Source organism: Hemitrygon akajei, unplaced genomic scaffold (assembly GCF_048418815.1).
Source record: "Hemitrygon akajei unplaced genomic scaffold, sHemAka1.3 Scf000053, whole genome shotgun sequence".
NCBI lineage: Eukaryota > Metazoa > Chordata > Chondrichthyes > Myliobatiformes > Dasyatidae > Hemitrygon > Hemitrygon akajei.
The window spans coordinates 5,790,605-5,925,703 of record NW_027331939.1 but is presented as its reverse complement, the minus strand read 5'-3'; the positions used below and the strand labels follow the sequence as shown (position 1 = coordinate 5,925,703).

The following is a 135,099-nucleotide window of genomic DNA, read 5'->3' as shown; positions in this document are numbered from 1 at the left end:
TCGATGTGGGATGTATTAACTCTGTAAGGTGTTTGACCGGGCTAGGCATGGTAGGCACGTTCAGAAAGTTAGACGGTATTCCATCTAGGGAAACCTGGTTTTGTAGACTCAGAATTAGCAAATTGGCAGATTAGATAGTAATGGGAGGGAATTCTGCCTGGAGGGCAGGGACCAGCGATGTTCCGCAAGAGGGTATAAAGTTTAGTACAGTTTACTAGTTTATCTCGACTCTGTTGTTACAGTGCTCTGAGAGGCAGACTGTAATCTGACCATCCTGCAGCACTTGGATAATTTACTGATGTCAGCAAAATGGTGAATTTCAGGATGGAACCGCACGTTATACTGTATAATCTGCACACCCGTTACATAGAACAGGGCGGATGCTACAATAACATCGAAACAACCTTTTCCAATGGAGGCCCCAAAGTCGACATTTAGCAGCATCTTGTGGTGCTATCCAAATATATCGGATGATACAGTATAACGTGCAGTTGCATTCTGAGATTCAGCGTTTATCTAAGTGCTGCAGGATGGTCAAATTAAAGTCTGACCAGGCAAGTGAACCAGCATTCCAACATGCCAAAATCAAATTCCTAATTCGAGTACAAATGCATTTATCCTAATACCAATTTCCCTTTGAATACTGGGTTTATCATACATGGATACCTTTTTACCACGATTCTACCTGGCCGGTGTGAAATCGGCGACTCCCTCTGAAATCAATAACAAGGTAGACAAGTAAAAGAACACAATATAAATACACAGGTACATGCAAAACAAAGTCCAAGCATGCACTTTTCTACGTTCAAAACCGTTGTAGATTACTGGCGCATACAGAATAAACAGTTAAATACCAGAGTGTAATCCCTTATCAGATATTCCAAGGACCAGAGGAAAGAAAGATCGGGGTGGTTGCGGCCCACATACACTAACACTTCATGTAATTTCGGAAAGACCCTCTCTCTGAAATTCAGCTCAGTACCTGGAAATGCATTTCACTCAACGAACCAGACTTTTACAGACAGTCATATCCTGTGATGAAACAGAGGATTAATTCAAACATCCTCTCAATACAAACCTAACAAAGACACGACTGCTTTCCGTTCATTTACGACCGAATTACCTCTCCTTGTTTTTCAAGGGAACCCGCAAACGTCCTGTCCTCGTGCAATATTTTACAATCTCAATGCATTCACATTATAAACTTTTGCAGAACACGTCGTACTATTAAGTGTTGAACAGTTTACAACTAAGCAATAATTAGAATCATTCAAACATTTAAGAAATCCTTCCGAGTTTCAAGCATATGGACGCTGGAGGCTATGTATCGTCTCAAGTTGATACTCAACAATTTAAAACATGCAGTCATCGCGTCACCGAATCCCCAGCGGCTTCCACGTTTTCTGGCCTCTAAATTCCGCTCAAACATAGGATGTAATTTAAATGAAAGTTTTGCTGTATAGAATCATGTTTAGTAATCCCCATAACCACCGCTGAATGAATAGATATTTAACAGGGTACTGGTCTCGGCTGAAACGTCGACAGCGCTTCTCCCTATAGATGCTGCATGGCCTGCCGCGTTCCACCAGCATTTTGTGTGTGTTACTGGGAACATTTGCCTACCAAATGCTGTCCGGAACTATCGCCTTTATCACCTAATTAAAGGTATATTACTTTAGTGTGTGTCCTCCCTCATATACTCACGCCTGCACTTACTTATTCACACGCGAACACTTTGTACTGAGTCTCCATGCTGAATACTCCATACTCCATACTGAGTCTCCACTCCGTGGGTGTAATGACAGACCGATGAAACATTACCATGGATTTTCTATGTTGTCAGTGCTGCGACACACTAAAGTTCTGAACGAAATTTATGTGACTTCTCGCTCCAAAATGTCTCGATGTAATGTTGATTAATTAAGCGCTTGGAACACCATTCATGGATCTGACGTAAATGTGGTCAGGTGCTTGGCGCTTGTCTGGTTTGCACGTCTAGCGGTATCCTCTGTTAATACCTAGAAGTAACTTAACGGATTATTTAATTCTTCACTTGCTCACCTATCCATGTATTTTCGCACAGTCCAGTGTGGAGAATGTAATTCTGAGACTTTAAAAGGCAGCTAAGTCTTCCGGCACAAAAGCTTCTGGGTGAGGCAGAAAGGATGCAGTGCATGGTATATTCTGCTTTCAGATTCCTGCCTCTGTCTCCTTCCGTTGCGACTTTCTCACTGGTCGCATGTGGGGAAGGGGATGGAAGAAGGTAGCATAGCCCTGTTTGGGTACTGGCAGGAGATGTTTGGAAGTGGGCTGCCTATCATAGTCATAACCATGAGGAATTGCACCACTCCTGATTTAAATCAGTATACATTGCACTCAATCCTTCCACATCGCTACAAGCTGATCTGCCTCTTATCACTCACTCTTCTTTCACAAACCATCAAAGACTGACTCAAATGCATTATTTTCTCGCTCCTCGCACCCGCCCTCCTCGTAAATATGTTGCCCTCTCCTTAGTGTGGACAGCTTCTCTTCAAGAAGAGTCTCCACATCATGGAAAACATTATTGCTTCTTATAATCGGTCCCGCTGCACTTCAGTTTGCTGCCGCCATTCTACCCAATTCTCAATTAAGCATCCTTTCTCTCTGGTTTCGTTTACCCTCCTTGCCTCACATTGTCCCATAGGTAATCATCCAAATTTTTATCACATCTTCTTTATTTTCCTGCATTCACCATGACCAGTGGAGTCTCCACTCTGAGACTTTGCGTTACCCTCTTCTCAATTACAAAACAGGCAAGTTCTGAGTTTGATGTTATAGGTACAGGGGACTTTTATTTCCCAAGTATTGAGTGAGAGAACCAAGTGGCTAATGGATTACAGGGAAGTGAGTTCATTATGTTATTGAATTGCTGTTTTTTTGACGTGGTATATTAATGCACCGATAAGAGGGGAGGTCTTTTTAGATTTGAAATTCTGTAACAATTCAGGATAGAATTTTGAGTGCAGAAGTTGATAAACCTTTCCAATCTCTGGAAACTTTCGCCTCAGTAGAGAATTCCTGGGTTATATGTCATAGGGGTCTGTCAAGTGTATTTAAAATTTGAGAGGAATGTCCAATAATGAATGAGGATGGAGAGAGGTGAGCAAGACAGTTCGTTGGTCAACTTGGTTGAAACTGGTTCAAGCGACAATCAGACACTGAGGTCAATCGACCTGTCGTAGAAAGTGCTTGGACTAAGTGGAACAATCGAGACAAAGTAGACGGCGAGAAAGAATGTATAGTAGAGACACCAATTAATAATTTTCGCCGGTATTCATATTCGAAAAGGGGTTTGCAGTGGCGGATTCAAAAAGGCAAGGTAAAATTCTGCTGCGACTCACCAGAAATGTAGCCGATATCCTAATGGAATTAAATGAGAATAACTGCGGGGCTGAGTGAGGCTTGTGGACTGAAAGAGGAGAGAATACTTGGTCCAAGGTTATGACATTTTGGGGGACAATTCTGGATGCTAGATGATAACAGGTGCTGCAGAAGAGGCCCCAGCACTGAACAAGAACAGAACACTGTGGCTCAGAGAGACACGAATATCAGCCAAAGATAGGCAGCCATTTTTTGCAGGAAAGGCTATGGTCTAAATTAGTTTTCCCGACGTGTTATTATGAAGAGCACCGTGATCGGGTGGGAAATGTGTATTTACCCCTCAGAGGGAGAGGGGTCAGAGATCGGAAACAAGATCCACGGATGTGGAGGCAGAGTTAAGATGCCACTAAACGACTCCTTTGCACGCATCTTCGGAAACAGCTCTCCTACCATCTGTCATGTTTTCATTTTTCCTTTTCAGGGTTCTTTCGAAGACCTTGACCTGGAGTTACTGGCTGACTTCGGTTCTTTGCGGGAATGGGACTGGAGTGTCAGAACTGTCCGGTATCCGATATGCCAAGGGTTCGGCCTGAAAGTCTCGGCCGCACTTGGAAGCCTGAGATCTCGGGGCTCTGGAGATGGCCGGGTCGAGGGTCGGTGTCACGGCAGGAGACCCGTGTGTCACCGGTGAGGCCGGAAACACTTTTACTGTGGGCCAGAAGACCTGAGAGCTTTACTGTCTTCGGGCACGGATCTCGGTTGCTGTTATGTCTCCCACTCGCCGTGAAAATGGGAGAGAGCTCGCTCTCCCTTATTAGGGGGAGAGAAAACCTCTGGTTTGTCGAATGCCGGATGTAACGAGAAGTCTTTGGGGTAACTGCAAGTCTGTGTCTTTGCTGTTGCCTTCCTCACATTTGTGCTCGGTGGTGGTTTTGACGCATTTTGCCGGGATTGTTGCTCGCTGCCGCACTCGGGGAGAGGGGAGCTGGGGAGGGGGTATTTGGAGTTCTCACGTTTAACCATCATTCACTCTTTGAGGCACTTCTCTGTTTTCGTGGATGTTTGAGAAGGAAATACGTTTCAGGATGTATATTGCATACAATTCTTTGAATTGAATTGGACCTTTCAACCTATAAACCTTTCAGCACCTAGCGAAGCTAAGCAGCCTCACAGTATGTCACAAGTATCTGGATAGGGAGACAACGACCAATCCTGATCAAATTCTGGTAAACGAATTCAGATTACCTCAAAAAAAGCTGCCCCACTACTTTGTAACTGTCATGGTCCGGTCCGTGAAATTCGCGTTCCGGCTCACAGCACGGTCCGTGGACTCCAGACTCCGCATCTTCCGGCTGTCCCTTGTCTCATTTGGGCTTAATCATAGGCACCTGATTCTCGTCTTGTAGCCGGGAATTTAAGTGGCCCTGGGTTCGAGGCTGGTGGATGTTTCTTCTTGTCAGTATCCTGTCCTTTTCTCTGTGGGGTTTCTGTCGTCAGTATCCTGTCCTTGCCTCTGTGTGGGTTTCATGCCGTCGATATCCTGTCCTCGCCTCCGTGGGGTAAGTCAGGCCGTCCTTGCCGTTACCCTGAGGCTGGACTGTTCCCTTCCTTCCCTAGGCTTGAAGCCCTGCCCTGCAAACTGTGCCTGGAGCCTTGCTTCGCCTCGCTTTGTCTTGCCTTAATAATATGATTATTAAGGGATTGGACACGCTGGAGGCAGGAAGCATGTTCCCGCTGATGGGTGAGTCCAGAACTAGAGGCCACAGTTTAAGAATAAGGGGTAGCCATTTTGAACTGAGAGGTGGAAAAACTTTTTCACCCAGAGAGTGGTGGATATGTGGAATGCTCTGCTCCAGAAGGCAATGGAGGCCAAGTCTCTGGATACATTCAAGAGAGAGTTAGATAGAGCTCTTATAGATAGCGGGGTCAAGGGACATGGGGAGAGGGCAGGAACGGGGTACTGATTGAGTATGATCAGCCATGATCACAGTGAATGGTGGTGCTGGCTAGAAGGGTCGAATGGCCCGCACCTATTGTCTATTGCCTCTGCCTGGAGCCTTTCCACGCTTAGCCTTGCCTCTGCCTGGAACTTTGCCTCGCCTTGCCTGTGTCTGGAGCCCCGCCCTGTTTGGAACTGTCTCATTAAGTCCACGCCTCCGCTAGGTAGGTCCGGCCATTTCGCCGCTACCTAGCGTTGGGACCTGTTTCGTTGTTTTCTGTGTTCTGTGTAATGTGTCCCGGCCCTAATGTGTACCCAAGGAGGGGTCCCGGCTTGGTGTTCCATGTTCCTGTCTCCCCTTCGGCTCAGTGTTCTGCGTTCCTGTTCTTCCCTGATCAAGGCTCTGCGTTCCTGTCTCGCGCTCGACCCAGGCTCTGCGTTCCTGTCTCTCCCTCGACCCAGGCTCTGCGCTCCTGTCTCTCCCTCGGCCCAGGCTCTGCGTTCCTGTCTCTCCCTCGACCAAGTCAAGGCTTCGGAGTCTCGTCCAGTCCCAGTCACGTCCAAGATCCTTGTCCTGTCCAAGCCACAGCTTTGTATTCTCGTCTTGTCCATGTGCCTCGCCCAGCCCAGGAGTACCTTGCCCAGCCCGGTGCTGGGGTTCCCTCGTCCTGTGCTGGGGTTCCCTCGTCCTGTTCATGAGTCTCACGTCCAGTCCTGTTGCCTCTCCTCGTCCTGTATAACCTCGTCTTGTCCTCGCCTGGTTCTGTAGTCCGAGCCCGAGTCAAGACCCAGGTTCTGGGTCCTTGTCCAGTCTCTGGCTCGGAGACCAAGCCCAGGCTCCTGGTTCCCAGTTCTATGTCCTGGTTCCGCTATCCTCGTTATTCCTAGCCCAAAGTAGCAGAGTGTGTAGAAAGTGAAACCCCGTTAACCCTAACCCACGTGATTGAGTCAAGGGTGCAAGTGTGCCAATTTTCAACATGGAGATGACATGGCGGTGAAAGATCAATTAGACCATGGAACTTTATGAGAAATACTGGCCGTTATTTAAGATTATATGGTACCGGGGCAGGAAGGGGTCATGGGCATCATCAGAGTAACAACGAAAGATAATTCAGCCGGAATAAGAGAAAAACAGCAGTGTGTTCCCTATCGTTGTGACGTGTCTAGTTGGAAGATGAGATGCCGTTCTCCTCATTTGTGTTATGCCTACGATGGCAGTGGAGAAGGCCCCAGACAGAGGAAAGAAGTCCGAATACCAGTGGATTAAGCATTAAATTGTGATGAGCTCAGAAACAACCATGCTCGCAGTCCGAGCAAATCCAGGTTGTGTTTTATTTTCCAATGTAGTGGAGACATCATTGTGAACCCTGAAAGTGCAGTAGGCTCGGTCGGCAGGGCACAGCCCTAACAAGCTAATTAAGGTCTGAGACCTTGGTCAAAGTTATCTCAGCGCTCAAATCTCTTGCGGTGCCCAAACTTTTGAATGGTGCTCCTTTCCTATTTTTCACTGTAAAATTGTACAAAACAAAAATAATATACTAAACTTGCTTAAAATGTTGAAAAAAAAAGTTTCATCTTTAACTTTATGACTTCTGGAGATCATTTCAACTTCTCTTCACTTAAATATTCACAGTAACATAAATTTTGACCAGTGGTGCCCCAGACGTTTGTAAGCCACTGTATGTCGTTAATATTGGTTTAGCTTCTGTGTGTAACACCCCCTGGTCCTCCGCTTCAAGGAGAGAATGACAGATTCTCCGCTGATATCGGAAATGTTCTGTTCGGCAATTTCCTGGTGAAACACTTGTGCAGCGGCTCCACAGCAATCACGTCCATCACTCACGGGGAGCAGAAAATCAGACTACTATTATATATTATTGCATCATGACTTTTCCCGTCCGTGACGGCATCTGTTCAGAACGTGTTGGATGCCCCATTGTAAATCTGCTTCCATACCTTTATTGATGTTTGGACTTCCATTTCTTTCTTCGTGTCCACATCAGCACTCCCGAGAGCCCCGTCACTCTTTGTGAATTTCCCAATCATACTCACCCATGGAAGGTAAACTCGTACATCAATATTGACCCCTGTCTGCCCTTCGCTGACTAGCTGACAAAATGACAAATTTAATCCCACAACCGACGACCCATTGGATATTTATTGGAACGGGTATCTAGAGAGAGTGAAGGACTCTACTCATGAGCCATTCTGTTCAGACCATTCAATACATAAGTAAATCGAGGCGGCATATCAGGAGCATAAAAAACAGAATAAACAATGTTGTGTTGTGTTTACAATGGAAGTGTCAAATAGGCAAATGCCATTGTCTACAACACTATCAACAACGCTAGCAATTTAGCACATCTGCCAAACAATTATTGTTACAAATGTAATGAATGCAGGTGCTATGTCGGTTTAAACATATACACAGATTCGAGGGTCATGTGTACGGCGGTTGAATTACTTTGCTTCATATCGGTGCGAGCATTGGTGGCCGCTGGTTTACTACACGAAAGACTGCATGTATATCAATTGTATTCACATATAAAACGCTGAGGGTATCTCCGCAGGTCAGGCAGCATCTATATGGAAATGAACAAACAGACGACGTTTCGGGCCAAGACTCTTCATCAGGGGGTAGAAAGGAAGGAGGAAGATGGCAGAATAAGAACCTCTTGGGGAGAGGGAAGGACAAGCTAGAAGGGGATGGGTGAGGCCGAAGTGGGGAAAGGAAGGAGGGGAAAACACCGGAACTCAACGGAAATCGATGTTCTTGCCATGAGATTGCAGGCTACCTGGACGGAATTTGAGGTGTAGCACATCCGGCTTGAGAGTAGCCTCATTGTGGCACGAGAGGAAGCCACGGGTCGACATATCGGACCGTGAACGGGGATCGGAAAGAAAATGGTTTGCCACTGGGAAATCTCGCTTCTGTTGATGGAGGTGAGGAGCGACGAAGTGTTAATTAATTTGAAGAAAGGTCTTGGGCAGAAAGGTCAACAGATTAATCATTTCCAAAGATGCTGCCTAACCTGTTGAGTTCCTCCAGCGTTTTGTGCGTGTTGCAGTGAATTTGACTAAACGTTTACATGCATTCAATATCTCCGTGAGCCTGGATATGATATTAGTTTAAGGTTCTTCACTATGTCCAGGAACGTACAAATATCTTGTTCTTTATTTTATATTTCTATTGCAAGATCTATAACCGAGACAATTCCCAGAGTGAAACAGAGCAGCCCATTGAGAGTATAACATTGGTCTATGGTGACAAAGTCCATGGATCCTCGGAATGGACAAGATCAACAATAACAATCATAGAACCGAGAGGTGAGCCTGAGATTGTTTCACAATAACATTCACTGACTTCCCCAATCGTCATTTCTTCATCTTTGAGATGTTGCAATTTCGTGTCAACCTATCCATACCTCATCACAACTGGGATTTTTATTGAATGGCATCATCGTTATTTATTCCCCAGCTGTTGGAAGACACGTCAGCCTTGTGTAGAACTGAAGAGTCAGTGTGCTGCAGCGAGTATAAATGAATGACCGTGGAGATTCATCAGCTCAGAGTTTCTTGGGCGAGATCGCGGGCAGCTGGAAGACAGACTGAATCTCACGCAGCATGCTTGAAACGTTTTACCGTGTGAGAAAGATATATTACATGATCATCGCCATTATTGGTGTTTCTGGTAAGAACATAGGTGAACAAATGTTTGCAGTTCAGTGTGCGCGCTCTTTGAACTCCTTCAGTCAGTGACCGAGTTGTGAGGCCCGTTATCAGTGAGTGCGGTGCAGACATTGTGAAAAAACTCTGTGTTCGTTCAGAAATTCCCTTGCAGTTTAATCTGTGCCCTCGGATAAAATCCAACTGGCCGTTGCAATGGACGCAGAGTGGAAGATCTGGGAGATGGAATCATGGAAGGGAAGTTTCATTTATCAGCGTGAAGCCGCCGTCGAAGTTAACTCCGACAATCCTGCGCACTCGGCACCTTTACGGCCGACTTGCTGTTATCCGTATTAAAAGCGAAACTCGCTTTAAGTTCAAATTGGAGCGTATTGCGCTGTATTCTAAGGATTTGCTGAGAGTTGAAGGGGATGCGGGAAGCGGATCACCGGTGTGATTCAGGGGAGAACGGGAGAAATCACTTGTGAATTTGACTCCGTATCATCGTGAGGAGGTTCTAACATTAGAATAAGTGTCTGTCTGCATTTTAGTCAACCTGATTTGTTTTTCTCCGCGCCTTATTATTCATGAAGTGAAGAGGGGTTTCCTTTAGAGGTCAGTCTGGTTCAGGATATGCGATACTCCGCTCTGGAACCATACGCTTCGAAGCATTTAGAATAATGCTGCAGTAATTCGGAGTAACCCCTAAAAGTGGCAAATATTTTGAAGTGTCTATATTGTCTTTCCTTTGGAAGTCGGATGGCTTAAGCACGAACGTGTGAAATAGCTGAACACTCAGAGGGTCGGCAAAATCTTTCAAAGTGAAAATTGAAGTTTTCTGGTTGTGTGCCTTGCATTGCGTACAGGAAACAGTGGCCGAGAGTAGTTGGAGACTTTAGAAGAGAAAAGCCATGCTGGTCCCCTGTGGACGCTTGACCATCCAGAGTCGAGGAGGGGACAGACGGACAGACAGACAAACTTTGTTGATCCCGAGGGAAATAAGACTAAGTCATGCGAACGGGTGAAACACCTTTGTTTTGATATTTGTGAATTGACAGAGGAGGGGGGGAGCGCGGCCTCGCGGTATGGGGAGACTGACATAGCATAGGTGACGAGAACACAGCGATCTCCATCGTGACAAAGTTGCTGAGGCGTCCAGGCTTTGTATCTCATTCGAAACCGCGATGCTGGGAGATTTATATTGATTTCTCCAAACCGCCCTCACTGATCAGCTATTAAACACGGACAAACACTACTCCTCTCCCTGAAACGAATATCGGACCCTATCGCATAGAATGCACTCGACTGAGGCATTCGGGTCTCCTGCTCTACGACTCTGAATCCTCCAGAAATGAGTTACCTGCAAAGTTTCATTGTTCTCAGTTACCCGCTTATTTCTGCCCTGCGACATAGAGAGCGAGGAAACAGCTATTAACATTTTTTTTGCTGCTCCCCCAGTGAATTTAGTGGCAATCGTGATCCTGTCCCGGGGCAAATGCGGCATCTCCACCTGCACCACTCGCTACCTGGTGGCCATGGCAACGGCGGACCTTCTTACCATCATCTTTGAACTCATATTGTGGCGGGTCAGTTATTATTACTTCCCCGGAACTTTCCTGGACATCACCCCGGTGTGCAGTGCGATCTCCGCCCTGGGAGAGGCATCAACAGACTGTTCTGTCTGGTTCACCGTCACTTTCACCTTTGATCGTTTTGTCGCCATCTGTTGTCAGAAGCGGAAAGCAAAGTATTGCACCGGGAAAACTGCGGCTTTGGTTCTGACAATAACTGGAGTTCTGTTCTGTGTTAAAAATGTGCCCATCTTCTTCATATATCACTCTGTCAAAGTGATTGACAATATACCCTGGGACTGTATTATAAAGCCGGGCTACTATACGGATCCCGGGTGGGTGGGATATGACTGGCTTTCTACCGTTCTAACGCCATTACTCCCGTTCGTGTTAATATTACTGTTCAACGCTCTGACAGTCAGACACATTTTAGTGACGAGTCGCGTCCGTAAGGGGCTGAGGGGTCAGAGTAAGACGGAGAACCGCAGTGACCCGGAGATGGAGAGCAGGAGGAGGTCTGTGATCTTACTTCTCACCATCTCAGGGAGCTTCATCATCCTGTGGTCGGTGTATGTTGCCGAATTCCTTTATTACACGATTTCCGGATTGGATCAGAATAATTACAATGATTCAGAATATATATTTGGACACTCCGGAGATATGTTACTGGTGTTAAGTTGCTGCACAAACACGTTTATTTATGGGGTAACTCAGTCCAAGTTCAGAGAGCAGTTCATCAGCGCAGCGAAATATCCGCTCACGTCAGTTATTCAACTAATTAATAAACTAAATATTTGAGATCTTCTCAGAGGCTGTCGCAGTGTTTTCCATTTGGACACAACAGAAATGGCGGTCATCAGGAAACGTGGGTGAGGCGAGGATAAACTTGGTTTAGAGCCCGATAGAGACACAGCTCGGAAACAGATCCTTCAGCCCCCGCAGCCCGCGATCTCCATCTCCTTTCACCCTACCTTTCAATTGTTTACCTTCTCACGATATGCCCTCTCTCCTTTCCCCCACACCCCATTTCCACGATGAATCCCGCACTCTAGTGCGATTGTTCATTGGTCGGGTGACCTGAAAGCCGTTCCTTCTCAGTAACAGAGAGGAAACGGATTTCTTCGGGAAAATATTGCAATCACAAGGATAACTGGCGGAATTCACACTGAGTGCTCGGAGAGCTGGTTCTCCCTGGTTCCTGCTCGGTTTGAGTAGGCAGCGTTACAAGTTAATTTAGATGATTACAGCCAACATCGGCACTTTCTTCAATGCGCTATGAGCAGACTGCATTCACTTTTACAGACCTCTTAACTTCAACTCAAATGAGTTGGTATCAAATTTATGATAGTTTTGCCTGCAAAAGGAATATCTCCCCAAGGTCCAATTATTATCTGCAGAAAGTCTGTTTCTCAAGGTAGCTTCCACGACATAGAACATAGAATAGTACAGCACAATGCAAGCCCTTCGGCCAACAATGTTGTGCTGACCCTCAAACCCTGCCTCACATATAAACCCGCACCTTAAATTACTCCATATGCCTGTCTAGTAGTCTCTTAAACTTCACTAGTGTATCTGCCTCCACCACTGACACAGGCAGTGCATTCCACGCACCAACCACTCTCTGAGTGAAAAGCCTTCCTCTAAAATCCCCCTTGAACTTCCCTCCCCTTAACTTAAAGCCATGTCCTCTTATACTGAGCAGTGGTGCCCTGGGGAAGAGGCGCTGGCTGTCCACTCTGTCTATTCCTCTTAATATCTTGTACACCTCTATCATGTCTCCTGTCATCCTCCTTCTCTCCAAAGAGTAAAGCCCTAGCTCCCTCGTTGTGAGGTAGGCGCCGTAATTTCTCATTTCTTTGTTTTTTTGTAATATATATATAAAGGAGCTAACAAAGAATTTGAACGAACACCGACTCTAGATGCGGTCCGTAGCCACTTTAGTAATATTTTAGGCGAAGGCACATTTATGCACATCTTATGCACATTTAGCATGAGGTGACGATCAAATCGACAGTACACAGGAGCGGGATTCGGCACAACTTAGCTATCTCCTGGAATTTCGGTTCGATACTTTTTGATAAGGAAGGCACAAAGATCTCTTCCAATGTCGCAACATTCTGTGTTCTTCTTTCCCATAAAATTAACCTGCTCACTGTGCCAGAATCAGTGATGAAATCAGGACCCCCAGCGCTGTGTTTTCATCCCTGCACATTGTAACTTGTAACTCCGGTCTGATGGAGACAGAAACCCTGCCCCCTGCACATGTGATCACATAACCCCTGCTTCCGACATTTCAAACCGCCTCAATATGGGTTTCTGATTCTGCGTGGTTATGGTATATTAAGACCGCTCTCAGACCTGACAAACCATGTTTTCCCACATCGGGTTCCACCTGTTAGCGTGTCCTCTTTCCTCCACCTCCAGGGAAGCTGCATCTACACGCAAACTCCTCACTTGCAAAGGTTGCTTATACCCTTGACGCAGGAAACCACATCAACGTCACTTTCCCGATACCGTGTCCGAATTGCTCATCTCCGGGTATCTTCCCTGCCCACTCTCCTCCTCAACAATCCTCTCTTCACAGTAACGATCTGTGAGATTATAAATATAACAACCAAAACGATCTATTACACAGATTCCGTACCGCTCCACTACTGATCAGTAAAAACTCTCTGCCCTCAGACCCTTCACTTTTCCCAACTCCAAATCCAGTTTTCAGACCCAGATATGCCCGCAGATCCGAATCTACTGCATGCTCATTTAAGACCGTAAGACATAGGAACACAATAAGGCCATTTAGCCCATCGAGCCTACTCTGACATTCCATCGTGGCTGATCTAGGACCCCGCATACAGTTGACCTCCTCATATCACTTGGTGCCCTGACTGATCAGAAAGCAATCAGCTTCCACCTTAAATATAGACGCGGACTTGGCCTGCAACTCAGGAGCCCAGATGATTTTGCTCTATGGCTAAAATAAATCCTCCTTACCTCTATTCTAAAGGGGGTCTCCCCTCATTTCTGAGGCTTTGCCCTCTAGTTTTGGAAAAGTCCATCAGAGGGAAATCTTCCCCACATCCACCCTATCTAGTTCTTTCAACATCCGGTAGATTTTAATGATATCCCCACGCATTCTTCGAGATTTCAGTGAGTACGTGCCTATATCTGCCAGCTGCTCATCATATGTTAGCTCCTTCATTCCTCGGGAAGCTCGCCCTGACCCTCCCCATTGACAACACATCCTTTCTGAAATATGGTGACAAAAACGATTGACAATGCTCCACGTGCCTCCTAAATAGCGACTTCTAAATGCTCATCAATATTATGCTTTCTTTCATATTATGCTTGCTTTCATATTATGTACTCCTCGAAATAAATAGAACATTTGATTTGCCTTCCTTACCACAGACTCAACCTGTAAGTTTACCGTGTGGGAGTCTTGCTGGGTGGACGGGTCAGTCGTGCAGAGGAAGCCATGCGATTGCAGGAGGACTCATAAGTCCCGTTGCGCTTATGACGTTTGAACTTTCTCCCCATTTAGATAATAGTCTGCACTATTGTTCCTTTTACCAAAATGCATTCTCATATATTTCCCAACACTGTATTCCAACTGCCAATTGTTTGCCCATTCTTCCAATTTTTTAAAGTCCTTCTGCAATCGCATTGCACGACTTACCATTCCACATATCTTCATATCATCCGCAAACTTTACCACAAAGCCATCATCTTTGAAAAACAACCTGAATAACAGTGGTCCCAATGCTGACCCCCTGAAGAGCACCTCTACTTGCCGACAGACAACCAGAAAAGGCCCTTGTATTCTCACCAGCTGCCTCCTGCCTGTCACCTTTTCCGCTATCCACACCGGCACCTTTCCTGTAACACCATATCTTCTTCTTCTTCTTCTTCTTCTTCTTCTTCTTCTTCTTCTTCTTCTTCTTCTTCTTCTTCTTCTTCTTCTTCTTCTTCTTCTTCTTCTTCTTCTTCTTCTTCTTCTTCTTCTTCTTCTTCTTCTTCTCCCTCATCTGTGGCAGCTTATCAAACGCGTTGTGAAATGACATCCACTGCCTCTCCTTTGTCCACCCTGCTAGTTACTTCCTCGAAGAAGGCTAACAGTTTTCTCAGGCAAGATTTCCCATGAGAGAAACCATACTGCCTTTGACTTATTTTATCATTAGTCACCAAGTACCTCTAATCCTCATACTTAATAATAGATTCCAACAGTTTCCCCACCTTTGTGGCTCTCGAGCCAATAATTTCCTTTCTTTTGCCTTCCTCCCTTCTTAAAGAGTCGAGTGACATTTGCAATCTTCCAGTTGTCCGCAGCCGTGCCAGAATCAAGTGATTGTTCTAAGATCATGCTTCGGTTTGGTTTCCGGATTCAACCTATCAGCAACCTACCTCAGAACTCCGGAATGGAGGTCACCTGGCCCTGGTGTCTTATCTACATTCAAACCTTTGAGTTTGTCTCGCAGGTTCTCCTTTGTAATTGAAAAGCGCTCGCTCTTGCTTCCAGACGCTCGCGGAACTCTGGCACACTGCTAGTATATTCGACTGTGAAGACAGATGCAAAGTTCCCATTACGTTCATCTACCATTTCTCAGTCCCCTACTACCTCCTCACGAGGATCGTTTTCCACTACCAACTCTCACATCCCTTTTACTCTTTATATAACTGGAAAACCAGCTTGGTATCCTGCTTTATATTATTGACGAGTCTATCCTCATATGTCATCTTTACCTTTATTATAGCTTTTTAGTTGCCTTCTGTTGTATTTTAGAAGTTTCGAAATTATCCAGTTTCTTACTTTAGATGCGGTTTCTATGCACCCTTTAACTTTGTCAGACACGGTTGCCGGTCACCGCCTTTGAAAACCTCTTCTTCTGTTTGGTATATCTATCTTGAGCCTTGTGAACTATTCCCAGAAACTTCAGCCTCCTCTGCACTGACGTTATCCCTGCTGTTCCCTTTCAATCCACCTGAGTCGCAGCCTCGTCTCTCATGTCCCACAATGGCCTTTATTTCATTGGGATAGAGATGCATGTGCCTTATGCTGCTCCGTCTCAAATTGCAGTGTGACTTCAATCATATTATGATCCCTGCCTTCTAACGGTTCCTTTGCGTTAAGTTCCCTAATAACTATCGGGGTTATTACACAACACCCAATCTAAGACAGCCTTTCACTGAGTAGGCTCAAGCACAGGCTGCTCTAAAAAGCCATCCTGTATGTAATTAAAGATTTTACTCCCTGGCGATCCGACACCCACCTGATTTTCCCAGTCGCCCTGCATATTGAGATCCCCCGTTACAATTGTGTCATTACCCTATTGCCTGCCTTTTCGAGCAACCTCTGCAATCTCAACCCACACTTCGGCTACTATTCGGAGGCCTTATATGTTTTTCATGCTGTTTTTTTTTCTTTACCCTTGTAATTTCTTAACTCCACGCAATCGAAAGTTGAAAAATTCTCTCTCCCCATGTCACCTCTTTCTGAAGATGTAATTCCAACTCTTAACAACAGATTCACCCCACCGCCTATGCCTTGCTGATTGTTCTTTCCATACAGAGTATATCCTTTGATGTTAAGCTCTCAAATATGCCCTTCCATCAGCCTCGACTCATTGATGCCCACAATATCATACCCACCCATCCCTAATTGCGCTACGAGGTCGCCCACTTTATCTTGATTGCTACACGCATTTAAACAGAGCACCCACAGTCCTCCAGCCTTCGCTATTTTGAATTTTGTCTCTTCGGTACAATTTAACTCTTTGCTCTGACTGCATATGTAGCAAGTACTTGGTCTGTGCTTTCTTACATTCAGGTAACACCCATCATCTGGTTGCTAACCTTCTCTCTCATCCCCAGCTCGATCAGCCTGGTTCACACCCCCTGCCATATTAGTTTAAGCCACCCCATGCAGCTCTTGTAAATCTGCCTGCACGAATAATGCCCCCCTCTCAGATTCAAGTGCAACTCGTCCCTATGGAAGAGGTCCCACCTGCCCCAGAAATGTTCCCAATTATCCAGAAATCCGAATTCCTGCTCCCTACTTCAATTCTTCAGCCACGCATATATCTGCCACTTCATTCAATCCCATCCTTACTGTCGCAGTCACAGGCTGTAAACCCGAGATTACTACCCTTGAGGTTCTGCTTCGCAGCTTCTTTCCTAACTTCCTATATTCTATTTTTTTTCAGGACCACCACCGTTTTTCTTCCTATTTCGGTGGTTACAATATGTACCAGGATTTCTGTTTGCTCACATTCAATTTTCAGGACACGTCCAGAAATGCCCTGGATCCTGACACCTACGAGGCAAACTACAATCTTTGTTTCCTGTTTGCCAGAGGGCCAGACTCAGTGACAGAGTCAGGGCCAAACTTTTGCTTCCATCCGGTAGCTCATCCCCCCAGCAGTACTCAAAATGCGGTACTTACCGTTGAGAGGGACGGCCACAGTGACCTCCACACTCTGACGTGTCTCCCACCCCTCACTTGACAGTCAACCATTTATCTGTCTCCTGAACCATTGTTGTGACGGCTTCCTTGTAGTTCCTGTCTATCACTGCCTCACTTTCCCTCACAAGCCGATGGTGCTGCAAGGACATGGCTGGGGACGAACCCATGTGCAGGTCACGGGCGCGGAGGCCGAGTCGTGAGGCGTTAGCACTGTGGCGAACAGGGAACCGGTATCCAGGAGAGTCTTTACAGGGAGACAAGGTTTACGTAGACTATCCAGGGAATGATGTGGAGCTTAGAACTGACAGTCCTAAGGAATCAGGAAACGAGGTTTACTCACACTAGAGTCGACCAACGAACTGGAAACGCATGGCTGTGACGCCCGAGTTTTCTCCTAGGTTTGCTAATGGAAACCAGGTGCGCTGAAATTTATGGAATTGGGAACAATTGGGAATCAGCCGAGGGGATTAAGGCTCAGTCCAGGAGATAACAGCAAGATGGGGGGGGGAGGTGTTGCCAGACGGGGCCAGGACAGATGGGCATCGAGCTGGAGCTCCAGTCCCTAGCGCCCTCTCTGAAGAGCTGCATCTCGGTGCATCGGGCGCCGATATGGCATCCGGGACACTGGGAGTCTACGTAATATCCCACATCTGACGTCAGAACAAAACACTGGCTCTGCAGACATACTCGCTCAAGATCTGAATACTAAATAAGGGATGAACCTACCTACTTACCTTCCCTCCGGCTGTTCTCACCGCAGCCCTGCTGAGCCAATACTTTTACTACCCTGTCTCAGACTATTCAGAAGGCGGCCACTGCCAATCCAATGGCTAGACTGAGAGAGTGAACCAGGAGTTGGAGACAACCAGGCATTGTTTTGTCTCCTCCAAACCCCCGTCCTGGAGGTCACAATTGGTTTAAGCAGAGATCGCCCACAATAACCTCCAGTCGTCCTTTGAATCCCAGAAGAGGTTCCAGCCCCCGCTCTACCCTGAGCAACAGACTGATGCAGGAGTTCCTGCTGCTCAACAGTTGACCCAGCGCTACAAGCGCTCCTGGAGATGAGCCAGGGCTTCTCTGCTGCGCGCCCAGAAAGAACAAATCCGGCAGGCTGATCCGTTCCTTCAACAGGCAAGGCCATTCAAACCAGGAGCGGGATTTTGGATGCACCAAGGGATCTTCGCATGAAAGTTCGGAGCCGCAAATTGGCACCGCGCTATATGGGACCCGTTTGTCGTGGAAACGGCTTTTAACGAGGTGTCGTATAGATTATGTCTACCAGCATCACTGAAGATATACACAGTATACGATGTTATCAGCCTGGCCCGAGTCACCGCGCCCCACCCTCCTCCTCGCTTGATGGTTGGTTTCCTGGTCTATATGGTGCGGCGCCTCCTGACGAAGGACATCTTTGACAAGTCGCTCATCCAGGACTTCCAGCGGACACAGGTCTGTGACGCCTCAGCGGCTTGACCAAGGGAGGGCATTCCCTGTCCGAAACACAGTAACGGTAGCGCAGCAGTTACGGCAATTGGGCTAGTGAATATGCATTTATCAGCTAATTATTACTTTTCGTCGATACTTGAGCAAAGCACAGCAATGGTTTGCTGCCTGCTTGCATCCCGCATTGCCTGAGAAATTGGGCTGTCAAGTCCACTGGCTCTGAAGATGAGCTGTGTTCATTTTACATTTAATTATTCCTTTCAGCTCAGTGTTGGCTTCGTTTTCCACTATGAGCGTAATATTCAGTACCCTGTTTGGTTCAGAACTCTTGACCCACATCACAGTGGCTCTCTCTCTCGGCACTTCGATCATATCCGAACGGGGCAGACAACAGCTATCATACGAACATAGGGTAAGACAGTGTCCCATGTGTCGTTTAACCATTTTAGCTAACATGGCTTTTAAAGTCCTGCTCATCTCTTCAATAATCGCACTGCATTGTGGTCGATAGGGGATATGGAACCTCTCTTATACCCCAAACTGTTACATTAGATTTTGTATCACCTGTGTGGTGAAGTCGGGACTTTCATCTGATTCCAACGTCCTTGGCAATCCTTAACAGATAGAAAACTCTCTCGGACAAAATCCCTTCCGGATCGTCAGCCGTCTTCATTATCTTCACTATCTTGAGGATTTATTTCAGTCCGCCAGCGGATGGAGATAAAGATCCAATAACATAAACCTGCATATTAACACATGGTCCTACTACGGGAGTGCGTGTCCTGAAACTGCTTCGCCAGCCGATTTATGTGGATTATCACCGGGCAGAAATCAAACAATTCTTACGATAATGTTCTGTATCTCGTCGCAATTTTCGCCACCGGATAGATTCTTCATCTGCTCCATAGTTCTATCTTCTCCTTGATGCCAACAAATGTCATCGTGCCAATATATCACCTGGGTCGTGACTAAGTCTATATGTGTACAGTTTGGTGGTTTCTCTGTCAGCCCTGTCATCTGGATTCCATTTCACCACCCAACTTGATTCTAGTTTCCTTAACTCACCAGCCTCACCGCTGCTTTTCTGGGAAGTCCTAAACTGAGCATTCACCATTTTTAAATCCATAACTGTTTTATCTTGTCTTCGCAGATATTTACTTCACCAAGGGAACTGATGGTACAGGTTTGTCATCTGTTGAGTTATAACCTCCAGCCTCCCAAATGTGAAACTTGAGCTTTCCTCACATTCCTACTCACAATCTCTCAAAGTTGCACAAAACAAGGTAGTCAATATCATATTAATGAAAAATACAGATGGCGAAAAAACAGACACGTCATAAGTTGTTATAAGAAAATCGAAATTAATATTATATGATTTCTGAGTCGGACATCACTTGAATCATTTCATACTCTGGTGCACATTGAGGAATACGTGACAAAATCGGCAAAAATAACAGTGCAGAGATACACGGTGAATGGAGCAATTTAAAATGGCTGAGGGAATGTATTCATATAAATGCTGCTAGAATATGACTCGCGATGCATTTGTTTCGGTTAATTGATTAATTTACTTAATTAATCTTATTTATTTATTTATTTATTTATATGTTTAAATTAATGAGTTTATTTTATTTGTTTTTTTTTCATTCAAAAGTTGAAATGTTGAGTTGCGAAGCCACAGAAAGTTACAGATCAGGCGCTGCTCAATTGGCGCACACAATGACGCCGGGCCGAATGGTCCCTTTGCTATGTGAATATGTTACGCCGAATTTAGCAAGCAATACAACCGTCAACATTCATCAGTGCAGTTTCTATCTCAAAATTGTAACATTAATGTACTGCAGGAGACTCTTGTTCTAAAAATAACTCAGGGAATACAGTATCTATTTTAAGAGTATTTGCTAGATTTGAGGAACAGCGGCAAAGAAGGGAAAAAATAATCCCGCTCACACTGAATCAACGGCTCAGAGGTACAGGACTGAGACGACACACTTAAAGCTGGAGCAGAGACTGACAAATACAGCATGAAACCCACACTCTCACACTGTAACAGAGTCTGACAGATGCAAAATGAATCCCACATTCTCACAATGTAGCAGAGACAGACAGATACAGAATGAAACACACACTCTCACACAGTAACAGAGACTGACACATACAGAATGAAATCCACACTCTCACACTGTAACAGAGACTGACAGATACAGAATGAAACCCAGACTCTCACACTGTAACAGGGACTGGCAGATACAGAATGAAACTCACACTCTCACACGGCAACAGAGACTGACAGATAAAGAATGAAACCCAGACTCTCACACTGTAACAGAGACTGACAGATACGGAATGAACCCCACACTCTCACACTGCAGTGGAAACTGGTATATACAGTATGAATTGCACAGACGCACACTCTGCGGGAGAGAGAGGGTCTGTGTGTGAGTGTATATGTGTTTGAGTGTGAGAGAGTGAATCTGTGTGCGCGTTGTGTAAAAGAATGTTTGTGTGTATCAGGGTGTGTGTGTGTGTGTGTGTACGTGTGTTGATAATACTTTTCAATATAACTTTATTTGATGTCGTGGCTTTATTTCACGTTCCTGCGAAGGGCACTGTAAAGGAAATGCCAAAGTAATGGGAATCATTATGTTAAACCATGAGATCAAAACGGAATGGAATCTATACACGTCAGAAAGTATTTTGTTAAATCATGCCGGTATTTACACCATGGAGAAACGTGTTGTGGTTGTGCTTGTAACACCCAGGACAGTGAATGCTCTTATCCGCCCATTATATTCCTACAGCTAATTGAACGCCACAGTATTTCAGCATCAAACTGTTCCTCAGGTGGATTAACAGCGGCTTTGTCCGTCACTTTTCCGTTTCAAAATCCACAGCGCGAATAACAAATTTTATGCATGTACATTTTGTGATATATAAGAGTTGCCCACAAATATCCATACACATGCGCACACACAATAAAACACACACACACACACACACACATGCATACACACACACACGCACATCCACACACACACACACACACACACACACACACACACACACACACACACACACACACACACACACACACACACACACACATAAACATAGATACACACTGATTCTAAAGATGTGGAGAAGATAGCTTAAGAGATGGAGGGAACCGTGAACAGTTCCGGACTTATCGAAGGTGTCGAAAATAAACATTATACTGGGGAAAGTGATCAAAATGACGTAAACATCGATGTCGTCCAGGGCTGAAGGAGAACTGGACAGAGTGTCTGTGTACACAACGACTATGTTTTGTATATGGTGACACATAGTCGGACGGGGTGGGATGGGTTTGGTGTCTGATGGGGAACTGGACCGACTGTCTGTGTACACAACGACTATGTTTTGTATATGGTGACACACAGTCGGACGGGGTGGGATGGGTTAGTGTCTGATGGGGAACTGGACCGACTGTCTGTGTACACAACGACTATGTTTTGTATATGGTGACACATAGTCGGACGGGGTGGGATGGGTTAGTGTCTGATGGGGAACTGGACCGAGTGTCTGTGTACACAACGACTATGTTTTTTATATGGTGACACATAGTCGGACGGGGTGGGATGGGTTTGGTGTCTGATGGGGAACTGGACCGACTGTCTGTGTACACAACGACTATGTTTTGTATATGGTGACACACAGTCGGACGGGGTGGGATGGGTTAGTGTCTGATGGGGAACTGGACCGACTGTCTGTGTACACAACGACTATGTTTTTTATATGGTGACACATCGTCGGACGGGGTGGGATGAGTTTGGTGTCTGAAGGAGAACTGGACCGTGTGTCTGTGTACACAACGACTATATTTTGTATATGGTGACACATAGTCGGATGGGGTGGGATGGGTTTGGTGTCTAAGCAGCCAGAGTGGACAGCTGAATTAAAAAGTGAAAGATATTAAACTGAAGTCTGCAGGAGGAGACTGGGAGGGGTTTTCATGTGTCCCTGGATCCAGAGCACACTGAGGGGAAACCGGATCTATCTGTAGATGAAACAGCAGGCGTGACAGTGAAAATTGCTGAAAATGCTGGGGAAATCGATTCCGGAATGCTTGTGGAAAGAGAATCATGGTGAAATTTTCTGGTTGGAAAATGGGAATAGTAGTGACCGCTGCCAATACAACTGTGGAATGTTGTAAATGAAGCCGCTCATTGCTCACTTACTGGTCTCATTGCACATTTTGGTCGAATTACACAGAGGGATCTGAATGTGGTAATTCCAATGGTATTGACTTTTTAATGTCACATCCCCACAGAATTTACACCTGAGACACTACCGGTGATGTAATTTGTTTGTTCAATAACAATGGTCAGAGGTGGGACCTTGTCACTGGAGATCGATCCCCTGTATAAATCAGAGCCTGTTGCAGTACGTCAGCCCAGAGTGTCTTGCCGAGCTGTGGAATTCAGAGCAATCGCGTTCACTGCGTCACTCAAATGGAATATCCAGTAATCTGGCGGATAGAAGAGAGTTACTACCCTGTTATTTCAGCCGTTGGAATTCCCGGTAAGCCGCTGTCACATCTGCAAACGGCAGAAACTGAGAGTTAATTCCGATGTTCTGAAGTGTTTCTCTCGCTACTTGTTTCCACAGCCACCCGCCCAGTCCCGCATTTCAGTCATGGGCGGAAGGCGCTGTCAATATTAATCCCAATGCTTTCGCAGCAGGCAGCGCTCCATATTGCCCTGGCAAGTCAATAGTTTCTCTGCTTCTTTCCCTCCCTCTTGCAGTTAACCTGGTGGCGATTGTTATCCTGTCCCGAGGAAAGTGCGGTCTCTCCAAATGCATCACTCGCTACCTGCTGGGAATGGCGGCGGCCGATCTCCTGGTCGTTATCTCTGACCCTCTGTTGAACTGGACAGTTCTCATGTACTTTTGGTCTTCCTTCCTCTATTGGACTCCCGTTTGCAGAGTTGTTCGTTGCCTGCTCATAGGAAGCACCGGGGTCTCTGTCTGGCTGACAGTCGCGTTCACCTGTGACAGATTTGTGGCCATTTGTTGTGAAAAGCTGAAAACAAAATATTGCACCGAAAGAACGGCGTCTGTGGTTATCGGGGCAGTGAGTGTTCTGGGCTGTTTAGAAAGTATCCCTTTCTACTTTACATTGGAGCCTTTGATGATAATTGATGGAGTTTTCTATGGCTGTGTCAGCAAACAGAATTTCTATAGGTCCCCGTGGTGGGCCGCACTTCGTATGATTCATCGTATTTTCATGCCTTGTCTCCCGTTTGTTCTGATTTTGTTGTTCAATGCTCTGACAGTCAGACGGATTTTTACCGCCAATAAAGTCCGGATGGGGATCCGGGGTCGCAGTAACGGAAAGAATGACAAGGACCCGGAGATGGAGAACCGAAGGAAATCGGTCGTTTTACTATTCAGTATAACCGGTAGTTTTATATTTCTGTGGTTAACACTGCTGGTTTTTGATATTTACGTACTGATTGCAAACATCCCTCGTTACTCGGACACGGATCCGATTTATATCGCAGACTCCACGGCGACGATGCTGCAGATCCTCAGCTCCTGCACCAACACATGTATTTACGCCGTGACTCAGAGCAAGTTCAGAGAGGAGCTGAAGAACGCGGTGAAATACCCGCTAAAACTGTTAACCAAATTCGTTAAATCCTAGAGCGACTTGTTTCTTTCTGCCGGAGATTTCAGGCAAACACCATGTTTCCTCCGTAATCTATCCACTTGCCGATATGTAGAACCACGGGTAACAACTGAGCGCTCTGAAATGCGCATGCGTTTTGCGATGATATATTTCAATCGCTGTCTACCCCGTACAGGTGAAATGTGCCCTTCATCAAATATCTAATATGTAGCGGTCACTTCAGCTGTAATTCACCCCGATGGAGGGTCTATAGTCGGTCCCGCCCGTTTTATTTTAATAATCTCCATTATGTCTGACAGCGTTTTACTCTGGTTTGGTCCAGTTAGGCAGAATTGATTGTGTGTGTGTGTGTGTGTGTGTGTGTGTGTGTGTGTGTGTGTGTGTGTGTGTGTGTGTGTGTGTGTGTGTGTGTGTGTGTGTGTGTGTGTGTGTGTGTGTGTTTCTTTCCCTTTCCAACTCATATTTGTGTGTGTGTGTGTGTGTGTGTGTGTGTGTGTGTGTGTGTGTGTGTGTGTGTGTGTGTGTGTGTGTGTGTTTCTTTCCCTTTCCAACTCATATTCCATCTCCGGACTGCTCCGCTTTGTCCTTTCATATCTTCCTCTTTATCTCCGTTCAGCTCCTGAGGTCCCGTGAAAATCCGTTTCCTCTGTTCCCTTTTTCTCTCTGTCCACACGTCCGGTTCCGTTCGGAACAGGATTTAATCTCATTGCAGACGAGTGAGTTTCACCGTGAGGGAGACATGATCGGGCTGGAACATGGCGAGTGTGCGTTCTTTTCCTTCTTTTTCAACTCCATCTCCATCTCCGACCTGCTCCCTCGTTGTCCCCGCATCTCTCCGGCTTTATCTCTGTTCACATCCCGAGGCCCCGTGACGGTCTGTTTCTTTCCCTCTCCGTCTGTTCTCTGTTTCTCTCTGACCACACCTTTCGTTCGGTCGCATACTACATAAATCGCATTGCTGGAATATATATTTAAGTTGATAATAAATGCAGTTTGAAATTTAATGAACTTCCAGAGGAACAGGAAATAGTTATCCGTTCTTTCTCTCTCGAACTAGCTGAGCTCTACCTGGAAGGTTTATTTATTTTTTCTAAAATGAAAGAATGATACCGAAAATCCGAATTAAAAATTCCTTTAAAAGATGTAGCGCTCGCTGACGGAACATTACTCACTCTGTTGTATTTCTAGCTCCGTCTCACTAGTCTGCCCTGCAACCGATCAGCGTTGTAGAACACCGATGATTCTCCTCGTCGGGGTTGACGGAAGTTAGAGTCGACACGACAGATATCTTTCCGAGCGCAGAATAGATTTATGCATCTCGCGCCAGTTATTACCAACTCAACGCTTTATCATAAATAATGTTTCCAGTGATACTTAATGATTGTGTCCCATCTCCGGCCACCGTGAACACAAAAGCAGTGTGAATCCCAAGCAACTTCATTTTAGTCTTGTCCAATTTAATTCGCAAACAGATTGAGTGGCTTAAAGACTACAACAAAATTGCCTGGCAAGATTAAATGACAGACCATTGCATTCCGGAGTTGGTAATGAATTGAGGTTAATTTTGTCACGTGTCTGCAGCGCAGTTTCCAATGCTGTTGACTGTTGTCCAAGTCTAATCGCAAACTGGAGAACATCTGCAGACGCTGGAAATCAAAGTAATACCCACACAATCCTAAGGAGCTCAGCAAGCCGGGCAGAATCTATGCAAAAGAGTAAACAGTCAATGTTCCGGGCCGACACACTTCATCAGGGAGATCCCATTTAATAGGATCGGACGTTTCTACCATAATTATATGTATAAGGTGATGAACGGCATTGATCGTGTGGATAACCAGAGGCTTCTTTCCCCGGGACAAAGTGGCTAAAACGCGGGGTGTACTATTAAGGTGCTTGGGAATAGGTACCGAGGGAATGTCAGAGTTCAGTTTTCACACAGGGAGTGTTGGGTGCGTGGAAAACACTGCCGGCGGCGGTGATGGAAGCGAATACAATAGGGTCTTTAAGAGCCTCTCGGACAGGTACATGGAACTTTGAGAAGTAGAGGTCTATGCACTGGAGAAATCCAAGGCAGTTTCTAGAGTGGGTTTCATGGTGGGCACAATTTTGTGGGCCGAAGGGCCTGTAATGGGCTGTAGGTTTCTGTGTTCTATGTTTTTTTAATTGTAGTATCGGCGACAGATGTTAGACACCCAGACATGCCTCTTACAACTGCTGGTAATTGTGCAGAGCACTATGCACTGGGTTGTCTGCGGCCCCGTGTCGTTCGGTTAAACTGCCATCAGTAAACCCTTGGCATGCTCTCTTGCTAATCCCCCTTAAGTTTTGCAAACAAAAGTCACTCATTATCACGACCTGATTTCGGAACTGGTAAAATAAGAGAATTACCGGGACTGCAGGTTGGTACAAACCCTTCCTGATCGAATAGTGCTTTATGACAGGTTTCATGCTTTACATTGCCTCCAGTGACAAATCATATTGTCGTATAGAGGGTAGAATAGCATCGGTCTTCGTGCGGTGGGGCGGAATGTACAAGACCCTCGTGATGTTTGTGTATCACCCACCGAGAGGGAGGTGCCTGCGAAAGCCACGCGTGTACGACATACTCAGGCAAAGCGGGCAGAGCAAACAGGTCAGACTGTGTTTCAACGATGAAGAAGGAAATATTATACACCCAGCCTGAGCGGAATTAAGTTGTCGAGTAGCATTAGTATTAGGCAGAGTTATACACTGTGTGCGGTTCAACTCCTGTAAAGTCTGAAGCACGGGTCCGAGTAGTTCAGGAGTTGCAGGGGGTTTGATGGCTGTGGTGACATGAGGGGTTACGTTTGGCAGTTTAAATCGCTCATTCTGATATTCACTCAAAAACCCTTCTGTCGCTTTGTCCTTTGGACCATAATAGATGTGTTCAGTTACAGAAAGAGTTTCTGCTCTGTTACTCACGGAAAGGTGATTGCTCGGCTGAGATGTTTCAGTGTATCGGACGGTGCAGTGTAAATGCATCAGAGGTCGGCCTGTCAGGATAAGCTGTCGTTGGTTAACATCTTAGTCCAAGTGTATTTCCAATTCTGTGTACGGCAGCGCAGAGTTGTTCTGCCAGTCTACTCTATCATGTGTCAGGGAAACGGGACATGAAGTCAGTTATATTGTCTCCTGATATTTGTCTGCACCTGGTTCCCTCTCCAAAATCACCCTGCTGACGCTGCCCCACTCGGGCCGTCGAGCACGTTCCCCTTTAACCACGTCCCCATGGTAACGGAATATCCATCATTATCGTTTCCCCCTCCATTCCTCTGGGGAATTCAAACGCGCTTTGTACTGCAGGCCAAGTGGGTTCCGCACATAAGTTTTCAGAACATCTGAACATTTCCAGGCAAGGAGTTATAAATTTCACAAATTTGTCCCATAGCCCGGTCTTCATACGGGGTCTATAGCCCAATTACTGCGGTGGTGCCAATAATACTTTTTTTGGATATTATGTAACAGGATCGAGTTCTGAATTCGCTTCTTCTTTATTTCTCCCCGTTTCCTGTTCCAATACGCAAATTATAGACATGTCCTTTTTTTTGAGACCCCTCGCCCGTTCAGAAGCGACCTTAAAACTGGGCTCATCTTTCCTTGCATAGTTTTTTTGTCTTGCCATTTGTCCCCCTCCTGCTCCTCTGCTTCTTTTGACTGAGCTGTATCAGGCGGTGTCGGGGTGTTTGATTCTGTCGAATCGCTTCTGCTGACATGAAAACTTTGTCCAGACCTGATTCCGGCCTGGTCACAGGCTGTCTAGGTGAGGATATAAACATCGAGACGCCTCCACTTTCTTTTGTTTGGACATTGTTTGGTCAGTCAGTCTATTTTGTTGTTGTTGTTGTTGTTTCGGAGTTTGGTGTCTCTTAGATGACTCCAGCACTTATTCAACTCAAGTCCAGTTTATTGTCATTTAACTACGCACACGCACACCGACAAACGAGACAACGTTTCTCCGACCCAGGGTGTGAAGCACAGCAGCGCACACAGAACATACACAACACAGCAACACTTCTCAAAGCAAGGACAACATCCTCCGATGAGCCAGGCACCAATAAACAAAGTTATGTGCATAAGTCAAAGCACGTTTTTATATAATCATCCCACTCGGATCTCCGTCTCCGCTACCAGTTTCCTGTTGAAACTATTTGATATACTTGAACTAAAATGATCCCCGTAGAGCCACCGTCCTTTGGTCCAACTACACAAGCCACTAGTAAAAGGAATCACCTGGCTAGTATACCCACTTTCCAACCAGACCTCATCAGCCGGGAGACACCAGCGGATCTCCCAGTGGTTTCTTTCCTCGTTCAACCTTCGGATGCTTCTTTCTCGTTTTCTTCTTGAACTTTACAGAGAAAAATCTCCCCGCATTACACTCATCAATATTACTATCATTACTTATCATCTTCCTTCAATCTACTTACCTTGTTTTCATCTTTATCTTTACAGGGAATTCTCTCAACTCCTCCGCATTCCTGATCAACGTTACTGAACTACTTCCCATCCTACTTCAATCTACTTACCTGGTCCTGCAAAGGAAAGACAGTCAGTCGCAGGCACAAGCGCGAAAGTAATTTCGTTACATTCCTCTCTTCAAATCTTATTTATATCCATTGGTTTTATTTCCTAATTGGAGAACATCTTGGGTGGGACGAGGATCCGGTTCCGGATCTCCTTATTTCACACAACACTTCACATAATGCTGCGGTCTTTCCTACTTGGTTCCGCCGATCCCGTCCTTTCTACCCGATCATGGGCCAGGATCAGGGAGGCTCAAAGCTGAACACCCAACGGGGGGCGAACTCGAAATTGCCTCTGCGACTCTCAGTTACTCCATCGGTCCACCCCGTTTTGTCGGGATCCTGCGGGACTACAGCAATTTGTCAGAGATATTTCAAAATGAAATTCGGCACCAGATTTCAATTGGAGAATATTTTATTTTAGCAAGATATCACGGAGAGTCCACATGTCCGGAACTCTGAGGTACAAGTAAAAGGCTTGCCTTTAAATCTAGTAGTAGGGAAGCGTGCGAAACCTTTGAACAATAGAATCCGGTCATAGTGTTGTTTTCTTGATTTGTGGTTCATCCGTTTCCACCCATCTGACTTGTGCGGCCGCGTTATCGTTCCGAGGAGTATTGGTGAGGAGAGGATATTCTTCAGTGGAAAACGCAGAAGTCTTCAATTTCACAAACTAAAGCAACATCAGGTACTACATCGGGATAATGAATGATACAAAGTCCTGCACCGCTTGATTCAGAGAACATGTAAGGAAGCGAAAGAGAATTGGATGAATGAACAGTGCGGTGAAATTGAGCAGCATGAACGAAGTCATGATTATAGAGGCCTTCACCAACAGGTAAAGGATATGAGGAAATGAAGGAGGACTGTGCCATCAGCTGGGTGTATGGAAGACGGTAGTGGTAATCCATGCCATGATAATGAAGAGATCACGGACAGATGAGTTGAGTACCTCTCGGAATTATTTGAAGATAGCAGGATTGAGGATTTACCACAATCAAATCAAATGACTAATCAGCAGAAAAACAATTGATGTCAGAGATGGAAAGTGCGATTTGGAGTCTAAAAGTCAGAAAGGCGGCCGGTGAAGATAAGATTTCCACTCAAATTCTGAAATCACTTGGTCCGAAGGGAAAATCGAACCTTTCAGCGATACTAAACAACAGTTATACGACAGGAAATCTTCTGGAGGACTTTCTCAAATAGGTATTTATCGCCTTACCAAAAAAGCCAAGGACGATAAAATGTAACGAACACAGGACGATAAGCATAATGCCCCGTTGCGTCAAGTTACTGTTGAAAATAGTGTTCGGCAGAATGAAAGGTACAATCAGCGGTGAAACTGAAGAAACACAGTTTGGTTTTCGTAAAGGCTCAGGAACAAGGGAAGGAACATTTGCGATGATAAACTTCATGGACAGATGCACTGAGGCACAAAAGACCATCTACTTATGCTTTATTGACTATGAAAATGCTTTTGATAAAGAAAAACATGGGAAAGTAACAGAGACGCTGAACAAGTACGATCTGGGATGGGAGAATAAGGAAATTGTATTGGAAACAGAAAGCGGCGGTCAGGGCAGAAAATGGGCTATCAACATGGGCATGTATTAAACCAGGCATAAGGCTCTCCGGATTTGTTCAACCTCTATGGAGAATAGATACTTCGGGAATGAGACCATCAGGAGACAGGTATTCCAATCGGAGGCCGGAAGGTGGAAAACATCAGGTATGCGGACGACACCGTGTTGTCAGCTGACAGAACTGCAAATTATGCTGAATAAAGTGAATGAGAAAGGCCTTGAATACGGACTAAAATCAACCCTAAGAAAACAAATTCGATGGTGGGAAGCAAAGCAAACACTGAAGACTCACTCATGATGGTATCGTTACAAGTGAATGGACAAGACATTGATCAGGTGCGAAAGTTTGAGTATCTTGGCACTCTCTCACTCACTCTATCTATCCCATCTCTCCCCGGCTCTCTCTCCCCTGTCTTTCACCTCAATCTCGCCCTCCCACACACTCTTTCTACCCCAGTTACGCTCAGGTTTTATATATGTCATTAATTTAGATCACGTTTTAGAGATCTGTTTTCACTTTGACATGGAGAGATTTTTTTCCGTTTATAGGTGTTAAAAAAGTCAAAACTAAATCCGCTGTGATACAATGCTGTACAACAATAAAACGAAAACTTTCAAAGGGGTGAATACTTTTCATAGGCACTGTATGGGTATTTGAAAGAAAGGTTAAACTCTTAAAATTGTTTATTTATTGACACCTTGGCGGAAAAAAAAATAGAGATGTGGATCTGGTTTGATACGTTGCTGCTGCGAAGCAAAAATCGATTCGTTCTGGATTGGAAAGCTCTGGAGCGAGCCTGGGATTATCTCTTTGGAGGATGAGAGGTGACTTGATTGAGTTATGCACGATCGTAAGATGCATGGATAGACTCAACCGCTTGTATCTTTCTTCCAGGACGGAAATGACAAATAGGAGTGGGAAAATACGGCGGGAGGATGGTGATAGGTTTTCTGTACAAGAAGAGGTAGGGGCGTAGAAAGCGCTGATGATGATGATGGACGCTGACATATTGTGGCGATAAAACAGACATTGGCATTACAGGCTTTCAGTTTGATGTATGATTTCTGTGCTTCTGCTTTTCACAGTGACGTGGTGACGATTGTCATACCATCGCGGGGAAAGAGAGCAACCTCTAAAACTGTCATCCGCTATCTGTCGGCCATGTCAGCGGCAGAGCTGGCGGTCGTTTTTCTCGACGTTATATTGATGAAAATTTCAAAAACTTCAAAACAACCCAATAAATCTCACTCATAACATACAACTCGTCAGTGGGATAGTCACAAATCGGAACCATGAAACTGATAAATAAATTCAACTCTGTAGTCGTACAATTCTACTAATGTTTCATCCGATTAATGACCATCTCAGAATCACATCGTGAGAGCAATGACAGCTTGATGCTTCTGAGAGTAACTCGTTCCACATGTTTGTAGCCGCAAGGATGGAAAGCTCCTGGCCTTTAAAACGCTTTATCTGAGTACAGGTTTTCAGAGTCATTAATAACCTGAACAGTATGGGTCACCCAGTTTTTATTTCAGCTTCATTATTGAAATGCAGTGAGGCATCAACGGCTCGAAAGCATTGCAATAACGCATTTGAATTGCACCTTTCGTCACGGTGTCTCACAACAAAAATATTAAACACAGCACAAACAAACTACGAGATGAACTCCGCAGGTCAGTCAGCATCTTTGGGAATGAATAAACAGCCGAAGTGTCGGGCCGAGACCCTTCTCCAGGACCGGAAACGAAGTGGTGAGACGCCAGAATGAAAAGGTAGCGGAGGGGGAGATGGATAGGTGGACGGTGATAGATCAAGCCTAGTGAACAGGAAAACGAAAAGGATCGAGAGGAATAAATCTGATTAAACTGGAGAATGGACCCGAGGAGAAAGGGAAGCTGGTGAGGACGGACAAGGAGGTGATAGGCAGCTGAGAAGAGGTCAAAAGCCGGACTGGCGGATAGAACAAAAGGAAAAGGGTGATCATTCTGCTACTGAAAGGAGATTCGATATTTATGCCGTCAGGATGTTAGGCTACCCAGACAACATATAGGCTGTTGCTCCTCCACCCGGAGGGTGGTCTCATCATGAGCAAGAGGAAGCTGCGGAACGACATGTCCGAACAGAAACAGAAATCGGAATTAAAATGTTTGGCCTGCAGGAAGATCTGTTTTGGCGGATGGAGCTGAGCTGTTCGATGAAATACTCCCCCGATTAACGCTGGATCTCGCCAATGTAGAGAAAGCCGCTTCGGGAACAGTGGACTCACAGATTACCCCAATGCATTCGTAGGTAAATTGTTGCCTCGCCTGGAAGGGCTGCTTGGAGGTAAAGACCGCGGTGAGGTTGGAGGTGGATGGGCAGATGTAGCGCTGTGGCCGCTTGCAGGGGTAAGCGTCGGGAGGGAGATGAACGGTGAGGGACGGAAGAGAAACGGAATAACGGAGGAAGCGATCCCTGTGGAAAGCGAAGTGTGGTTGGGGGCGGGGGAGAGGGGTAAAAATAAGCTTGTTTTTACGATCTCTTTGGAGATGGTGGAAGTTGCAAAATACGATTTTTGGGTCCGGATCGTCATGTAGGTTACAGCAAGAGGAACTCCATCGCCGATAAACTGATGGAAGACTTGGTGAGCGCGGACGGGCTGATCCCACTTTTAAAGCGATGCTCCCAACAGAGATACCACCACCTTCCGTCCCCATCTCTCCGATCCCCGCTGTTTCATTCAGCCCTCCGCACCTATCTCCCTCACGGTGCATATCCCTGCAAGCACCCAAAGCGCTACACCCGCACATTCATCTCCTCCCTCACCATCAGTCCGGGCCCAAACAGTCTGCCAGGTAAGGCAACAATTCAGCTGCGAATCTGCTGTGATCGTCCATGGTGTCTGGTGCTCCAGGTGCGGCCTTCTCTACATTGGTGAGACCCGGGATAAACTGGGGTTGATTTCCTCGAGAACCACCGCTCCATCCGTGAAAAGCAGAGCTTCCCGGCGTCCAAACATTTTAATTCTGATTCCCATTCCCGATCCGACATGTTCAGCCCATCGCTTCCTCTTGTGCCACAGTGAGGCTGACCTCAAGAGGGAGGAGCGACAACTTATTTTCCGTCTAGGTGGCATCCAACCTGGCGTCATGAATGTCGATAAAAAGATCCCTCCCCCTCCCCTCTTCTTCTATTCACCATTCTGGTTCATGCCGATTCTCACCCGCCTATCACCTCACTCGGCGTCCCTAAATATTTTCGGTTTCCCTGTACTCCACTGTCCTCTCTTATCAGATTCCATCTGCTCCAACCAATCGCCTATCACCTGGATTCATCCATCACCTTTCCCCTCCTCACGCCATTTTATTCTGGCGTCTTCCCCCTTACTCTCCAGACCTGAAGAAAGATTTCTACCCGATACATCAACCGCTTATTCATTTCCATGCATGTGGTAAACTATGTGTATACCTGTCTGGACACGCCCCTCTGCTGACTGCTCCTGTGGCTCCTCCCACAGACCCATGTATAAAGGCGATTGGAGGCACTGCTCCTCCTTCAGTCTGCAAGATGTTGTGGTCACGTTTGCAGCTAATAAAAGCCTATCTTTTGCCTCCCGTCTCCGAGAGTTATTGATGGTGCATCAATTAATGCTGCCCGCCCAGCTGCATTCATCCCGCAATTCCCTGTGTGTGTGTGCGCGCGCGTGTGTGTTGCCTTGGATTTTCAGCATCTGCTGAATTAGTTGTGTAATAAAATTTGAAATGGATGAAGTCGCACACACGAGTGAATTATTCAGAAATAATTCACGCAATCATCTCTACTCACAATCTCTGCAGGAATAAAATTCAGCACAAAAATAAACAAAGGTGTATCGCGTGTTCTGCTCCTAACAGTGATGGATTTTATACGAACGACAAAATACCCTGTAATAACGCAATACCTCACAATGGAGGGGCACCTCAAAATAAAACAGAAGCTGTGACACTTTACCAGCCCAGGCTATTTCAGCTTACGGAGTGGTAAAGAAATATTGTAAGTAGTGTGCGAGGAAGCGGAGGCTAGGTGAGAGGGCAGGAGTCCGTACCAGGAAAAAAGTAAGCCCGAGCCAGCCGGCTCTCCCGTCCATTCCGCTCTCAAATGGACATTAAATTGACTACACCTGTGGCAACGAAATACTCCGCGGGAGTACAGAAACGGACGGAATCCGGGGCGCCGCCATTCAGCTGATTTTTCCGTTACAGATTTGCCCCCAAGCCATCCGACTACCAACCTACTGACCTCTGCTGTGCCTATTGTCTTGTTTATATTTATTGTAATGTCTGTACTGTTCTGTGTACTTTATGCTGTCCTGGGTAGGCCTGTAGTCTAGTGTAGTTTTTGTGTTTGCTTACGTACTTCAGTGTAGTTTTTGTATTGTTCATGTAGCACCATGGTCCTGAAAAACGTTGTACCGTTTTTACTATGCACTGTACCTGCAGTTATGGTCGAAACGACAATTAAAGAAAAACAACTTGAACTTGCAATCTACCAATTTGTAATCTCTGTCCCACAGAGCAGAGTCATCAGATCCGAATGCAAACAAGATCAAAGGCGAATCAGCAATACATCCCGGCAAAGAAACAGCGCCCAGATGGAGCAATGCGAAACATGATTTCAGCATCTTAGGCTCCAGCACCGCGGGCCGAGAAAGCATCTGTGGTTATGGAGCATTTGAGTCTGGCTTTAACCACGACAATAATAAAGCTTCACGGATGCGGAAACAAAAATGTGTTGTGTTGAAGTGTTTCTCATTCATCCCCGTGCCGCTGAGAACTTGGATCAGATTCCCACATGGCGGATGGTTCTCTCCCTGCCACTGGCGAGAATTCGGATTCTCTCAATTCGGATGGCCCATTTAGAAACTAAATCATTTCGAAAGTGATACCTGGAATATGCGGGATTGTGTTCCACAGCTAGAAGTTTCAGCCAATTTTCCAAGTAGAGTGCGGGGAAATATTTTATAAATTATGGGCAAATCTACCTGAGTTTCGCATGTACAAGTTAACATAATTTGCATTCGAGGTGAAAATTGCAAATCACTGGACTAGTAAATTGGGCAGAGAACCAACTGGATTGTAAACGGCATAAACCGTGTCACGAGTACAGTTAATTTAACCACTTCCGCTGTAACGACGACAGATACAAGAAACAAGAGGCAAATAGAGGGGTTGCATTGGAACCAGTTGGACACAAACATAATACCTCAATGGCCAGACCAAGGGGGCCGTATTTTCATTACTTTAAATCATATGTCAAACTCAAGGCCAAATTGGCCCGCGAGATAATATCTAATTACTATTAAAGCTGGCCCCAGTAATCGAAGCGCCTATGGCGTATGATATGGCTAATGCTGAGTTTATTCAGGTACCAGGTTTTCAGGGTTTTTAGTGTTTATTCGGCAGTCTTCTTCATAAGAAACGGAATTTGTAAAGTGAAACACTTTGTAGTTATAGCCCAGACTGAGACACATGAGAGCAGGCTGAAAAAACGGAGGCAACGAAAGCTGCGTTCGCACGCGTCCGACTGATCCGGCCCGCACGAAGCTGCATTTTGCTCAATCCGGCCCGTGAACTAAAATGAGTTTGACACCCCTGCTTTAAATAGTCAATCAGATATAGGTTTGAGTGGGAATCTCTTCACTGTGCCGCAGTAACGGGAGCACCATATTTCATACAGTATTCCTCACAAGGGTTCCAGAGATTTCTGTTTTACCCGATTAGTTGCGAGGGTGGAATTGTCCGCCTTCCAGACACCAATCACACTAGTTTCATCACGTGATGCCCGAACTCAGGCACCCGATTCAATCACTGAGCCACTCTCCATGCGGAAAAGCACGGAGTTAGTTGGTCGAAAGCAAAGTCGGTGCATCATACCGACTTCCCCCATGTCTACATTTCAGAAGGTCGGTTGTTCCTCTGTGGTTTTACATTACTTTCACATTCCGCAATCCCGTCTCCGAAAGTGACAGGATTTCCTGAACCACTGGATCTGCAGGTCGATTCCTTGTTTTCCTGGTCACAGCCTGTAATTCAGACAGTATCCTGGTAAAACACTCTTTCAAAAGCTGCCGCATACTCATTTCCCATAGGGGTAGAACCAGACAACTGCAGGCTGACAAATGTGATTCCTCTGTTCAGGAAATGGGGAGAAGATAGCACTGAGAATTACAGATCAGAGTCTTACTTCAGCGGTGGCTGAATTATTGGACGGACAGGATTTACTAGTATTTGGAGAAACATTGTCTGATTAAGGATTGTCAACATGGCTTTCTAAGGATCATGTCAAGAAACACGAACCTGACGAATTCTGTGATGATGTGAAGAAGCAAATTTTTTTATTATTTTTTTTAGATTATGAGGACACTCAGTCCTCTTTTATTGTCATTTAGAAATGCGTGCATGCATTATGAAATGATACAATGTTCCTCCAGAGTGATATGACAAAATAAAAAAAGGACAAACCAGGACTCACACATTGATGAAGGTAGAACAGTGCAGGTGGACTTTAGTAAGGTGTTTGATAGGGTTCTCCATTGTAGAGTCATCCATAAATTCTGGTGGCATACGAGCTGAAAATGTGGCTGTGTGAATACAGAATTAGCTTCCACAGAGAAGTCAGAGGATGGTAGTATTTGGCGAGTATTTCGCTTGGGGGTCTATGACCATTGGTGTCTTCAGGGGAATCTGTTCTGAAACCACTGTTGCTTGCGACTTTTAAAAATGGCTTGGTTGGGGTAGTGGGGGCGGGATTGAAAGTTATCAGACGATATGACAGTTGACTAAGTGGTCGTTAGAGTGGAGGAATTTCATTTAGTTGGACCGGAACATTGCTGATCGGTTCGAGCATCAACGGATATGGGGAGGAGTCAGGCGAATGGGGTTGAGTGGGATCTAGGATGAGCCATGATGGAATGGCAGAGTTCACGCAATGGGTTGAATGACTTGATTCTGCTCCCATGTCTTATGGTCTGTACGGGTTTGTTAGAGGCACGGTCGCTGTACAGAGAATGTGGGGTGCATGGACCGCTCCCATAGAGGCGGATACACTGGGGGCATTCACAACTCTTATTTAGGCACATTGGTGATATAAATAGCAGGCAGTGTTGTAGCGGATGGTTCGATTTATCTTAGGGTAGATTCAAAAGTCGGTACAACGTCGCCGGCCGTTGCGCCTGTGATGTGCTGTCATGGTCTATGTCCTATCCTCCAAGTAACTGTCATTGAATACAAAACTGTAACTGAAATCCTACTGAAGGTTTATATGAATTCCTGACTATTCCACTCACTCACCTTCCCACTGATAGCAAACATGCCACATGCGCTTATAACATCCGGCCAGCTTGCTGTCAGTGAGCTCGGTATTTCGGCGGACAGATTACTCTGTAAAGCAATAGTGGGCAATTCTGTTAACCGTCTGTCATTGATCGCATACCTTCACTTACAGTAGAACTCCAAGGACAGCTCCCGCACTTGCTTGGATTCAACTCCATCAGGCACGTCCAGAACTGATCTTTATTGTCTAAATACCAAGCAACTGGTTTAGCAATTTGTTACCCCTGTTCTCCCTCACACAACATTTATTAGCTAAGTTTGTCTTTCATTTCAGAAATATCTGCTGACCTTTATTTTTCAATCCATTGGACGTCATTCACATATTCTGTGCGCTCTCCGATATATATCAGCTCCCCGCTTCCATCAGTGATTACGAATGGAAGGGAGAGGCAGGCTGAACAGAAGAAGAGTGCACGAGCAGTGTGTCAAAAGGCGTCACACGCCTACGTTGGTGTTCATTTCAGTAATGACTGATCTTTGCCGGCATGCATAGTCTTTCGATGCCAGTTCCGAAAAGCTCGCTATAGCTCTAACTTCAGGTTTTTTTCCAATGTGTACGGGCTGTTTCTGACGATCTGCTTCTCAGCGAACGCGGTGTCAATGCAATTCAATTAAAAGCAGGTTTTAGTCATGATGAGGTCAAACTTCGGTTGGAGGAACAACACCTCATCTACCGTCTGGGTAGTCTCCAGCCCCTTGGTATGAACATCGAATTCTCTAACTTCCGGTAATACCCTCCTTATCCCTTCCACCATCCCACCTTCACTCTGTCTCCTCCTCTAGCTGCCTATCACCTCTCTCATGATTCTGCCTTCTTCTACTACCCATAGTGCTTTCCCCTTAGATTCCTCCTTCACCTCTTCTGCCTATCCCCTCCTTGCTTCCCCTCCCCCAGCCCTTGATCTTTCCTCTCATTGGTTTTTCACCTGGCACATTCCACCCTCCCCCCACCTTCTTTATAGGGCCCGTGACCCCTCCTTCTTTAGTCCTGACGGAGGGTTTCGGCCCGAAACGTTGACTGCTCCTTTCAACGGATACTGCCCGACCTGCTGAGTTCATCCAGCTTCTTTGTACGTCAGAGATTTTATTGACTTCATCTTGACAAATGTTCAAAGCTAAATTAAACAATGTGTGAGCTGCTGACGTGCGGGAATAAATAAGCTGCTCCCAATTCACTCACAGTCACACACAATTAACCGACCGGCGACAATGCATGACAGTTTGAATAATCAGTTCCGTTTCTCACCGTCACTCTGCATTGGGGAACCGATGATTATAAAATCACACTTCAGGGTCGTGCCCGAGATCGCTGCAGATCCAGGGTCACTGCCGAGGGATTTGTCAATTTAACATCATTAACATCATTATATTGGCCAGGATGTTCTCAAAGTGAGTAAAATGATTCTCTCCCAGGGACACTGGTTTCCCAGATCTAACCCGGCCCCCCGGGCTTTTCCTCTCTGTGTAATTCCCCGGCACGCCATTTGGAGCAGCTGTTGAATCCGGACACGCGCAGCTGGATAGGATGCGGAATTGCATCACTTTGGACGTCACAGAGTGTGCAATTGGAGCTAGTTCACCATTCAGATGTTCACAGATCAACTGTCAGTCCGGGTCTGGGTTCCTGCAGAGATCTCAGTTCCTTCCCCCCGGTCTGACTGAACTGATTCCTCCACAAGCTAAAACAGATGGAAGAATAAAGATAAAATAAACAGAATACACAACAGTGTCAGTAACAGTGGACTGGGGTTAACGTTTCAACAAAACTCACAGACAAATATCACCAGAAAACCCGCGGATCCGCTGATATTTTATAACATTGAACATTAACACAGATACTCACTCGATCAGCTTCAGACTCGGGAGGGCCAGTATGAGACGGCGGAGAGCGGGGTCAGATCGGTCCGTGAGCGAGTTGAATCCCAGCTCCAGCTCTGTCAGTGATGGGTTGGTACTGAGAGCAGAGGCAAGATCCTCCGCACCAGAATCTGTGAGACCGATATCCCTCAGTCTGGAGGTGAGGATGAAGGACACAGAGAGACAGGAGACTGTAACACAATTACTGATCACATTAATGTTCAGTGTCAGACACCCAGTGACTGTAAACACAATCACCCACAGTCTGGTACTTACCCCAGTTTCTCTATTCCACACTTGGGGTTTGTCAGAGCCACAGACACCAGCTTCACTCCTGAATCTCCCAGTTTATTATAACCCAGGCCCAGCTCCGTCAGTGATGGGTTTGTACTGAGAGCGGAGGTGAGATCCTCAGCACCAGAATATGTGAGACTGACATCCCAGAGCCTGGAGATGAGTGAGAGTGAGGATGAAGGACACAGAGAGACAGGAGATGGTACAAATCCCCAGTGTTTATTAGTAACACAATTACTGATCACATTAATGTTCAGTGTCAGACACCCAGTGACTGTAAACACAATCTCCCACAGTCTGGTACTTACCACAGTTTCTGTATTTTACACTCCGGGTTCCTCAGAGCCGCAGACACCAGTTTCACTCCTGAATCTCCCAGTTTATTCTGCCCAAGGCTAAACACAAACAGACAAATTGATGAACAAAGTGATTCAAACCGTGGGTCTGGGGGAATTTCTCTCACTCGGATATTTCAGGAAACATTCACCCCTTCAGCAAATCACTGATCGGAGTTCCCATCACTCTCAATGTCCCTCACTGCCCAGCTCCAGGGTATTCCCCGAATATCAGTAATGTAGTCTGTCGGTGTGACCCTGTAAACTCCACATATTCTGTCTCATTCCCCGATGGCTAGAAAAATGTTCCTGATGTAAGAGCGTTGGGAGGGGCAGGGGTGAAGGATGATAGAAAGTCCCACAGTGAGGATAATTTGTGAAAGGGAAAGTGTCGATGGGAGTTGGTGGAAGAGACCCCACCTGAGGAAAAGAGGTAGGAAGAGAAAACCTGTAGGAGAAAGAGAGGAAATAGGAAACATCCCATAGGAGGAATGAGGATGAGGATGAGAGATTCCGCAGGAGTAAGGGATATGGGGAAAAGAAGATCCCGAAGGGAAAAATGGGAATGGGGAAGAGATCCCACAGGGGGAAAGGGGATGGGGAATACAGATCCCTCAGGAGGATACCAAAGGGAAGAGATAACTGCAGAAGATTAGAGGATGCAGAAATAGATTTTACGGGATGGGTCTTTCTGAATTGAGGACAACAATCGGGAGGAGATGCCCAAATGATCTGATGAAGTCTCCAACAACTCTTCACAAGGAACCACAGAACCCCCCCCGTCTTTGGAGAATTACTGACCGATCCCCTGGGCATTTGTCACTATTTTTCACAATCTGATTTACGACTGTTTAACCCAAATTGTTTTACATTGAAACAACACAATGGGACAGTTTCACAGTTCAGAGTGAGAGATAAATCAAGTTACCTCAACTCCTGGCACTTGTGGAGCCCGGGTCCCAGCCGTTGGATTCCTTCACACTGAAGGTGACAGCCCTGCAGGTCGAGGTGTTTTATTGTATCACAGAGTCCGATGACATGAGACAGGACCGCGCAGTCAATCGGGGTCAGTGTCATTCCACTGAATGAGAGTTTTTTCACAGATCCCAGTGTACCTTGAGTCAGTCCACGATTCTGAGACTCAAACAGGTAGTGCAGTGTGTTCAAGAGGCTCCTTTTACCAGATGCAATCCTCGTGTTTCCACTCTGGCGTTTAACCTCCTCCTTCACCCAGTCAATCACCCGGCACGTTGTTTGATGAGGAAATGGACCCAGAAACTCCTCCAGGCCTCGAGCTGTCATTGGGGAGGAGAGACCAGCAACAAAACGGAGAAATACCTCAAATCGCCCATCTGTCATGTTGTGAGCTTCAGTGAGGAATTTCAGGATATCCTTGGGATGTAGGGTCAGGAATTGTGCGACTGCTGCTACAAACTCTTGGATGGTGAGGTGTGGGAATGTGTACACCACGCTCCGGGCCGAATCCTCTCTCTCCAAAAGCTCCATCAGGAACCCGGACAGGAACTGGGAAGGCTTAAGATTGTAGCTGATCAAATCTCCATATGTAAATACGATCTTCTTCTCAGACACTCCTCTGAAGGCCATCTGACCAACCCTGAGTAACACATCACGGGGGTTCTCAATCTCACGAACGTGGTTTTTCAGGATGTTGTAAATATAGTAGGAGTACAGTTGGGTGATGGTCTTGGGAACTCGCTGCGGGTCCCTGACTCTTTGTGTGAAGAAGGGGCCCAGTGCCAAAGCGAGGATCCAGCAGTAGGAGGGGTTGTAGCTCATGGTGTACAGGATCTCGTTCTCCTTCACGTGTTTGAAAATAGCTGCTGCCACCGATGGATCTTCAAAATACCTGATGAAATATTCCTTCCGTTCCTCACCAACAAATCCCAGGCTTTCAGCCCAGACGCTGATCTTGGCTTTATCCAATAAATGTAATGCAGTGGGACGGGTGGTCACCAGCACTGAACACCCTGGGAGCAGCTTGCCCTGGATTAAACTGTACAAAATGTCCGACACCTCACAACACCACTCGGGATCTGGGCACTGGTGCTTGGGTTCTGTATCTCTCCGACTGTCAGCAAAATCAATTCTGTGCTCGAATTCATCCAGACCATCAAATATAAACAGCAATCCCTCTGGGTTCTTCCAGACATCTCTCAGGATATTCCCAAAGTAAGGATACTGATCCTGAATTAGTTGCCTCAGGTTTTTTCTGCAGTTAATAGTGTTTAAATCCCGGAATTTGAAACTGAAGACAAACTGGAATTGTTGGTATATTTTCCCCATGGCCCAGTCATAAACAATCTTTTGTACCATTGTTGTTTTCCCGATCCCCGGGACTCCGGCCACTGCTGCCGAACTCCCAGATTTGGTTTTCCTCCGGGAAAAGCTGCTCTGGAACAACTGATCAGTCCGGATTTTTTCCAGCTTTCCGCGGAGATGTTTCTCTCTCCACTCCTCGTGGTCTCTGCCTCTTGCCAGCAGCTCATGTTCCACCAGTGTCCGATCTCGAAGAGTAGAAATGACCGTGAGCTCAGCGTATCGATCTGCCAGCTGGAAAACCTTCACCTTCTCCCTCATCAGGATCGTGTTCGCTCTCAGTTTTTCAGTTTGTGCCCGCAGAGTCTCCTTGTGTTTCTGTTGAACATCTTCCATGGGAACAGACAGTGGACAAACTGTTAGATGCTTCAACTCAGAACTCAGTATTTAAGTAGCCAAGGATTAGCTCAAAGGTTTTGCATTATTTGAACTCATCACTGGATTTTCTTACACTAAATTAAGTTTGATTAACAGACCCCAAAGTGGATGGAAAGGCATGGGCCAGATAATCATCAGATCATCACATTTCCACATTAATTGTTCAGTTAAGTTGAGTTTTCCCTGGTAGTTTACTGAGCCCCGACTAGACAAACTCCCACTACTGCCACTTCTATCATGGTTCTGTGGAAAAACTTTCAAATCCCAGTGTTGATGTGGTCTTTGGAGATTGAGAAAATGATAGTGGGCATTCTGTCAACGGAATAGGTCACGGGAATCACAGCTCCCCCTCCCCTCTCACCATCACGGATTCAAAATAAAGAGAAATACATTTGTGGATCTGTGGTGTGGTAGAAGATTGGAAACTTGGAAAACCAACAGCACAATACAAGTCCTTCGGCCCACAAAGCTGTGCCGAACATGTTCTTACCTTAGAATTTACCTGGGTTTACCCATAGTCCTCTATTTTTCTAAGCTCCATGTAGCCATCCAGAGGAGCCGTAAACAATCCTATTGTATCCTCATCCACCACCACCGCCGGCCGCCCATTCCATGTACTCACCACTCTCTGAGTAAAAAACAACTTACCCCTGACATCTCCTCTGTACCTGCTTCCAAGCAACATAAAACTATGCCCTCTGGTGCTAGCCATTTCAGCCCTGGGAAAAAGCCTCTGACTATCCACAAGATCAACGCCTCTCATCACTTTATACACCTCTATCAGGTCACCTCTCATCCTTCCTCGCTCCAAGGAGAAAAGGCTAGTTTCACTCAACCTATTCTCATAGGGCATGCACCCAATACAGGCAACATCCTTGTAAATCTCCACTGCACCCTTTCTATAGTTTCCATATCCTTCCTGTAGTGAGGTGACCAGAACTGAGCACAGTACTCCAAGTGGTGTCTGACCAGGGTCCTATATAACTACAACATTACCTCTCACCTCTTGAACTCAATCCCACGGTTGATGAGGGCCAATGTGCCGTATGCCTTCCTAACCACAGAGTCAAACTCCGCAGCAGCCTTGAGTGTCCTATGTCACCCTACTCTCCATGCCAGTATATTTCCTGTAACGCCATCAGATTTTATCTTGTTAAGTAGACTCATGAGGTAACTTATAATATGCCTTATGAAAACCTAAATGACATCCACTGCATCTCCTTTGTCCACACTGTTTGGAATTTCCTCAATGAACTCTAGCAGATCTATCAGGCAAGATTTCCCTTCATAGAAACTATGTTGACTTTGACTTATTTTATAATTAGACTGTAAATACCTCAGAACTCAATCTTAATAATACTCTCACACTTCCCCAACCACTGAGGTTGGGCAAACTGGTCTATAATTTTGCAATCAAGAGAGAATCTGTAGATGCTGAAAATGCAGCAACACACACAAAATGCTGGAGGAACTTGGAAGGCCAGACAGCATCTATGGAAAAAAAGTATAGTTGACGTTCCAGGCTTAAACACTTTGGTAGGTCTGGAAACAAAATGCTGGGGAGTAGAATTGAAAGGTGTGGCGGGGGGGTGGGGGGAGTAGAGGGGAGAGAGAATTGCCAGACGATGGGTGAAACTTGGAGGGGGAGGGTTGACGCAAAGGGTTGAAGTTGATTGGTTAAAGAGACAGAAGGCCATGGAAGAAAGAGAAAATAAAACAACTTTTTTTATCTTATTCCTTGGCTTTTACCCAGTCACTAACTGTCTCCTAAGGTTCCCTTTACATTAGGCTCCCTGATAAGATCTGGATCTCACAATGTATCTGAAACCTGCCAGGGGTATGTGGCTTCTCTTAGTTTGTCAGGACCCAATCAGGGTTGTGTGGGGTCTCACAGTGTGTCAGGACCCTGCTGGGAGTGTGTGGGGTCTCACAGTGTGTCAGGACCCTGTCAGGCGTGTGTGGGGTCTCACAGTGAGTCAGGACCCTGCTGGGAGTGTGTGGGGTCTCACATTGTGTCAGGACCCTGTCAGGCATGTGTGGGGTCTCACAGTGTGTCAGGACCCTGCTGGGAGTGTGTGGGGTCTCACAGTGTGTCAGGACCCTGCTGGGAGTGTGTGGGGTCTCACAGTGCGGCAGGACACTGTCAGGTACGTGTGGGGTCTCTATTCAATCTATTCAGCTGTGATAGGCAACGTAGGAAAACATTGATCTTGCACATATTTAATTTAGTGAATGTGACACTGGTAGAAATGATGTTGTTCAATAATCAGGGAGTGTATCTGTTTCCTATTCAGAAATGGGTGTGGGAATGACAATGTCGTGTCTGTTCCCTCTGTAAACCGGATGAAGGACAATGATGAACAAGCTTGTAGCGATTTACTAAACCCGTGTTCAGGGACACTGAGGGGTTTTATTGACCGGATGTGGACTGGAGCTGCATTAACAGAGGTGACAGAGACGTGAGTAGTTTGTAAACTTCCTGATTGATCTATCTCTGGTACCAAATTTAAATTATCATCTTTGGGATTTGGTCCTGTAGGTGAGAGAGACTGAACCAGGGTTCTGGCCGAGATTCCCTATATTTATTTTAAGAGCTTCGAATAATCAGATAAAACATGGGCTGATGCAATATTGATAAGTTCTGTGATATTTGTCTTTCCTACGCTCTCTCCTGTGTTAAATGTGGAGATGTTGAGTGATCCAACTAAGTCTGCGATGATGAAGCCTTACAATCTCTTCAGCCCATGCACTGCCCCGGGCTCCATTTTCACAGACATGATGGGCTTATAGATGTAGTGAGCTTCTCATCCAGACGGTCACAGTTTAACTAATTGCAATATTATTTATAGATATTTTCAGTCCTTTCCACATTCCTTGCAGCGATCCCACAACCCTCGGTTTCCCTGTCCTAATTCCCATCTCTTCACCTTCCACAGAGTCCAGCACACAAACCGGCACACATCAATTTCAGCTTCTGTGAACTGTGCTGAGGAATTTGTCTCCGATCTCACCCTCAGTAATACTGTCTCACTGCTAGAATTCCCAGGATTATTGAGTTGGAAATTAAACTGGATATCTTTATCAAAGTTTGCACTAAGGGAGCGCAGATGTGAAAAGAGCAGGGTTCATAAGCTGCTTTTTTGATTAAAGTGACGTTATTATTACTATTCTGTGAATAGAACTTCAATGGACGAGCAACTCGAAAAACAAAAATAACCTAAAGAAACTGAAGTCGTTTAGAAAATGGTTAAGGATGAGGCTATCCTGGAGCGGATAGTCGCTGGCAAGAGAAGGATTTGACTTTTTGATATGAAGAAATATCCTTTTTTTTTGTCATTCTCCAGATCCCCCCCTTCTCCACTCAGACTCTGGTGGGGATCTGTAGTTTCAGGCCCCAGAGCGGTGTGAGCACTTTCCTCAAACTCGCCAGCTCTCTGCCTCTTTCCTCAAAATGTCCTTTGAAAACTCTCCCTCTAGCAAACACGTTTCCCTGTGTGTCACTGTGTTCTCTGTCACAGTGCCAGTATTTACCTGGTCAGATCCTCGTGGCTCAATAACTGAACCGCCCGACGCAAATTACAAACGTTGGTGAAAACAGAGGTCAAGTTTCAACTTGATGAACTCTGCTTCAGTCTCATCTGGGCCACTGCGTACCGTTCCAATCGCCTCACTACCGGAGGGATGTTGAGGCTTTAGAGAGGGAGCAGAAGAGGTTTACCGGGATGCTGCCTGGTTTAAAGGGCATGTGTTATCATGAGAGGCTGGATAAAATTAGATTGTTTTCTCTGGATCATCGGAGGCCGAGGGGAGCTCTGACAAAGGTTTGCAACATTAAGAGAGGCATAAATAGAGTGAACAGAAAGAATCGGTTTCTGAATGTCTCAAAGGCTATTGAAGGTGAGAGGGTGTACAGTGAAGGGGGAAGTGTCATTGCTGTCTGGAAAGCACTGCCTGGTAAGGTGGTAGACGTAAATTTTTTGAAGCTTTTAAGAGACGTTTGGTTAGGTACATGGATTAAGGAAGATGGAGGCATATGGAGATGGTGTCGGAAGGGGAGATTAGAGTTTGGGTATGTTTGATTTACTTGTTAGCTGTTTCAGTACAATATTATTTGCCTAATGGCCTATTCCTCTGTTATACTCTTCAATTTTCAACGCATGTTCACTCACCTTTCAACTCACTGAGAAACTTGAGTAAACCTTGAGTGGGATTTGATCGATGGGATGGATCAGAACCTGTTTGAATTTAAACACATTAAGGGGATAATTTATGGAAAATTCTGAAGTGTAATGTTTTGCAACTCAAATTTGAATTAACCTCTGATATTATCTCACCATACATCTGTATATCCTTAAGTATTTTGTCCAAATTTGGGACTCCGATCCGCATTTTCACAAAGGTTTCCCACATCACCCTCCGGGCGCGGGAGCCTTTCCCCATCACCAGGCTCAGGAGGAGTTTAGAACTGTCCGCCCGCTCTCCCTTATCAGCGAGATCAGAGATTTTCTGTGAAGAGTAACGGTGAACATATTGGGGACTGACAGATTCACACAGAGAATGAGAAGTAAATGATGTGCTCTGAAACGGGATCACACAGAGCAGTCACCCAGACGGGTGCTGATCCTGTCTGGACATGGACTGTACATTCTGAGTGCAGAGCACACGGAGGGACATTCACCGTGAACCTGGTCCACCAGTCAATGAGATCCTGGCTGGTCTGTGACCGCTTCATTGACGTGGCTCCAAATCCATAAATAATTCCTCACCGGATTTAACAGCGTAAAACAGAAATCAGAAAATAACCATAACAGATGAAGAAAGAAGTCAGGAGGGTTTTTATAACAGAGTGAGCAGTCTTGGAGAAGTTGCAGAAAAGATGATGTGATTCATCTCCTCAGTCCGCCAGTGTCCAGCATGACAGCGGATTACCGGCTGACACCTGATTCCTTTCCTTTGCCTTTTCCAGTGTAGGTTTGTTCGGTGATTACACATTAGAACATGGCAGTATTCCCCAATTCACACTGTTTGCAGTTACAGATTGTAACACAATCATCTCCACTCAGAACAGAACACACTCGAGCTCCTGTGGCACCCACAGATGATGCCCCGGTTCTCATTGATATCCTGCTGTCAGACTGCACAATCTTCCCAAACCGAAACCTCCCGTCATATTTCCATTTAATACTGTAAGCCCACACAACTGTTACCTGCTCAACTCACTCTGAACATTGAGCAGCCACCCATCAGTCTGCAGGGTCTTTTCACCCCTTTCTGTCACTGCTTCAGATTCACATCTTTGAGATTGCATGTACAGTACTTATTTCCCAGTTGTTCTTTTATCTAATTTAATATCCAATGAGTCGGAGTTCCGACATCCATCAGTCCTGTGATGTGTGAAAATTCAAACTCATTCTCCCTCCCACTCACCCGATGTTCCTCTCCGCTGAACTGATTCTCGGCCGTTAATGCCAGGCTCACTCCGTGCACCCCTCCTTCCATCGCCTGCTCCAGCCTGTCCCGGTAGAAGTCCGTCAGCTGCAGCAGCTGGGAATCGTTGCAGCTTGCCAGGAGCTTGGTGATCACTGAACTCGGACCTATGAAGCACAATGGTGAAAATTAAAGAAATTACTGACCCCATATTCGGAGGCAACTTTCTCTCTGGAACCGTAAGATGGTGCACCAGGTCACCAAACACAGTCCAAGATATATATAAAGGGTGCGAGGGAGGAATAAGCGGGGTTGGTGAAATGAGCACAGGCTGGGTGGGGGTTCAGATCGAGCAGGGTTGTGGTGGGGCTTGGCTCCATCTGTTGAAAGCTGCCCTTTCTAGTCCCCAGGAATATACCTCTCTGTTTGGAAAGGACTCTGCTTATTCCTGAGAATATAGTAACCCATCACCATCACTCTCCTGGTACTGCCCATCACCACCGCTTTGCTCTGGGTTATGTCTGCCTGCCTGGTCAACCCCTTCCTCAGCAAATCTCTGGCATATCTCACAAAATGCTGGAGGTACTCAGCAGGTCAGGCAGCATCTATCGAGGAGAATAAACAGCCAACATTTAGGGTGCTTCATCAGACTGGAAATGAGGGGACAGAAATTCTAGATATTGCCACATTATTTTCTATATTTTGTGGTCCTGATCTGAAACATTAACTGTTTATTTCTCTCCATGGATGCTGAGTTCCGCCAATATTTTGTGTGTCTTTGTGTTGCTCAAAGCTTTCAGCATCTGCAGAATGTCTTGTGCTCTGGAACACCTCACTGTTTTATTGTGCATCACTGTCTGTTTGAAGAGCAAAAAGCAGACAATAATTGTGCTCCTTCCACGTGTGACTGCTAACTCTCAGTCTCATCTCTCTGCTCAGTTTTTACAAATATTTTGTGAATTGCTGATATTGGAATAAACTCAGACACAGTGTCAAGGAAATATTTAAAAATTAAAATAATTTGCTAACATACCCATGTCCTTTCCTGATCTTAACATCACTGGAACTTCTCTCCTACCCACTCCTTGAGCCATTTTGAGGACAGTTGTGCTCAGATTTTGATGCTCTGTAACAAACAAAATTAACAGTAGGGTCAGATATTAATTGAGGTGTAAAGCAGAACACTGTTTTGTTTTTCAACTGAGGCAAACATTTCCAAATATCTTGGACCTATCCACTAAAGGCTTGACACAGCCAGATCCACCCGCATCCATCCACCCACAGATCGATCTCCCCATGGATTGTGCACCATGCTGGGATTCTCTGGGGTATCTACTCACTATATTGCAGGCAAATCCCTATTAGGTAAAAATCTTGTGCCCTGGAGGGATGTGTCAATGGAATGGCGAATGTGGTCATCCTACCACAGTTTAACATTGCCTGGCATTGACACCTATGGCAATATATGATTTGACTCTATAGAGAAACAATCTGACATCCTGAACAATGCAGTCTCACCCACAGTATCATAATATCTTGTCCTGAACCACTATCATTTTTCCAGCAGGACTTTAAGATCATTATTAGCACTAAAACTCGGTTAAGATTTCTTTAAGCATATCACCTGGCTATTATCAGATAGTTAGTTATATGACACCCTGTCAGGTGTGTGGTCTGACAGTGTGTCAAGACTCTGCCAGGGTTATGTGGGTTCTCACAGTGCACAGTGTGTCAGGACCCTGTCAGGCGTGTGTGGGGTCTCACAGTGTGTCAGAACACTACCAGGGGTGTGTGAGGTCTCACAGTGTGTCTGGACCCTGTCAAGGGTCTGTGGGGTCTCATAGTGTGTCAGGACACTGCCAGGGGTGTGTGGGGTCTCGCAGTGTGTCAGGACCCTGTCAGGGGTGTGTGTGGGTTCTCACAGTGTGTTGGGACCCTGTCAAGGGTCTGTGGGGTCTCACAGTATGTCAGGACCCTGTCAGGGGTGTGTGGGGTTTCACAGTATGTCAGAACACTACCAGGGGTGTGTGAGGTCTCCCAGTGTGTCTGGACCCTGTCAAGGATCTGTGGGGTCTCATAGTGTGTCAGGACACTGCCAGGGGTGTGTGGGGTCTCGCAGTGTGTCAGGACCCTGTCAGGGGTGTGTGGGGTCCCGTAGTGTGTCAGGACCCGGTCATGTGTGTGTGGGCTCTCTCAGTGTGTCAGGTCCCTGTCAGGGGTGTGTGGGGTCTCACAGAGTGTCTGGACACTGTCAGGGGGTGAATGGTGCCTCACAGTTTGTCAGGATCCTGCCAGAGGAGTGTGGGGTCTCACAGTGTGTCAGGACCCTACCAGGGGTATGTGGAGTCTCACAGTGTGTTGGGACCCTGTCAGGGGTATGTGGAGTCTCACAGTGTGTCAGGTCCCAGTCAGGGGTGTGTGTGTTCTCACCGTGCGTCGGGACCCTACCAGGGTTATGTGGAGTCTGACAGTGTGTCAGGACCCTGTCAGGGGTGTGTGGGGTCTCACAGTGTGTCAGGACCCTGTCAGGGGTGTGTGAGGTCTCACAGTTTGTCATGACCCTACCAGGGCTATGTGGAGTCTCACAGTGTGTCAGGTCCCAGACAGGGGTGTGTGGTATCTCACAGTGTATCAGGACCCTGTCAGGGGTGTGTGGGTTCTCACAGTGTGTCAGGACCCTGTCAGGGGTGTGTGGAGTCTCACAGTGTGTCAGGACCCTGTCAGGGGGTGTGTGGGGTCTCACCGTGTGTCGGGACCCTGTCAGGGGTGTGTGGGGTCTTCTCACCGTGTGTCGGGACCCTGTCAGGGGTGTGTGGGGTCTCACAGTGTGTCAGGACCCTGTCAGGGGTGTGTGGGTTCTCACAGTGTGTCAGGACCCTGTCAGGGGTGTGTGGAGTCTCACAGTGTGTCAGGTCCCAGACAGGGGTGTGTGGGTTCTCACAATGTGTCGGCACCCTAGCATGGGAGTGCGGTGTCTCATGGCAGGTAAGGACCCTGTCAGGGAAGTGTCGGGTCTCACAGCGCATCAAGATCCCGCCAGGTTTGAGTGGGGCCTCACAATGTGCCAGCACACTTCCGGCAGGGGGGGGGGGGGGGGGCGGGCGGTTTGTGTTTTCACAGTGTGTCAGGACCCTGTCAGGGGTGTGTGGTGTCTCACAGTGTGTCAGGACCCTGTCAGGGGTGTGTGCGGTCTGTCACTGTGTCAGGACCCTGTCAGGGGTGTGTGCGGTCTCACAGTGTGTCAGGACCCTGTTAGGTGTGTGTGGGGTCTCACAGTGTGACAGGATCCTGCCAGGTGTGTGTGGGGTCTCACAGTGTGTCAGGACCCTGTCAGGGGTGTGTGGGTTCTCACAGTGTGTCAGGACCCTGTCAGGGGTGTGTGGGTTCTCACAGTGTGTCAGGACCCTGTCAGGGGTGTGTGGAGTCTCACAGTATGTCAGGACCCTGTCAGGGGTGTGTGGAGTCTCACAGTGTGTCAGGTCCCAGACAGGGGTGTGTGGGTTCTCACAATGTGTCGGCACCCTAGCATGGGAGTGCGGTGTCTCATGGCAGGTAAGGACCCTGTCAGGGAAGTGTCGGGTCTCACAGCGCATCAAGATCCCGCCAGGTTTGAGTGGGGTCTCACAATGTGCCAGCACACTTCCGGCAGGGGGGGGGGGGCGGTTTGTGTTTTCACAGTGTGTCAGGACCCTGTCAGGGGTGTGTGGGGTCTCACAGTGTGACAGGATCCTGCCAGGTGTGTGTGGGGTCTCACAGTGTGTCAGGACCCTGTCAGGGGTGTGTGGGGTCTCACAGTGTGACAGGATCCTGCCAGGTGTGTGTGGGGTCTCACAGTGTGTCAGGACCCTGTCAGGGGTGTGTGGGGGTCTCACAGTGTGACAGGATCCTGCCAGGTGTGTGTGGGGTCTCACAGTGTGTCAGGACCCTGTCAGGGGTGTGTGGGGTCTCACAGTGTGACAGGATCCTGCCAGGTGTGTGTGGGGTCTCACAGTGTGTCAGGACCCTGTCAGGGGTGTGTGGAGTCTCACAGTGTGTCAGGACCCTGTCAGGGGTGTGTGGGGTCTCACAGTGTGACAGGATCCTGCCAGGTGTGTGTGGGGTCTCACAGTGTGTCAGGACCCTGTCAGGGGTGTGTGGGGTCTCACAGTGTGACAGGATCCTGCCAGGTGTGTGTGGGGTCTCACAGTGTGTCAGGACCCTGTCAGGGGTGTGTGGAGTCTCACAGTGTGTCAGGACCCTGTCAGGGGTGTGTGGGGTCTCACAGTGTGTCAGGACCCTGCCAGGGGTGTGTGCGGTCTGTCAGTGTGTCAGGACCCTGTCATGTATGTGTGGGGTCTCACAGTGTGTCAGGACCCTGTCAGGGGTGTGTGGGGTCTCACAGTGTGTCAGGACCCGGTCAGGGGTGTGTGGGGTCTCACAGTGTGTCAGGAACCTGTCAGGGGTGTGTGCGGTCTCACAGTGTGTCAGGACCCTGTTAGGTGTGTGTGGGTTCTCACAGTGTGTCAGGACCCTGCCAGCAGTGTGTGGGTTCTCACAGTGTGTCAGGACCCTGCCAGCAGTGTGTGGGGTCTCACAGCGTGTCAGGACCCTGTCAGGGGTGTGTTGTTTCTCACAGTGTTTCAGGAACCTTCCGGGGTGGGGGGGGTATTGTGGTCTCGCAGTGTGTCAGGACCCTGTCAGGGGTGTGTGGGTTCTCACAGTGTGTCAGGACCCTGTCAGGGGTGTGTGGGTTCTCACAGTGTGTCAGGACCCTGTCAGGGGTGTGTGGAGTCTCACAGTATGTCCGGACCCTGTCAGGGGTGTGTGGAGTCTCACAGTGTGTCAGGTCCCAGTCAGGTGTGTGTGGGTTCTCACAATGTGTCGGCACCCTAGCATGGGAGTGCGGTGTCTCATGGCAGGTAAGGACCCTGTCAGGGAAGTGTCGGGTCTCACAGCGCATCAAGATCCCGCCAGGTTTGAGTGGGGTCTCACAATGTGCCAGCACACTTCCGGCAGGGGGGGGGGGGGCGGTTTGTGTTTTCACAGTGTGTCAGGACCCTGTCAGGGGTGTGTGGGGTCTCACAGTGTGACAGGATCCTGCCAGGTGTGTGTGGGGTCTCACAGTGTGTCAGGACCCTGTCAGGGGTGTGTGGGGTCTCACAGTGTGACAGGATCCTGCCAGGTGTGTGTGGGGTCTCACAGTGTGTCAGGACCCTGTCAGGGGTGTGTGGGGTCTCACAGTGTGTCAGGACCCTGTCAGGGGTGTGTGGGTTCTCACAGTGTGTCAGGACCCTGTCAGGGGTGTGTGGAGTCTCACAGTATGTCCGGACCCTGTCAGGGGTGTGTGGAGTCTCACAGTGTGTCAGGTCCCAGACAGGGGTGTGTGGGTTCTCACAATGTGTCGGCACCCTAGCATGGGAGTGCGGTGTCTCATGGCAGGTAAGGACCCTGTCAGGGAAGTGTCGGGTCTCACAGCGCATCAAGATCCCGCCAGGTTTGAGTGGGGTCTCACAATGTGCCAGCACACTTCCGGCAGGGGGGGGGGGGGGCGGTTTGTGTTTTCACAGTGTGTCAGGACCCTGTCAGGGGTGTGTGGGGTCTCACAGTGTGACAGGATCCTGCCAGGTGTGTGTGGGGTCTCACAGTGTGTCAGGACCCTGTCAGGGGTGTGTGGGGTCTCACAGTGTGACAGGATCCTGCCAGGTGTGTGTGGGGTCTCACAGTGTGTCAGGACCCTGTCAGGGGTGTGTGGGGTCTCACAGTGTGACAGGATCCTGCCAGGTGTGTGTGGGGTCTCACAGTGTGTCAGGACCCTGTCAGGGGTGTGTGGAGTCTCACAGTGTGTCAGGACCCTGTCAGGGGTGTGTGGGGTCTCACAGTGTGACAGGATCCTGCCAGGTGTGTGTGGGGTCTCACAGTGTGTCAGGACCCTGTCAGGGGTGTGTGGGGTCTCACAGTGTGACAGGATCCTGCCAGGTGTGTGTGGGGTCTCACAGTGTGTCAGGACCCTGTCAGGGGTGTGTGGAGTCTCACAGTGTGTCAGGACCCTGTCAGGGGTGTGTGGGGTCTCACAGTGTGTCAGGACCCTGCCAGGGGTGTGTGCGGTCTGTCAGTGTGTCAGGACCCTGTCATGTATGTGTGGGGTCTCACAGTGTGTCAGGACCCTGTCAGGGGTGTGTGGGGTCTCACAGTGTGTCAGGACCCTGTCAGGGGTGTGTGGGGTCTCACAGTGTGTCAGGAACCTGTCAGGGGTGTGTGCGGTCTCACAGTGTGTCAGGACCCTGTTAGGTGTGTGTGGGTTCTCACAGTGTGTCAGGACCCTGCCAGCAGTGTGTGGGTTCTCACAGTGTGTCAGGACCGTGCCAGCAGTGTGTGGGGTCTCACAGCGTGTCAGGACCCTGTCAGGGGTGTGTTGTTTCTCACAGTGTTTCAGGAACCTTCCGGGGTGGGGGGGGTATTGTGGTCTCGCAGTGTGTCAGGACCCTGTCAGGGGTGTGTGGGTTCTCACAGTGTGTCAGGACCCTGTCAGGGGTGTGTGGGTTCTCACAGTGTGTCAGGACCCTGTCAGGGGTGTGTGGAGTCTCACAGTATGACCGGACCCTGTCAGGGGTGTGTGGAGTCTCACAGTGTGTCAGGTCCCAGTCAGGTGTGTGTGGGTTCTCACAATGTGTCGGCACCCTAGCATGGGAGTGCGGTGTCTCATGGCAGGTAAGGACCCTGTCAGGGAAGTGTCGGGTCTCACAGCGCATCAAGATCCCGCCAGGTTTGAGTGGGGTCTCACAATGTGCCAGCACACTTCCGGCAGGGGGGGGGGGGGCGGTTTGTGTTTTCACAGTGTGTCAGGACCCTGTCAGGGGTGTGTGCGGTCTGTCAGTGTGTCAGGACCCTGTCATGTATGTGTGGGGTCTCACAGTGTGTCAGGACCCTGTCAGGGGTGTGTGGGGTCTCACAGTGTGTCAGGACCCTGTCAGGGGTGTGTGGGGTCTCACAGTGTGTCAGGACCCTGCCAGGGGTGTGTGCGGTCTGTCAGTGTGTCAGGACCCTGTCATGTATGTGTGGGGTCTCACAGTGTGTCAGGACCCTGTCAGGGGTGTGTGGGATCTCACAGTGTGTCAGGACCCTGTCAGGGGTGTGTGGGTTCTCACAGTGTGTCAGGACCCTGTCAGGGGTGTGTGGGGTCTCACAGTGTGTCAGGACCCTGTTAGGTGTGTGTGGGTTCTCACAGTGTGTCAGGACCCTGCCAGCAGTGTGTGGGGTCTCATAGTGTGTCAGGACCCTGTCAGGGGTGTGTTGTTTCTCACAGTGTTTCAGGAACCTTCCGGGGTGGGGGGGGTATTGTGGTCTTGCAGTGTGTCAGGACCTTGTCAGGGGTGTGTGGGTTCTCACCGTGTGTCTGGACACTGTCATGGGTGTGTGGGGTCTGACAGTGTGTCAGGACCCTGTTACAGGTTTGTGGGGTCTCACAGTGTGTCGGGACCCTGTCAGGGGTGTGTGGGGTCGCACAGTTTGTCTGGACCCTGTCAGGGGTGTGTGAGGTCTCACAGTGTGTCAGGACCCTGTCAGTGGTGTGTGGGGTCTCACTGTGTGTAAGGACCCTGTCAAGGGTGTGTGGGATCTTACAGTGCGTCAGGAAGCTATCAGGAGTGTGGAGGGTCTCACTTTGTGTTAGGAACCTGCCAGGTCTGTGAGTTGTCTCACAATTTGTCAGGACCTGTCAGGAAGTGTGTAGGCTCTCCAGACAATGTACTCGGGTGAAACAGGGAGCGTACGAAAACATTGATTGTTGAAATGTTTACTTTAGAGAATGTGACAGTGGGAGAAATAATTTTCTTCAATAATCAGGGAGAGGTCTGTTCTGTATTCAGAAATAGATGTGGGAACTTTACTGCTGTGACTGTTCCCTCAGCAAACAGCATGAAGAACAGTGAAGAATAAGTTTGCCAGGAAATTGTAGAAAATTACCAAATCCTTAGTGCAGGGGAACGGAGGGGTTTTATTGTCTGAATGTAGATGGGAAAAGCATTATCACAGGTGACAGAAACGTGAGCAGTTTGACAACTTCCTTTGGTGCCGTTTGAATATTAACATCTTTGGAATTTGTTCTTGGAAATGAGAGAGGCTGAATAAGGGTTGTGGTCTAGATTCTTTATATTTCTGTTCAAGGGCTTTGAGAAATCAGATAAAACATGGGCTACTTTAAGATTAATAATTTTTACGATATCTGTCTTCACCACGCTGTCTCCTCTGTTAAATGTGCAGTTGAGTAATCCAACTCAGTCTGTGATTATGAAGCCTTGCAATCTCTTTCGCCCATGCACTGCCCCGGGCTCCATTTTTACAGACACAATGTGCTTACAGATGTACAATAGTGAGTTTCTTATCCAGACGATCACAATTTAATCAATTACAATATTATTTATAGATATTTTCAGTCCTTTCACCTTTCTTGCCACAATCCCACAACGCTCGGTTTCTCTGTCCTAATTCCCATCTCTCACCCTTCCACAGTGTCCATCACACGACACATCAATTTCAGCTTCTGTGGACTGTGCTGAGGATTTTGTCCCCAATCACACCCTCACTGACACTGTCTCCTGATGGAATTCCCAGGATTATTCAGTGGGATATAAAACTGGATAACTTTAGCAGTGTTTGCAGTAAGGAGGCGCAGATGTGAATATAGTTGGTTTCATATGCTGCTTTGGGGTTGAACAGACGAGTTGGGATGCTACCTGCTTTTCTCATTAAATTATCATTGTTATTCGGTGCCGAGAACTTCAATGGACTCCCAGTTCAAAAATGATTTCCTGTAGGATCTGAGGGAATTAAGATGAGGGCTGTACCGGGGGTTGGGTGGTTATAGGGAAATGATTTCACCTTTTGGAGTAAGTCATTTCCCATAATTTCGGTCCTCAGATTGCCCTCTTCTCCATTCTGACTTGGGTGGAGGGATCCGTAGTTGCAGGACCCAGAGAGGAGTGATCCCTTTCAGTAAAGCCCCCATCTCTCTGCGTTGTTCCTCATGCTGTCCTGTGAAATCTCTCCCTCGAACAAAATATTTTTCCCCGTGTCTCACTGTACTCTGTATCATGGTGGAACATTTACCTGATCAAATCCCCGTGGCTCAGCAACGACATGGCCCTACATAATATCACCCTTCGGTGGAAACAGCGGTTTCTTCACTTACCTTTCAGCTCCCTGGGAATCTCCGGTACAGGTCGATGGACTGGAACACAACCTGTTAAGATTTAAACAATTTGACACATTTCAATTCCTCAAATTATGAGTATGTAATGACTGAATCCAAAATTAAATTAATCTCTGATACTCTCTCACCATGTTCCTGTATTTCTTTCAGTATTTTGTCCAATGTTGGGACACCAATCCGGATTTTCACGAAGGTTTCCCACATCACCCTCCGGGCGCGGGAGCCTTTCTCCATCACCAGGCTCAGGAGGAGTTTAGAACTGTCCGCCCGCTCTCCCTTATCAGCGAGATCAGAGATTTTCTGTGAAGAGTAACGGTGAACATATTGGGGACTGACAGATTCACACAGAGAATGAGAAGTAAATGATGTGCTCTGTAACGGGATCACACTGAGCAGTCACCCGGACGGGTGCTGATCCTGTCTGGACATGGACTGTACATTCTGAGTGCAGAGCACACGGAGGGACATTCACCGTGAACCTGGACCACCAGTCAATGAGATCCTGGCTGGTCTGTGACCGCTTCATTCACGTGGCTCCAAATTCATAAATAATTCCTCATCGGATTTGACCGTGTAAAACAGAAATCAGAAAATAACGATCACAGATGAAGAAAGAAGTCAGGAGGGTTTTTATAACAGAGTGAGCAGTCTCGGAGAAGTTGCAGAAAAGATTATGTGAGTCATCTCCTCAGTCCGCCAGTGTCCAACATGACAGCGGATTACCGGCTGACACCTGATGCCTTTCCTTTGCCTTTTCCAATGGAGGTTTGTTCGGTGATTACACATTAAAACGTAGCAATACTCCCCGATCCACACTGTTTGCAGTTACAGATTGTAACGCAATCATCTCCACCCAGAACAGAACACACTCGAGCTCCTGTGACATCCACTGATGATGCCCCGGTTCTCACTGACATCCTGTCGTCACGCCGCACGGTCTTCCCAAACCGAAACCTCCCGTCATATTTCCATTTAATACTGTAAGCCCACACAACCGCTACCTGCTCAACTCACTCTGAACATTGAGCAGCCACACACCAGTCCGCGGGGTCTTTTCACCCCTTTCTATCACTGGTTCAGATTCACATGTTTGTGATTGCAGGTACAGTATTTATTTCCCAGTTGTTCTTTTATCTAATTTAATATCCGATGACTGAGAGATCCAACACCCGTCAGTCCTGTAATGTGTGAAAATTCAAACCCATTCTCCCTCCCACTCACCCGATGTTCCTCTCCGCTGAACTGATTCTCGGCCGTTAACGCCAGGCTCACTCTGTGCACCCCTCCTTCCATCGCCTGCTCCAGCCTGTCCCGGTAGAAGTCCGTCAGCTGCAGCAGCTGGGAATCATTCCAGCTTGCCAGGAGCTCGGTGATCACTGAGCTCGGACCTGTGAAGGGAAAGGAGGAGCTTAAAGAATTTGCCGACCCCATGTTGGGCAGTAACTTTCTCTCTGGAACCTAAAGATGGTGGGGCAGGTCACCAAACACAGTGTAAAATAAGTATGGCAGGTGTAGAGAGGTCTGGAGACGGGAGTCAAATAGGGAGCGGTCAGAGATCCGGTGGTGGGGATGGGGGCGGGTGGTGAGCCAAAGGTGGGATAGAAAGAGGGTAGGGAGAGGGGGAGAGAGGTAGTGGAGGGGGAAGGGAGGGGTCCGAAAGACGGACAGGATAGGGGAAGGGAAGGAGGGGTGTGACGGAGAGGAGGGGGGAAGGGAGGAGGGAAGAGACGGAGAGGAGAGGGGGAACGGAGGGGTGGGAAGAGACGGAGAGGAGAAGGGGAAGGGAGGGGAGGGGAGAGATGGAGTGGAGAGGGGGTGGGTGGGGAGAAACAGGAGAGGGGGAAGGGAGGGGTGGGGAGTGACGGAGAGGGGAAAGGGATGGGTGGGGAGAGACAAGGAAGAGAGGGGGTAGGGATGTGTGGGGAGCGAGGGAGAGAAGAGGGGGAAGGGAGGGGTGGGGAGTGCTGGAGAGGAGAGGGGGAAAGGGAGCAGTGGGGAGAGATGGAGAGGGGATTTTACTCCTTCCACGTGTGACTGTTCCCTTAGGGATGTTAACTCTCTCATCTCTCTGCTGATTTCACAAATATTTTGTGAAGTGCAGACACTGCATTAAACCCAGATACAGAGTCAAGGCAATTGCTGACATACCCGTGACCTTTCCTGATGTTGACGTCACTGGAACTCCCCCATTCCCGGCCCGTACAGCCATGTTGAGGACAGTTGTGGTGAGATTTTGCTGCGTTGTATCAAACAGAATTAATAGTAGAGCATCAGGCATTAATTGAAATATAAAGGAGAACACTGTTTCGTTGTTAGGCAGAACGACACACTTCCAAACATCTTGGGCCTATCCACTGAAGACTTGATATGACCTAATGGACCTGCGCTCATCCACCCACAATCACAGAATACCCATTTCCCCTCTATCCCTAGATTGTTCACCTTTCTGGGATTCCCCGGAGTATCTACTCGCTGTATTGCAGGCAACTCCCTTTAAAGAACCAATCTTGTGTCCTCGACTGTGAGTGATTTATCAATGGAATGGCGAGGCAGATTGATCAGACAAAACCCTCTGCTTTGGTCCTCCTACCACTGGTGGCGCTCTGGTGAGTAATGGCTAGCTGTTACAGCAGTGTTACGTGAAGCATTTCTGCTGACCAATGGGACGTCTATTCCTCTCGTCACTGAATAATACAGATTTCTCAGTCACACCTGATTCTCACCGTCCCCTTTCAGTTTAACATCGCCTGGCATTGACACCTATGGCAATATATGTGGTTTGAGTCTACATAGAAATACTCTACATCCTGAACAATGCAGTCTATAGTCTTTTCTGGCATCTTGTCCAGAAACCACATTTTCTCCCCCAGGATTTTAAGATCATTATTAGCACCTAATCTCCGGTCAAGATTTATTTTCGCATTCATCTGGCTATTATCAGATAGTTACATGGCACCTTGTTCAACACAATGCAGACCCACCATACATCAAAAACTGCAAGCTGGCAAAAACAGATTGACAATAACTAAAACAAAATGCTGGAATTATTGAACAAGGCAGACGGTACGTTGATACTTCCGGTCGAAGACCGTGTAATCAAAGCTGAGCCTATCTGTATCAGCCATGTATCTGCTCTCTGTCTGCGTTGTATTCTATGTAGTGTATTTATTATTTTCTTATGCTGTGGGGTGGGGTAGGGTGGGGTAGGGAGGGGTAAAAGTGAAGGGAATCAATTAAATATCTGTGCTTTGTTCACAGCTGGGAACTGACGGATGTCATACCTTTGATTATTATCCACTCCAATACACTGAATTTACACTCGGGTGGACTTGAGTTCCATCACTACAAGATTGCATGTTAACTGATTTCTAATAAAGGATCGAATACACCAACCTTTACAATCACCAACTTTTACAATCGCTATTGGAGTTGAGGACACGTCATATAACCTTAACAAATCCTTGGGGGTCGCGAACAATGACAAATTTGTTTGGCTACACTCTCAACAAATGTTTCTCAATCTGATGATTATTTCAAATATAGGACCATAAGATATAGGAGCAGAGGTAGGTCATTCGGCCCATCCAGTCTGCTATGCCATTCAATCATAGACTGATCTAATTCTTCTAGTCATCCCCACTCCCCTGCTTTCACCCCATACCCTTTGATGTGCTGGTTAATCAAGAACCTGTATATCTCTGCGTTAAATACACCTAATGACTTAACCTCCACAGCCGTTCGTGGCAACAAATTCAATAGATTTACCACCCTTTGACTAAAGTAACTTCGCATCTCTGTTCTAAATGGATGTCCATCAATCCTGAAGTTGTGCCCTCTTGTCCTAGAATCCCCTGCCACGGGAAATAACTTTGCCATACCTAATCTTCTCAGGCCTTTTGACATTTGGATTTTTTCTATGAGATTCCCTCCCTCATTCTTCTGAACTCCAGGGAACACAGCCCAAGAGCAGCCACGTGTTCAATATACGGTAACCCGTTAATCACTGGAATCATTCTGGAGAACCTTCTTTGAACCCTCTCCAATGTCAGTATATCACTTCTAAAATAAGGAGCCCAAAACTGCACACAATATTCCAAGTGTGTCCCACGAGTATCTTATGGAGCCCCAACATCACATCCCTGCTCTCATATTCTATACCTCTAAAAATGAATGCTAACATTGTATTCGCCTGCTTCACCACGGACTCACCCTGGAGGTTAACCTTTTGGGGTATCCTGCACAAGGACTCCGAGTCACTTTGCATCGCTGCATTTTGAATTCTCTCCCCATCTAAATAACAGTCTGCCCATTGATTGCTTCCACCAAAGTGCCTGACCATACACTTTCCAACATTGTATTTCATTTGCCACTTCTTTGCCTATTCCCCTAAACTATCTAAGTCTATCTACAGACTCTCTTATTCCTCAACACTACCAGCTCCTCCACCTACATTAGTTTCATCGGCAAATTTAGCCAGTAATCCATTAATCCCATAGTCCATATCGACATACATCGTAAAAAGCAGTGGTCCCAACATCAACCCCTGAGGATCTCCACTGGTAACCGGCAGCCAGCCAGAATAGGATCCCTTCTTTCCCACTCTTTGTTTTCTGCCGATCAGCCTGCACACTCAAATTTCAATGTGAACTCGATCATATTGTGATTACTGTTCCCTAAGTGTTCCTTAACCTTAAGCTCCATTATCACTTCTGGATCATTGCACAACAGCCAATCCAGCACAGACGATTCCCAACTGGGCTCAACAACAAGCTGTTCTTAAAAAAAAAAAACATCCCTTTGACATTCTACCATTTCATTCTCTTGAGGTCCAGTACTAACCTGGTTTACCTAACTCACTTTCATGTTAAAATCCCCAACGATTATCATGATATTGCCCTTCTGACAGGCCTTTTCTATCTCCTGCTGTAAATTGTAATCCACATCGCGGCTGCTGTTTGGAGGCCTGTATAAAGCTGCCATTAGGGTCCTTATACACTTTCCATTTAACTCAACCCATATCGACTCTACACCTTCCAATGGTATGTCATCCCTTTCTAATGATTTAATATTAGTTCTTCTAGACAGGGCCATATCACTCCCATATCTGCCTACCAATCTATCTCTCCGATACACAGTGTATCCTTGGACATTCAGTTCCCAATGGCAGCCATTCTTTAGCCAAGATTCAGAGATGGACACTACGTCATAGTTGCCAATCTGCAGCTGAATTTCAAGATCGTCCATTTTATTCCTTATGCTGCGTGCATTCAAGTACAACACTCTCAGTCCAGCATTTGTTGCTTCTGTTTTAATTGCACCATGACTCTATTGCCTGTAACTCATGCCACTGGCTGTGATTAAGCCTCAGCTCCTGCCTGTCATTTCTATCATCTCTAATACAGGTTATCTACGATTTATTTCTGTTCTCCCCTTCCTCAGCCCAATCACTCCGGTTCCCACCCTCTGTTAAACCCTGCCTAACAGCACTATTAACCCTGCCTACTCAGATAATTTGACTTCAGGTGTAATCCGTCCTTTTTGTACAGGTGGTCCCTTCCCCAAAAGAGCCCCCGATGAATCAGGAACCTTAAACCCTGCCCCCTACACCAGTTTCTCAGCCACGCATTAATATGCCAGATCATGACATTGTCATGGTCCAGTCCATGAAATCGGCATTCCGGTTCACCATCCCGTCCAAGTTCCTTATTCCAGGTTTTCCGGTTTCCCCCAGCATCGGATTCTTGTTTGGGCTGGCTTTGTAAACAGCTTCAGGATTCAGCCTCTGGCGGCTGGATTATTCCTGCCCAAACCCCCTGCCCCTATCCCTTCCCTTCACTTTCCTCCTGGTGCCTCAACTTGCCTCGCTGTACCATGCCTGGAGCCTCATTAATTAGTGAATTAATAACACTATTAATAGTAAACATTAATAGGAGATTTTAGAACACTATTAGGACACGATGCTGTGCCCATTTCTATTTTTAAACTTTCAATGTACGATCGAGTAGGGACAAGTTTTCAAGACATTCCTGGACTCCTAAAATAACTTCGTAAACCACCAGATCTTACTGTTTTTAAAAGCAAACCTCATTGAAATTTGAACACCGCTTGCAAGTAGAATGATCTCAGAGAACAAATATATAATCGTCCCTCACACCGCAACATCTGGAGGTGATATCCTTCTGTTCACAGTAAAACCAGTATAATAAGGCTATTTGGTCCATCCAGTCTGATCCAACCTTATTCTCCTACGTTCTTCCTTAAATCCTCAATCTCCTTACAGTCATGAACATAGTAGTCTCAGCTGTATCACAATAACAGCCTCCAACACCCCATGATGAAACAATTTCCACAGATTAACCATTAGCCGAAGAAATTCCTCTCATCTCAGTTTTAAAGGGAAGTTTCTTTATTCTGAAGGTGCAACCTTGGATTTCAGACTCTCTGACCAATGGAAATATCCTCTCCACGTCCACTCAATTCAGGCTATTCAACATTCAGAGGTTTAAGTAGGATCGCACCCTGTCCCGTCGCTCTGAACTCCACTGAGCACAGGCCTTGTGAACATTGTTAGCAACACCTGTACTGAACACATTTTCAGGCAAATCGGTACCAGGAGAATTTACGGGAAACAAAAACAGTGATGATTTTATTGTTCTCGAAACATTACAAAAAGAGCACCTACGTACAATTATCAGGAGATTTAAATCATTCCAGAGTGAATGTAATTAAAAAAGTAATCTGCAATTATTTGAAACGGTCAGCAGGTAAGGAACAGCTGTGGGGAGAGGAACTAAGTAACAATTCAGGTTCCCAAACTTTCGGTAGAATGGCTTCAAACATTTTCCGCTTGTAGTGCGGATCTCCAGCGTCCCGACTTTCTCAAATCTAAATGTAACGCACACAAACTAGTGCAAGATCTTAGCAGGCCGTCCCAACCCCTAAAATGTTGACTGTTTACTGTTCTTCATAGATTCGACTGTACTTCCTTAGAAGGTTGGCGTCATTCAATGTCTGCAGTGAGATGCTGAAGATGTTCTATAGGTCAGTTGTTGAGAGCGCCCTCTTCTTTGTGGTGGCGTGTTGGGGAGGAAGCATTAAGAAGAAGGACGCCTCACGTCTTAATAAGCTGATAAGGAAGGCGGGCTCTGTCGTGGGCAAAGTACTGGAGAGTTTAACATCGGTAGCTGAGCGAAGGGCGCTGAGTAGGCTACGGTCAATTATGGAAAACCCTGAACATCCTCTACATAGCACCATCCAGAGACAGAGAAGCAGTTTCAGCGACAGGTTACTGTCGATGCAATGCTCCTCAGACAGGATGAAGAGGTCAATACTCCCCAATGCCATTAGGCTTTACAATTCAACTGCCAGGACTTAAGAACTTTTTTTTAAAGCTATTATTAATGCTTTTTGAGCTAGTGATTTAGATGCATATCATATTATTACTGAGTTAAGTATTGTATTGTATGTAATGAGTTTTTGCTACAACAAGTGTATGGGACATTGGAAAAAATGTTGAATTTCCCCATGGGGATGAATAAAGTATCTATCTATCTATCTATCTATCTATCTATTCTGCCTAGCCTGTTGAGTTCCTCCAGCATTTTGTGTGTGTTAACTTGAGTTTCTGTTTGATTTCCGCTGCCTGACAGACAGGTGACAGTGATGGGAAATTTCCACATACGGTTTGAACACTGGACCGTGTCTATTTCTACTGTTATAAACACAGAACAGCCCATTTAATCTCAGCATTTGGAACAGGAGCTTATCCTGTCTGCAGAAAAGCAGTCTTTGCTTCCAAAGGAACTTCAGAAACAAATATCTGAGCCCAGAAGAAAAACACCCGTTCAACTCCTTAAGAAAACTTGGTGGCCCGATCCTCGGCTCCGTTTTACCTTGGTCAAAAACTGTGGTATCAGGATCCAGATCTGCGGTAAAACAGGAGCGGGAGATGGGATCACGTGACCCATGAAGGGTCACCCACCTGAACCGGTAATTTTGCTTCTCACCCCACAAACACTACCTACCCACCGCTGCATTTTCCAAATTATTTCATATTTACACCAGTTACATTTTAATTAAAAAAAAATCCCTCTGTATCTTCCCCGATCCCTTCACTCCATCACCGGCTCACAGAGTTACCGGTTCGATTCACATCCCGGTCCGGCACACAATTCAGACCCAAACATATATGCAGATTTCATTTAAATCACTTCTATGGGTACAAACACTAATTTCTATTCACATTCCTCCGGCCTCACTGGAAAGGAACATTGAAACATCAAGTGAGAATCAGCAAGTGGTGGCCATTCAGCCCCTCTAACCATCAACAAGATGGCGGCTGCTCTCCCATCTCAGCTACATGTTTCTGTCCGATCCTTGTTTCTTCGATCCCTTCGGTCTCCACACATCTGCCGATCTCTGTTTTAAGTGAGGATGATCACTGAGTCTTCACTACCCTCTGTGGTGGGGAATTACAGACATTCAACACCCTCGGAGTGGAGACATTTCCCCTCAACTCAGTCTCAGACAGTCCACCCCTTTTTTCAGAGACTGGGATCCCTGGTTCAACTGGTAATGATGTTGTGCATTTCAATGTGTTCACCTCTCAGTCCTCGATTCTCTAAATGAAAGGGTTATCACATTTGATCTTTCTTCATATGATGATCCCACCATTCCAGGGATCCGTCAGGTAAATCCTCATTGCACTCCCTATAACAAATACTCTCTAACCTCTTTGTTAATCCTCTATGGAATTAATTTCAATCTTCTGCTGCCCCGTGTTTCCCCAACCACTCACCTCCCACCCCTGTCACTATTTCCACCTTCCCACCTCCCCCTCACCTGGATCCACCTCTCACTCCCCAGCTCTTGCCCCATCCCCATCCCTCACCTCTTTTCTCTGACTATTTCTCGTCCACTCTCAGTCCAGAGGGACGGTCTCGGCCCGAAATATTTACCTCCACAGATGCTGCCCGACCCACTGAGTTCCTCCGGCAGTTTGTTCTTTGGTTATGGGGAGCGGGATTTTACACCATATTCCAGGTACAATCTCAACAAAGCCCAAATAATTGTTAAAGTCATTTCACTCTGATATCCAATAACTTTTACGATAAATTCAATGTAGTTTTGACTTCCTTCCCCACCCACTGCACCTTAGTCCCTCACCATTTAAACCATTTAGTGTTTCTGTTTCTCCTACAGAAGTGGGTGATGTCACATTTCCCACATTGGACCAGCTGACCTGTTGTTCCCACTCACTCCTTTTGCCTCAGTTACGCTGAAATCTCTCGAGAACAGACACAGAAAATAGAACCGTACAGCACAGGAACAGGCCCTTCGGCCCACAATACTGTACTCAACCAATTAAATTTTTTTACCGAAAAGTTAACCAATCAAATCCCTTCTGCCTACAAAATTTCCACAATACTTCTATTTTCCTCACATCCGTGTGCCTATCGAAACGTTCCTGAGAAGTCCCCAATGTATCTGCCTTTACCACCACCCCAGGCAGCACATTCTAGTGACCCACCATTCTCTCTGTAAGAAACACTTGCCCTTGACATCTCCTTTCAAACTACCCCTTTACTCCTTGAATGTATGGCCTCTGGTGTTAGACATTGCTACCATTGTAAAAGATCTTGTCTGTCTACTCCATATATGCTTCGCATAATCTTATAAACGTCCATCCAGTCCCTCCCTAGCCTGAGCCGCTCCGGAGAAAACAACCCAAATTTGCCCAGCCTCTCGTTATAGCTCCTGCCCTCTAATCCAGGCAGTATCCTGGTAAACCTCTTCTGCGCCCTGTCCAAAGTCCCGACATCCTTCCGAGAATGGGGGCGATCAGATCTGTCTGAAACACTCCAGATGTGGTCTAATCGAGTTTTATGAATTGTGAATGCAATATCTTGACTGATAAAGGCAAAGATGCCATTTGCCTTCTTAACCACCCTGTCAATCTGTGTAGCTACTTTCAGGGAGCGATGAACTTGGACTCCAAGATCCCTGTGCTCATCGACATTTTAAGGGTCTTACGTTTAACAGTGTACTGTCTCTTTACATTCCACCTACCGAGGTTCCAATATGATCATCACTAATCAAATCTCCCTGAGTTTTCTCAGGTCCTGGTGAATTTATTGCCAAGTGTACAATAGAAACATAGAAACATAGAAAATAGGTGCAGGAGTAGGCCCTTCGGCCCTTCGAGCCTGCACCACTATTCAGTATGATCATGGCTGATCATCAAACTCAGAACCCTGTACCTGCTTTCTCTCCATACCCCCTGATCCCTTTAGCCACAAGGGCCATATCTAACTCCCTCTTAAATGTAGCCAATGAACTGGCCTCAAACTGTTCTCTGTAGCAGAGAATTCAATAGATTCACCTCTCTCTGTGTGAAGAAGTTTTTCCTCATCTTGGTCCTAAAAGGCTTCCTTCCCCTTTAACCGTAAACTGTGACACCTCGTTCTAGACGTTCCCAACATCGAGAACAATCTTCCTGCATCTAGCCTGTCCAATCCCTTTAGAATTTTATACGTTTCAATAAGATCTCCCCTCAATCTTCTAAATTTCAGCTAGAATAAGCCAAGTCGATCCAGTCTTTCTTCATATGAAAGTCCTGCCATCCCAGGAATCAATCTGGTGAACCATCTTTGTACTCCCTCTATGGCAAGAATATCTCCTCAGATTAGGGGACCAAAACTGCACACAATACTCCAGGTGTACTCTCACCAAGGCCTTGTACAACTGCAATAGAACCTCCCTGCTCCTGTACTCAAATCCTCTTGCTATGAATGCCAACAAACCATTGGCCTTTTTCACCGCCTGCTGTACCTGCATGCCCACTTTCAGTGACTGGTGTACAATGACACTCAGGTCTCGTTGTACCTCCCCTTTTCCTAATCGGCCACCATTCAGATAATAATCTGTTTCCCTGTTTTTGCCACCAAAGTGGATAACCTCACATTTATCCACATTAAATTGCATCGACCATGAATTGCCCACTCACCTAACCTATCCAAGTCACCCTGCATCCTCTTAGCATCCTCCTCACAGCTAACACTGCCACCCAGCTTCGTGTCATCCGCAAACTTGGAGATGCTGCTTTTAATTCCCTCGTCTAGATCATTAATATGTATTGTAAACAACTGAGGTTCCAGCACTGAGCCTTGCGGTACCCCACTAATCACTGCCTGCCATTCTGAAAAGGTCCCATTTATTCCCACTCTTTGCTTCCTGTCTGCAAACCAATTCTCTATCCACATCAATACCATACCCCCAATACCGTGTGCTTTAAGTTTGCATACTAATCTCCTGTGTGGGACCTTGTCATAAGCCTTTTGAAAATCCAAATATACCACATCCACTGGTTCTCCCCATCCACTCTAGTAGTTACATCCTCAAAAAATTCTATAAGATTCGTCAGACATGATTTTCCTTTTACAAATCCATGCTGACTTTGTCCGATGATTTCACTGCTTTCCAAATGTGCTGTTATCACATCTTTGATAACTGACTCTAGCATTTTCCCCACCACCGTTGTCAGGCTAACCGGTCGATAATTCCCCAGTTTCTCTCTCCCTCCTTCTTAAAAAGTGGGATTACATTAGCCACCCTCCAGTCCTCAGGAACTAATCCAGAATCTAAAGAGTTTTGAAAAATTATCACTAATACATCCACTATTTCTTGGGCTACTTCCTTACGCAGTCTGGGAAGCAAACCATCTGGCCCTGGGGATTTATCTGCCTTTAATCCCTTCAATTTACCTAACACCAGTTCCCTACTAACAAGTTTTTCCCTCAGTTCCTCCATCTCACTAGACCCTCGGTCCCCTACTATTTCTGGAAGATTATTTATGTCCTCCTTAGTGAAGACAGAACCAAAGTAGTTATTCAATTGGTCTGCCATGTCCTTGTTCCCCATGATCAATTCACCTGTATCTGACTTTAAGGGACCTACATTTGTCTTAACCAATTTTTTTCTTTTCATATATCTATTAGAGCTTTTACAGTCATTTTTTATGTTTCCTGCTAGGTTTCTCTCATAATCTTTTTCACTTTCCTAATTAAGCCCTTTGTCCTCCTCTGCTGGACTCTGAATTATTCCCAGTCCTCAGGTATGCCGCTTTTTCTGGCTAATTTGTATGTTTCTTCTTTGGAATTGATACTATCCCTAATTTCCCTTGTCTGCCACATGTGCACTACCTTCCCTGGTTAATTCTTTTGCAAAACTGAGATGAAAAATTGTTGTCGTTCATCTACAAAATGCGATCTTTAAATGCTTGCCATTGCATATCCACCGTAAAGTATCATTTGCCAGTCTATCTTTGCTAATTCACGTCTCATACCTTCAAAGTAACCCTTCTTTAAGTACAGAACCTTTGTTTCTGAATTAACTATGTTACTCTCCATCTTAATGAAGAATTCCACCATATTATGGTCACTCTTACCGAAGGGGCCTCGCACGACAAGATTGCTAACTAATCCTTCTTCGTTACTCAATACCCAGTCTAGAATGGCCTGCTCTCTAGTTGGTTCCTCGACATGTTGGTTCAGAAAACCATCCCGCATGCATTCCAAGAAATCCTCTTCCGCAGTACCCTTACCAATTTGGTTCACCCAATCTATATGTGGATTGAAGTCACCCATTCTAACTGGTGTTCCTTTATTGCATGCACTTCTAATTTCCCATTTAATGCCATCCTCAACCTCACTACTACTGTTAGGTGGCCTGTACACAACTGCCAACAGCATTTTCTGCCCCTTAGTGTTATGCAGTTCGACCCATATCGATTCCACATCCTCCAGGCTAATGTCCTTCCTTTCTATTGCATTAATCTCCTCTCTAACCAGCAACACTTCCCCACCTCCTTTTCTTTCCTGTCTATCCCTCCTGAATATTGAATATCCCTGGATGTTGAGTTCCCATCATTGGTCACCCTGGAGCCATGTCTCTGTCATCCCAACTATATCATATTCATTAATAACTATCTGCACATTCAATTCATCCACCTTGTTATGAATGCTCCTTGCATTGACACACAAAGCCTTCAGGCTTGTTTTTACAACACTTAGCCCTTATACAATTATGTTGAGAAGTTGTCCTTTTTGATTTTTGCCCTGGATTTTCCTGCCTGCCACTTTTATTTTTCAAGTTACTACTTTTTACTTCTACCCTCATTTTACACCCCTCTGTCTCTCTGCACTTGTTCCCATCCCCCTGTCAAATCAGTTTAAATCCTCCTGAACAACAGTAGCAAACGCTCCCCAAAGGACATAGGTCTTAGTCCAGTCCAGGTGCAGACCGTCCTGTTTACACCGGTCCCACCTCTCTCAGAACTGGTTCTAATGCCCCAGAAATTTGAATCCCTCCCCCTTGCACCATTTTTGAAGCCCCGTATTCAGGAATACAGGAAAGTGCAGGTATAGAGGAACACTGACTTCTAGCAGCATCGCAGGCAAGTACATCCAGATGATACACAAACATAAATTATACAAAACCTCTGTCAGTAACATATAAAATATCTTTTTTATGTTGTCAACAATATACAGATTTTTGTGACGTGGCCAATTTACAGGTCAGCAGTCCGCCGGTGTTTGTGCACCAATATGGTTAACCCCTCTGCTCACCACCACCATGGGCTCGGACATTTCTACAGATGAGTCCCTCCTATCCCCACTGGGGAAACCATCCTCTCTGACACCTCTAACACCATCTTTATCCTTTCAATAAAATCCCCCCCCCCCACTTCTTCAGGCGGGATCTCTCGCACCCCGGGGAGCCGGCATCAAACCGATGGACAAGCGGTCTCCTCCTGCCTCTCAGCCATACATCAGACACCTGCTGCAGAAGGTGGTTCACAAACACCCCCAACTTCCCTTGGAAGGAAATGGAGATAAACAAAAAAGGGGGCATTTACTTTGAGGTTTGTTCCACTTTGACGGGGAGTTTGGAATGGGAGTGGGAGACCGTTCTGTGGTGGTACCACCCTCTCGACTGGTCCGCCTCCACTATTGGGTGTAACCAGTAATTGACATCTCTTCGCATCAATGAGAATAACGTAGCTTGAATATGCTCTGTTGACAGCGCCGGTGGGTGTGGGCTGACGTGATTGGTACCTCAGCCGTTAACACATCTCAATGCCAGCCGGGCAGCGCTGTTGAGTGAACTCGGCCTGTTCTCCTTGGAGCGACGGAGGATGAGAGGTGAACTGATAGAGCTGTATAAGATAATGAGAGGCATTGATCTTGTGGATAGTCAGAGGCTTTTCCCCAGCACTCAAATGGCTACAACGAGAGGGCATAGTTTTAAGGTGCTTGGAAGTCGGTACAGAGAAGATGTCACGGGTAAGTTTTTTACGCATAGAATGGTGATTGCGTGGAATGGGCTACCGGTGATGTTGGTGAAGGCAGATACGATAGGGTTGTTTAAGAGACTCTTGGATAGGTACATGGAGCTCAGAAAAATAGCGGGCTATGTGCAAACCTAGGTAGCTCTAAGGTAAGGACACGTTCGGCACAGCTTTGTGGGTTGAAGGGCCTGTATTGTGCTCTAGGCTTTCTATGTTTCTATTAGTGCGACGTAAAGTACCACACACGTGTCGGTAGGTCATGGTGTGGGAGGCACTTGTATTTTAAAACACCCGAACGGCCGTTTATTCTGGTTTCAGAGCGACAACGAAATCAATCCTGGGATTTGCTCGGCTGTGCCGTTGTTGGAGTGTGTAGCACGCTATTTGTCTCGAGTTTGGTCACAAAATCTTGACTGATTTGGGAGAACTATCGAGGCTGATCTGGTTTCGAGTAGATTAATCAACGCAGAGATTCGCTGTTCAGTATTTTGAAAAAAAAAACACATCTGTTTTACAAATGTAAACCAGAATTGCCAGCGGAGTCCAAACAGTGTATTAGTCAACAGAAAACCTCTCGTCCCTGCAGTCTTTGTCTCCTGGTAAACTCAACACCCTGACAGTGTGGACCATAGGTAACCTTTCCTCCAAAAGCCAGGGGATCACTCAGAGAGCTGGTCGCTGAGAGGAATTATATTTGTTAATTGTTAAAATTTGCCCAGAGTCAGATGGATGGAGTTGATGTGGAGATCGGGAGTGTCGCACAGAAAGGGCCGGACAGCTGAACCCTCTCCATTGTCCATCCGACCGCCGACAAATGGTGGGTCCACGGGGATCTTCGGCCACTTGTGGCCACCCGAGGTCCCCTAACCTCTAAAGTTGCCGAGGGGTCTGTGTTGGGGTCGTGGAAAGACACACGGAGTCTGCAGCACGATTAACATGGAATCAGGAGCTCGCCTTTCGGTTTAACACCGTGATGCCCAGCTCACCGAGTTACTCATAAATTCCATCCCCTGACGCTGGGGCATATACTTAAAGCACAAAGTTGGATGTAAATCGTTCATCTATTTAATGCTTGTTTTCAGCTCACCATATAAAAGAAATTATATCTCTCTTCGAATGCAGTCATTATACCAGGTTACATTATTTAAATTGTCAGAGCTTTTCCAGTCAATATAACAATACTATACACATAAATGGACCACACATCCCTCAAAACTGATGCTGCAGGTAATGAAATCACGGCTGATCTGATCTGATCTGAAATTTCATGCCATATTCCCCCATGTCCATCCCTGTAACCTACTGTTTATCAAGAATCTCAGCCTTCAACAGAATCACATGCTTCGCCTCCACTGGCCATTGAGGAGAAGAGTTCAAAACACCCTCAATCAACACATGAACCAATAGATGTATCTGTCTGAAATTAGAAATTCTGAAAACGGAACAGGTGTTTGCTGTACAGATCCCGCACCTTCGCTTTGAAGCAGGTGGCCATTGTTCTAGAACTGTTCTTAATCTTTACTAAGCCTGTGGAAAATGTCAATCGTGCAAACAGTTAACATAGAAAAACATGGAACATAGAAAACCTGCAGCACAATACAGACCCTTCGGTAAACAACGTTGTGTCTAACGTAAACCTATGTTAGAAATTACTAGGGTTACCCATAGCCCTCGATTTTTCTAAGCTCCATGTACCTATCCAACAGTCTCTTAAAAGAGCCTATCGTATCCGCTTCCACCATCGTTGCCGGCAGCCCATTACACCACTCACCACTCTCTGTGTAAAAAAAAAGTTACCCCTGACATCTCTTCTTACTGACTCCCAAGCACCTTAAACATGTGCCCTCTTGTGGCAGCCATTTCAGCCCTGAGAAAAAGCCTCTGACTATCCGCACGATCAATGCCTCTCACCATCATATACATCTCTATATGGTCAACTCTCATCCTCCGTCGCTCCAAGGAGAAAAGGCCAAGTTCACTCAACCTGTTTTGATAAGGCATGTTCTTCAATCCAGGCAACATCCTTGTAAATCTCCTCTGCACCCTTTCTATGGTTTCCACATCCTTCCTGTAGTGAGGCGACCAGAACTGAGCACGGGGTCATATATTGCTGCAACATTACTTCTTGGCTCCTAAATTCATTTCCACAATTGATGAAGGCCAATACACACCGAATGCCTTCTTAACCATGGAGTCAAACTGCACAGCAGCTTTGAGCGTCCTATGGACTCGGACCCCAAGATCCCTCTGATCCTCCACAGGGCCAAAAATCATACCATTAATACTATATTCTGCCATCATATTAGACCTACCAAAATGAACTATTTCACGCTTATCTAGATTGAACTCCATCTGGCACTTCTCAGCCCAGTTCTGCATCCAATCAATGTCCTGCTGTAACCTCTGACAGACCTCCACACTACTCACAACACCGCCAGCATTTGTGTCATCAGCAAACTTACTAACCCATTCCTCCACTTCCTCATCCAGGTCAATTATAAAAACTACGAAGAGTAAGGGTCCCAGATCAGATCCCTGAGGCACACCACTGGTCACCATGCAGAATATGACCCGGCTACAACCACTCTTTGCCTTCACTGGGCAAGCCAGCTCTGGATCCACAAAGCAATGTCCCCTTGGATCCCATGCCTCCTTACTTTCTCAATAAGCCTTGCATGGGGTACCTTATCAAATGCCTCGCTAAAATCCACATACACCACATCTACTGCTCTACCTTCGGAAATGTGTTTAGTCACAACATCAAAAAATTCTAACACTAGGAACAGAAAAAACAAAGCTGCCAGAAGTGGCTCAAAATAAACAAATATCTCCTTGAATGCTGATACAATTCAGAGACAACTTGTTGTTTGGAAATAAAGATCCGAAATAAATATCTGAAATTGAATTATTCTTAAGTCAATTCCCCAAGAGTGTGAGAGTTTTCTGACAGTGTGAATACTGTGTACCGTTTCTTACAAATAATCCCGCCCACAACCCCACACATATAACCATATAACCATATAACAATCACAGCACGGAAACAGGCCATTCCGGCCCTCCTAGTCCGTGCCGAACTCTTAATCTCTCCTAGTCCCACCTACCCGCACTCAGCCCATAACCCTCCACTCCTTTCCTATCCATATACCTATCCAATTTTACCTTAAATGACACAACTGAACTGGCCTCTACTACTTCTACAGGAAGCTCATTCCACACAGCTATCACTCTCTGAGTAAAGAAATACCCCCTCGTGTTTCCCTTAAACTTTTGCCCCCTAACTCTCAAATCATGTCCTCTCGTTTGAATCTCCCCTACTCTCAATGGAAACAGCCTACTCACGTCAACTCTATCTATCCCTCTCAACATTTTAAATACCTCGATCAAATCCCCCCTCAACCTTCTACGCTCCAATGAATAGAGACCTAACTTGTTCAGACTTGTTACATATCACACGTAACCATGGCAACACACAGAGTGCTGGGAGAACTCAGCAGGTTAGCCAGCATTTACTGATGGGTGTAAGCAGTCGATGTTGTGAACCGAGTCCCATCATCAGGATTGGACTGGAAAGGGGAGGAGGGCAGATGATTGACTGATTTGGAAGGTGCGGTTTGTTGCTCTATGAGACTCGGTGCTCAGGGTCTGCGTGCGAGCAGCTGCCTGTCCGTGCACATTCCTCAGAACAGGGAGCGGCCGCTCCGCTGAAATCAAATCCAAACCAGTTCGACAAAACACCGTCATTCAAGCGTGAAGAAAGCTTAATATTGCATTTAACCCCTTCTTCTACAGGAAAGAGCAGTAGAACCAAAGGCACAATGTAAAGAACATTACTGGGCTCTCGAATGTCCACTGTACTATTTTCCATAGATGCTGCCTGGCCTGTAGAGTTCCTCCAGCATTGTGTGTCTGTTCATATGATGACCCCACCACTCCAAGGATCAGTCTGGTGAATCTTCATTGCACTCTCTATAACAAATACTCTCTAACCTCTTTGTTCATCCTCTATGGAATTAATTTCCATCTTCTGCAGCCCTGTGTTGCCCCAAACAATCACCTCCCACCCGTCACTATTTCCACATTCTTACCTCCCCCCCTCACCTGGATCCACCTCTTACTCCCCAGCTCTTGCCCCATCCCCACACCTCATCTCTTTTCTCTATTTCCCGTCCACTCTCAGTCCAGAGGGAGGGTCTCGGCCCGAAATGTTGACGGTCCATTTCCCTCCACAGATGCTGCCCGACCCACTGAGTTCCTCTGGTAGTTTGTTATTTGAATGTTGAGCAACTGAAACTTTTTGACTAAGCTCCCAAATGGAACCTTGGCAAATGCCTTGCTAAAATCCACATAGGCAACATCCACTGTCTTGTCTTTTATAAGAATGCTGAGACACGACCTACCAGGCACAACGCCATGTTGACCATCCTGGATCAGTCAAAGTCTATCCAAATAGTCATATATCTGGTCCCTTAGAATAGCTTTCAATAACTTTCCCACTACTTACATCAGAATTCCCGGCTTCTCATTTGCTGGTTTATTTTTGGAGGTTTTTTGAAGCAGTGGAACAATATTAGCTATCTTCCAATCTTCCGCTACCTCACGTTTCGCTACGGATGATTTAAATATCTCTGCTCTGGCCCTGCAATTTCTGCACTTGCCTCCACACCATCGAAGGGAAGACCTTGTCAAGTCACTGTCCCTAATGTGCTTTCAGACAGCAAATAACTCCTCCTCTCTAATCTGTATAGGGTCCATCTATTACATCGAGTCATTTTGCAGTATGGCCGTCCCCGTCCATATGAGAAAAGTTAAAATCACCTACCATCACAAATTATGTTTCTACAACAGTCTGCAATCTCTCAGCAAACCTGCTCCACTAAATCCCACAGACTGTTGGTGATCTGTAACACAGCCCCATTAATGCGGTCGTATCATTCTTATTCCTCAGTTCTGCCCATAAAGCCTCAGCAGAGGAGATCTCCAGGCTTTCCTGACTGAGCACTGCCAGGACATTTTCCTGGAGTACTCCCCCATTTAATTCCACATGCACATACGCATTTAAAACAACGGAAATACAGAGCAGCCAGCCCTGCCCCTCCTGCAACCAAGTCTCACAAATGGCTAAAATGTCATAATTCCACGTGTTGATTCATGCCTGAGCACATCTGACTTTCCTTTAATACTTGGTACATTCAAACATACGCAGCTCAGAACATTAGTCGCATCATGGTTAGCCTGCGATTCCTGACTTTGTCTGCTGTCCTAACAACATCTGTTTGAGAAGATTTCTTCTGCTGGCATTCAGTAGAAACCACCCTGGACAGTATTTGTAGCTGACAGAAACGGCATCGTTTCTCTTAATCCATTTGGACAGTAATTGACTCGTTAACATGAACATGTCAGGACTTCCTCACCGCACTAAATTCACTCCCGGTCTCGACCAAAGGTGAGCCTCGCTGTGAACGCTGAATCCTTGTGCAGAATCATAGACAACACTTACCTCTGATGTCGTAACTGGACGGCGTTCAGTGTGGTCCCGGGAAATCACAGTCTGTCTACCCGGGTGATCGACAATGGTCCTGCACCGGTGTGCTCACCCTGTACGGAGAGTTGAGTCTGAGCTGCTGCTCCCGAGGCCACTCGGCTGTGATGTGTCCGTCGCTCATTACAGATGGACAGGGCCGGGTGAGCCGGGGTAGAGCGGGACTGCCGCAGTCTGGGTCACACTAACACTCACCGGCTCAGGACGGGTCTGACAGCAGGAGGAGGCGGGAGTGGGATCAATGTAGCAACCCTAAAGAGGAAAACAAACAGGCTGCATTAACCTTTCTGTCCGGATTTCTGTGGATATCTCTCCTTTTTCTTTCACCGCAACCAATGGAGCAGAGTTTCTCTGTTTAACTCAGCGAGTCCCAGTCTGCGAATTTGATCCAGTCCGGGTTCTGGGAATGTCTGAGCTCCGCTCCGTGTGTAAACAGGACTGCCCGGCGTAGGTACAGTTTCAATTCAAACGTCCCTCATCTGTCCAGGTACAGGGAGACACCTTTCTGCTAAAATTAAACCAAGCACGTTCGGCTATATATTCACACTCAACTGGAAAACCAGAACTGGGAAAGATGATTGCATTTCCATCCAAACATCTATTGTCACAAGAAACCCCCTCGCCAATGACTAACAGCGGAATTCATTTCACAGGCCGCAGATGTTAATCCACACCCTACAAGAAATACTTCTGGAATTTGTTTCTCTTAAAAGCCATTTATTCCAAATGGCCAGAATTTTTACCGAAGGTGGGAGTGACGCACTCACTGAAAATTGTCACATTCCCTCCCTGTCGTTAAAATGGTCTACAGGGAGAGAATGATGCACTGACTGAAATGAGCATGGGGGGAGGGGGGTGTTGTTTCCTGATTAAAAATGGGACCCTCACTCCACTTTATCCCCTGACCTAACCTTCACTATCACCATCTCTCCACCCTATCTATACCCCTCATGATTTTGTAGACCTCCATCAAATCTCCCCCAAATCTTCTGCATTCCAAGGAACAAAGTCATAACCTATTCAATCTTCCCTTATAACTCAGGCTCTCCAATCGCAGCAACATCCTTGCAAATTTTCATTATACTCTGTCAACCTTATTTACATCTTTCCTGTGGGTAGGTGACGTAAACTACAAACATGCTCCAAATTAGGCCTTATAACCATCTTATATCATGCAGTCTCCTGTACTGAATACTTTAATTTATGAAGGCCAATGTGCCAATGATTTGTTTACTACCTTATCTAGGTGTGCCGCCACTTTCAATGAATTGTATTCCCAGATGCCTTTGTTCTACCGCACACCTCAGTGCCCGACTGTTCACTGTGCAACACCGACTCTGGTTGATCCTACCAAAGTGTAACAGCTGGCAGGCCTGCATTAAACTCCATCTGCCATTATCAGCCCATTTTTACAACTGGCACAGATCCCACTGCAAGCTCTGATAGTCTTCTTTGCTGTCCAATACACCATAAACCTCGGTGTCATCCGCACATTTGCTGATCGGGTTAATCTAATCATCATCGAGATCATTGATATAGATGAGAAACAACAACGGATATCAGCACCGATCCCTGCGGAATTCCACCAGTCACAGGACTCCAGTCAGAGAGGCAACCATCTGCTACCACTATCCGCCTTCCTCCTGTATGCTAACGTCTACTCCCATTTACTACTTTACCTTGAATGCCAAGAGAATGAAATTTATTGGTCAACACCCTATGTCAAATGATCTTGTCAAATGCCTTGCTAAAGTCCACGTAGAAAGTATCCAGTGCCCTGCCTTCATCAACTTTCCTGGTAACGTTCCTCATAACTTCTGCAAAAAACTCAATAAGATTGCCCAGAACACACAAAGTCATTTTGTTTTATCAGTCCTGTTTATTTAAATACTCCTATAACCAGTCCTTCCAATGTCTTCCCACAACTAATGTTGGGCGCACTGATCAATTATTTCCTGGTTTAATTCTGGGGCCCTTTTTAAACAGCGGATCAGCATTAGCTAACCTCCAGTCTCCTGTGGCTGAACATAATTTAAGCATATTGGCTACGTCCCTGCAATTTCCACACTCGCCTCCATCGGGTTCTGAGGGATCAACTTGTCAGTCGCTGGAGATTTATACACTCTAATTTGCCCAATATGCCAAACACTTACTTATCTATAATCTGTATAACATCCATGCCCTCACTTCTCCCTTGCCTCACATCTACAAATATTGTGTCCTTTTCCTGACTGGAAAATTCCAATTGAGAATTCCTCTATCCTCCACACATACATTACCATCCAGACAATCAGTTTTGTCCACTGCAATCCTATTGCCTTCCTGGTTTCTTTCTCCAGTTTCATCTTGCATTTCCGTGACTCCATAAGTACCTCATATAATTCCGTTCTGCGTACTTCTATTATGCACCCCGTATTTTTTTTTTGCCTTTTTTTTGCCTCAATATCTCCTGAAAACCAAGGTTCTCAAAAACAGGTATATTTAACCCTTTATTCTGATAGGCATATAAATGCCGTGAAGTCTTTAAATTTTATATTTCAATGTCTCCACATACAAGTACACATTTGCCAGAATACAACCTGTCCCTATCCACACAATTCAGATACTTTATGATACCATCAAAATTGATCTTTCTCCAATTTAGAATCTCAACCCATGGACCAGAGCTAGCGTTGTCCATACTTCCTTTGAATCTGATGACATTGTGATCACCAGCTACAAATAGTTTCCCTACACAGACTTCTGTTACATGTGACCTGTCTCATTCCCTACTCGGACAGTAAGTATCACACGCTCTCTCTTTGGATCTTCAACTTACCCATTAAGGAAACTTTCCTGAAGACATTTGTCAAATACATCAGTGCCTCTACTCAATTTACAGTATGAGCGAGCCAGACTATATGTGGAAGCTTAAAATCAAACTACAACAAATTATGTTTCTTGCAATATTCTGTGACGTCTACTAATTTGTTCCCCTAAATCCCGCGCTCCCCGTAACCTGAGATTACATTTGTAGTGCGGACGGTGCTGCCGCAGCCTCGGGGATATCAGGTCATGGACTCAGACACTAGAAGTTCCCTCCTTTCATACCTGTCATGATTATTTCCCCCCAGAGCAGTGAAAGTAAAATTGCTGTTTGGTGGTCTTTTTTTTCTCAAATGTATTTGCATTTAACTTAAGATGTTAACAAACTACCCAGAGCCTAATGGTGTGATAGAAGGAAGGGACCAGCACTGCAACTTCTGAGAGTAACTGAGACATGAACAAGGATGAACTCATCGAACCACATCCCATATCACGCCTTCCCACCTGGAAATTCCTCGACCACCGACTGCTGGCCAGTGCCCCAGTGCGACAATCCCCATACTGAGAGGATTGGCGGCGGATATCACTCGTGTGGTTTGATAATGGCCTCTTTCCCTTTGTGTCCACGGACTGGAAGTATCTAACTAAGCTGACGATCCTACCGCCTTTCCTAATGCCTGAGGAAGCCCGGCGTCAATGGGAATGAGAAATAAACCCAGCTCGGTGGCCTCCCCCTGTGAACGGAGCATGCGCCTGGCATACAGGGGGGTTTGCACCCAGGCACGGACTGAGTCATTCTGCTCCCTCGCATATACAGAGGGACTGAATGATCCTAGTCCTGCCTCCCTGCAGGGGCAGTGGTTGGGAATGATAATGTGACAGGAGGAGTGGGGATAAGGCATTATTGAGGAAGAGGTAGATACAGATAGACTTACAGATGGTGAAACAGCTCATTGAGCCAAGACACACATTACACACTCTACAGGTGCCAAGTAACACGGTGTCTAATCCCGCATTACTCTAGTATTAAACCCCATGTCAGGACACTCCGAAACCTGCGCACAGCATCCCAGCCAGTCCTGTTTCACAATTGTACTGTTGTTTCAGATCTAGCTCATGCCGTGACGGGTCTGCAGATCGCTGGAGGCCCGCTGACACAGCCGCACTTGGAGGAACCTGATCCAGCAGCATATAGACATTCACAGTATTTCAAAGGGAGAAGCAAACGTAAACAAACCTTTTCCCCGTAGGTTAGTAACATACACATTAAGAAGCAATGTGCCAGACTCAATAAGTTGTGAAAGCTTTGGCAATTGCTCATCTCTCAATATGAAATGCACACCTTCAAATGCAACTTACATTCGTCCAATTGAGAGATCTTAGCTTGGGTTCTCTGACACTGTTCCCGTAACAACAACAAAATCCCGGAGGAAATTAGCAGGTCAGGCAGCATCTGCGGAGAAATACAAACAGTCGATGTTTTGGGTCGAGAAATTCCTTTCCATAGATGGTGTCTGAACTTCTGGATTATTCCAGCAAATAGCATGTGTTACTCTGGATTTCCAGGCTCTCTTGTGTTTAAAATTGATAGTCTGATTTTCAAATCACACCCATTCTGCCGTACTGCTACATCTGTATCAAGATTGAAGAATATTCGGATTCCTTACTAAACATCTGCACTGCCTCCTGCCCTTGGAGCTTCCGTTCCTTCACAGCATCGTGCAATTTGTAATAATGAGCACCCAGTCCCGGTCATCTGCAAGCCGGATTCAAACATGACGCTTTCTGAATCGTAAAGAAAACTATTGAGGCTCCAGATGGATACCCGCGAGCCTCGGTCTGACCTCCTTAAATTGATTTACAATCACTCTGTGGTCAGAACTTTTCTTGTAAACATAGCAGGAGTAAATTGGCCACTAGCCCACTGAGCCTGCAGTGAAATCATGGCTTTCATTCCGCAATGCCACACGCTGCTTTCTGTAGCCAGGCACCTCCTACCGTTTGATATGTATCGAGTCTTTGAACAGAAGCAAAGTCTTTGCTTCTACAGGACTTTGAGGAGATCAGCTCAGAAACACCCACAATGAGCACAATCTCAAAGGGAAAACAACATTCATTAATTTGAAATGGCAAGTTCTGGTAAAAGGGAATTCATGTTTCCTGAACAGCTCTTCGCACTCTTGCTTTGCACTTGTAACACCCGGTTAGAGAACTGTTCCTAATCTCAACCATCCCTTACAGACTCTCTGGTGTTCCTTCTTTTCGTAGCATGATTTCCCCGCTAACATTGATTTACAATCACGCCCACTTTGCATTATTTCTGCCGTATATCAAAATTTGAAACACTCGGAACCCTCACTTAACGTCGACGTCGCATCTTTGATTTGAGCTGCTGGTCTTTCACAGCATTCGAGTGATCTGTAATAATGAGCACCCAGACCCGGGCATCTTACAGCCGTATCTCCATGTAACGGGGTTTTTTTTCTTTTTCTTTGTTACTGTGTATGTAATCAAAATGGCGTCTTTGTTTTGTTAAAAGTAGGAATGCTGGCGCCTGTGTTAATAGTAGGAATGCTAGCGTCTTTGTTATGATAAGTGCTGGAAGCTTGTTTGGGACTGTAAACTGATTGTTGGCAAGATTTTGGGGAGTCGGCGCGATGGAGTGAGAGAGAGAGGACGGGATGCTGGAAGCTGGGCGACGGTCCCCGGCCCAAGGTTTTCGGTGATGAGAGGAGACGGAGACAGAGGAGTGTGGAGCATCTGGTCGACCACCGTGGGGGTCCCAGGAGGCGGGTCGAAGAAGTCGGAGGGCATCGAATGCCAAAATACTTCTGTAATTGAGCTCCAACGGTTGTGCACGAAGTGGTTTGGACTTTGATAAGTTTGGCGCCTTTTCTTTTTTTTCTCTTATTCATAGCTACGGTCAATTATGGATAACTCTGAACATCCTCTACATAGCACCATCCAGAGACAGAGAAGCAGTTTCAGCGACAGGTTACTATCGATGCAATGCTCCTCAGACAGGATGAAGAGGTCAATACTCCCCAATGCCATTAGGCTTTACAATTCAACCGCCAGGACTTAAGAACTTTTTAAAAGCTATTATTAATGCTTTTTGAGATAGTGATTTAGATGCATATCATATTTTTTACTGAGTTAAGTATTGTATGTAATTAGCTTTGCTACAACAAGTGTCTGGGACATTGGAAAAAAAAAGTTGAATTTCCCCATGGGGATGAATAAAGTATCTATCTATCTATCTATACTGTATCGTTAGTAATCGCTTAGTTATAGTAATCTTTATAAATTGTACTCATTTAATCGCATAAGGTGTACTGTTTGTTTTTTGGGCGAGCCGGGGACATCACACAGCATCCACACCAGCTGATTACTCAGTTTGGCGGGGCCGAAGGCCGCTCCCCCTAGACTAGAACGAGTTTGAGCGATGCCTGAGGCGACCCAGGGGTTACATTGTGGGATGCTCGTCCGGGATTGATTTCTGTGGAAGCTGTGTGATCGTCCTCTTTAAATTATGTCTGCGGCGAAGAGCTGGTGTGCCTTTGTGGGTGTGCGATTGCCGATTGTCTCTGCATGTGTGTTGGGTGGGGTGGCTGCTGTTGGTAGCCTGGAGGTCGTTGTTCGAGTTCCGACTAGCGCTGACGAAAAGGTGGTGGGGCCATGGGCTGTCCACGCTGTTAAGAGTGCGAGGAAGGTCTGGTTAAATGTTTCAGCAGTGGTAGGCTCCGCCCGGTTGTTGGAATAATGTCTAGCCCTAAAGGGGCGGAGACGTGGGCGGAGCAGACCTCTCAGTTGTTGTGTGAGTGGCAGTGCTTGGCTGAGGGAAAGCGACAGGGATTGGTTGAAAGTTTGAGTAGGCGGGCTGGTAGCGTTGTTAGAACTGTCGGCCGCAATTACCTCGGCGTGACAGCTGCCAGTTCTGGGAAAGTGTGGGAAAATGCGTGTGGTTCGACTGGAAGTCAAATGCCGCAGCTGGGGGGCTTATCATATCCATGGCAGGAGATTGGTGGGAAGTTTTTAGGGTATCCCTTTTGGTTAGGAGGGCAGATAAATTGCTTGCGGAGCCAGGGGGATCTGTCAAGCGGATCAGTTTTTCCATTGATTCGAGAGGTGTCGGGAAACTTAGAGGAGGCCCAGTGGGGGAACGGCTTGGGGTCTCTGGGGGAGCACGTTCCTAGCAATGTACCAAGGAACTCCCGCAAGAAACAGACCCTATTCCTGAAGGCTTAGAGGGAACACGCAATCAGGTGTTGTTACGGATGGATGGAAGTCAAGTTAAAGCCATCCTCGGCACCAGGGCACCGGTTAAGTTGCTGTACAGTTTGTTTTATAACCGTTTTTGGAATCCTTTACCCATGACGACATTGACGGCACTGGAGATTTGGGGTACCAGTGCCGGTGATTATAAAGACGATGGTTGTTGGTCAGTGAAAATGGAGTTCTTAGGGGCAAATGTGGAGGTGACTGAGGTTTGTGAATCGTTAATGCTGATGTGTCCGGACCCTGTTGAGACGGGCAGCGTTTCAGTTCTGGAGAGAACCAATATCCTGTTGGTGCGCTTGGGGGCCTGCCCGGAGGAGGCGGGTGAGAGCTGTTTGGAGGCATTATCGATGCACCCAGAGTTTCGAGCTGCTTGTGCGGACGTGTGTAGCAGCATTGGGCCAATACCGAATTCAAACGAGAGCCGGTGGTGGTATGGCCTGGAGGAGTATCTGAGGGTGAGGCCCTCTTAGTGGACGCTGCGAAATACCACCAGGGAGGGGAGTTGACTGCTGAAGACACCTCGGTGAGGCAGAGGTTGCGGCGACTGGCCCCTAGAGAGTGGCAGACGTAGGCAGCGTGTGTGTGGATTATATTGGGCCGTAGAGGCGATGGCCTATCTGAGTGGTGCGAAGAGGTTTAAGGTGCTGGATCTGAGGAGTGGATGTTGCCAGATCCCGATGAGCGAGGCCGCCAAGGAGAAGACGGCGGTTAAAAGTTTCCTAGGAGTCTTTCCGGTCCGAAAAGATACCACAGGGTATCTCCGGAGCCCTTGCAACCTTCCTGCAGGGCATATGGAAGACCATGGGGTGTGGAGGCGTTTGGAATTTTGACGTATGTGGATGATCTGGTGTTTGGATTTGCCTCAGGAGAATATGAAGTGAGGTCGTTGCTGGAGCGGCTGAGAACTACAGAGTTACAGTGTTTTCTGGACACGTGCCAGGGCTGGCGAAGGTCGCAGCTCGTGTCTGTCTGTCTCTACGGAATCAAGTTTGAAATGAAGACTGAGAGACCGGAGAGAGTGGTCTGGAACCATTTGAAAGACGTGCAAGTTGGAGAGAACGAAGAAAGTTGTTTGACTGAGGGCCACAGCGAACAGAGCCTGGAGAAGGGAATTTGCGGAGGTGAAGAAATTGCGGACAAATCTCGGAAGGGGGAAGCAGTAGCTTGAAGGGAACCTGAAGATGACCATCGACAGTTCAAATGAAGTGCAAAACCTGAAGGTTGATCTGGAAGAAGTCATGAGGAGAAAAAAAAAAGCTGGAGAGAAGTGCAGTGAATACTGAACTGGAGGGTGACCAATCTTTAACTGCTGCTTTTCAGGTCGGGGTGGAAGAAGCTGTTGGAGTAACTGCATTCCAGATTGAGATGGTCGGGAAGCAGGAGTCAGAACTGCTGAGCCAGGGGCCAGAGAAGATGATAATCTCAATTGCAGGAGGCTGAAGAGACTGCAGGAGCAGTGCAGGCCACGTGTTTCCGTTTGGAGAAGATCAAACAGCAGCTACCGATCGAAGAAATGAGGAAGAATACGGATTCAAAGTCTGATGTGCTGGATGTGTGGTACATGCTGCCTTTTGCTGACTTTCCCTCGATTGAGGAAGAGACCTTTGGCCCTTCTTCCACTGAGTCAGGTGTAGTGGGGAGGGTTAGCTGTGTGCAGTGTGGGGTATGAGTGAGAGATTGAAAGAGGAGTTGGTAGTGGACCCAAGGTATCCTCAGCTGTGTCCTAGCCTAAGGGTTTAGGTGAGGGGGGTACGGAGGTCTCAGAAGGGTTTGGGAACGCCCAGATAGTTGGCCTATATAGCGCCTAAGGAACAGGGCGTGAGGTTTACTGTGTGGGGAGGAGATGTCACTGCTTGTGTTTGGGTTACGGTGTGTTGGCAGGAAAGGTGACGAGTTATCTAATAGTCATGAGGACATGACTTTTATTTGGTGGGGGGAGAGTGTAACGGGTTTTTTTTTCTTTTTCTTTGTTACTGTGTATGTAATCAAAATGGCGTCTTTGTTTTGTTACAAGTAGGAATGCTGGCGCCTGTGTTAATAGTAGGAATGCTAGGTTCTTTGTTATGATAAGTGCTGGAAGCTTGTTTGGGACTGTAAACTGATTGTTGGCGGGGCTTTTGGGGAGTCGGCGCGATGGAGTGAGAGAGAGAGGACGGGGTGCTGGAAGCTGGGCGACGGTACGGACCCCGAGTGGGGGTCCCCGGCCCAAGGTTTTCGGTGATGAGAGGAGACGGAGACAGAGGAGTGTGGAGCGACTGGTCGACAACCGTGGGGGTCCCAGGAGGCGGGTCGAGGTGTTCGGAGGGGATCGAATACCAGAAGACTTCAGTAATTGAGCTCCAACGATTGTGCACGAAGTGGTTTGGACTTTGATAAGTTTGGCGCCTTTTCTTTTTTTTCTCTTATTCATATATACTGTATCGTTAGTAATCGCTTAGTTATAGTAATCTTTAAAATTGTACTCATTTAATCGCATAAGGTGTACTGTCTGTTTTTGGGCGAGGCGGGGACATCACACAGCATCCACACCAGCTGATTACCCAGTTTGGCGGGGCCGAAGGCTGCTCCCCCTAGACTAGAACGAGTTTGAGCGATGCCTGAGGTGACCCAGGGGTTACATTTGGTTTCTCTTATCAACCACGGTTTTGTCAACTGAGCTTTAGAATACTACTTCCTCTTTGTGATGCATAGAGATTTGAGGGGCGAAGAACATCTCAGACAGAACTGTAGTCAGCTCGACTTCTTCGGTCTGCAGAGAATTCAAGGGAAACCTCTTCACCCACAGAGTGGTGACTGTTTGGAACTCATTCACAGGGACAGTGAGAGGTGAACAACAGGGGAGGATTTGAAAGATCTGCTGTGGAACAGAATCAATAGCAGGGTCCAGCCGGCCTGAGTTGACTCTCTGCTGTACACTAGGTGTGTAATAAACTCACTAAGTACCGGAGACAGAGTTTAAAATAGATCTGATTTATTTCCCTCAGATCCAGAATATTAAACTCCAGTCCCATTAAAGGTGAATGTGCAGCAGAAGAAACTCCTCCCATGCCCAGTGACCAGGGTGCAGAACTGGGTGTGGTGAGCAGTAGCAATAATTGCAGAGTTCAGCACCGACAGTCACTCTCGAAATTGCATTCAGCAACAGTGATGGACAAATATCCAGCATGCAGCTTATTGAAACTTTCTCCCCTGTGTGAACCGGCAGTATGTGGTAAGTGTAACACGCTGTAAGGTTTCACTGCTAAAGTAACGGCCTCTCTGTAGTGTTTCGCTGCTAAGGTAATGGTTTCTCTGTAGCAGCAATGTTTAGGTTACGACTAGAGGAAGTTGGGTTTTCCAGTGTGGGGCTGTGCAATGACAGAAATATTCTTTCTTGTGAGTCTGGAAGAGAGATTTTCACGGTTTTTTGCTGGGGAGAGATGAGAAGACGTGAATGGAGAGAGCGGGCCCTTTTTCTTTTTTTTCAGTTTCTTTACTAACCCTATAGTCAAAGTAAGAATTATAGAGCTCAATCGTTTAATTGCATATTGTGTATCGTCGGTAATTTCAGGGTACTGATCTGTAACATGGGACACATCACACAGCATCCACCCAAATGAGATTTCTGAAGTTTTCTCGGACTGGAGGTGTGGGGGGGGGGGGGGGGGGGTGGGGGGGTGGCTATCACCCCGTATATTAAACTGCTCTACCCAGTGTGAAGTCGCTGGTGTCTCTGTAGTTGAGATGACCAAGTGAATCCCTTCCCACACATTGAAGCCTGAATTATTCTTCTCCGTCCAGTCTACGCCGTAGGCTCTACGTAGCCGCGTACCCGACGCTGCACCCTGGGCTGTACCGTATGCCGTAGCCTAACGCGCACATTCCTAAAAATGCAACTACGTTTCGCAGCGAGGCAGACTGCAAGAACTGTGATTGGTCCACTTGGTAGCAGCCAGTTTCCTTTTCTTTTTCAATCTTTTTATTAAGTTTCAAATTTAATAAGCATAGCAATAATATAATGATACAAAGAGATCGGGATTACATTAATGTCGGTTAACATGTAAAAGCACAGATTCCAAATGACAAATATAGTTTAACCTCCCAATCTCATAGCAACTAACCATGAAAGAGATATCATATAAGGAGAAAAAAACCGTACACTAGAAAAAAACACTAAACTAAAAAAAAACAGACAAAATTGGGCTGTCATATTACAACGGCCGAAATTATCTGGCGTTAACTCCGCTCCTCTGAACATGAACAAAAACTTATTACACAAGATTCGGAAAGGGTCAACTTACATCATATGAAAAAATTGAATAAATGGCCTCAAAGTCTCTTCAGATTCAACCGAAGGAACCACAGTACCACTCCTAATTTTTTCCAAGTTTAGACATGCTATGGTTTGGGAAAACCATTCAAATGTAGTAGGGAGATTGGAATCTTTCCATTTAAGTAAAGTAGATCTGATGGTTATTAATGTAACAAATGCAATTAGACGACAAGCTGACGAGGATAAATGACTATAGTCTATCACCGGTCCTCCAAAATTTGCGGTAATAGGATGTGGTTGTAAATCAATACACAGAACTACTGAGATAATATCTCAAAATACCCTTCCAATATTTTTTTTGAGAAGAGGACAAGACCAGAACATATGTGTGAAGGAAGCTACCTCGGAATTACATCTATCACAGACAGGATTTATATGGCAGTAAAAATGTGCTAACTTATCCTTGTACATATGAGCCCGATGAACCACCTTAAATTGCATGAAGGCATGTCTGACACACACTGAAGAGGTATTTTCTAGTTCAAGAATTTTCTCCCATTTCTGTATAGGTAAAGGTATCCCAAGTTCTCTTTCCCACTTATTCTTAATTTTATCAGAAGTATATAAGCGTATTTTCACAATTAAATCATAAATAAATGATATTAAACTCTTCTGATATGGATTTAAACTTATTTTTTTCCGTAACTTCAATTTGATGTGATATCGGAACGGAAGGTAAAATAACATTCAAAGGTTTCTAATCTGTAAATATCTGAAAAAGTGTGATCCAGGCAAATTATTTTTATTAGAAAACTGTTCAAAAGCCATAAAAGATCATCCATAAATAAATCACGAAAACATGATACTCCCTTTGTTTTCCATGAAAGAAAAGCTTGATCAATTCAAAATGGTTGAAAGAAAAAAATAGATGTCATAGAACTTGACAGTAGATATTTATTTGGTCCAAAAAATTGCCAACATTGAAACCATATTCCTATTGTATGCTTAATTATTGGAATTACCATTTGCTTATTAAATTTAGTAAGTGCAAAGGGAAGCACAACCCGTAAAATAGAAGCCAATGAAAACTTTGGTCGAGACTCCCGTTCAAGGTTCATCCAACTCTTGTGTGCAAAACGTTAAATATCGAATATTAATTCCCAATAATAAAATCTAGGATCCGGCAAAACCAAGCCGCCTTCCTTTTTTTGATTTCTGTAAATATTTCTAATATAACCTGGGATTTCTATTCTGCCATATATATGCAGAAATTTTAGAATCAATAATATATAAAAAAGTTAGAGATAAAAATTGATACCGCCTGAAATAGGTACTGATATTTAGGTAAAATAATCCTCTTAATAGCATTAATGGAACCAATCAAGGATAAGGATAATGGGGACCATTTAGTAAACAATTCTTTAGCATGATCAATTAAGGGTAAACATTAACTTTAAATAAATCGTTGTGCTTCTTAGTAATTTTAACACCCAAATAAATAAAATAATCAGCAGCAATCTAAATGGTAACTGTCTATAAATTGAGACTTGCATATTTAATGGAGAGAGCACACTTTTATTAAGATTTAGTTTATAAGCAGAAAAACTACTAAACTGAGCAAGTTGTGTTATTACTGCAGGAATGGATTTCTCTGGATTAGAAATATATAGCGAAAGGTCATCTGCATATAGTGATACTTTACGCATCCCATTCCCATGAGTAACACCAAATATACTGGGTGAATCACGAATAGCAATTGCCAAGGTCTCCAGGCTAATATCTGATAGTAAGGGGCTCAAAGGACAGCCTTGTCTAGTACCTTGGAAAAGCCTAAAGAAAGGGGATCTCTGATCATTAGTGAAACAGACGCCAAAGGTATATGATATATCAATTGGATCCAAGATATAAATTTTGGACTAAAATTAAGTTTCTCAAGAATTTTAAACAAATATTCCCATTCAAATGTATCAAACGCCTTCTCGGCATCGAGCGAGAAAACATGTTCTGGAGTCTTAGATAAAGTAGTCTATACAATGTTCATTAACCTCCAAACATTAAAATGTGTATAATAATTTTTAATAAATCCTGTCTGATGCTCGGAGACAATTTGTGGCAATATCTTCACCAATCTAATTGCTAATATTTGAGAAAGGATTTTAGATTCAACATTCACAAAGATATCACAAATCTGATGCACATTCAGTGAGATTTTTATCATTTTTAGGAATTAAATAAATAGATGCTTCATAAAATGTTTGTGGTAACTTACATACAAATAAAGCATCTTTAAAAATTTTTACCTAACCAGGGAGAAAGTAAATCGGAAAAAGATTTCAAAAATTCAGCTGTATACTCATCCCGACCACGTGCTTTACCAGAATTCAATGAATAAATTGCATTCTTTATTTCCTCTTCAGTAATGGTTGTGTCTAATACTAAACGTTCAACTGATAATATCAGAATATTTAATTTGCTTAAAAATTCATGCATTATGGTAGAATCATCAGGAAATTCTGATTGGTATAAATTGGTATAAAATTCTTGAAAAAAATTGTTAATTTCATCATGGTCAACCGTCAAAGTACCATCCGTTTACGAACCCTATTAATCTGAAGTTTTGCCAAAGCAGCTTTTAATTGGTTAGCCAATAATTTACCCAATTTATCACCAAATATATAAAATGACCCTTAGTTTTAAGTAACTGATTTTCAATCGGGGATGTTAATAACAAATGATGTTGCATCTGAAGTTCAACTCTCTCTTTATAAAGCTTCAAATTGGGAGCAATAGAATATTTTCTATCAATTTCTTTAATCTTATCAACCAATGTATGTATTTCATTATTAATTTGATTCTTCAATCCAGCAGAGTGTGAAATAATTTACCCTCGGATATATGTTTTAAAGGCATCACGTGATATCCCACTGAAAATTTCTTCCGTTGAGTTAGTTGAAAAGAAAAAGGCAATCTGTCCTTTAATGAAATTAATAAAATTTAAGCCCTGAAGTAAAATAGAGTTGAACCGCCATTGTTTAGCACCAAAGGTTACATCAGTTAACTTAACTGATAATTTCAAAGGTACATGATCGGAAATGGCAATTGTATCATATTCACAGGCAGTGACAAATGAAACTAATCGAGAATCAATAAAGATGTAAAGGAATCTAGAGTAATTATGATATACATGAGAAAAAAGAGAACTCTTTTTCATTAGGATGTAAAAACCTCCTAATTTCTAAAATTCCAGAGTCAACTGAGAAGGAATTAATAAAAATAGCAGATTTGTTTGTAAGTACCTGATTAGGCACAGACTTATCCATCATACGTTTCAGACAACAATTAAAATCTCCACCCATTATTACCATATATTCATTTAAATTGGGAAGAAATGCAAAAAAGTGCTTAAGGAATTCAGGATAGTCAGTATTAAGTGCATAAATATTAACCAAAACTAATTTATTGTTATAAAGTTAACCGGTGTTTAATAGAAGTCTATCATATTGGTCTGAAATTGTATCATAGTGAACAAATGAAATCTAGGAGTCTATATAAAAAAAAGAAACACCTTTCACCTCAGTCGATGAGTTAGAGTGAAACTGTTGGCATTTCCAAAACCTAAATAAGTGCTGATTATCCTCCTTACTCACATGTCTTCTGCGCAAAAATAATCTGAGCATTCAGTCTATGAAAAACTCTAAAAATCTTCTTCCATTTAATTGGATGATTCAAACCGTTCGTATTCCATGAAACAAAATTAATAATGACAAAATTAATTAATAATATCCATTTTCCTTAAATAAACAATGTAGTATGTAAAGGGTTAACCACAATGCATAGGAAACTCACGAATCAGGAGGAGGGAAAATAGTTTAAAGAGGAAACGGAAGTTACGACAATACAGACATTTTTGTAGTTTCAATTCAGCCCAAAAGAAAAATACTAGACTAAAAATAGTCCTACCACCCCACCCACAAAGACCGAACACCTGGCCAATAGACAGCCAGACAACTATCTAAGAACCTCCCTACCCCCGTCTCCCTTGAGGCAGATCTCCAAATTTAAAACAATAAAAAACAAACCACCCATAGTCAAAATATTACGAGAGGAATGTCAAGCAGATGTTAGAGAAAAACAGCCAATTGCAGACCATTTTAAAAGAAAAGGTCTTAAAAAATGACACAAAATACAAACTTAATAATATTTCAAGAAAAAGGAAATAATCAGCATATCAAAGTCATAATGATTTTCAAAAGCAAACAATTAAAAATAAAAAAAGTAAAACAATGAAGGAAAAAGAAAGAAACTTTAACATGGAAACATCATAAACATCCGAATGTCAAAACACAGTACAACTGTAATCAACCCAAGGGCAAAGTTCTAAAGTGTCCAAATCTATAAGCTGGCTGTTAACTAATAAACCAGATACACACAGACATAAAGGAATGGTAAATTTCAGAGACATCCAAGCTCAAATGTTGATCTTCAAAACATTAGACATCTGCGTTCAAGCTTACCTCTTTGAGAAATTGTTTTGCTTCATTCACGGATTTAAAGCATTTGAATGATTTATTGGGCAGAGCAACCCTTAGGTGAAAGGGATATAACAATGCTGGACAAAGATTCCTCTGATATAATTCTGACATCACCATTTTAAAATGCAATCTTTCTTGCATCACCTCAGGACAAAAATCTTCAACAAAATGAAACTTAAGATTCTCATGCTCAGTAACTCCTTTCTGATGAGCAATCCGAATGAAGTGCTCCTTAGTATTCACATTGTGACATCGAAGAATTACATGACGTGGTTTTGGTTTCAGCGCCCGATGTGTGCGGTTGAGTGCAGGAAGGGAAGAAAATACCTCCGAGCCAAAGACCTCCATTAAGAATTTTTAAGATAGTACACAGGGCCCATATGTCCAAAGATAAATTGGCACATATTTTTTCCTAATATAAGCCCTATTTGTGACAGATGTAACGCAGAAGTGGCTACTCTAACTCATATGTTTTGTTCATGTGTTAAGTTTAAATAATATTTGGTGGGATGTGTTTGGAATATTATCTAAAGTTATAGATGCGGATGTTCAACGTAATCCACTTACAGCAATTTTTGGGATTATTCCAGAGGAAGCATTTTATCTATTTGATATTGACATTATATGCTGTTTATATGTTTTTTTTATATTATCTACTTGTTAAACTCCTCTTCTGATTTGTATATTCTTTATTTGGAAACCAATAAAAAAGATTGAAAAATGAGATGAAGAATTGAGAAAAAAACTGAGTAAGATCCCGGCTCTCAACGTCCTCACTGAGTCTATTATTCACAAATTCAGTCTGTGCCTTCGACTCTCCAAATCAGTAATCTTGATTTTGTTCTGCTCCAGGGTTTGAGTGGTTGAACTTCATTTCATTTCCAAAGAATTCAATTTGCGATCTCTCTGTTTCCCAGCTTTAATAAGCTCTGAAATTTGCCGCTGCTGTTTTTCGTTCTTCTTTTCAAGTGTTGCCAATGTACCTTCACTCTCCTTTAACCATAATTCCAAGGTAATAAATCTTTTATCAAGTTCTTCATCCAAAAGATTCTAGATAGCCAGTAAAGTAAGTTGAAACTTTTTAGGCTGTTCAAAGACATCTTCTTTCTTTCCATTTTCACTGCCGGTTCCCTTGCCTTCGGCTAATGACTTTCTTCCTCTGTAAGCCATTTCAGTCGATTAAAATTCAAATTCAAACATATAAAAGTGTTATAAACACTTTGATAAAGATATTAAAGGGGTGGTAAGTAAATTTAAAATGAACGGAGCAAAGCCGGAATGCAACCTACTCCATGTAGCGCCTCCATGAGAGTCCTTCGCCTAATGTAGCCTAACGCGCACATTCCCACAAATGTAGCTACACGTCGTGGCAACACAGACTGCAAGAACTGTGATTGGTCCACTTGGCAGCAGCCAGTTTCCTCCTATGCATTTCCTGTCGCTTCGAAGTTGGAAGGTGGACCACATCAACGAGAGGTTAGGTGAGGTAGTCAGAAAATATGTACATGTGCACGACTCTTCATTGGCAGACAATAAAAACTTGAAAATGGCATCAAAATCGTGCAAACAAATTTCCACCAACATTGCTTTGGACATCGCGGACTGCACAAAGTAATGGGAAAACTTGTCATTTTTCTGCGTTGCAGTAATTTCAATAGAAGTAACGCTTCTGCAACATTGATTAGCTTCAACTCCAACAAGACGTAGTCAGCAGTCGCCATTGTTCCCAACTCAACACGAGTCAATTCAACACAGTAGCACAGAACCCAACACCAACTAGCGTTTTGGCAGAGTGACACAGACACACGAACTCACAAGTAGAAATGCTCACAACGGCATAGCGTCTATGCAGAGGTATAATTCAGGCTTCAGCAGGTGAATGGCTTCTCCCCAGTATGAACTGACCGGTGTGCTAGTAGGTTGGAGGACTGAGTGAATCCCTTCCCACAGTCTGAGCAGGTGAACGGCCGCTCCCCAGTGTGAACTCGCTGGTGAGCCATTAGGGTGGATGACCGAGTGAATCCCTTCCCACATTCTGAGCAAGTGAATGGCCTCTCTCTGGTGTGAACTCGCTGATGTACCTTCAGATCGCTAGATTGAATGAATCCCTTCCCACATTCTGAGCAGATGAACGGCCTCTCCCCAGTGTGAACTCTCCAATGTACCTTCAGGTCAGATGACCGAGTGAATCCCTTCCCACAGTCTGAGCAGGTGAACGGCCGTTCCCCAGTGTGAACTCGTTGGTGAGCCATTAGGGTGGATGACTGAGTGAATCCCTTCCCACAGTCTGCGCAGGTGAACGGCCTCTCTCCAGTGTGAACTCTCTGATGTACCTTCAGTTTAGATGACAGAGTGAATCCCTTCCCACAGTCTGAGCAGGTGAACGGCCACTCCCCGGTGTGAACTCTCTGATGTACCTTCAGTTTAGATGAGCAAGTGAATCCCTTCCCACAGTCCGAACAGGTGAACGGCCGCTCCACGGTGTGAAGCCGCTGGTGAACCAGTAGGGTGTATGACTGAGTGAATCCCTTACCACATTCTGAGCAGGTGAACGGCCTCTCCGCAGTGTGAACTGACTGGTGAGCCATTAGGGTGGATGACTGAGTGAATCCCTTACCACATTCTGAGCAGGTGAACGGCCTCTCCCCAGTGTGAACTGACCTGTGTGCTCGTAGGTGGGCTGACAGTGTGAATCTCTTCCCACAATCTGAGCAGGTGAATGGCCGCTCTCCAGTGTGAACTCGCTGATGTATTTTCAGTTTAAATGACTGAGTGAATCCTTTCCCACAGTCTGAGCAGGTGAACGGTCGTTCCCCAGTGTGAACTCTCTGATGTACCTTCAGTTTAGATGACGAAGTGAATCCCTTCCCACAGTCTGAGCAGGTAAATGGCCTCTCCCCAGTATGAACTCTCTGATGTGCCTTCAGGACAGATGACTGAGTGAATCCCTTCCCACAGTCTGAGCAGGTGAACGGCCTCTCCCCAGTGTGAACTCGCTGATGTAACTTCAGTTTATCTGAGCAAGTAAATCATTTCCCACAGTCTGAGCAGGTGAACGGCCTCTCTCCAGTGTGAACTCGCTGATGTACCTTCAGTTCAGATGACAGAATGAATCCCTTCCCACAGTCTGAGCAGGTGTATGGCCTCTCTCCTGTGTGAACTCTCTGATGTACCTTCAGATTAAATGACTGAGTGAACCCCTTCCCACACTCTGAGCAGGTGAACGGCCGCTCCCCGGTGTGAACTCGCTGATGTACCTTCAGATTAGATGACTGAGTGAATCCCTTCCCACACTCTGAGCAGGTGAACGGCCGCTCCCTGGTGTGAACTCGCTGGTGAGCCATTAGGTCAGATAACCGAGTGAATCCCTTCCCACAGTCTGAGCAGGTGAACGGCCGCTCCCCGGTGTGAACTCGCTGATGTACCTTCAGATGAGATGACTGAGTGAACCCCTTCCCACAGTCTGAGCAGGTGAATGGCCGCTCCCCGGTGTGAACTCTCTGATGTACCTTCAGTTCAGATGACTGAGTGAATCCTTTTCCACAGTCTGAGCAGGTGAATGGCCTCTCGCCAGTGTGATTTCGCTGATGTACCCTCAGTTGGGATGAGCAAGGGAATCCCTTCCCACAGTCTGAGCAGGTGAACGGCCTCTCCCCAGTGTGAACTGACCTGTGTGCTCGTAGGTGGGCTGACAGTGTGAATCTCTTCCCACAATCTGAGCAGGTGAATGGCCGCTCCCCAGTGTGAACTCGCTGATGTACCTTCAGTTCAGATGACCGAATGAATCCCTTCCCACAGTCTGAGCAGGTGAACGGTCGTTCCCCAGTGTGAACTCTCTGATGTACCTTCAGTTTAGATGACGAAGTGAATCCCTTCCCACAGTCTGAGCAGGTGAACGGCCTCTCCCCAGTGTGAACTCTCTGATGTACCTTCAGTTTAGATGACGAAGTGAATCCCTTCCCACAGTCTGAGCAGGTAAATGGCCTCTCCCCAGTATGAACTCTCTGATGTGCCTTCAGGACAGATGACTGAGTGAATCCCTTCCCACAGTCTGAGCAGGTGAACGGCCTCTCCCCAGTGTGAACTCGCTGATGTAACTTCAGTTTATCTGAGCAAGTAAATCCTTTCCCACAATCAGAGCAGGTGAACGGCCTCTCTCCAGTGTGAACTCGCTGGTGAGCCATTAGGGTGGATGACCGAGTGAATCCCTTCCCACAGTCTGAGCAGGTGAACGGCCTCTCTCCAGTGTGAACTCGCTGATGTACCTTCAGTTCAGATGACAGAATGAATCCCTTCCCACAGTCTGAGCAGGTGTATGGCCTCTCTCCAGTGTGAACTCTCTGATGTACCTTCAGATTAAATGACTGAGTGAACCCCTTCCCACACTCTGAGCAGGTGAACGGCCGCTCCCCGGTGTGAACTCGCTGATGTACCTTCAGATTAGATAACTGAGTGAATCCCTTCCCACACTCTGAGCAGGTGAACGGCCGCTCCCTGGTGTGAACTTGCTGGTGAGCCATTAGGACAGATGACCGAGTGAATCCCTTCCCACAGTCTGAGCAGGTGAACGGCCGCTCCCCGGTGTGAACTCGCTGATGTACCTTCAGATGAGATGACTGAGTGAACCCCTTCCCACAGTCTGAGCAGGTGAATGGCCGCTCCCCGGTGTGAACTCTCTGATGTACCTTCAGTTCAGATGACTGAGTGAATCCCTTCCCACAGTCTGAGCAGGTGAATGGCCTCTCGCCAGTGTGATTTCGCTGATGTACCCTCAGTTGGGATGAGCAAGGGAATCCCTTCCCACAATCTGAGCAGGTGAACGGCCTCTCCCCAGTGTGAACTGACCTGTGTGCTCGTAGGTGGGCTGACAGTGTGAATCTCTTCCCACAATCTGAGCAGGTGAATGGCCGCTCTCCAGTGTGAACTCGCTGATGTATTTTCAGTTTAAATGACTGAGTGAATCCTTTCCCACAGACTGAGCAGGTGAATGGCCTCTCCCCAGTGTGAACTCGCTGATGTACCTTCAGTTCAGATGACGAAGTGAATCCCTTCCCACAGTCTGAGCAGGTGAACGGCCTCTCCCCAGTGTGAACTCGCTGATGTACCTTCAGTTCAGATGATAGAATGAATCCCTTCCCACAGTCTGAGCAGGTGTATGGCCTCTCTCCAGTGTGAACTCTCTGATGTACCTTCAGATTAAATGACTGAGTGAACCCCTTCCCACACTCTGAGCAGGTGAACGGCCGCTCCCCGGTGTGAACTCGCTGATGTACCTTCAGATTAGATGACTGAGTGAATCCCTTCCCACACTCTGAGCAGGTGAACGGCCGCTCTCTGGTGTGAACTTGCTGGTGAGCCATTAGGTCAGATGACCGAGTGAATCCCTTCCCACAGTCTGAGCAGGTGAACGGCCGCTCCCCGGTGTGAACTCGCTGATGTACCTTCAGATGAGATGACTGAGTGAACCCCTTCCCACAGTCTGAGCAGGTGAATGGCCGCTCCCCGGTGTGAACTCGCTGATGAGCCATTAGGTCATATGACCGAGTGAATCCTTCCCCACAAATTCAGCAGATGACCAGCTTCTGCCCAGTGTGGTGTGAACTGACTGGTGTGTCCACAGGTGGAAAGACCGACTGAATCCCTTCCCACACACAGGATAGGTGAATGGCCTTGCCCCAGTGTCAACTTGGTGATGTCCCTTCAGATGAAATGTCCAACTGTATCTATTCCCACTGTCTGAGCAGATGAATGGGTTCCCCACCTGTTTGAAATGACGGGCGTGCCAGTCGGTCAGATGATTGAGTAAATCCCTCCCCACAGTCTGAGCAGGAAGGATGATTGTGTGAATCTCTTGCTCCTCTTCTTAAGTATCTGGACAGAGACAGCAAAACTGGTGTGTTGTGTTCGGGACTCCCGTAGACAAATTCCTTGTCATTTTTAACCTGTAAAAAGATTTACAAAATCCATCAATGGGTGTAGGACAACATTTCAGATGAAATCACTTGAGTTGTCAAGGTGTGATCTGACATCACACTGTTACAGTGAGGTTGAACCCAAGTTGGTGAGAGAAATCATCTCCTGACTGGGCACAGTGCTGGTATCTGGAATGATCATCAAACTGTCTGATGTTCTTCCTGTCTCTCTAAGAATGGGGCATTTCTGCCATCGCCAATCTGTGACTTGGCTCAGTTTGACTCTCTCCATTGGTATTATTCCCTGTTCCCACTGAGCTGCCTGGCCCCACAGTAACTGAAACACTCTCACCGAAAAAGCCGGCAGTGCATTCCATGCGCCCACCAGTCTCTGTGTAGAAAACTTACCCGACATCCCGTTGGTATCTATTTCCAAGCACCTGAAAACTCTGCTCCCTCGTGTTAGACATTTCAGCCCTGGGAAAAATCCTCTGGCTATCCACACGATCAATACCCCTCATCATCTTATACACCTAAAAAAGTTCTAAACATAAACACGGAAATTATACATTGCTTTGAGGATTTGTTGGACGTATACAAAATGATGAGGGAGAAGATTGGGTAAATAAATGCAAGCAGCTTTTTCCACTGAGGTTGGGTGGGATGACAACCAGAGGTCAGGGGTAAGTGGGGAAGGTGAAAATTTAATGGGAACATGTGGAAAAGCTCTTTACTGAAATGGTTGTGAGAGTGTGGAATGAGATGCCAGCACAAGTGGTGAATATGAGCTCGGTTTCACCGTTTAAAAGAAGTTTGGATGGGAGCCTGGATGGTAGGGGTATGGATTTTTTATAAAAATGGCCCAAAGGATATCGGGAACCAAATTCACCACAACCACAAACTGTTCCTGCCACTGCCATCCAGGAAACGGTACCACAGCAAAAGCACCAACAGGTTCCGGGACATCACCTTCCACCAGGCCATCAGACTGATTAATTGATCTCTATGCTTTCTAGACTGTCCTATATACAAACTAATTATTATAAATCAATTTCAATTACACATTGCACATTTAGACAGTAATGTAACGTAAATATTTCTACTCCTCATCCATATGAAGGATGTGCATAATAAAGTCAATTCAATTCACCATCTCCACTATCTGTTCTGTCTTTCTGGCTCCCATTCCCCCTACAACTTACTTAAACCATATCAGCCCCAACCCCCACTACCTTACCACTAAGATATTAGTTGCCTGTTGTTCTGTTCCCCTAACTAACAAATCCACTAATCAGCCCTTTGACTTTCCTCCCCCCAACAGTTTCCAAAGTGTTCCACTTGTTGTTGTCCGGGCATGGCCATTGGAGTACTCTGCGATGGCTATTTAACCTCATTCTCCTTCCTGACTCTCACCCAGTTTCCTGTGTCCTGCACCTTGGGTGTAACTCACCTCTCTTCATGTCATATCTTTCACCCCCTCCAACTGCTGGATGATCTGGAATTCACCCATTTCCAGATCCAACACCTTAAAGTGCAGGGTTACAAGCTGAAGCTGGATGCACATCTTGTAGGTGAGGGCATCAGGGACACTGGAAGTCTCCCCTCCTTCCCTCCAATATTCCCTCTAATTTGTAATAACCAGTGTGCACATGAATCTTGTACTGTGCATTTTTACCCAGTGACAACATGTGCACAGTGAATTTTATATAGAGATATATTCATTTTCACAGCTGGCAAATCGCGGTCGATAGGAACTTTGATCTCCTCTGGGTTTGATCAAGTTCATCTGCACTCTCACACAACCTATGTAGCAGGCCTGGAACGGGTAATGAAGGATTTTCTCACCAAAGCTTTTGCACATTGTCCATATGTGGTTTGCTTGCTAAATTACACTTTAAAAAGTCAGATTTTCAAATATCACTCCACTTCTTCCCACTTGCAAATTCTCCAGCAACTTTAGCACCAGCACATGCACACAGGCATCGCCAGTTTCTGGACTCTACATAGACATTTCCCCTGAACTCTCCCCCAATGACTGACGGTGGTGAACTCAGTGATGGCAATGCCAATGAATATGAAGGGAAGGGCAGTAGTCTGTCTCACTGGAGTCTGGCACATTTGTGATGTGAAAGCTACTTGTTGCCCAAGGCAAAGGTGCTTTATATCATTACGTACCCAGAGAGGATGGGACAAAACATGTTCTCACCAGTAGAAAAGTCCAGAGCAAGAGGAGGTAGAACAAGCAACACACACAAAATGCTGGAGGAACTCAGCAGGTCGGGCAGCATCTATGGAAAAGAGTACTAATGCTGAATTCCTCCAGCATTTTGTGCGTGTTGCTTAGATTTCCAGCATCTGCAGATTTTCTCTTGTTAGTGATTGGAGGTAAAACAAAGGCGATTTTCTCAACTGGTGATGTAAGATTTTGTTCCCTTTCTCCGAGTTCCTAATCCTTGCATTTAGATAGCTGGAGCTCAGCTCTGTCTGAGAGATCCATCGGTTCCCATTCCCTCTTCAGCTGGAGCACCCCGGGGCCCGTGTACGGATCATGGGGTTGAGAGAGAGGGGAGAGAACAGGACTGTCCGGGATTGCGGGTCACGGTGTCCGAAATTCACAGGAATTATTCCGAAGTTGACGTTTAAGATAAAAACATGGAGAATCGCTCTTACCTGCAACCGACATTTTCAAAGCCTTCTGTGTACTGCGTGCATGCGTGAAACTCAGGGACGTCCTCCGCCTGATGTCTGTGCATTTCATCGGCGCTTTAGCGCCGGCGAAATTCTTAACGCATGGCCCTATGGGTAATCACGGTGCCATTAACCATTTCTGCAAGCACCGGTTCAATGTCCATACCTCATGTTTTTTCGTGGGTATAGAAAAATCTGCAGCTGTTTTAACGCAGAAAGCGGCTCCCATAAGCAATATACTCAATATCAACGTGTATCTAATGCCAAAGTAAAATGCAGATATAAAACACAGGAGATTCTGCAGTTGCTGGAAATACAGAGACGCACTCACACAAAATGCTGGAGGAACTCTGCAGTTCAGGCATCAACTAAGCGGTGGAGTACACAGGCTGGGCATGCTGAAGGGGCTCGGTCCAAACGTTGTCTATTTATTCCTCTCCACAATTGTTGCCTGACTGTTGATTTCCATCAGTATTTTGCAGAAATTAATCACCTTTTTTTTGATCAACCAGTTTCCAAATACTTCTAATCTTTCACTTTTAACCACATCGTGCTGGTCTTATACGTCCTCCTCCTCTGGACCCCATCTCTCTCTGGAGCCCCTGACTCAGGCTGGCAACACTTCGGTTTCTGACTCTGCACCATCGAAGATTCACTCGCGAGTCTGCTGTCAGACTTTAGAGGTGCATTGAATTGCGAGACCGCAGGTTCTTTTACTGAGAGAGATCGAGAGAGAGAGGACGTCAAAACCACAGAGAGCTCATCGTCTTATTCACCCTGGAGAAAATCATGTAGGTGTATGAATTTCAGCCCAGGGCTGAAACGGCTAACACAAGGGGGAATAGGTTTAAGCTGCTTGGAAGTAGGTACAGGGGAGGTGTCATTCATAAGTTTTTATAAGCAAAGAGTGGTGTGTGTGTGGAATGCACTGACAGCAACAGTGACAGAGCCGGATACAATAGGGTCTTTTAAGAGACTCTCAGATAGGTACATGGAGCTTAGGAAAATAGGTGGCTATGTGGTAGGGTAATTCTAAGCAGTTTCTAGAGTAAGTTACATGGTCGGCACAGCAATGTCGGCCAAAGCATCTGTAATGTGTTGTAGATTTCTATGTTTCTATGAAATTCACGGGAAATCTCCTATCCCACGGAGTGGTGACTAGTTGCAACCTGTCATCTCAGGGAGAGTGAGAAGGGAACGGCAGGGGTAGATTTTCATATACTGATATGGAACAGAAACATGGGCGGGGACCAGATGGGCCGAGTGGCGTTTCTTGTGTACATTGTGAGTGTGGTAGAAACAGTAAGTACCTGAGACATGGGATTTGACACAGAACTGATTTATCTTTCACAGATACACAATATTAAACACCAGTCTAGTTTAAGGCTAACATCAGTAGAACAGACTCCTCCAATGCTCAGTGACCAGGGTTCAGTCCTGGGTGAGATGAGAAGCCGCAAGAACTGGAGAATCTGACAGTAACAGTCCCTCATGAACCTGCAGCTGCCTTCAGTCACCGTGATGGTTAAACATTTAACACAGAGATGATTAGACCTTCCTCCCTGATGTAGGAGCGCTCAGACCGAAGATGTGGGGGAGAAGGAAAAAAAAAAGATAATAAAGTTGTTTGCACAGTTAGGGATAAACAGGTAGAGGAAGAGGTAGAGAGTTTCTGAAATGCATCTATTTTAATGCTAGGAGCATTGTAAGAAAGGTAGATCAGCTTAGAGCATGGATTGATAACTGGAAATATGATGTTGTATTTATTAGAGAAACATGGTTGCAGGAGGGGTGTGATTGGCAACTAAATATTCCTGGATTTCGTTGCTTCAGGTGTGATAGAATTGGAGGGGCAGGAGGGGGAGGTGTTGCATTGCTTGTCTGAGAAAATATTACAGCATAGACATTGACAGGATAGATTACAGGGCTCGTCTAGGGAGCCATTTTTGGTGGAATTGAGGAATGGGAAAGGTGTAGTGACACTTATAGGGTGGTATCATAGACCACCTAATCGGGAGCGAGAATTGGAGCAGCAGATTTGTAAGGAGATAGCAGATACTTGTAGTAAGCACAAGGTTGTGATTGTGGGAGATTTTAATATTCCACAGATAGAAACATAAAAAATAGATGCAGGAGTAGGCCAAAGTGAATAACGTCACATTTATCCACATTAAATTGCATCTGCCTTGAATTTGCCCACTCACCTAACCGAGCCAAGTCACCCTGCATCCTCCTCACAGCTAACACTGCCGCCCAGCTTCGTGTCATCCGCAATCTTGGAGATGCTGCATTTAATTGCCTCGTCTAAATCATTAATATATATTGTAAACAACTGGGGTCCCAGCACTGAGCCTTGCAGTACCCCACTGCTGACTGCCTGCCAATCTGAAAAGGTCCCGTTTATTCCCACCCTTTGCTTCCTGTTTGCCAACCAATTCTCTATCCACATCAATACCATACCCCCAATACCATGTGCTTAAGTTTGCACACTAATCTCCTGTGTGGGACCTTGTCAAAAGCCTTTTGAAAATCCAGATATACCACATCCACTGGTTCTCCCCTATCCACTCTACAAGTTACATCTTCAAAAAATTCTATAAGATTTATCAGACATGATTTTCCTTTCACAAATCCACGCTGACTTTGTTGGATGAATTCACCTCTTTCCAAATGTGCTATGATCACATCTTTGATAACCGACTCTAGCACTTTCCCCACAACCGATGTCAGGCTAACCCGTCTATAATTCCCCGGTTTTTATCTCACTCCTTTTTTAAAGTGGGGTCACATTAGCCACCTTACAATCCTCAGGAACTAATCCAGAATCTAAGGAGTTTTGAAAAATTATCAATAATGCATCCACTATTTCTTGGGCTACTTCCTTAAGCACTCTGGGAGGCAGACCATCTTGCCCTGGGGATTTATCTGCCTTTAATCCCTTCAATTTACCTAACACCACTTCCCTACTAACATGTATTTCCCTCAGTTCCTCCATCTCGGTCCCCTACTATTTCCAGAAGATTATTTATGTCCTCCTTAGTGAAGACAGAACCAAAGTAGTTATTCACTTGGTCCGCCATATCCTTGTTCCCCATGATCAATTCACCTGTTTCTGACTGTAAGGTACCTACATTTGTCTTAACCAATCTTTTTCTTTTCACATATCAATAAAAGATTTACAGTCAGTTTTTATGTTCTCTGCCAGCTTTCTTTTATAATCTTTTTTCCCTTTCCTAATTAGGCCCTTTGACCTCCTCTGCTGGACTCTGAATTTCTCCCAGTTCTCAGGTATGTCACTTTTTCTGGCTAATTTACTATCCCTGATTTCCCTTGTCAGCCACGGGTGCACTACCTTCCCTGGTTTATTCTTTTGCCAAATTGGGATGAACACTTGTTGTAGTTCATCCATGCAATCTTCAAATGCTTGTCATTGCATATCCACCATTAACCCTTTAAGTATCATTTGCCAGTCTAGCTTAGCTAATTCACATCTCATACCTTCAAAGTTACCCTTCTTTAAGTTCAGAACCTTTGTTTCTGAATTAACTATGTCACTCTCCATCTTAATGAAGAATTCCACCATATTATGGTCACTCTTACACAAGGGGCCTCGCATGACAAGATTGCTAATTAACCCTTCCTCATTGCTCAATACCCAGTCTAGAATGGCCTGCTCTCTAGTTGGTTCCTCGACATGTTGGTTCAGAAAACCATCCCGCACACATTCTAAGAAATCCTCTTCCTCAGCACCCTTACCAATTTGGTTCACCCAATCTATATGTAGATTGAAATCACCCATTATAACTGCTGTTCCTTTTTTGCACGCATTTCTAATTTCCTGTTTAATGCCATCCCCAACTTCACTACTACTGTTAGGTGGCCTGTACACAAATCCCACCAGCGTTTTCTGCCGCTTAGTGTTACGCAGCTCTACCCATATCGACTGCTCATCCTCCAGGCTAATGTCCTTCCTTTCTATTGCGTTAATCTCTTCTCTAACCAGCAATGCTACCCCACCTCCTTTTCTTTCCTGTCTATCCCTCCTGAATATTGAATATCCCTGGATGTTGAGCTCCTATCCTTGGTCACCCTGGAGCCATGTCTCTGTGATTCCAACTATATCATATTCATTAATAACTATCTGCACATTCAATTCATCCACCTTATTACGAATGCTCCTTGCATTGACACACAAAGCCTTCAAGCTTGTTTTTACAACACTCTTAGCCCTTATACAATTATGTTGAAAAGTGGCTCTTTTTGATTTTTGCCCTGGATTTGACTGCCTGCCACTTTTACTTTTCACCTTACGACTTTTTGCTTCTGCTCTCATTTTGCACCCCTCTGTCTCTCTGCACTTGTTCCCATCCCCCTGCCACATTAGTTTAAATCCTCCTGAACAACAGTAGCAAATGCTCCCCCTAGGACTAGGAGGAGGGACAGCCCTCAGTGATTCCTGTGTTTGCACCCTGGAAGCCTCAAGAAATGATAATGATCATGAATCAGGCCCCAGATAGAAAAGAAAAACCAGCAGAGTTTGCTCAGTGTGTCCACAGTACTACACAAATGTTTAATGCGACTCCGCAAGATTTATTCAGTCTCTGCTGCATGATTCTCTCAGCTGCTGAGGGGCGGAAATGGAAGGCAGAATTGAGATACCAAACCTATCAGGAGTTACAGGCGGGAAACCATAATGAGAATGAACAGACAGACCAGATTATTCAAGCCTTGGAAAGGGCTCTCCAGCAACCTGTAAACATCACTAAAGTACCTGAATGCAAACCTAAGCCTGGGGAATCAGGACCAGACTATTGAGAGCGATTTGTGGCCTGCTACGGCACCTTCGCAGGAGACCAAGCCTTTAATGCAGGAGACAGCCCAGATATAAATCAATTGTGATGAGGCATCCCACTACCACACGCTCTTTTAGGAAGTGGACTCCTGAAGCTGAACAGGCCCTGAGAGACTGCTTCGGTACTACTAACTGGGATGTACTGCAAGGGGGGCTCTGTGGGGGCGTTGAGGAGGTCACTGAATGCACATCGGACTATATTAACTTTTGTGTGGATGCCGTTGTTCCTGTTAGAACTGTTCGCTGCTATCCCAATAATAAGCCCTGGATCACTAGTCACATCAAAGGCCTCCTAAACCAGAAGAAGAGGGCCTTTAAAGATGGTGATCGGTTGGAGCTTAAAAGAGTTCAGAAGGAACTCAGAGTACAGATAAGGGGGGCAAAGGAGCAGTATAGGAGGAAGCTAGAACAAAAGCTGCAGAAAAAAAGCATGAAGGAGGTGTGGGATGGGATGAAGATCATCACCGGATGTGGTGCAAAGCGGGGGGCAAACATATGGAGATGTGGAGAAAGCGAACCAGCTGAACAACTTCTTCAATAGGTTCGACAGCACAATCTCACCCTCACCGCAGAACTCCACACCAGGCTTACTTCCCTCACAGGAAAATAGCCACTCACAGGAGACCTGGCCCACGCCCAGGATTACGGCTGCACAGGTGGAAGGTCAACTGAGGAAGATCTGTACCAGCAAGGCGGCTGGACCGGATGGAGTTTCCCCACGAGTACTGAGGGCCTGTGCGACTGAACTGGGAGAACCACTACAGCGCATCTTCAACATGAGTCTAGATCAGAGAAGAGTACCCAGACAGTGGAAAACATCCTGTATTGTCCCGGTACCGAAGAAACCACAACCAAAGGAGTTGAATGACTTCAGACCTGTTGCCTTGACGTCGCACGTGATGAAGACCATGGAGCGGCTGATAATACAGAATCTGAGGCCACAAACCAGGCACGCCCGGGATCCGCTTCAGTTTGCGTATAAGGAGAAGGTGGGAGTGGAGGATGCTATCACGTATTTGCTGCACAAATCACTCTCTCACCTAGATGGGGTCAGTTGTGCTGTGAGGATTACATTCCTTGACTTCTCTAGTGCCTTTAACACCATCCAGCCCAAGATCTTAAAGCACAAACTAACGGAGATGGGAGCAGACTCTCACATGGTGGATTGGATAGTGGACTACTTGACAGATAGACCTCAGTATGTGCGGTTGGGAGACTGTACGTCTGACACGGTGGTCAGCAGCACAGGTGCGCCACAGGGAACCGTACTCTCTCCGGTCCTGTTCACCCTGTACACATCAGACTTCCAATATAACTCAGAGTCCTGCCATGTGCAGAAGTTCGCTGATGACACGGCCATAGTGGGGTGTGTCAGGAATGGACAGGAGGAGGAGTATAGGAAACTGATTCAGGACTTTGTGATATGGTGCAACTCAAACTACCTGCGTCTCAATATCACCAAGACCAAGGAGATGGTGGCGGACTTTAGGAGATCTAGGCCTCATATGGAGCCAGTGATCATTAATGGAGATTGTGTGGAGCAGGTTAAGACCTACAAGTATCTGGGAGTACAGTTAGACGAGAAGCTAGACTGGACTGCCAACACAGATGCCTTGTGCATGAAGGCACAGAGTCGACTGTACTTCCTTAGAAGGTTGGCGTCATTCAATGTCTGCAGTGAGATGCTGAAGATGTTCTATAGGTCAGTTGTTGAGAGCGCCCTCTTCTTTGTGGTGGCGTGTTGGGGAGGAAGCATTAAGAAGAGGGACGCCTCACGTCTTAATAAGCTGGTAAGGAAGGCGGGCTCTGTCGTGGGCAAAGTACTGGAGAGTTTAACATCGGTAGCTGAGCGAAGGGCGCTGAGTAGGCTATGGTCAATTATGGAAAACCCTGAACATCCTCTACATAGCACCATCCAGAGACAGAGAAGCAGTTTCAGCGACAGGTTACTATCGATGCAATGCTCCTCAGACAGGATGAAGAGGTCAATACTCCCCAATGCCATTAGGCTTTACAATTCAACTGCCAGGACTTAAGAACTTTTTTTAAAGCTATTATTAATGCTTTTTGAGTTAGTGATTTAGATGCATATCATATTATTACTGAGTTAAGTATTGTATGTAATTAGTTTTTGCTACAAGAAGTGTATGGGACATTGGAAAAAATGTTGAATTTCCCCATGGGGATGAATAAAGTATCTATCTATCTATCTAATGATGGGAATCTGTCCCCCCAGTTCAATGCCCTACTGCTCCAATGCTTACCAACTAAGTTAGCCAACATGATTAAAACAAATATATGGATTGGCCTGACAATGACCGAAATCGAATGCGACGAGCTTTGACATATCATTAGGACCCAACTTTCGAATCCCCATCAACCCCGAAGGGAACTAATATTAAAGGTGAATATGCTCAGCGGGAAGAAGGACGCGAGCGGGCTATATCTGAGGAACAGAAATGGGAACAAAAACCTACCAAGGGACAGGTGGGGACAACAACCCGTTTAGAAACTGACGAGAAGATGCTTCCAACCATGAGTGCCAACCCTCAGGAAGAGCCCAATGTAATATTGCAAGTTGCTGGAAATCCGGTTCCATTTATAATTGATATGAGGGCAACCACAACCACTCTCGATCAGGAAATAGTATCGGAAAAGGAATTCCAGCTATCAGATGCCACAATCACTCTGTCTGGTTTCGAAGGCACGGAACGTATGTATTCACGTAACCAGCCACTGCAGGTGGAATTCCAGGGGAAGCAGTGTGAGGTTTCATTTACTGTCACCACCAGACGGGGGTGTAATCTCGTAGGGAGAGACTTGCTCTGTCCGTTGGAAGTCGAGATTCTATGCACGGACAAGGATATCATGCTGGAACTGCGAACAACTGATAGCTTCCTCAGTTTCTGACCACCCAGTGGTGGGCACTTTATCTGGACTCCAGTACATTTGAACCCCTTCTGCCAGCGGCCGACTCTCATGTGACTCTGTGCTATGACCCTACGTGGTGCTCAGCTGAGGAAAGCTAATATTATGCACCCCTCGAGTGACAGAAATTGCCAGTCATGGTGATTGGACAGGTTAATGTAAGAGACGGCATTGCATTTCTTGCTGAAGGTCCAGATTTCTTTTGGCGACAGACAGGATTGGTGGTTCCCCATACCACCTTCAGGGTTTGCCCTGGGTTCAAGCCAAAGAGCCTAGGGCTCCTTGCCTACACCCTGTCGAAACAGGCCTCCAGCACAGAGGGAGACTGGCAAAACTTTGCCGTGGGCCAACCGATACTGGAAGGAGTCTGAGGTGAAAACAGGACATCTGGTAAGACATTCTTTTAATAGTGACCAAACCCAAGATGTGATACCCCATCTTTGGGCAATTTCAGTCCATGAAGTCAGCCCTCCTGTCCGGATCACAGTGAAGGAAGGACAGACTCTCCCATCCATTCCGCAATACCCCCTCTAGCCTGTCCGGATCACTGTGAAAGAAGGACAGACTCTCCCATCCATTCTGCAATACCCCCTCTAGCCCGTCTGGATCACAGTGAAAGAAGGACAGACTCTCCCATCCATTCTGCGATACCCCCTCTAGCCTGAGGCAACGTTTTATGAGGATGGAAACTCTTTTGTGGATCCAGCAGGAAAACGATATTCTGACTATGCGATAGTGATGGACAGTGAAGTAATTGAACAGGCATCTTTTGAAGCAGCTGTCTCCGCCCAGAAGGCTGAGCTGTTTGCTCTGACTCGTGCCTGTATCCCAGCAACAGACTAAAGTGGGAACGTTTACACAGACTCCCGTTATGCATTTGGAATTGTACATGACTACGGGGCTCTCTGGGAACATGGGGATTCCTGACTTCCTCTGGCCACCCCATTAGTAATGCCACCATTGTAAACAACTTACTCACCACTCTACAGCTACCTCGAGTTTTGTTCTTCTCAGGGGGACGCCTCTGAGGAGGAGTGAAAACTGTGGTCCCAGATGGGGTGCCAGAAAGACTCCAACATAGGTTTTTGGATCACCCAGCGGGACAGGTTTGTGTTCCTACATAGTTTTTACCAATATTGGCCGATTATATACATAATTGTACACACCTGGGAAAGGAGGGAATGGTTGGTATCCTGTACCCTGCACACCGGGTACGACTCCCTTGACAGGTGGATCTTTTTCGTGTCTACAAGTTGATTTTATTGAATTGCCTAGAGTATATTGCTATAGATACTGCTTAGTTATTATAGATGTGTTTAGTAGATGGATTGAAGCTATTCCAACTACCATTAATACTGCTGTGACTGTTGTGAAGGTATTATTAAGGGAAATAATTCCCAGGTACAAGCCAGAGATGCTGAGTTCAACAATGGCTCACACTTTACGGTGAAAGTAAATGAAAGAGTATGTAACAAACTAGCTATCAAGCAACAATTACACTGTGTACACCACCCACGGGCCGTTGGCAGAGTGGAAAGAGCCAATGGCACTCTGAAGAGTAAACTGGCCAGGCTAACAGTGGAGACTGGACTCACTTGCTTGAAGGTCTGACCATTAGCCCGATTCCACATGAGGGTTACCCCACAGGGGAAAACAGGGCTGTCACCAGCTGAAATCATTTCTGGACGGCCCATGAGGACACCCTGGTAACAAAGTCTCAGGATTAAAGGCAAAGTGAATAAGAATAAGGAACCTTGGTTCTCGATGGATATTTGAACTCTGATAAAGAAGAGAGAGATGTAGATAGATAGAATTGTAAAGCCTAATGGCATTGGGGAGTATTGACCTCTTCATCCTGTCTGAGGAGCATTGCATGTATAAGAAACAGGGAGCAAAGAAGGTACTTGAGTAGTATAAAAAGTGCAAACAAATACTTAGATAGATAGATAGATACTTTATTCATCCCCATGGGGAAATTCAACCTTTTTTCCAATGTCCCATACACTTGTTGTAGCAAAAACTAATTACATACAATACTTAACTCAGTAAGAATATGATATGCATCTAAATCACTAACTCAAAAAGCATTAATAATAGCTTAAAAAAGTTCTTAAGTCCTGGCAGTTGAATTGTAAAGCCTAATGGCATTGGGGAGTATTGACCTCTTCTGAGGAGCAATGCATCGATAGTAACCTGTCGCTGAAACTGCTTCTCTGTCTCTGGATGGTGCTTTGTAGAGGATGTTCAGGGTTTTCCATAATTGACCGTAGCCTACTCAGCGCCCTTCGCTCAGCCACCGATGTTAAACTCTCCAGTACTTTGCCCACGACAGAGCCCGCCTTCCTTACCAGCTTATTAAGACGTGAGGCGTCCCTCTTCTTAATGCTTCCTCCCCAACACGCCACCACAAAGAAGAGGGCGCTCTCAACAACTGACCTATAGAACATCTTCAGCATCTCACTGCAGACATTGAATGACGCCAACCTTCTAAGGAAGTACAGTCAACTCTGTGCCTTCCTGCACAAGGCATCTGTGTTGGCAGTCCAGTCTAGCTTCTCGTCTAACTGTACTCCCAGATACTTGTAGGTCTTAACCTGCTCCACACATTCTCCATTAATGATCACTGGCTCCATATGAGGTCTAGATCTCCTAAAGTCCACCACCATCTCCTTGGTCTTGGTGATATTGAGACGCAGGTAGTTTGAGTTGCACCATATCACAAAGTCCTGTATCAGTTTCCTATACTCCTCCTCCTGTCCATTCCTTACACACCCCACTATGGCCGTGTCATCAGCGAACTTCTGCACATGGCAGGACTCCGAGTTATATTGGAAGTCTGATGTGTACAGGGTGAACAGGGTGTACAGGGTGTAAGGAAGAAATCAGGAGGGCTGAAAGAAGACATGAGGTAGCGTTGGCAGTCAAGGTGAAGGTGAAGAGCTTCCACACGTATATTAATAGCAAAAGGATAGTTATGGGATAAAATTGGTCCCCTTGAAGATCAGAGCGGTTGGCTATGTATGGAACCAAAATAAATTGGGGAGATGTTAAATGGTTTTTTTGTGTCTGAATTTACTAAGGAAACTGGCATGGAATCAATGGAAATAAGGCAAACAAGTATTGAGGTCATGGAACCTATACAGATAGAAGAGGATGAGGTGCTTGCTACTTTGAGGCGAGTAGATAAATCTCCAGGACCTGACAGGGTATTCCCTCGGACCTTGAAGGAGACTAGTGTTGAAATTGCAGGGGCCCTGGCAGATATATTTAAATGTCGTTATCTACGGGTGTGGTGCCAGAGATTTGGAGGATAGCTCATGTTGTTCTGTTGTTTAAAGTAGGCTCTAAAAGTAATCTGGGAAATTATAGGCTGGCAAGTTTGATGTCGGTCATGGGTAAATTATTGGAAGGAGTACTAAGAGATAGGATCGACAATTATTTAGATAGACAGGGACTTATTAGGGAGAGTCAACATGGCTTTGTGCCATGTTTAACAAATATATTAGAGATTTTCAAGGCGGTTACAAGGAAAGTGGATGAAGGCAAGGCAGTGGATGTTGTCTACATGGACTTCAGTAAGGCCTTTGACAAAGTCCCGCATGGGAGGTTAGTTAGCAAGATTCAGTCACTAGGTATACATGGTGAGGTAGTAAATTTGACTGGGAATTGAGAATGGGAGAAGTCAGAGAGTGGTAGTGGAGGATTGCTACTCTGAGTGGAGGCCTGTGACTAGTGGTGTACCACAGGGATCAATGCTGGGTCCACTGTTATTTGTCATCTATATCAATGATCTGGATAATAATTTGGTAAATTGGATCAGCAAATTTGTTGATGATACAAAGATTGGAGGTGTAGTGCACAGTGAAGAAGGTTTTCAAAGCTTGCAGAGGGATCTGAACCACCTGGAAAAATGGCAGATGTAGTTTAATACAGACAAGTGTGAGGTATTGCACTTTGGAAAGTCAAACCAAGGAAGAACGTACAAGGTAAATGGCAGGGTACTGAGGAGGGCACTAGAACAGAGGGATCTAGGAATACTGATACAAAATTCCCTAAAACTACCTGTGTCTCAATATCACCAAAACCAAGGAGATGGTGGTGGACTTTAGGAGATCTAGGCCTCATATGGAGCCAGTGATCATTAATGGAGAATGTGTGGAGCAGGTTAAGACCTACAAGTATCTGGGAGTACAGTTAGACGAGAAGCTAGACTGGACTGCCAACACAGATGCCTTGTGCAGGAAGGCACAGAGTCGACTGTACTTCCTTAGAAGGTTGGCGTCATTCAATGTCTGCAGTGACATGCTGAAGATGTTCTATAGGTCAGTTGTTGAGAGCGCCCTCTTCTTTGTGGTGGCGTGTTGGGGAGGAAGCATTAAGAAGAGGGACGCCTCACGTCTTAATAAGCTGGTAAGGAAGGCGGGCTCTGTCGTGGGCAAAGTATTGGAGAGTTTAACATCGGTAGCTGAGCGAAGGGCGCTGAGTAGGCTACGGTCAATTATGGAAAACCCTGAACATCCTCTACATAGCACCATCCAGAGACAGAGAAGCAGTTTCAGCGACAGGTTACTATCGATGCAATGCTTCTCAGACAGGATGAAGAGGTCAATACTCCCCAATGCCATTAGGCTTTACAATTCAACTGCCAGGACTTAAGAACTTTTTTTAAAGCTATTATTAATGCTTTTTGAGTTAGTGATTTAGATGCATATCATATTATTACTGAGTTAAGTATTGTATGTAATTAGTTTTTGCTACAACAAGTGTATGGGACATTGGAAAAAAGGTTGAATTTCCCCATGGGGATGAATAAAGTATCTATCTATCTATCTATCTAAAAGTGGCATCACATGTAGATCGGGTAGTAAAGAGAGCTTTTGGTACATTGGCCTTTATAAATCAAAGTACTGAATATAAGAGTTGGAATGTAATGGTGAGGTTGTATATTGCATTAGTGAGGGGGAATTTGGAGTACTGTGTGCAGTTTTGGTCACCGAATTACAGGAAGAATATTAATAAGGTTGAAAGAGTGCAGAGAAAGTTTACAAGGATGTTGCCGGGACTTGAGAAACTGAGTTACAGAGAAAGGTTGAATAGGTTAGGACTTTATTCCCTGCAGCGTAGGAGAATGAGGGGCGATTTGATAGAGATATATCAAATTATGATGTGTATAGATAGAGTGAATGCAAGCAGGCATTATCCACTGAGGCTAGGGGAGAAAAAAAACCAGAGGACATGGGTTAAGGGTGAAAAGTTTAAAGGGAATATTGGGGGGGGGAGCTTCTTCACAACTGGGTCTGACTGGTACTGGCATAACTGGTTCTTCGGGGCACATTCTGTCTCACTCCCAACTATTTCCTACCTTCCTTTGTGCAGGTATGTAATGTCTAAAGGACCAGTGTTTGAGTAAATGAGACTCACCAAACTTTCTCCCGACTGAATCACTGGAATCTCCAAGTCAGATGGGTTCTCTCCAGTTGATGCTCTCAATCCTTGGGCTGGTTCACTTGTTGCTGTTCCCTTGTCTTCAGTCGTGGTTTTTCTTCCAATAAATCTCTCACTGCAGGTCTAACGTTAACATGAAAGATAATGAAGCACGTTAACAATGAAAAGGAGGACCAAACATTTCTGCTTAATGTTACTAGGAACAAAACTCACTGAAATTTAAACGTTGGCAAATATAATGATCTCAGTGAACAATCTTTAATTGTCCCTCACACATCACAAAACAATACGGGATAAGAAGGAGCCATCATTCAGTCATGGTAAGACACAAGACACAGGAACAGAATCAGGTGATTCAATCCATCTGGTCTGCTCCACCACTCAACCATTCAATCATAGCTGATTTTTAATCCAACACCATATTCCTGCCTTCCTCCTGTAACCCTGAAGCTACTCAGCAATCATCAGTATATTAATCTTCACAAATAGACCCAAATGGCAGCCTCAAACAAATTCTGCAGCAACAAATTCCACATCTTTAGGCCAAATTTTTTTTCTCATCTCAGTTTTAAAGGGAAGCAAGTTTATTTTGAGACCGTGCTGTCAGATCACAGACTCTCCGTCTAATGAAAACATCCTCTCCATGTCCACTGTATCCAGGCTTTTCAGCATTCGGTAGGTTTACTTAACCATACATCCCCACACCACCCCCACTGTCCCTCTGAACTCCATTGAGCACAGGTCCAGAGCCATCAAATGCTCCTCATATATAAATCCGATCATTCCTGAGATTATTCATGTGAACCTCATTAGCAACGACTGCACTGTACACATTTCCAGGAATAACAGACAAATCGGTTCCAGGATAATTTACAGGGAAAAGTTGTGCTTCCTTTACTGTTATACTATCACTCCATTTCCAGATTAAAACAGGAACATTTCAGGAAATTTGTATTACAGATCCTAGGATACAGATCTTGTCTTGTCTATAATGGACCGACCGCCGTCGCTGGAGTATAAACGTGCAGGAGTAACGTGTGGCTCAGCTCTACTGCGGGGAGCTGAGGCTCGAACCATTCTCCCCCTGGACTTCCCAGTCCGTCGGTAAAGCAGGCAGTGAAATCAAAGATCCCCACAACCTGGGACGTTCTCCTTTCTCACCCACCCCACTCCGGAAGAAGACACAACAGCCATAAAGCTCCAGAACAAATGCGAGAAGCCTCAGGAAACGAGGCGAGTTCGGGGAAGTTGATGGGACTCAGCGGCCAAAATCACACCACGTGATCTGGCGTCACAAAGCGGAGGGCGGGGCGAATCTGCGGCACACAGCCTCACGTGACCTGACGGCGGGACTTCCATTTCAATTCTGCGGAAACAGACAGCCTGGGCTCCTGGTTTGGATCGTTCAATGCAGATTAAGTGAAGTCGACACATTTCTGACGAGCCCAGATAGTTTGGAAACAAATGAATTCCTGGCCCACAGTTCGGGGCTCACGGCCAACATCGGATCTCCCCGCTCGGGATCGGTCTCAATACTCACCGATGGGAAAGTGATATCTTCGGCCCGCAGACAGTGATCCCGATGGAAGAGACGAAAGTCTTTCACGAACACACAGCCGACCCACTTCAGCTCTGAGCGGAGAGGATTACACCGTCCACCCGGAGACGGTGAACATGCGCGAAGAGATTGTTACATCATCGGGAGGCGGGGCCTCGGAAACAGATGCGTAGATGCTGCCCATCTGCGGTTAAATGGGAGGGGCAAACGGGATCACGTGTCAGTATTGGCGACACCCCCTCCCCACCCAGGCAGAGACTCCAGCTACTCATTAGTCTGTGGAAAGAAGCAAACTTGCCGCTCACATCACCTCTCACCTTAAATGTATTAGACATTTCAACCCCCAGGAAAAATATATCGTCTGTCCACTCGATCATTCCTCTCTTAATCTTATAAACGTCCATCCAGTCTCACCCCAGCCTGCGCCGCTCTGAAGAAAACAACACAAGTTTGTCCAGCCTCTCGTTATAGCTCATGCCCTCTAATCCAGGCAGTATCCTGATAAACCACTTCCCCGCCCTGTCCAAAGTCCCGACATCCTTCCGAGAATGGGGGCGACCAGAACTGTATGAAACACTCCAGATGTGGGCTAACTAGTTTTATAAAACTGTGTTACGAACTGTAACGGTTTAGAAACGAACCAGCAGCAATGGAGTTCGCACTGGAGTCTGGTTTTGATGTTAAAACCATTCTCTTTATTAGTATCTACTTATAGTAGCTTAATGAAATAAAGGAAAGTTAACAGTGTTATGTGTATATATGTGTAAATATAATTCCCAAACTATCGAGCGTGAGGGAACAAAGCTTAGAGTCTTGAGATGGAAAAGTAGGAAAGTTCAGTAATCCACGGAATAAATGATGGGAGAGAGATATTTGTAATCCAGGGTGAAACGTAGAGAAAAGGCCGTTACTACAAAATAACCGCCGACGACTTTCTTATCCGTTGAATCTGTCCACATACGAGTTATCAGCGAAAGTGGACCTGTCACAGGAATACCGTCTTCCAGGGGTTACCAAACAACATACCCAGGCAAGGGTTAACACAAGATATTCCAAAACTCACACCTATGGATTATACGAAGTGACAGCCACACACGTTCGTTGTGGTTCCGTGTACCGATGATCAACCCACTCTTGTGGGCACAGGAGAGTTCCAAGCCTCAGCTGCGACTAACTGAAGCTATCAGCTTTTCCAGTCTCTCTCTGTCTCTTTAGACTGGCCGACTGCCTGTCTGCAGTCTGCTGTCTGCCTGTCTCTCTCTCTTGTGGTTCAGTCCACAGTCAGCGCTGTCAGACTGTGACTGACGTCATAGTCCCGCCTCCTTGGAGTCTGAGATTCCTCTGATCATCGACACTGTTCAGGGTTTTGCATTTAACAGTGTACTGTCTCATACATTCGACCTACCGAGCTGCCAAGATGATCATCACTAATCAAATCTCACTGAGATTTCTCAGGTCCTGTTGAATTTATTGCCAAGTGCACAAGTACGGGAAGGTACAGGTACAGAGAAACACTGACTTGTGGCAGCATCACAGGCAAGTACATTCAGATAACACACGGAACACAAATTATACGATTCTCTGTCAGTCACAATCTGTAAATATGTTTTAAGTCATTAACGATATATAAAATACATTTTGTCATGATCAATATTAAAATGAGCATTTTGTGTCAATAACAGACTTGGAAATTTTGAATTTGATACCTGTCTCCATTCCTCCTGTAATCCACAACCAGCTCCTGTGTTTTTGTCACAATGAGGGAGAGGTTGTTTTCTTGACACCACTGTGTCGGGGTGATGACTTCTTCTCTGTCGGCTGCCTCGTTATTATTTGAGATTAGGACAGTCAGTGTAGTGTCGTCAGCAAATTTAATTAGCAGATTGGAGCTGTGGGTGGCGACACAAGTCATGGGTGCACAAAGTAAAGTAAGGGGCAAGAAGCCAACCCTGTGGGGTATGTGTGCTGAGGGTCAGAGAGAGATAGAGAGGTGCGCGAGCCCATACTTACCACTTGCCGGCTATCTGACAGGAAGTCCAGGATCCAGCTACTCAAGGCAGGATGAAGGCCGAGGTCTCTGAGCTTCTTGTCGATACGTCACGCCTTCGTATGGCTACTGCTCTGCCCATGACTGCAAGGAACTGCAGAGAACATCAGAGAAACAAGCCTCCCCTCCATGGACTCTTCCTACACTTCCCCTGCCTCGGAAAAGCAGGCCATGTACTCAAAGACCCTCACAACCTGGACATTCTTGCGGCAAACCCGCTCCCCCATCGGGGAAGAGATACAAAAGCCTTAAAGCGCGAACCACCCGGCTCAAGGACGGCTTCCTGTCTGTGGTTATAAGCCAAATGAATGATAAAATAGACTCGACCTCACAATGTAACTCGACGTGACCCTGCACCATATGTCTATCTGCACTGCACTTTCTCTGCAGCCATAATGCTTTGTTACATTGTTGTTTTGTCATTTTTATTTTTAGAATCTTTTTTACTAGTACATAATCTTCTACAGCTATAGAATGAAACAAGACTTCAATAGATTAATATGTATAAAATTAATAAAGCTGAAGAAAAAAACTAATCGTAAAATATGAATATGGAAAATATATATAGGAAAAAGAAGGAAAAAGGAACCCCATCTAACTAGGGGGAGAAACCCACTAACTACAAAAAAGGGGAAAAAACCATTAAGAATCAACCCCCCGGAGCAATACGTTTAACCATCATCTAAATATAAAAATAGAATCATTAACCGCCATTTCATATTTATAAAAAAATTAAATTGGAAGGAAACCATATAGCATAATTCAAATTAAATGATAATATTTAGCAAAGAACCCCATCTTCTCTCAAAATCGAATCGAGGATCAAAAGTTCTACTTCTAATTTTTTCAAACTAAGACATAACATTCCTTGAGAAAACCATTCAATTAATGTAGGGGAAGAAAAATCTTTCCATTTTAATGAAATAGCCCTTCTTGTCAGTAGCGTAACAAATGCAATTACTTGTTGATCTGAAGATGAAATACCCTGAATCTGATGTGAAGCTATTCCAAATAGAACAGTCAACCTATTAGGTAGTAAATTAATTTTCAGAGCTTTAGAACTTGTTGAAAATAAAGACTTCCAAAACGATTTTAATGATGAACATGACCAGAACATATGTGACAATGTAGCAACTTCAGTTTTATATATATCACAGCATTTGTCAATACTAGAAATATTTTAGATAGTTAATAATATAAATAATTATTGTTAAATAATAACGGTGAACAATTTTAAATTGAATTGGCACATATAGAAGAAGAATTTCCGTTTTTCAAAACTCGATGCCAATCTTCATTAACAAAGGCCATATTAAGTTCTCTCTCCCAATCTTGTTTAATCTAGATAGATAGATAGATAGATAGATAGATAGATAGATAGATAGATAGATAGATAGATACTTTATTCATCCCCATGGGGAAATTCAACACTTTTTTCCAATGTCCCATACACTTGTTGTAGCAAAACTAATTACATACAATACTTAACTCAGTAAAAATTATGATATGCATCTAAATCACTCTCTCAAAAAGCATTAATAATAGCTTTTAAAAAGTTCTTAAGTCCTGGCGGTTGAATTGTAAAGCCTAATGGCATTGGGGAGTATTGACCTCTTCATCCTGTCTGAGGAGCATTGCATCGATAGTAACCTGTCGCTGAAACTGCTTCTCTGTCTCTGGATGGTGCTATGTAGAGGATGTTCAGGGTTTTCCATAATTGACCGTAGCCTACTCAGCGCCCTTCGCTCAGCTACCGATGTTAAACTCTCCAGTACTTTGCCCACGACAGAGCCCGCCTTCCTTACCAGCTTATTAAGACGTGAGGCGTCCCTCTTCTTAATGCTGCCTCCCCAACACGCCACCACAAAGAAGAGGGCGCTCTCCACAACTGACCTATAGAACATCTTCAGCATCTCACTACAGACATTGAATGACGCCAAACTTCTAAGGAAGTACAGTCGACTCTGTGCCTTCCTGCACAAGGCATCTGTGTTGGCAGTCCAGTCTAGCTTCTCGTCTAACTGTACTCCCAGATACTTGTAGGTCTTAACCTGCTCCACACATTCTCCATTAATGATCACTGGCTCCATAAGAGACCTAGATCTCCTAAAGTCCACCACCATCTCCTTGGTCTTGGTGATATTGAGACGCAGGTAGTTTGAGTTGCACCATATCACAAAGTCCTGTATCAGTTTCCTATACTCCTCCTCCTGTCTATTCCTGACACACCCCATTATGGCCGATCTAAAGAACTATCTTTAGTGATAGGTTCGCTTTTTGTAACAAAAATAAGTTATACATTCTGCTAATGGAAACTTTCTCGAAGGGATTCAATTTCAAAATGCTATCGAACAAATCAGATTCTTGTAAATATGGAAACTTAGGTAAACATTGTTGTAAAAAATGTCGAATCTGAACATATTGCAAAAAATGTGTATGAGTGAGAGAAATTTGTTAATTAACTCCTCAAAGGTCATCAATCGACCATCACAAAATAAATCTGTAAAAGAATGGATCCCTTTATTTTTCCATAGGAGAAAAATGGGGACAGTTGTTGAAGGTTTAAATGAAATGTTTCGATACAAAAAAACTGGACAACTAAATTGTTTCAAATTTAAAAAAATTACGAAACTGAACCCAAATCGGTCGGGATTGTTTAATAAACGGGTAAAGATATAAATTTGGAATTTTAGAGAGCTGTAAAGGTAATGGAGCTCCTAATATTGAAGTTAAATGAAATTGTTTAACAGCTTTTAATTCCAAATCACCCCATAATGTTTTTTGGTTCTTATCAAGCCAATATAACCAAAAACATAATTGTCTAATATTCACAGCCCAATAATACAGTCTTAAATTAGAAAGTGCAAGTCCACCATCTTTTTTTAGATTTTTGTAAATGATACTTATTAATTCTTGGTCTCTTATTGTGCTGCCTTTATGGCAGTTATTTAGTTTATAATATTTTCGCGTAGTAATTTGTTAGCATTTTTTAGTTAAAGTTAGGATTGTTTAAATCAATTGATTTGTCTGTAATACATCGCGGCTGCGATGACGTCACATCCGGGTTCGCCGCGTCTTGTGGGGAATTACCGGTTTGAGATTCACGCAAGGGCGGGGGTCACTCACATGTGCGACCATAACGCTGACTAGGGTCTCTCTATGCACCAAAGACACAGTGAAAGCAACGCTGTAAGTCATTAGATAATCGGTATTTTGAGTTAAAATGTTAACGCCGATTCTGTTAAAAGTAACGACGGTCGGTAAGGTTTACCTTTTCGTCAGTTAAAGAGTCGGGATAGTTTGTATTGAAGTGTATCTAAAGCAGCCAATGGAGCAGCTAGATTCTGACTGTATGCTGCACTTTAATGTAATGTAGTTATTGTAGTTTTACCTTTGCAAGTATTCACAATGTAAATGTGATATTTAGAAGGGAACAAACACTGTACCAATCTTGTATTGTTTTTCAACAGTTTTCACCATGCGTTAATGTGAAGAGTGAACAGTAAATGGTTAATCTTACTGCGGTCTCGTTTGCATTGATTCTGGTTTATCTCGACGTTTACCTCGGCGTTACTTCACACCCGAGCGAGAACGTTACAGTGAAAAAGCGGCATTATCAGGTGTTTAAGGTGCAGCCATGTCAACCCGATCCAGCATCAAGTCGTTGTCAAAGTCATCGTCATCCTGCGACAGGGGCAGTAGGGCATCAAGTAAGGCCACCCAAGCAAGAGCTAAAGCAGAAGCCGCCAAGGTGCGAGCGCGCTTTGCCAAAGAAGAATTAGAAGTAAAGATGAAAGCGGCTGCCAGAGAAGCCGAAAACCAGAAGGAAGCGGCTGCCAGAGAAGCCGAAAACCAGAAGAAAGCGGCTGCCAGAGAAGCCGAAAACCAGAAGAAAGCGGCTGCCAGAGAAGCCGAAAACCAGAAGGAAGCGGCTGCCAGAGAAGCCGAAAACCAGAAGGAAGCGGCTGCCAGAGAAGCCGAAAACGAATTGGAAAGGAAAAGGGTAGAGGCACGGTTAGAAGCGCTGAAGCTAGAACGAGAAGCAGCAGCTGCCGAGGTGGAAGCAGAGTTAATAGAAGACGCCGAAGAAATGCACGATCCGAAGGACGGAAAATCTACCTCAGAAAAGATCGGATTGGAACGTACAAGGGACTATGTCCAATCTCAGATGGAATGGAAGACTCTTTCTTCCTCTCCTTACTTATTCGATAACGTCCCACTTCACGAGGAGTCTTGGAGAGGCCCGACGGCATCACGTCCATCCGAGGAAGATAATTTACCCTCGCAACTCCGCGATGAACCCAGGAATGCAAGGGCTCACGACAAGTACTTCTCGACACCGAACTTACCGGATTTGGGGAGAAGAGAGGCAAAGACTGAGTCCAGACCAGCAAATCCCATAACAGATGTACGCCCTCAGTCATGTACCTGTGGACATGTTCCCTCAGCCCGCACGCCACCTGCAGATGAATCCGCAGCACGGTATTTCGCACGACGGGATCTCGTCACTTCAGGACTATACCAGTTCGACGATAAACCTGAAAATTACCGTGCATGGTACTCCACTTTCACCAACGCTATCGACGGAGTCCAGCTCAGAGCAACCCAGGAGTTGGATCTTATGGCAAAATGGCTGGGAAAAGAATCATGCGAACAGGTGAGACGCATGCGTTCAGTGTACATCAACAAACCCGAGCTAGCATTGAAGAAAGCATGGGAGAGACTTCAGGAGGGCTACGGAGCCCCCGAAATTATTGAGGCGGCGCTATGCCAACGTTTGGGAAATTTTCCTAAGGTGTCAGCCAAGGACCACACCAAGCTAAGAGAATTTGGAGATTTACTCATGGAGATTCAAGGCGCCAAAGAAGATGGCCACTCAGCTGGTCTAGTATACCTAGACACTCCAACCGGGATTAGACAACTCGTGGACAAACTTCCATTTGGGCTGCAGGACAGGTGGTTGTCCGTTGCCTCAGATTACAAGGAAGAACACGAAGGTCAATTCCCTCCCTTCGAGTATTTCACCAGGTTCGTGTGCAAGGAGGCGAAGAAGCGAAACGATCCTAGCCTCATAGGTCCAGGAAGCAGTACAATTTACACCAAGCCAGATAAATCCACTTCGAATAATTCCAACATCACTAAACCAGTCTCAGCGCTTAAGACTGAAGTCCTTACAACTAACAACGACTCTAGCAAGAATTGTCCATTGCATAACAAACCCCACCCCCTCAAAAGATGCAGAACGTTTAGGGAAAAACCCCTCGAAGAGAAGAAGGCCCTCCTCGAGGAGAAAGGAATATGCTTTAGATGCTGTTCCTCGACCTCTCACTGTGCAAGAGAGTGTACGATCGCCGTGAAGTGCCTGGAATGTGATAGCACTAATCACGACTGGGCCATGCATCCTGGCCCGTCACCGCAAACCGACAACGCTCCTTCACCCCCACAACAGGACGGCGGGGAGGGAGAAGCTCACTCCAGGACAACTGTTGTCAGCTCGAGCTGTACGGAAGTTTGCGGTCAAGCTCAGGCAAGCCGTTCTTGTTCAAAGATCTGTCTCACTAAGGTGTACCCTAAGGGAGCCAAAGACAAGGCCATCAAAGCCTACGTAATTCTGGACGATCAGAGCAACCGCTCGCTAGTCAGTCCAAAGTTCTTTAACTTGTTCAACATTGAGAGTGAGCAGTTCCCATACTACCTTAGAACTTGCTCAGGCAACATGAAAACTTACGGAAGGAGGGCCGAAGGCTTCCAGATCGAGTCCCTGGATGGTAAAGTCCTCATCTGTCTCCCCCCACTCGTAGAGTGCGAGAAAATCTTGAATAACCGCACTGAGATCCCGACGCCAAGTGCGGTGCTACACCAGCCACATCTCCACCACATTGCCAAACACATCCCAGAACTGGATCCAAAAGCAGAAATACTCCTGCTATTAGGAAGAGATGTTCTCCGGGTGCACAAGGTTAGGCAGCAGGTCAATGGACCACACGACGCCCCCTTTGCCCAACGCCTGGATCTGGGCTGGGTGGTGATAGGAGAGGTGTGCCCTGGCAACGAACACAAATCAACGGTTAACACACTCAAGACCAATGTGCTAGAGAGTAGCCGCCATATGATTCTTCAACCCCGCACAAGTTCCATGTGCGTCCAGGAAGTACCACAAGGCTTTAACAAGCGCAAAGTAACTGACGAGACGCTGGGTCAGTCTGTCTTTGCTCATAAGGAGCACGATAATAAACTTGCTCCATCGACTCAAGACGCCATCATCTTAAAAACGGAGGACACCAAGGTCTTCAGAGACAAAGCAAATAGTGGGGTCGCCCCACTACCTTTCAGAGAACCACGCCAGTGCTTGCCAAACAACAAAGAGCAGGCAGTCAAGCGGTTCACGCCCTTGCAAAAAACCACGAAAAGGAGACCTGAGATGCAGCAAAGCATCCGATCGACCCACGAGGTACTGGGCACACCAATGGCAGAGGTCACAGCCATTATGAATGCACGACCACTCCTACCCGTGTCTTCTGACCCGGAAAACCCCTTCATACTGTCGCCATCAATGCTCCTTACGCAGAAGGCAGGAGCTGCCCCTCCACCAGGGGACTTCTCCGATAAGGACCTGTACACAAAGCAATGGAGAAGGGACCTTCAAGTTGGAGATTTAGTCCTGCTCAAGGACAAGCAAATCGCCGGCAACTGCTGGCCAATGGCCAGAATCACTGCCACATTCCCTAGTAGGGATGGACATGTCAGGGACGTCGAGTTGAAAACTACCGACCAAGGCGATGGGAAAATTTACCAAAGGCCTGTTACAGAAGTCATTCTACTTCTACCTAACGACTGATTTAGAGACTGAAGTTCGTATTATGTTCATTGTGACCTTACGAAGGCCAAGCGGGGAGTGTGCTGCCTTTATGGCAGTTATTTAGTTTATAATATTTTCGCATAGTAATTTGTTAGCATTTTTTAGTTAAAGTTAGGATTGTTTAAATCAATTGATTTGTCTGTAATACATCGCGGCTGCGATGACGTCACATCCGGGTTCGCCGCGTCTTGTGGGGAATTACCGGTTTGAGATTCACGCAAGGGCGGGGGTCACTCACATGTGCGACCATAACGCTGACTAGGGTCTCTCTATGCACCAAAGACACAGTGAAAGCAACGCTGTAAGTCATTAGATAATCGGTATTTTGAGTTAAAATGTTAACGCCGATTCTGTTGAAAGTAACGACGGTCGGTAAGGTTTACCTTTTCGTCAGTTAAAGAGTCGGGATAGTTTGTATTGAAGTGTGTCTAAAGCAGCCAATGGAGCAGCTAGATTCTGACTGTATGCTGCACTTTAATGTAATGTAGTTATTGTAGTTTTACCTTTGCAAGTATTCACAATGTAAATGTGATATTTAGAAGGGAACAAACACTGTACCAATCTTGTATTGTTTTTCAACAGTTTTCACCATGCGTTAATGTGAAGAGTGAACAGTAAATGGTTAATCTTACTGCGGTCTCGTTTGCATTGATTCTGGTTTATCTCGACGTTTACCTCGGCGTTACTTCACACCCGAGCGAGAACGTTACAGTCAGTATTGATGAAAGTGTTTATTGCCTGTGTTGTATTTGTTAATTATTGAGCTCTATTTGGTAGTTTTTTTTTAAAGCCTTGGACGAAATTTTGTCAAAGGTTTTCCCTATTCCGCACTACTTACTATTTTCTTTGCCTGTTGATATTCCAGATACGTGGGTATCAAGAGTTCTGGTGAAGGGTCTTGGCCCGAAATGTTGATTCCCATCCATAGATGCTGCCTGACATGCTGAGCTCCTTCAGCACTTTGTGTGTAGTTTTCTAGATTTCTAGCATCTGCAGGTCCTCTTGTTTCCCAGATACCTATATGTTTCTTGAGAGAACAAGCTGGTAGTGGGGTTGTGTGGCTCTGTTGGTAAAATATTAAATAAAATCATTAGAAAGAAGTGGCATAGGGTTGGAAGGTGTAAAATCTGTGGGTAGAATTAAGGAACAGCAAATGTAAAAAAGAATCCCTGATGAGAATTGTACAGAGACCCCCAAACAGTAGTAAGTATGTGGTCCTCAAATTACAATGGCAGATAGAAAATGCATGCCAAGAGGGCAATGTTACAGTAGTCATGGGGGATTGCCATGCAGGTGATTAGGAAAATTAGGATGGTGTTGGTCTCAAGAGGAGGAATTCCTGGAATGCCCACAAGATGCTTTTTTAGAGCAGCTCGTGGTTGAGCCCACTTGGGGGTCAGCTATTCTGGATTGGGTGTTGTAATAAACCGGAATTAATTAGGTCACTTAAGTCCAAAGAACCTTTAGGGGTAAGTGATCTTAATCTGATCAAATTCACCCTGACATTAGAGAAGGAGAAGCTAAAGTCAGGTGGAATAAAGAGAATTAGAGAGGCACGAGAGAAAAATTGGTCAAAATTGATCTAAAAAAACATGGGCCGGGACAAAAACAGAACAGCAATGTCTGGAATTTTTGGAAGGCACAGGATATATACAGTGGCATGCAAAAGTTTGGGCACCCCTGTTCAAAATTTCTTTTACTGTGAATAGCTAAGCGAGTAAGCGATGACCTGATTACAAAAGGCATAAAGTTAAAGATGACACTTTTTAAAAATATATTTTAAGCAAGATTACATTTTTATTTCCATCTTTTACAATTTCAAAATAACAAAAAAGGAAAAGGGCCCGAAGCAAAAGTTTGGGCGCCCTGCATGGTCATTACTGAGTAGCACCCCCTTTGGCAAATACCACAGCTTGTGAACAATATTTGTAGCCAACCAACAGTCTTTCAGTTCTTGTTTGAGTAAATTTCTGGGTTCACTCATAAGTAGCAAAGTACTGACTGTGGAAATTACAAATGAGAATATTATTCGAGTCACAGAGAGCAGCAGTACCGAAACAGGCCCTTCTAATCCACGCTGACCTGTTTTTGTTGTTACTGCCTGGTTCCAACTACCTGCAACAGAGCCTCCATACACCTCCCATCCACGTCCTCACCCAAATTCCTCTTTAGTGTCTAAATCAAACCCACATCCTCCATTTCCACTGGCAGCTCATTCCACACTCTCACCAACCTCTGAGTGAAGAATTCCCCTTCAGATTCCCCGAAAATAATTCACATTCACCCTGAACGTATGTCCAATGTCAGGGTGAGAGGGAGGACGGGGCAGAGAGGGAAGACAGTAAGGGGAGGGTGTGTTCGAGTGCGGAGAGGGAAACAGAGTGAAGAGTTTATACTTAATATCTTTCAGAAAAATGTAATTGAACTTGCTGCAAACCTACTCTCCATACCCTGTACATTCTTAACCAAATTATTGATCTAGATGACAATAATGGTTGACGTTCAAAGTAAATGTTATTATCAGAGTACGTATATGTCACTACATGCAACCCTGAGATTGTTTTTCCTACAGGAACACTTAGAAAATCTTTAGAATAGTAACAGGATCAATGAAAGATCAAGTGGAGCATAGAGTTCAACAAACTGTGCAAATGCAAATATAATTAAATATCAATGAATAATGAGAGCAATGGGGTGTAACCCTGGGGAACCGCACTAGACCCGGGCCTCGAGTCCAATAAACAGCCTCCCACCATCACTCGCTGCTTCCTACCATCAAGACAACTGTGCATCCAGTGAGCCAGCTCTCCCTGGATCCCGTGTGATCTGACTTTCCACAGCAACTTACCATGTGAACGTTATCAAAGGCCTCACTGATGCCCATATCGGCCCCGATCCTGGGACAGAGGAGTCACAGATCAGAGGGCATGGATTTAAGCGGAGGATGAAGAGGTTTAGAGGGATCTGAAGAGGAGATTTGTCACTCAGAAGGTAGCTGAAATCTGGAACTCACTGCCTGAGGTGGTGGTGGAAGCAGGTCCCTTCACAACATTTACGAAGTGGATGAGCATTGAAACTGCCGAGATACAGTCGGCTGTGAACCAAGTGCTGATAAATGGGACCAGTGTAGACAGTGAGTGGATGGTCAGAACAGGTATGGCCGGCTAAAGGCCTGTTTCCGTGCTGTGTGATCCACCACTCCGGACGATGTCGCTCAATTAACGATGGTGGCACCGCAAGGCATTGATTTCAAAACTCCACACCCCTCTCCAACCTGAAATAAACCAGACTGCACCCTTTTGTCACCACTGTGAGTATCTGTTTCTGTCAAGGTAACATACAAGTTGATCACTTTTGCTAAACAACTGGCAATTGATGAAGTTTCTTCCATTAATGTTGCTGCCTTACAGCAAAACTAACCCTCTCACTGTGTCAGAATCAGTGATTAAATCAGACCCCAAACACTGTGCTTTCATCCCTGCACGTTATAACTGGAACCATCTCACTGAGGGTCTGATGGAGACATGGGATCACATCTCCTCTGCTTCTGACATTTCAAATACCCTCAGAATGGTTTTCTGATTCAGTCTGAAGGTTATGGTACATTCAGCTCATCGTCAGACCTGACAAACCATGTCCTCCCACAGCTGGTTCCACCTGTTGGTGTGTCCTCTTTCCTCCACCTCCAGGGAAGCTGCATCTCCACACAAACTCCTCACTTGAGACGAATGTCTGTACCCGTGACACAGGAAATCACATCACTGTCACTCTCCTGATACCGTGTCTGACCTGCTCACCTCCGGGTACCCTCCATCAACAAGCTTCTTCCTCAATCACCATCTGTGAGATTATATAAAAATACAATTACTGTAAAACGATCTGTCAGACAGCTCCTGTACCCCTCCATCCCGGACGATTGTTTGCTGATTAAAACTGTCTCTCCTCAGTCCCTTCCCTATTCCCTTTCCCTTTGCAAACTCCAGATACGCCAGCTGATCCGAATCCACTGTGAGGACATTTATATCTCACAGGAGGATGTAGAAACCCGTGTTGTTCTCTGATACAGAGGTCACTGACACCCCACCGCCATCCTAATCTGCAGCAACAGCCCATGACGGTGACAGCTCTTCCAGACACTGGGGCTTTGTAACAAACACCATGTTAACAGCAAGATTAGACAGCAATTCATTTGAAGAGAGAATTGCTGCTTCCTGAAAGGACACGCGAGCGTCCGATACAACGGAGCAGATCCTCCCCCGTTCACAACTTTATTTGACCCGGGTCACGGAACGTCCGATCATCCCACTTTCTCACAACAGCAGCCCCACCCCCCATCCCCCCCGACTACAGTCCACCCATAACCTCTACCTACACACAAACAGACAGATCCCCTTCACCCCAAACCCCTCCCAGCCTGGGAACCACAACTAACTGATCCCACAGCCCGGGCTCGGGCGCAAAGCTAAAACCGGGGCTGCGGGACCGGAGAGCCCGGAGCCTCCAGCCGTCCGGCAGAGCTCGTTCCCGACACTTTTCATAGAAACATAGAAAACCTACAGCACGATACAGGCCCTTCGGCCCACAAAGTTGTGGTTCCACGGCAGCCGGCCCCTGATTTCCACAACCCCGAGATCAGACCCTTCTTCACGGACGCCTGAATAGAAGAACCGCCGGAGACAGCTACGGTCGGCACTGCGCCTCCGTTTAGCAGGAGGTTCTGGGCTGCACCAGCCGTGGCCGGTGGTCCCTACAGAGGGACACTGGCCGGAGGCGGGAGGGACAACGGAGAGGTAAATCACAAACACGACAAAGTCTGCAGATGCTGGAAATTCAGAGCAACACACACAAAATGCTGGCGGGACTCAGCAGGCCGGGCAGCCTCTATCATAGAGAAAAATCAAACTCCTACCCCCGCATAAAAAGGAACGTCATCCCAATCATCAACCCCCAAATCCACCCCTCCCGCACAAAAGGGAATAATATCATCGATTTCCCCTCCCCCCCAAAAAAAACCCTACCCCGCACAACTGCGGAGGAGTCGATGTCACCAGTGTCGAGGCGGCCGCATTGGGAGCAGCGGACACAACGGGCGACCCCGGAAGATTCACAGGTGAAGTGTCGCCTCACCTGGAAGGATGTTTGGACAACGGAGAGAGTTCGGCCGTCCGGCCCTTTCACTGTGACACCTCGAACTCCACATCAAATCCGTCCAAACGAATCTGGGCAAACTTTAATGACCAATAAATATAATTCCTCTCAGCGATCAGCTGTCTGAATGATCCCCTGACTCTGAGAGGAAGGGGTATCTATGGTCCACACTGTCAGGGTGTTGAGTTTACCAGGAGACAAAGACTGCAGGGACGAGAGGTTCTCTGTTGACTAATACACTGTGTGTGGACCCCGCTGGCAATTCTGGTGTTGTGACCCGAATCGAGACAAACACCACGCTGCCCACTCCACCAACAACACGGCACAGCCGACACATACCAGGGGACTTTACATCCCACAACACTGGATTCAGTGATGAAACCCGTGATTAATGTTGTTGTCCCACTGAAAGGTCCATTAAGGTGCTTTTAAATGCCAGCCCTCTCCCACGGGTGACGTCACACAGCTCCTCCCCCACACGCCTGACGTCACACATGTGCTCCCCACACCGGGATCTGCCCTCACGTGCGCTGTGTCTTACGTCACCCACGCGCTGCTGTGCTCGAGCTTAGGTTGAACGGCTGGGCTAATAATCACGTGACCAGCCCCCTCCCTCACTGCTGTCAGCGGAGGATTCAGGAGCTGCGCTATTCCCATTGGTGCGGAGCGATGCCAATCACAGGTTACAACCAGTCGCGGAGGCGGACAAGCCGAGTGGGCGTTACCCCCGCTGAGTCCGTCTCCCGCTCAGGCGCCGACCGCCTCCTCAGAGCGGAGAAAACCTCAAAGTAAATGTCCGCTTTCTGATTTATTTCCATTTCCCTCCGAGGGAAGTTGGGGCGTTTGTGAAGCGTCTCCTGCGGCCGGAGTCTGATGTATCGCTGAGAGGTAGGAGGAGACCGCTCGGCCCGTCGGTTTGATGCCGGTTCCCCGGGGAGGGAGGGAGAGGGGGGATTTTATTGAAAGGATGAAGATGGTGAGAGACGGGGCGGACAGGATGTTTGTCCCGGTGGGACAGGAGGGGCTCATCTGTGGAAATGTCTGAGCCCACGGTGGTGTCGAGCGGAGGGATTCACCACATTGGGGGCAAACACTGTCAGACTGTTGCCCTGCAAGCTGGGCCGATGGTCCGGGCAAAGTGACAATTATTTGTGCTTTGTTGAGATTGTACCTGGAATATGGTGTAAAATCCCGCTCCCCATACTAACACGGGTTATACAGACCAAAGAACAAACTGCCGGAGGAACTCAGTGGGTCGGGCAGCATCTGTGGAGGGAAATGGACCGTCAACATTTCGGGCCGAGACCCTCCCTCTGGACTGAGAGTGGACGGGAAATAGTCAGAGAAAAGAGGTGAGGGGTGGGGATGGGGCAAGAGCTGGGGAGCGATAGGTGGATCCAGGTGAGAGGGGAGATGGGAAGGTGGAAATAGTGACAGGGATGGGAGGTGAGTGGTTGGGGCAACACGGGGCTGCAGAAGATGGAAATTAATTCCATAGAGGATTAACAAAGAGGTTAGAGAGTATTTGTTATAGAGAGTGCAATGAAGATTCACCAGACTGATCCCTGGAGTGGTGGGGTCATCATATGAAGAAAGATCAAATGCGATAACCCTTTCATTTAGAGAATCGAGGACTGAGAGGTGAACACATTGAAGTGCACAACATCATTACCGGTTGAACCAGGGATCCCAGTCTCTGAAACAGGGTGTGGAATGTCCGGGACTGAGATGAGGGGAAATGTCTCCACTCCGAGGGTTTGAATAGATAGATAGATAGATAGATAGATAGATAGATAGATAGATAGATAGATAGATAGATAGATAGATAGATTCTTTATTCATCCCCATGGGGAAATTCAACTTTTTTTCCAATGTCCCATACACTTGTTGTAGCAAAACTAATTACATACAATACTTAACTCAGTAAAAAAATATGATATGCATCTAAATCACTATCTCAAAAAGCATTAATAATAGCTTTTAAAAAGTTCTTAAGTCCTGGCGGTTGAATTGTAAAGCCTAATGGCATTGGGGAGTATTGACCTCTTCATCCTGTCTGAGGAGCATTGCATCGATAGTAACCTGTCGCTGAAACTGCTTCTCTGTCTCTGGATGGTGCTGTGTAGAGGATGTTCAGAGTTTTCCATAATTGACCGTAGCCTACTCAGCGCCCTTCGCTCAGCTACCGATGTTAAACTCTCCAGTACTTTGCCCACGACAGAGCCCGCCTTCTTTACCAGCTTATTAAGACGTGAGGCGTCCCTCTTCTTAATGCTTCCTCCCCAACACGCCACCACAAAGAAGAGGGCGCTCTCCACAACTGACCTATAGAACATCTTCAGCATCTCACTACAGACATTGAATGACGCCAACCTTCTAAGGAAGTACAGTCGACTCTGTGCCTTCCTGCACAAGGCGTCTGTGTTGGCAGTCCAGTCTAGCTTCTCATCTAACTGTACTCCCAGATATTTGTAGGTCTTAACCTGCTCCACACATTCTCCATTAATGATCACTGGCTCCATATGAGGCCTAGATCTCCTAAAGTCCACCACCATCTCCTTGGTCTTGGTGATATTGAGACGCAGGTAGTTTGTAAATCCCCACCACAGAGGGCAGTGAAGACTCAGTGATCGTCCTCACATAAAACTGAGGCCGGCAGATGTGTGGAGACCGAAGGGGTCGAGGAAATGAGGATCGGACGGAAACATGTGGCTGAGATGGAAGAGCAGCTGTCATCTTGTTGATGGTTTGAGGGGCTGAATGGCCACCACCTCCTGTTTCTCACCGGAAGTTTCAGTGTTCCTGTCCAGTGAAGCCAGAGGAATGTGAATGGAAATTAGAAACATAGAAAAACTACAGCAGTATAATGGCCCTTCGGCCCACAATGCTGTGCTGAGTATGTCTTCACTTTACAAATTACCTTGGGTTACACATAGCTCTCTATTTTTCTAAGCTCTATGTCCATGTCCAGGACTCTCTTAAAAGACCCTATCGTCCCCGCCTCTTCCACTGTCGCCGGCATCCCATTCCACACACTCACCACTCTCTGTATAAAAATCTTACCTCTGACATCTCCTCTGTACCTACTTCCAAGCACCTTCAAACTGTGGGAGAAAGCCTCTGTCAGTCCACACGATCAATGCACCTTCAAACTGTGGGAGAAAGCCTCTGTCAGTCCACACGATCAATGCACCTTCAAACTGTGGGAGAAAGCCTCTGTCAGTCCACACGATCAATGCATCTTCAAACTGTGGGAGAAAGCCTCTGTCAGTCCACACGATCAATGCCTCTCATCACCTGATACACCTCTATCAGGTCACCTCTCATCCTCCATCACTCCTAGGAGAAAAGGCCGAGTTCACTCTACCAACTCTCATAAGACATGCTCCCCAATCCAGACAACATCCTTGAAAATCTCTTCGGCACCTTTTCTATGGCTTCCACATCCTTTCTGTAGTGAGGCGACCAGAGGTGAGCACAGTACTCCAAGCTGGGTCTGACCAGGGTCCTATATAGTTGCAACATTACCCCTCGGCTCCTAAATCCAATTCCTCAATTGATGAAGGCCAATACACCGTACGCCTTCTTATCTACAGCATCAACCTGCGCAGCTGCTTTGAGGGTCCTATGTTCCCGGACCCCAAGATCCCTCTGACCCTCCACGCTGCCAAGAGTCTTACCATTAATACTATATTCCGCCATCATATTTAACCTACTTCACACTTATCTGGGTTGAACTCCATCTGCTACTTCTCAGCCCAGTTTTGCATTCTATCAATTTCCCACTGTAACCTCTGACAGCCCTCCACACTATCCACAACACCCCCAACCTTTGTGTCATCAGCAAACTTTCTAGCCCATCCCTCCAACTCCTCATCAAGGTCATTTATAAAAATCACGAATGTTAATGTCCTAGAACAGATCCCTGAGGCACTCCACGGGTCACCGGCCTCCATGCAGAATATGACCCGTCTACAACCACTCTTTGCCTTCTGTTGGCCAAGCCAGTTCTTGGATCCCATGCCTCCTTACTTTCTCAATAAGCCTTGCAATTACAGATTGTAACACAATCATCTTCACCCAGAACAGAACACACTCGAGCTCCTGTGGAACCCACTGATTATGCCCCAGTTCTCACTGACATGCTGCCGTCACACTGTACAGTCTTCCTGAAATAAAAAATTCTGCCCTATTTAAGCTCGTTTATTGCAACATCATAGAACTGTTGCCTACTCCCCTCGCTCTGAACATTGAGCCACCAGCAGGGGTATTTACAACTTTTTCAAACATTGGTTGAGATTCACATTTTTAAGAATTATATATATTTATTTGTGATTTGTTTTTATGCTTTGACATCCTGATGAAACAGAGTTCTGACACCCATCAGTCCTGTAATGTGTGAAAATTTAAACACATTCTCCCTCCCACTCACCCGATGTTCCTCTCCGCTGAACTGACGGTCATTTATAAAAATCACGAAGAGTAGGAGTCCCAGAAC

The 135,099-nt window shown here is 45.8% G+C and overlaps 2 protein-coding genes across 2 annotated transcripts; one reads left to right on the top strand and one right to left on the bottom strand.

Moving 5' to 3' along the window:
- Positions 1-37,651: 37,651 nt before the first annotated feature.
- Positions 37,652-115,013, bottom strand: LOC140721285 (NACHT, LRR and PYD domains-containing protein 3-like). Its single transcript, XM_073036141.1, has 16 exons — positions 114,966-115,013; positions 81,459-81,552; positions 77,253-77,546; positions 59,557-59,649; positions 58,630-58,796; positions 57,537-57,708; positions 57,388-57,438; positions 49,255-49,347; positions 48,222-48,388; positions 47,129-47,300; positions 46,964-47,029; positions 41,008-42,745; positions 40,053-40,139; positions 39,727-39,897; positions 39,437-39,604; positions 37,652-39,272 (listed from the first exon to the last, which is right to left on the bottom strand). The coding sequence occupies exons 4-16, from the start codon at positions 59,615-59,617 to the stop codon at positions 39,185-39,187; spliced, it is 3,201 nt and encodes a 1,066-aa protein (XP_072892242.1). The 5' UTR covers positions 59,618-59,649; positions 77,253-77,546; positions 81,459-81,552; positions 114,966-115,013; the 3' UTR covers positions 37,652-39,184.
- A 6,552-nt stretch (positions 115,014-121,565) lies between these two features.
- On the top strand, positions 121,566-126,116 carry LOC140721251 (uncharacterized). The gene is made up of 2 exons (XM_073036100.1): positions 121,566-121,783; positions 122,065-126,116. The coding sequence occupies exon 2, from the start codon at positions 122,232-122,234 to the stop codon at positions 125,430-125,432; it is 3,201 nt and encodes a 1,066-aa protein (XP_072892201.1). The 5' UTR covers positions 121,566-121,783; positions 122,065-122,231; the 3' UTR covers positions 125,433-126,116.
- Positions 126,117-135,099: the final 8,983 nt, after the last annotated feature.

Excerpts from the sequence above, each read along its gene's own strand:
- LOC140721285 (XM_073036141.1), bottom strand. The coding sequence starts at position 59,617 with ATGGCTGTACGGGCCGGGAATGGGGGAGTTCCAGTGACGTCAACATCA. Across the intron at positions 47,301-48,221 it reads TCAGCGGAGAGGAACATCGG|AAAATCTCTGATCTCGCTGA; the intron begins GTGAGTGGGAGG and ends TACTCTTCACAG. Across the intron at positions 40,140-41,007 it reads CACAAGTGCCAGGAGTTGAG|CCTTGGGCAGAATAAACTGG; the intron begins GTAACTTGATTT and ends GTTTGTGTTTAG.
- LOC140721251 (XM_073036100.1), top strand. The coding sequence starts at position 122,232 with ATGTCAACCCGATCCAGCATCAAGTCGTTGTCAAAGTCATCGTCATCC.